Source organism: Camarhynchus parvulus, chromosome 7, assembly GCF_901933205.1.
Source record: "Camarhynchus parvulus chromosome 7, STF_HiC, whole genome shotgun sequence".
NCBI lineage: Eukaryota > Metazoa > Chordata > Aves > Passeriformes > Thraupidae > Camarhynchus > Camarhynchus parvulus.
Genome location: NC_044577.1, coordinates 12,439,942 through 12,564,538, shown reverse-complemented (window position 1 = coordinate 12,564,538; position 124,597 = coordinate 12,439,942). Strand labels below are relative to the sequence as shown.

At 41.7% G+C, this 124,597-nt stretch overlaps 4 protein-coding genes and 2 non-coding genes across 14 annotated transcripts; 3 read left to right on the top strand and 3 right to left on the bottom strand.

The window, feature by feature from the left end:
- Positions 1-27,291: 27,291 nt before the first annotated feature.
- INO80D (INO80 complex subunit D) lies at positions 27,292-72,833 on the bottom strand. Of its 4 annotated transcripts, none has more exons than XM_030952037.1 (12): positions 72,501-72,833; positions 71,155-71,224; positions 63,362-63,457; positions 63,008-63,254; positions 56,730-57,481; positions 53,544-53,652; positions 47,497-47,721; positions 45,468-45,577; positions 43,420-43,553; positions 41,754-41,971; positions 41,221-41,378; positions 27,292-40,261 (listed from the first exon to the last, which is right to left on the bottom strand). In XM_030952037.1, exons 4-12 carry the CDS (start codon positions 63,223-63,225, stop codon positions 39,093-39,095), a joined length of 3,093 nt encoding a protein of 1,030 aa, XP_030807897.1. In that variant the 5' UTR covers positions 63,226-63,254; positions 63,362-63,457; positions 71,155-71,224; positions 72,501-72,833; the 3' UTR covers positions 27,292-39,092. The 4 variants fall into 4 exon arrangements, with proteins under 4 accessions (XP_030807897.1, XP_030807898.1, XP_030807899.1 ...); XM_030952038.1 differs by lacking the exon at positions 72,501-72,833 and adding an exon at positions 71,648-71,675; XM_030952039.1 differs by lacking the exon at positions 71,155-71,224.
- A 9,565-nt stretch (positions 72,834-82,398) lies between these two features.
- On the bottom strand, positions 82,399-97,211 carry NDUFS1 (NADH:ubiquinone oxidoreductase core subunit S1). The gene is made up of 19 exons (XM_030952688.1): positions 96,921-97,211; positions 96,364-96,431; positions 96,036-96,127; positions 94,715-94,822; positions 93,630-93,706; positions 93,456-93,537; positions 93,217-93,347; positions 92,350-92,535; positions 90,599-90,733; positions 90,088-90,202; positions 88,962-89,107; positions 88,364-88,492; positions 87,236-87,365; positions 86,592-86,752; positions 84,895-85,049; positions 84,153-84,328; positions 83,297-83,431; positions 83,037-83,109; positions 82,399-82,761 (listed from the first exon to the last, which is right to left on the bottom strand). The coding sequence occupies exons 2-19, from the start codon at positions 96,425-96,427 to the stop codon at positions 82,670-82,672; spliced, it is 2,187 nt and encodes a 728-aa protein (XP_030808548.1). The 5' UTR covers positions 96,428-96,431; positions 96,921-97,211; the 3' UTR covers positions 82,399-82,669.
- A 90-nt stretch (positions 97,212-97,301) lies between these two features.
- EEF1B2 (eukaryotic translation elongation factor 1 beta 2) lies at positions 97,302-101,019 on the top strand. The gene is made up of 6 exons (XM_030952689.1): positions 97,302-97,655; positions 97,840-97,962; positions 99,026-99,149; positions 99,514-99,580; positions 100,234-100,359; positions 100,828-101,019. The coding sequence occupies exons 1-6, from the start codon at positions 97,576-97,578 to the stop codon at positions 100,980-100,982; spliced, it is 675 nt and encodes a 224-aa protein (XP_030808549.1). The 5' UTR covers positions 97,302-97,575; the 3' UTR covers positions 100,983-101,019.
- On the top strand, positions 99,362-99,441 carry LOC115906047. Its single transcript, XR_004060899.1, has one exon. It is a non-coding gene; the product is annotated as a small nucleolar RNA SNORD51 (small nucleolar RNA).
- LOC115906050 lies at positions 99,872-100,005 on the top strand. Its single transcript, XR_004060902.1, has one exon. It is a non-coding gene; the product is annotated as a small nucleolar RNA SNORA41 (small nucleolar RNA).
- Positions 101,020-103,752: 2,733 nt separating the features above from the next.
- On the bottom strand, positions 103,753-120,552 carry GPR1 (G protein-coupled receptor 1). Of its 6 annotated transcripts, none has more exons than XM_030952684.1 (3): positions 120,471-120,547; positions 116,879-117,023; positions 103,753-106,470 (listed from the first exon to the last, which is right to left on the bottom strand). In XM_030952684.1, the coding sequence occupies exon 3, from the start codon at positions 106,452-106,454 to the stop codon at positions 105,408-105,410; it is 1,047 nt and encodes a 348-aa protein (XP_030808544.1). In that variant the 5' UTR covers positions 106,455-106,470; positions 116,879-117,023; positions 120,471-120,547; the 3' UTR covers positions 103,753-105,407. The 6 variants fall into 6 exon arrangements, 5 of the variants coding, with proteins under 5 accessions (XP_030808544.1, XP_030808543.1, XP_030808542.1 ...); XM_030952683.1 differs by lacking the exon at positions 116,879-117,023 and adding an exon at positions 117,078-117,222 and having other exon boundaries at positions 120,471-120,546; XM_030952682.1 differs by lacking the exon at positions 116,879-117,023 and having other exon boundaries at positions 120,471-120,552.
- Between the last annotated feature and the right edge of the window lie 4,045 nt (positions 120,553-124,597).

Below are 124,597 nucleotides of genomic sequence, written 5' to 3'. Positions count from 1 at the left end.
AAAAAATTAACACCTCTGCCTGAGGTTATCAGCCTCAGGATGATGACAAGGTTGTGAACACAGCAATGTTGCTGGAATTGAAGAGATTCAGCATTCTGACTCGGGAATAAGGTTTGATGCTTTCCTCAGATACTGGAGATTAAGGAAAGATGATGCTGATGAAGTGCAGGGAGCCACACACAGCCACAGTGACTCATCACAGCTGCCCAGGTGACTTTGCAGGCTGGGGAAATATTAGCACAAGTTCTAACAAGTGTTCCTCCTGATGCCAAAGGATGCCCTGATGAATTTGGATGGCAGTAATAGGGTTCTGGGCTCCTCTGACCAGGCAAGGGCACAGAGTTCTCCTCTGGGCATACAGGGATAGTCACATCCTAAAAACCTCTGGCTAGGAGACCCAATGTGCATTGTAACACTGTCCTGACAAAAACAAACACTTCTTCTTCAAACAAGCTGCTAATTATAAACTAGTTATAAACCACCTCCAGCTGGCATCCCCATTTAGCTCAGGCAGGACACACTTTGGCTTGGCCTGCAAACATGGACAGTGCTGCCAGTCCTTCGTCCATACCCAGCCTGGCATCCTGCACCTCTTCCCTAAGCACAGGGAACTACAGGATTTGGCCCACTGCAGGACAAGGGCAGGGAGACCTGTTCTTCCTGGCTGTCCCCTGCCCCACAGTCCCCATGTGGAGGGGCTTCACAGACACAGCCCAGGACACCCACCTGCATCCACAAAGAAGTCACAACCTGCAGGTGAGTATGCTCACATGGAGAAGGAGGCTTCCAGCAGCTGCTGCATCATTCATGGTGAATGGGTGGTGGGCTGGAGCTCACATCTGCTGGACACACTGCCTAATATCTGAGTCAGAAATGTTAGCTAGGGTCTTAAGAGTAAACTTTTGTTTGCACTTTCAGAGGAAGAAGATACAACCAGAAGCTATATTTTAAAAAAAAAAAAAAGGAAAAAAAAAGAAAGATAAATACAATCCATCAATCCATTAGCAAATTAAATAAAATCAAGGCTGGGATTGTGTTTTGGTGGCACTGGTTTTTGCAACAGCCCCACGCTCCAGCCTCAGAGGTCACTGGCAAGGCAGGATGCTGCCTTTGTACTGCTCCTTTGGTGCTCTGCTTTACAGTGGAGATTAATTTAGAAAAAAGAAAAAAAGGATAATTTAAAAAAAAGCTCACCCCTCTCTCTCCTCCACCGCCCTCCCCAAGCAGTGATGGGGGATAATGAACTGCTGGGACTGTCATCCAAAGAGTGCTTAATGACAGTATTCACTCCGTGTGTGTAGCATTGGCTGTTCTCAGAGCTCTCATTATGAATAGTTTTCAAGCTGTTTTGACTATTTTCTGTTACAAAGAGGAACTCACTGCTGGCTGCCTATTTTCATCACTGAAGCTGGCCAATGTAATCCACACAGAGCTGTGACACCATGGCCAACGACCAACACTGCCATTCTCTCTCCTCCAATTTATGGCAGTGGAGAAGGGTCAGGCTCTCCTTCCCTGTCCCTTGCCTTCTCTCCACTGCTTCTTTTTTGGGCTCACACTCTGGTTTTGCAGGTGATGCTTCTCTAAACTCTCCGGCTACAGCGTCCCGAGTCACATCCCCTTATGGTGCTGGACCCATGGGTGTTCATGGCACTGCGGAGCCTGCACCTCCCAATGTCCACTTTTGGGGGCTGTGAGTCCCCACTGCAGGCTTGGCAAGGGAAAGGGGACCCAGCCTGAGCTTCATCTGTGCCGCAGAGACACCATGAAGATGCACTAAAGCAATCTGTTCTCCCATCTTTTCGCAGACCCTTTGCCGTGAGACACAATGTTTCGGAGGGGCAGCTGAAATCTTGCTGGTGTTAATTTAGTTTCGGTCTGCTCGCTGTTAACTTTGGGCTCGCTGCGCTTTTTGTGGCTCCTTTTCTTTAAAGAAAGCTTATTTCTCTTAAAACAGGGCGAGAAGCAGCTTGGCACCACAGACACTTTAAAGATGTTTGAACATTTGCAAGAGGAAGCAAACACATTTTTTAAATATTATGAAAAGCACCTTGAACAACAACTTCTCAGCAAGATCCTCTCTTGGGCTCCATCCTTTGCTGCAGGAGCCCATCACTCAGCCTGGAAGCAGCTGAGACTCAGTGCATCCCTCCACTTCTGTGCTGCAGATCAGAATCCTGTTCTGGCCAGGCCATCCCCAGGGCCAGGACAGGGACTCAGGGCACAGAGTAGGAGATAAGCTCTTCTGAATCCCAGTATTATTAAAAATTATGAGGGATATCCTACAGCAGCTCCTCTCTGCATCCATATTCAACTGCCAGCCCTGAGGAGTGGCTCATAAAAATAAAGAGAAAAATTAATTCACAACATATTCCAGCATTGCCAAGTGAGCAGCGGTTCCTGAGCCACTCCTGGGCCTCTCTGAGGTTTTCAGCTATCGTTTCACTGTACATAGTTTCATGTACTTACATAAAATTGGGATATGACTTGTCTTTGTCTTTCCCCAAATGAGGCTTTCATATCAAATCCTTGATTTCCTGGTCAACATAAAACTTGAGGGGGATTTTTATTTTGAATGAATTGTGAGGAAAATTAGGGGTAGCTAAGCACAAAAAATTTACATGTCTGCTACTGTCCAGAAATAATATGGGTTTTTTTCATGAAAAGCCTTTTTCTGGCTAAAAGCCTTCCTTTCTAGTATTCTAACTCTGCACATACACATCAGTCTTCACTTGTCTTCTTGTCCCTTCTGACACAGTGCCACGTTCCTCGTGTTTCTCCACTGATTTTTCTTGGTAGAGCCGTGTCCCTGCCAGCTGCCTGGACACAAGCACACAAATCACAGCCTGCAGGCATGGGAGCACTGATGGCCAGCAGAGACCATTAGATCATCTCACCTGACCTTCCCTGATGCAGGGCCGGGGCTGGCATTCAATTACTCTGTACCAAGCCCGCTAACTCCTGCTTGGGCTCAAGTGTACGGGGCAGAAACGTGTCCTGTCTGCATGAAAATATATCAAAGGCAAAGGAATGCACAGCTTTCCTGGGTAGTTTAATCTTTATTAACATTCCCTTTTTAAAAGGTCTGTTTGATTCACAATTTGAATTTGTCTGGCTTCAGCTTCCAGGCGTGGGCTTGTGCAATGCCTTTCTCCTCTAGATTAAACAGCCTTTTAATACCTGCCTTTCTCTCCCCATGAAGGTACCTCACACAGCACAATTAAGTCACCTCTTAATCGTCTTTTTAATAAGCTAAACAAGCTGAGCTCCTCCAGTTTCACACTATAAGACATTCCCCCAGCCCTTCTCAAGGATCTAATCTCTAATTCCACCTGATCCCATACTGGGGGGGATGTGTGGTGAGGCAGCCCTGTGCAGCTGATGAAATTAAGCAGCTTGCAGGAGATGGCAGCATTGTCTCTGCTGCCTGCTCCCCCAGCCAGCCTATATTTTTGGGGAGACTGCTTAGGGGTGTCCAGTGACATTTCACACCCCTCCAGGGACACCTCCCTCCAAGCTCCCCAGCTGAGCAATGGGAAGGCAGTACCACAGCTGGCCCCACATGTACATAGTAGATGCCAAACGATCAACAAGATTTAAGGCTGTTTCCTAGTGTGATGAATTTGGGATGTTCCTACAGCCCACCACCACACTACCACACCAAGCCATCCCCATCAACTTTAGCCATGGCTAAAATTCACAACTCCCCATGGTTTTAAGTGGCTTCCTCAAGTTTTAAGCCTTTCTTCATTTAACATTTACCTGGAGGAACAATAAAACAGCATGGGCAAAAAATGGAAGGCAACACACACGCAATGCTGCACACACATTATTGGCAAGAGTCATAACTTTTGATCCATTTTTTAATATGTTTCCTTCTGAACTGGAGCCCAAGTGCCCCAGCCAGTGCGTGCAGGGACGGGGATATTTTGGATGATGCAGCTTTACAGCCAGCCAGCCCACAAGATGGATTTTAGCCACAGGCTTCAGCAATACGATTTCACACAGCGTTTTAACATTTTAGCTGGGAGAGCAGGCAGGGCCCCTCGCACTCTCCACCGGGTATTTGTCCTGCCTGCGAATCAATTACAGCAGCCACGGCGTGCATTAGAATTGCTGCTTGGCACCTATTTCAGCCCTGATATATGTTGCTCTGCTCCGCAACAAACGACTCAGATAAACCTCCAGGAGGTCGTGTCTGTCAGCAAGGTTTTTATTAGGTGAGTCGTGCCCGTTCTCACAACGGTAGGGCTACCTGGCAGAAAATTGTAAGCTGTTTCCCTTGGAGGGGGCGAGCCCTCAATGAGCTTCCTGGTCTCACTTTGGGAACACACTCATATATTAAAGGGACCAGAGAGTATCATTACTGCCAGGTGATAAAAACAACCACTATTTGGGAAGACTGATGGCCTTTGTAAAAGCTCCCAACAGAAGCTTCATTCTGCACAGTGGATAATAACAGCCGTCTTGGGCTGAAATCCCAAAGCAGCTGCATTTTCCAAGGCTACAAAAGTGACTTCAGGATTCCTGGCGCCACATTGCTCAAGCATCACTTTTTGGCAGTCAGAAAGCACAAGAGCAGTTAATATTCTTCAATGATCACAGCTTAAAGATGTCATCTGCTCTCTCCCCACTTGCAGCTCTGCTTTTGGGATTGCTTTCCTGTCTCAGCAAGGGTGCAGGAGCAGAGGCTACCTGGGGCAGGAAAACCAGTAAACACATCTTGCTCCTTGCAATGGGAGGAGGAAGGTTTAAGTCTAACTCTCTGCCACTAAAATAGCTGCCAGTTTGCATTATGACATCATGAGGACATCATTGCATCACACTACAGACATGACCTTGCACGACAGCTTGTGCTCTGGGAGCAGGCCGCACCATCTGGTACCATCTCCAGCCCATTCTCACTATTTGCAGTCCCCTGCCTGGCAATCACAGCTCCCTGACCACTGGTCCTGGGGCAAGACACAGGCTGGGACGTCTCATTTTCATTCCACTCTCTTGGCCATGGCCACACTGAGCAAGCTGTCCCAGCTGAGAAATAGCCACCTTGCATAGGAGCTACTGTAATCTTTCCAGGGTTTGCCAGTCCTTGGACCAGGGCTCCTCAAAAACACAGAGCTGCCCCCAGTTCACCTGGGTGCTGATCAGATCCCCATTGATCTACCGACCAGCTTAACATGCAGTTAATGTCTGTGGCCATTTCCTGCACCCCTTTCCCTTCCCACATCCCTGGCCCCACGGGTGACCCTGTGAGAGCCCAGAGGGAAGGTGGAGCAGCATTGGGATGTGGTGAGGCCATGGTGTGCCATCACCCCACCCATGGGCTGTCCACTGTGGCAGGTGCAGCAGCCTGGAGAAGGGTCTAAGTGACAGGGACGCCTCTCATCAGTGCCTCAGAGCAGAGGCTGAAATGGAGGCAACATTCACCAGAGCACAAATAAAAAAGCCACAACACATTTCCACTCTGCCCCACTCATGCCCCCCTTGTCAGCACAGGGGTGTCAGGTGTGAGGGTAGGGGTGCTGGCCAGCCCCTTGCTGGGCTGGGGGCTGTGCACAGCAGCCACAGGCTGGCTCCTGCACCAGAGCTGCCCCACACAGGGGACTAGCTTCAGTTTGCTTTCACAACAAGGTGCCCCATTGCCGGTGTCACTTCCATTCATCCCTGACACCTATTCATCCAGCTCAAGTGCTTTCTTCTACATGGATTTTCTTGGCTGTTTTCTCTAGATGAAGATTTTCTGAAGACTGCTGGTTCCCTTTGTAACCTTTCAAGAGTCCTCTCTGTATGAAGTTCTCTTCACATCATCTCCAACAGATGCAGGCAATAAAATCGCAGCAGATTTACGAGTTTGAGAATCTCATTATATCTATCTACCCATCAGGAAAAGGAGCTGTCTTTAAAAGAGGCAGGGGATGGATTTTGCTGTTACCTATTGTTTAAAAAGATGAAGAAACCCTCTTCAATCCTTCCTAACCACCACTGTGTAAAAACATCCTCTGAATTCACCAAGCATAATGCCATTAGGACACAGTGCCACAGCTCCTTGGAAAGGTGAGAGCACCCAGCTCCACATCTGTGCATCTCAGCCAAGTGCCTCAGCTGGCTGCAGCTTCAGGCCCAGCCACAATGCTGCTGTGGATGACAATCACTCCAGGCAAACTGTGCTCTTGGAGCCCTGCTAGAGACAAGTTAGAGCAGCTTGTGAAGGACAATGGCAGCTCACTGTCTGCCTATGTAGGTGAACACGCTTAGAAAATTCAGGGTGCAGCAGGGAGCTCTTCACATGGAGGAGCCCATGCCCTTAAGGGTCCCCAAAAGCATGACACCATGCCCATAAGCTATGCTTTATGGTTTTGCTATGGAGCCCAAATAGGACCACCATCCTACCTCCATCCATCCCATCACAGACCCCACACCACAGCCATCCACCTTGGCAACACCTTGCCATGAAGGACAAAGACTGCAAGCAAACCAGGCAGAAGAAAGAGAACCAGGGGGACTGACAGTTTTCAGAAGAAGTCAGGCATCAGGAAAGAGGTGACAATCCCCTGTCCCACCCTACATAGCATTGAAACCACTGCCCTGATGAGCCCTCACAGCAAGCACTCACTCCCAGGCTCCATGGGAGCAGTGCAGCAGCTCCCTGCCTGTTCCCATGCTCTCCACTCTGCTTTCCCAGCAGCCAGGCCAGGCCTCCTCCAAGGAGCTCCATCTGTGCCTGTGGGGATGGGGGTTTGCACCAGGAAGGGCACTGGAGACACTCAGAGGCAGAAGCTCCTGGGTAGTGCTGGAGAGGGTTAAACAAGCACATTAGCAGGATGCAGCCTGGAGGATCATGGTAATGGGTCATGTGTTTGCCATGTTCCTCGACCACATCAGTCAGGGATTTGTAATGGCTGAAGTCCCCACTTGGGAAATACATTTTCCAGGCATGGTTCCAGTCAAAAGGCAGCTCTGCAGCCCTATTGTGAGCATGATTTTGCAGCTTATTTACAAACGGTCAGAGACCTGTTTAGCATTTCTCCCAGCCCAGATCATTCCTAAATTGCTCAGCAGCCCCTGCTGTGCTCAGTCTTGGAGATGGAGAAGCCCTTGGGCGCATCCCCAAGTCTGTGCTGAGTTACTTTGTTCAGAGCAGGTTGGGAGAGGGCAGCAGGATGTGACAGACATTTGACATGAAATCGTGGCAAGGTCAGCAGGGCTTCGGTCACCAGCTTACAGCCACATTTTCAGCTTGAAAATGCTGGTGTCTAAGGCCTTCAGACACTCCCTGCTCTGTTTCAGAGATCTGGAGCCTCCTTCTCTGCAAACAAAACAAATCAGTTTTGATCTTTCCCATCAGCCTCTTTTGCAAACACACATCCCGTGCGACATCTCTGCTCATACATCAAAACACTTGGAGAAACAAAGCAGAAACCTGTCAACTAAAAAATTAATTAGGATAGAAGCCTGATTCTGAACAAATAAGTAAAAACCCCACCTCCCTCCAGCTCTTTAAACAAAAATCTCCATGCAAGGATTAACTGCCAGTGAGCAGTAACAGCCATTTCGCTTGAAAGGTGACTAGTCTGTAGCTGAAATGTCAGAGTTTACTTTGCAAACACTTTTCTGGTTTTTTGGTGGTTTTTGGGGTTTTTTTTTTTAGAAAAGAAGAGGGGGAAAGCCCACCTGTCACAGCATATGTCACAGTTGAGACTGCCACAATACATAGAGTATCACCATACAATTTCAGAAGGCTTTAAGCATTTGCCCATACAGAGTAACACCATACCCCATCAGAAGGCTTCAGGCATCTGCCCATAGAGAGCAACACCATATCACTTCAGAAGGCTGTATCGAACCTTCTTGTTCTTTAGCCCAACCTTTTATACCCTCATGTTGATGCATTGCACCTGTGTGCCCTCTGTTCCCTTTGGTGATTGGTCAGTGCACCTGGGCACTCCATATCTCATTACCTTCAATGCTGTTCACCTGCTTTTCACAGCTGTAGCCCATTAGGCCTAAGGCCACAGCCCCACTCCCAATTACCACAAACTGTGTGCCTACACGGTAGGTACACCCTTGGCCATTGCAAATCCTCACTGCTGTATGAAGCAAAACACCATGTCCCATCTGAAAATATTAGTTTGTGATGATTTGTCTCATGCTGATCTAATTTCTGAGCTGTGGTGAGGCACATCCTGTGTTCAAAAAGTCACCGTATGAGTATGTCTAAATCCAGGCCCTGATGGAATGGGACTCCCCATCTGCAGATCCCTGGCCTTGGTTGGACTCTTTGCTGGGGATGCAGCCGTGCTTTAGCACCACCCAGACCCTGCAGCCCAGAGCAGCCACCTCGCTCTTGGGCTGAGTGAGCCTGCAGCAGATGAGGGGCTGGCCGTTCACAGCAACTTTCACCCCTGCAAACCTCTTGACAACAACAGCAGCTGAGGCCAGCAGCACTTCCATGAGCCATGCCAGAGGAGGAAGGCCTTGGAGAGGAGTGGCTGTGGGGCACTGGCAGAATGGCAGCTGGCAGCAGAGGTGCTGGAGTGCTGCAAGAGCAAGTGCTCTGCACAAACCCAACTGCAGCCCAGCCCAGCTGCTCCCAGGCCATCATGCCAGCAAATGGCCCAATGTCCCTGTGGACCCAGTGATGGGACAGCAGCAGTGACATTGATGGAGCATCTCACTGGTTCTGAGCTGGAATGAGACAGGGAGCTGTGGCCCCACTGCCTATGGCAGTGACCATTACCAGCACACCAGCTTCTGCCTCTTCCCTTAGGGCAGCATAAAATACAGCTGATAGAGGAGTTTTGGTGCAATCTACAGACAGATTTCAGTGCAAGAGTCAGCAAAAATGTCTTCTGCTTGGAAAAAAAAAAGCCAATCAGGAGCAGAGACAAAGTCTGATTTAGAAGAGAGGGGGGAAAACCAATCTACAAAGAAAAGAGACAACAATTTTGGCCAACACACCATGGCATCCATTAAATAAAACAACCTGTCATTTGCATTCACTTGGCAAGTGACTAGACCTGAACTTGGCTGCACACTTGATGATCCACCATTACTTTCCAGGGAGAAGGTTGAAATATTCTTATTCCTATTCATTAGGCCAAAGTAATTCTCTTAATGCCACTGAACCAGCCATGGACAAGATGCTGCACATAATGTCATTGGCAGTGTTGCTAAATGAAATCCCTCTGCAAGCAGTCAGGGGAATCAATACTCACAGTAATTTGTCCTTCCAAGTTTTCCTCCCACGCCATCTTATTTGTGGTGTCAGCCTGTGCCAGCTCCATCTACCTCAGCCATGTGTGGGGCATGGAGGGTCCTGGGGCTGGGTGGGTGCCCCAGTTAGGTGCTCTGCCTCTGCTACTCTCCTCCATTTAGGAGCTGCCTCCCAGACTCACGGGCAGCACCTCTCTATGGCCCAATATATTGTTATGGGGCAGGCAGGCTTTGTGATAGGACTGATCAGAGCCAAAAGAAAGATATGAGGTGCTCTCCCCTGGCTCCTTTCAGTACGAAGGGCTGATTTTATAACACATATCAGAATAGAATCATAGCTTTTTCCAGTAATTGGAAATACAGCAAAGCCTTCATTAAATTATTAGCCAGAAATTCAGCTTCTGTTAGACGATGCTGCCACACCACGGCAAACATATCAGGCCATCAGTGAGTGCAGGGCCCAGGGACAACCCAGCCCTCACACATTAGCTACAGTAAATCTTTATTGCTTCCTGAGCCCTTGCTTTGGAACACATTAAACATCAATATCACAGCACTCAATGTCGCCCAATATTATATCAAATCATTAGCAAAAGGTTAATCATTACAAGAAGAAGAGGTCTCAGATGACAAAACACTCATTTCCTATGTGAAAGCATTACCATTACCACAGCAGCACAAAGGTTTGGGCTTGGTGGCTGCCCGCTACCTGAATTGTGCCACCATGACTGGTAGGTGTAGGTAGGAGGTCTGTCCACAGTCAGAAGAAGGGACATGCCCAAGGGACAGACAAGTGCCATCCAAATCCCCATCTTCCCCAGCCAGTGTGGGAGCCAGCTCAGTGGCAGAAACCTCCTCCAGGATTAGGCCTGAAATGGGATTCCAGTTGCAGCCGCTGTCACCCCGCAGTGCAGCCAGCCAGAAGCCCTGCAAACCCAGGGAGGTCTGCACAGCAGGAGGGCCCCTTTAGAGTTCTGTCCTGTCATAAAAAGATATATATTACCGAGTTCAAACCCTTGTGTTTCTTTTCTGCTGGCATAATAACTTTGAAATGTATTATTGCTGAGACACTCGACTCTCTCGCTCTGCCAACAACTCCCTGGAGAAAAGCACTAGCAGAAGAAAAAAACTTTTTACAGCTTCTTCATAAAAGAAGTCAGCAATCCACTGGACCTAATCAACTTTTCCTAGAGATGATGGGAACAGAGCTTCAGCTGCAGTACACAAGTAGAACCTCATTGATATGCCACAGAGAAGGCTCCAAATGTGCTCTCCGTCTTAGCTGATCTCTGCCATGGAAGCAAAAGTTTGTGTTGCTGCCTCCTCTGCCAGCTGTGCTAGGGAAGGGTGAAGGACCAATACTGCAGTCTAGGAAGAACTAACAGGAATAGAGAAGCATTTAAGTAAAACCACTCACTAACACTATAGATCTCCTTACCAGGTCAGCCTGCCAATGCATCAGCACAGCTGGATGGTGCGTGTAAAGAGAACCCACAGCTGATTTAGGATAACAGCCTAAATCAGGTGGTTTTAGGCTGCTCTTTTCACTCAGCCACAAAACATGGGTGCCAGAAGTCTCAGCAAGAGCCACATTAGTGGCTGGTCTTTCCACCACCAGGAGCTGTGTCGTCTGCAGGAGAAGACTTCCATTTCAGAAAGCACCTGATGGCCTCTGAGCTAATCTTCCCTGCTCCCAGAGATATAGGCAGCCACAGATGTGGTTAGAACTTTGATTATTTTTTTTAAATCATTTGAGAAATCATCTTGCCAGAGAACAGTTGGAAATGATAGTCCTAAGCAGCTCAGAGTCAGCTCAGCTGGCAGACTTCAAAACAGGGCCATTGTATTAAGCATTTAAACTGGAAAAATTAATGGTTTGGCAGTGAGAGACTAGATCAAAAACTGAGGCTGTCCTGGGGTTTTGCAAGCAGGCAAGGACCAAGGGCACGAGGTGGGGCTGAGCTGGCCCAGCATGCTGCTCAGCTCTGCAGAATGGGGGCTGAGCCAGGTAGGGTGTCCCTGCCACGGGCAGCTCGGACCCCAGCCAGCAGCACCCCATGTCACTTGGCCTTGCTGAGTCCTGGTTCCCCTCACCTGTCACCAGGGACATCAGCACTCTCTCACCTGGCAGCATGCTGGGGAGTGAGAGAGCATCCCAACATGGAGTGGGAGAGCATCCTGCCCAGCAGGTCAGGGATCTCAACCCATGCTGCAAAATCTGGATCCCAATGCCGTTGTTTCTGGGGTGTGTGCTGGCTGCAGCAGCAGCAGTGGGCAGCTACAGGCGCCTGAGAAACCAAGTGTGTGAGGCAGTGGTTTGGAGCAGACCACGGGGGACTACTTCTTCCTTTCCTTCAATTCCTAGTGGAGAAATAGAAAGGCAAGTGTAATCAATTTGGCATGTATCTATTTACTATGAGCACATACAAAAGACTCATAACAGATCTCCTCCCCCACCTTTGGCAGCCAGCCTACATGCTGGCAAGCAAAAGATGTTATCTTAAAGATTCACTGCAATACCCTGAGTCATGCTGGAAGTTTGAATCCACCAGGAAGCCTGCTGAAGTCAAGGTCCTAGTGCAGGGACGCTGCCTTCCTTTGTATTGCTCACAGCACCGGGGGGACTCATGGAGAGCAACACTGCACCCACCTGTTCCAAAGAGTGGGAGAGGGGAGCGTCCAGCCCTGGCCCTGGGACCAAGATTACAACAGCACCATTCCACCGAAATTCTGCCTCAGTCAACTGGGCTTTAACTGGAGCTCCAGCTAAACCTCACCTTCCTTTGCACAGCCCTTGGGGGCAAGGGAGGTTGCTCAGGTGGCTGCCTTGGGGTGCCAGGCTGTGGGAGATGCTGTAAGCTGGGGGATGTGACAGAGGAGCAAAAGCAGTGGAGCTAAACTGATTTACATCAGCCGAGGAACTACCGCACGGTTGGGCAGCAGAGCATAGCCACTCAGGGAGCAATAGCAAATTCAAAGCCCAGCATTAACACAACGCTCAGCTGAGCAACTCAAGGACTCCGAGGAGAAGAAATTCAAGCCATGCAGCCAGCTGTCTTAAATCAGGTGGATTTGGAAGCCAAGAGCTTTTTCATGTCCTCATCAGGCAAATTCAGGCTTAAGCAGCAGAAACCTGAACTTTTCTGGGGGAAGAGGATTCCTTCTCCCACATTGTAACATTTTCTCTAAAAGCAGGTATTTGTTCCCATTATTTCAGTGACAGTCACTTTTCAGAGTAGCCAGAGCTCAGCAGAAATAAAGTCATACGGTCTCTGCAGATGATGGGATACTGCATACCTCAGTAGTCCTCAGTAGACAGCAGAGCCTCGACCACAAAACGTGTTTTAACCAGACTGTGCAGCAACAAGTTTTCACCCATCCCTGGATAGAAAACCAGCACAGCAAAATGCTACATCACTGAAATCCATTTGAGGGAAAGGGGGCTCACAGGGGGCTTTGCAGTCTGCAATGGCACAGAAGCCCTGTATGTACATGAGAACCACATTTTGGGGAGAGGCAGACACAAAATGTGTCACATTATGGTCATCTGCAAACAACCAGATGGAATTAGCACATTTGTGGCAGTGTTAGTTATTGCAGGGAGATGTATAGATCTGAAGGCTCAAGGATCAGATAAAATCATTTCATGTGAACTCCTGCAAGACATAGGCCACAGAAACATAAGCCCATAATTTCTGTCTGACCCCAGGCTTGTCTCTTAGAGAGATCTTCAGTCTGGATTTGAAGATACTGAAAGATGGAAATTCTTCCATTCTTCCAAATACATTTGTATGGAATCTTAAGCATTAACAAGGGAGACACCCCATTTTCATCTATCTTCATCTTTCAGGCATTGTATATTGTTATGCTTTTGTCCTCCAAATTAAAGGCACTCTGCTCCCAGAAGGCTTATTTCTAAATAAGTACTTGGAGATGATGATCCAGTCACCTCTTAACCTTTCCTTTGTTATGCTAAATTAGTTTAAACTTCCTTCATGGCTCCCTTCAGAGAGAGTTTTCCAACCTCTGAACCTTCTTCTCTCCCAAGGCAACCCCTGGCAACCGCTCCATTCCCATTGCCCCACCAAAGGAGCTGCTTAATTGAGCAGGAAGCCAAAGCTGATTAAGCAATTCACTCTGGAAGGTAAGGAAATATGCTGATGGACACACCCTTGGTGTCCTGAGGCTTCCACAAAACCTCCTTGTCCCAGACTGGATACGCTGATACCCGACCACCATCCCTGCATGAGTGCCCTGCCAGTGGCACCCTGCCTGGTGCCCCTGCTGCTGCCATCACCCCAGCCACATGGCCCTGGCTTCCCGAGGGCACTGGGAGATGCTGCGCACAGCCAAATCTGTTAAGCAATTAATTAACGGTGATAATTAACCTCTTCGATTACTTTTATGCCTTCCCAGCAAAACTCTGGGGTGCTTTTGTTTACTTGCTGTGTGGCAACTGCTTGATGGATTTATATGAAGTAAATTAATAAATAGGAAGTACCCATGGAAAGAAATAATTGGAAGGACTTAGTGTCACTGATTAAATTATCCATTCAAAAAGCAAGCGTTTCAGCAAAGCTTTTTTCTTCTCTCCTACATCTGCACATCAGGAGCTCAGTGCCTGCCAGGCCACCTTTCCCTGCGCCGACGCATCTCTCCTTAAAGCCCATCACTGCCACAGCGCTTCAAAGGCACGTGGCGGTGGCTGACAGCGAGCATGACATTTGTCACGCTGACCTTCAGCACCGCATCCTTCCCCCTGCTGTCCCAACACCCGTCTTCTGCCCACGCCTCCGTGGCTGCCTCCCCCGAGCCTCACACTGACATTTCCAGCTCGCCAGCGCAGGGACTGTCCGGCTTCAGCCGGAGAGCGCAGGGCGCAGCACCGGGTCCGGCCGGGCCGCGGGGCGTGGAGGCCCTCAGGCTCTGGGGCTGCCACCGGCGGGGCCCCGTGGGCTCTGGGGCTGCCACCGGCGGGGCCCCTCGGGCTCTGGGGCTGCCACCGGCGGGGCCCCTCGGGCTCTGGGGCTGGCACGGCCGGGCACGGCGGGCACAGAGCGGGGCCCGCTCGGTGCGTGAGCCCCGAGCTCCATCTAGCGGGGCCGGCAGGGCCGGCCCGGCTGCAGTGCCCCGCGCTGCCGGGGACACCGCTGCGTCCGGGGGCTGCCAGCCCTCGCCCAGAGCCCCCGCCCCCGATCGGCTGCCCACAGGGCCCGTGTCCGTGCAGAAGAGACCAGAGCCGCAGATGGCACGGGGGGTTACTCTCTAAGATGAGCCCGTAATGACAGGAGAAGAGAGCCCGTGCTGCTGAAAGGAGCGGGGAACTGGGCTCTTTCTCTCAAAGATTTCTCGCTAAAACACTCATGGAAAAGTTCACATGTTGCTTTTATGAGTAAATTATTTAAAATCTACTGGCTGTTCATGTAAAGTCCCCTAGACTTTTTAGATTTTATTTTCTCTGTAAACTTAGAGAAGGAATGCAGACAGATTCAAGGCCTAGGTGACATTTTCAGACACTGGTCTGCTCCAGAAGTCACAAGGTCTGAGCTTTTGCATCCCATTCTCCATGAGGAATTAACACGTCCCTCCCACCAAAGAAAGAAGGCTAGATAGTCACTTCTAGCTTTACTTTTGCCCAAAGGTTGCAGTATTTGGTGTTCCTGTGGAGTCCTGAGAGCACACTTGGCATGGGGTGAGAGGAGCTGCTGCCCAAACCTAGTGTCCAGATGGTGTTTGAAGCTCCAGCTCCAGATGAGAGGGAGGTGGATCAGCCCTCCTTCTGCCTGGGGCTCCTTCCCCCACCATTTACCAGGGCTTAAAGAAAACAAGTTTGCAGCACAGAACATCATGACATTTGCCCTAAAACAATTAAAGAAAGCAGCAGAAGTTAACTTACCCTCTTTATTTAAGTTCAATCAAGAGTTCCGTTTTTTTCTCTGCAGCATTGCGAGCAGCCACCTTTCCCTTTTGTAAGGAAGAGCAGAGTTGGTCACTGAGGCTTTAGGGGAAAGTTCAGCTCCTAGAAGGACTGCTAACAGAGGGGCCCTGCTTCCTACAGGATGGAGAAGAGCTGCAACCACCCTCTGTGTTTCTCCAGTTTTGTGTTGACATTTTTATTTTGTGTTGCTCCTTATCAGCTCAGGGCCAGCCTGGCCCACAGGCAGCTGATGACATTTCCAGTCATCGGCATCTTTCCAGTTGAGCTGAGATTAAGCCAGTGTCTTCTCGTAAGGACTTGGACGTTAAAGGACTGAAAGAGTGCTAACAGCCTCATCAACGACCCAGGCTTTCCGTGGTCTCGCAGTGCCCCTGCCATCGTGCCTGCTGTGTTTCAGAGCCGGTGCCACCTGCACCTGGAAAGGTTCAGGGAGGGCCGATGGCCAAGCCAGCAGGGTGCTGTGCTGTGCTGTGCTGTGCTGTGCTGTGCTGCCACACGGACCTCAGGCACTGCCGACACCGTGGCTGGCTCCTTCCACCTGGCCAACCAAATGAGTCCAGACATCACCCACCTCTTCTGCCAGAAAAAACAGAGTAAATTGTAAATCAGAGGCTGAGAAAGCTTTGCCAGCAATGCTCCTGCCTGTGCCCTGGCTGCCCACCTGTTGCAGCAGGGTTGGCTTCTGACTCTCTCTAGCAATAGTGTTGGGCACCTGATTCCGAAATTGCATTCGGCACTCCAGGGCAGAAGTCCATACAGAGGATGCCAAATGGTCTTAGTCAGCTTTTCTGCACCTGAAAACATCACCAGTTTAAAGTCTTTTTGTTCTGGCTTTCCCAGGACGTATCAAGAATTTGACTCAAAAGAACACAGCCTGCAGCCTGGTGAGACACCAAGCCTTGGGCATATAAAAGTGTATGGAGAAACTCATTTCTTCATGTTTTGAAGCTTAATTTAATGTGATCTGGACATTGTCTTATGGAGAAAAGGGCAAGACAGGTAAAAAATGACAGTCTGTTTTATGGATGTGCACACACACCCCCCCCCCACAACATACCTGGTTCAGTTTATTCTGAGAAATCCCCTCTGAAGGCCCCACTTTGGCACTCTGGCAGGGGAAGCTGTGGCTTGCTCAAATATGTGCCCACAGATTCACAGCTAACAAACTAGGTACTGGTTTAGGAAGGCAGAAAAAATGGCATGTGTGTCTTGGCAGGTGTCTGTAATAACAAATAACAGTAATCATAATAACAAAAATTACAATAATCATAAGAAACAGTAATAAAGAACCCTGCATGCTGCCAGCTGGACTGAATTGCCTGTGCAGTGTCCATGAGCACTCCTCAGTCAGAAAGCAGAGATGCCACATTATCAAACAATTCCTTATCTGGAGAGAGCCAATGAGTGTGGGCTGCTTCCTCTGGTCTCTTTACCCCCAACAAAATCTTCCACCAGCAGTATTAAAATCACTTACATTGTAGGCATTCACCAGAAATCAAAGCCCTGGCAAGTTATTATTGCCCTGACACTCTGCCCAAGAGGAGGTTAATGCCGAGTTCTTTATCCCTTCTGTATTCCTGCTTTCCCTGACAACCTTGATTTTTTTTTGCATTTGCAGGCAGTTCTGCTCTGTCTGACACAGCTCACCTGCCTGTCTAATGGCTTCACATCGTCCGTCTGTCCTGCGGAGCAACCGCCCCCTCGGCAGCTCTGCCTGTGCCACCTGCATGCTCAGCCTGGTGTTTCCTCAGCAACTTAGCTTTGGAAACACATTTCCTTCTCATGCAGTGCAAGGGATGAGCTGAAGCTGTGCATGGCAGCCTTGCACAGCACTGCCCACAGCTGGACTGTGAGGAGGTGGCAGCCTCAGCCCTTTCTGGGAGGTGAGGAGGTGAGGGCAGCTGGCATCCCCTGGCCAGGCACAGGGCTGATCTGCTCAGGGGCCAGCCAGCCTCTGATGCAGGAGGAACTGCAGGCACTTCTTCAGCTGCACCCCTGTGGGATGGAGGGCAGAGGAGCTTGGGGGTCAGGCAGCTGCTCCTGCAATTGGATGTTAGAATTAAAATTAGGATTTGCCATGTGTTGTACTCCATGTGTCCCTGAGCCTTCTGGCTCCTGGCTGGGCAGCAGAGAGCCCAAGAGACAGGCCAGTACCATGAGCCTTGCCACCCACCCACAAAGCGGGTGGAGGTGCCTGCAACATAATTTTGTTTCCTAAGAACAATGTTTGTATTTCCCCAGGACGGCTCCCTGGGCCTCAGCCCAGCAGCCCCACGGGCAATATCTCGGGGATGCCGTGGGCAAGGCTTCAGCAATCTGCTGCCTTGGCCAGCCATGCACCCCTGCCCCAGCCCCCTGCTGAAGCTCCTGCTGTCACTGCCTGTCTCTTAGGGGCACAAAGGCCCAGGGAGCAAACTCCACCCATATTCCCCCAGCATGACATCCCACTGGGTGGGCTGTGAGGGTGTTGGAGTTGCCTGAGCTCCTGCCAGCCTGGAAGCATTGTAGGAGAGCTCTGCCTGCTAACCCGAACCCCAGGACATGACAGAAAGCCGTGGGTGCTGACAGAGAGCGCAGCAATGGCCTTCCTGTGTGCTGTCGGGATGAGGGCTTGGAGCGGATATATTTTCTATATACACTGAGATCAAAATATGAGCTTTCAAAATGACTTGAGATTAGCTGGAGGGAAACAACAGAGAGGAAGTGCAAAGCACATCTCTGCTTCATCTGCTTGCACATCACTCACACACTGCCCTTCTGCAAAGCCCAGCCCAAAGCCCAGCCCTGTGGGCTCTGGAAAATTGCACCCTTGGCTGAGGGCACATGGGTCCTCTTCGTAAGTGACCAAGGCTGTTCTAGGCTCAGCGAGGGCCAGGCAGGTCCCCTGGGCCTAAATCTCCCCTTCTGGCTCTGGTACAAGGTCTCAAGTGGGCTAGGGTACCCTGGAGCAAGGTTCAAGGTGATTCTGAGTCCTCAGCTATAATCAGGTGTGCTGAAGAGAACCATAGAGAGCTGTTCCCAAAGCCACTGGAGGACAGGAGGAGAGCAGGGGCTGCTGTTTTGGCAGGGATTACCAGTATCACATGCACACCACTGGACATGCTGAGGAGCTGTCCCCACCGCGCTGTGCACAGCCACACCAGCCTGCCTGCCTGCCAGCCCAGCAGGTCTGCAGAGCACATTCCAGTTGTTTACATGCTTAAGATATGCAGATACATGAGGCATAGGCCTCAGACACCAAAATACCTCATTGTACTTGCAAATGAAGCATCTCAGTATTTTAGTGCACAGAATTTGCAGGTGCCATTAATTTTCCCCACAGTTTGGTGTCTGGTGTTAACTGGAGGCAAGAGAGTTGTCAACAGGAGAGCGCACCTGCAGTTTTGAGGCTGCCTTAAAATCAGTGACAAAACAGCTACAAAATCCAGAATCAAACTCAGACAAGCTGATGAAGCCTGCAGAAGAGCCATCCCAGCAGGACAGGGCAGCTGTTGTCACCTGTGGAGCCAGGCAGGCACAGTCGCTGTGTCCCTAAAAGGACCATGAGACTCACTCACCTGACAGCCTGTTAGTGCTGAAGCTGCTGCTAGCCAGTCTGTTCTCTTTCCTGAAGAAGAGACGAGGCGATAAAATCTCAACAGGTGCTTTTTCATCACAAAAGAGGAAGAAAATAATCATCAAGTGATACACTCTTCTTTCCCATCAAACTGTCATGGGTAACTGCCAAAAAATGTTCAGACTGGAAGATGAGACAAGGAAAAGCTTAGAGAGGTTCATTACACCTGAAAATGAGATACATGTTCAGAGCAGTGGTTAGGAAAGGAGTAGCATCAACATTGTCTGCAAGTTTCCAGGAAATTAATGCATCTTACCCAGTGCCACCAGCAAAGGCTAATGCTTCCTTTAAGATGCCATTCCAGACAATGCAAGTGATGACTCCTTTTATAAAACTTGGCCATAGAAGTTACATTAGTACAGGACAGGTGAGTACAAGCTCACCTGTGGAGATTGTCTTGAGCCTGCAAAGCCACACATTATCTTTCAGAAAGGGGCCTGTAAACCAGGTGTATTTTAAAACCTCACAATCAGTGTTGTAAATTGTGTGCTGACACCCAGCCTCCAGTGGCAGATATAAGAAAAGTCCCAAATAAAAGGTCCTCCCTAGGAAGGACATTACAGATGATAGAGAAATATCAAGGAAAAAAAGTTGTTTGCAGAGATGCAGGAGCTTCACTCAGTGAGTCTGGAGCTGTCAAAATCCAGGTTGTCAGGATAATTGAAGAAAAACCATTTCTTAAAGAGTAATGAGCTAAAATAAAGGAAGTGTATTTCCTCAGGTCTGACAAGGGGATATACTGTCCCACATAGTGGAAGAGCCTAGTGAGACATTTTGACATACATACTCAGGCATTGAAGAGCTGCAGCCTCTTTAGGAAATTAAGTAATGAGAGTGAATAGGGATAAAGGAAAGTGCCTCTTTGGAGCAGATGAAAAGACTCCAGATGTGTACACGGCTGTGACTGCTTCATATTGTTTGGGACTTTCAGTCCTGAAAACAAGAGAGACAATCCTGACAAAATATGTGAGTCTTCACCTGAATGCTATAAAGACAGAATCAAACCTAATGTTAAAGCTCAAACACAGAAAGGAAATGCAAGAGGAAATGAAAAAGTGAAAAAGAATCTCCTCTTGAAAAAAGTAATAAAGATATTCCACTTTTCCATGCTCGCCCTTATTTCACATCACTTGGGGAGCATTGATTCTGCTCACGTGAGCTTCTGCACACACTATGCCACACGCTGCAGGATGTAATTTCTTGGTTTGAAAAGAACAATTGGAACTGAGAGCCCTATCATGCTTGTCAGCATCCCCAGCTCTACAGGTTACACACACACTGTCACTGTCATTGCCACCAGGTGCTTCCTGACAGCTCTGTCATAGCCACTCTGGAATAAACCCAGCACAGGACAGAATCTACCTTGGGTTGATTATTAAAAACTCAGGCTATACTTATATTTATAAAAACCTCTTACAATGCTCCTTACAGAGTTTGGGCAATTAAATGAAACTAGGAATTCAAAACTAAAGATGATGGACCAAGCAGGTCTAGTCCTACTCTGTGGCAAACTGCAGCATCTTTGCCCAGCCCATGGCCATCCACCTGGGTTCTCATTATTTGCTTCTTCCAGGGCCCAGCACCATGTGCAGCACTACCCACACACTTGCAGGGCCATGCTTCTGAGGCCCCTTCAAACAGCCCTGTCAGGCTGGCACAGGTCTGGTCTGGAGGACACAGCTCCATTTGGGTGTAGTTCAGGGCATGGAAGGACTAAACAGGAGAGCCCCTGCCAGCAAGGCTCATTCAGCCTGAATCTCAAACAAGAATATCCTACAGCCCTGCTTTAGCTGTAGTGAGTTTGTGCTGACAGCACTCTGCACTCTTCCACCACTGCACCTTCTCTGTGGGCACAAGCAGGCTGCTCCCACCTGGAGAGCAACTCAGCAGACACTGATGCCCAGGCCCTGCCCTGCAGCTGGGGCAAACACCTCTGCAGATAACGCTGCTAACATCAGATTACATCCTTTGGGACACTAGGGCCCTGCTCTGTCACACACTGCTGGGGTAACTGCAGAGGAGAGCGCCACTGCCTTCATTCTGCACTCCACCCTGAAGAGCAGCATTTCTCTCCTGCACAGATCATGACAGTGGGATTATTAGAAGGATGCCATGCACGCAGATAGGCCATTAGCAAGGAACAATCCCTAGGTAAATAATTAGCAAATTACTTGTTTGAAAACAAATGGAGAAAACTTAATTCTTGATTGTTAACAGTCTGGCATCTATCACATTAAAATTACAGCCAAAAAGCAATTTCATATTGTGGGTCTTGCATAGTAATATTTTCCTTTGCCAAGCCATTTTCCCAGAGTAAACAAAAACCTCTGAGAATGCTTATCTTAGCATAAAACCTTGCAAGAAAAATAAACAGAATTATGTCCAAAATGAAAAATAAAATGGCCTGTGTTTGTTTTACAGCATTGGAAAAGCCATAAAACTTAATACTCCAAGTACAAGAGGTTGAAGCTGTTTGCTGTCATTAGTGTATCCCTTCTATTGAACACCATCTTCCACTGCAAATCAAGTCCCAAACAGCTGATGGAAAAACAAGAGGCAGAAGGAAAACAAGGCTGAATTGTGAAGTATGTGGATGATTTTTCTTATGGCATTAGAGATGACCAAAGTAAAAAGAGGAGTTTCTTTTACAGTTCTGATGTATTTTAAGAATTTTGCACCACAGGCTACATTTCAATTACAGGACCAGAGTGTAACAACAGATGGGACATGATGCTTGAAAGCCACCAGTTTCCAGACAGGAAGTCTCACAACAGGATGGCCACCCATATAGGACAGGGTAAGTGATGTGGCCTGGGGGCCTAATAAGGCAGCAAGAGAATTAAAAATAAATGTCTGTCACAGCTGCATAGACTGCAAACTGGAGCTTTGGACAAGAGAGATCTGCAAGCAAGGGCTGGATCCGCTGGGATAAGTTGGGATCTAAGGCAGCAAAATCTGCAGTGTGTCCACCAGAGACAGACACTGAGCAGCACAAAGGCAGAACAAAGACAAGGAGGCAGATGTGGAGCAGAGAGTACACAAGGTGATGGTGAAGCCAGCTGTGCTGCCAGGTGTCACAGGGATGCTGATGTGCATGGGACAACAGGCAGCCTCTGAAATGGACTTCCAAAGTGCATGCAGATACCAGAATGAAAAGATAGCTGAAAGAGAGGCTTTTTGTGTCACTCACTGATTCTGAACAGATTGAGTTACATTGAGTCACTGGCTCTTTTCTGTTTATATCCTCCATCATTTTCTGTACAGTTTAGATTATATTTAGAACCATGAGAACATCTATGCATTGTTTGTCTCATTCATACTCAAGGCTTAGACCAGCCTGATGGGGATTTTGGCATTGGTTAAGAGCATAAAATCCAGCAAGAAGCAGGAAGAGACAGATAGGAAGCATGTGGATAAATATCCTGTGTTACTGGGGTGAAATAAAGGAAAAGAGTGCCTGCAAGCATTCAATTAATTGAGATTTAAGATGCCACCCAGCAGCCCTGTTCTCTGTCACCTGGCAAAGGCAGATGGCATCAATGCTGCCTGTGGGCAAAGTGTGCCCAAAGCCAGGGACATACTCAAAGATACACAGCATGACCTCAGTGAAACACTTTGCTCCCCATAGCACAGGGCTGTGTGAAAGCAGCCAACATCACAGCAGACATCACAGGATGAGCAGGACTGGTAGCCTTTAAAGCATTGCTAATGGGAAATGGTGTCTGATAAAGACATCATCTTTTTGGCATGTCATCACAGAAAATTTGCTACAGGCAGCCAGCTTACCAGGACAAGCAAAATATCACAGAACCTTTACTGAATTTTTCTAAGATTGTTTGTCAACATCCTCATCCCCATCACTTTTGAAAGGGCCAGCTGAGACCTTGCCTGATTCTAATTTCATAATTAGGGATATTAGGAATAGCTCTGCCAAGTAAGGTCTCATACCTGGGCAGAGCTGGTAGAGATAAAAGAGATGAGTGATGAGGATAAGGTTTGACAGGGAACAATTCTGAGTTCTAGGAATCTAATTTTCCTTACCAGAATCTCTTCAGCAACAATTTTAGTTGCAGTCTGAGGGGAAAGGAGATGGAGAGGACAAGACAGAAACGTTGTATAGAATGAGCAAAACACTGGGAGAAAAAAGGAAGAGAAAAAAACAACCTAAAAGCTATATTAAACAGTAGGACCCAAGGGAGAACAGAAAAAAAAATGAGATTATTAACAGAGGAAACTGGCTGGCTCCACTGAGCAAACATTGGGAAACGGAAAAATTAAATTCTACAGGATTAAACAAGGCATTAAACTGGTTGGGGAAAAAAAAAAAGAAAAAAACCCCAACCAAACCCAACAAAAACCCAACAATCACATGCTGTCACAAAATAAGTCAAGTGGTTTTACTGATTTAAACACTCAACTGGACTAAAAAAACTCTTTTACTAAAGCAACCATAGCAAATATATGCATATTGCTGAGAGCACACATTATAGAAAAATGCACATTTAAGGAGGTATCCTCTGCTGATGCTAATACTTGTGTCTTGATTCAGGCAGCAAGTTTAAATGTCTGCAGCCACAGGCAACAAGAACATGCAGAGAAGAACCCCGTGTGTCTTGGATTTCACTCATCCATATCTTCTGAGCACTTAAAGAATCACCCCCTAAACTTCTCTAGCCATTCAGCTGGGTTCTTCCTAAAGAGGTGATGGCAAAGAACATTTCCCCCTATCAAATGGCAAATAAAATCCAACAAAGGCTATCTTTAAGACCTGCCCAAAACTGGTTGAAAGAACTTTTGATGTCCCTGGAACTCAGGCAGCTCTCCTAACCCTGAAAGGGATTGGCACCACCATGGAGAGATACAGGGAAGCTGTAATCATGAACCACATGTCCCATGTGGAAATGGCAACAACAGTCACTTTGGGAAATTCTGTGAACAGTTCCAGGGTCTGGTTCTGCACAAATTCCACTGGCACAAATGTGGGCCAGCTCTGCCAAAGTGGCAGTATTATAACTGAGACTCACAGCTTGAAATCAAACCTTGGCAGAGTACTGGCCCAAATCTGACATAAATCAGCCTCTCTGTTCTTGCTGATGCTTTGGCACAAGGTGGCTGAGGAAGAGTTGTTGGGACCCAATGCACTCCTTCCTGAGTGCTGCCACTCTCAGCACATGCAGTGTCTTGGTGCAAGAAAGCTGCAGCTTGAGAAGAAAGGTTTAACACACTTAAAACCCTAGAAAAAACAGGATTTTTTCATCTGTGAAGTCCTTTTTAGCATGAGCTGTATGCTGTAATGTTGTAGGTGCTCTGACACAGGACTAGACAGACAGGAGGGTGCCCTATCAGATGCCAGCTGTGCTCCTGTCACAAGCCTTTGCCCTCCCTGGGTCACAGCACAGGCTCATGGCACTGGTCTGCAGCTGGGAAGACCCTTCCCTTCCCTGTCACCAGAGCACTTTCTTTCTCTTCTGCTGCAAAGGGCCATCACTACATGCAGCACAGCTGCAATGGGGAAGCTGGAGGTGCTTCAAGTCCATGACACTCGTCCAGGAAACATGGGCTGGCTGAACACACGGGAGCTGTGAGAGGCACTGCTGAATGTCCCAGCTGCCCAGCCAGCATCAGTTGCCTGGCAGGCACCACAGTAGGGCCCCACAAATCAGATTTGCAGGAGTGTCCTGGAGCTGGCTGATTACAAGGGGGTTTTTCCACCAGTTACACAGTATGAAAGTAAACACTTTGAACAGGCAGGAACCTGAAACTGGTGCACAAGCTGAGCAGAAACAGAGCCAGACTGAGTTTACATTGCAGGACTCTCCTCTACACCATGGAGAAGATGTTTGCCATCACAAATGAGATGTGGGCAGTGAAGAAGACCCGAGTCCCTTGGTCCTAACAACATCTGTCAAGGGAGGTATTGGATGTAGATACAGAACTTCTGTGCCACTGTTCCCCCACAGAAATACAAGAATTCACCTGAATATCAGATATACTTTGCCTTCAGGGACATTTCTAGCACAGTACTTCAATTTTTTTCCCTAGATTCAGTGGTACCAAGACTCTTCACTGGCACCTTCCACTATTTATAAATTAGCAGTAACAACAAAACAAGGCAGCCATTCCTGGGCTGAACCTCATGCCAGCAAATATGATATTCACCTCTTAGCCCCTTAAAACAAGCATCCTATATCTCTAGTTCAGACCTGAAAGCTGCAGAGTACCAACCCTGTGCTTGAGGTATAGGGTCCAGGGGATACTGTGGAAGATGGCCCCCATTCTTTCCTGCAGATGGGACAATTGCCTGTAACTATGGTGGGAGACAGGTTGTCTTCACCTCTGCAGGAAGCCAGATCCCAAATTTAATAAAGGTTTCTCCTTCCAATTGCTTCACCGAATACCAGAGCAACACTTGCTCTTGTAACAAAATGTCACTTGCTTTTCAAGTACAAACTAAATGAGCTTTCCTGAGAAAATAATTGCCAGCTATTAAAAAGCTACTGTTGGAGCGTGAGAGGACTATTAAAATACAAAGAGAAATATACCACATTCTTCCTGAATTGATACTTCAAACAAAACCTATTTTTGTTTTGAAATGTGGCACTAGAACAATGACCAGTTGCTTTTGTATTTCAGACTGAGAGTCATGCAATCATTTTCTAATAGCAGCATTTCTGTCTTGTTCATGAAAATAGAGGGGGGGAAAAAGCCACGGGTCAGTCAGTCTCTGCCTTAGTCAGCAGAGTCTCAATCCATCTCTCATCAAGTCTCTCATCACGCTAGGGAATGTCCTGCTCAGGATCAGAGTGGACACATTTGCTTCTGCCAGGGAGTCATCCCCAGGGAAGGGCCCCCATTTTCCTAACTTCCACCTTCTTAGTCCTCATTACAGCCTCAAATCTTACACCAAACAGCAACTTACTGTTGCTGTTTCCTTAAAAGCAGGTTTTAAACAAGTATTTTCTCCATAAGAGTCAATTCCTCCTCTTGCTACTTGAGATGGAGCACTTTGAACGATCAGCTTTGTAATATCCACATGCACAGCCAGAATTGCATCAGTAACAGACCAGAACTGCCTCATCTCTCCTACCCCTCGAATGTCCAACTGCCTCAGGCCCATAACCTTGAGAATTCCCTAGAAAGGACAAGGTTGGGGTAGATTTTCTCGAGCCACATTGCACTGAACTTACACTGCTGTACTCTCTGCACTGAACTTACACTGCTGTACTCTCCTTTAGGTGGCTTTAAGCATCTGTTCTTTTCTGTCATTGCTCTGTCTTGATAAAGGTCTGGATGCAACACTTCCAGTGCACTCCATCTCCCAGGAACACGAGGTATTAGAGCAGTTTCATCTTTACCACAAAACCTTTGCAGCACCTGTTGGCATGAAAGACTACACCATTCACTGACACTACTTGCCCCTCAGCCTGAATTACAACCAGGTACTGTGAAATACTGCCCTAATTACGCTGTCTAGAATAGCTGGGCCACTGTTCATTAAAAGAGAAGTCAAATTACTGAATCTCCCTCTCATCAATCTCTGTTGGTTGTTATTCTGATGACCAGGTCAGCATTGAGACTGCTAATGAAAAACAGAACCTGGGAGATGACCTCACCAAGGGCACAGCTGCTCCCCCACAAGTCATAACCTTAAACACACTGGAGATGGAGACAGACAAGCAAAGCAAACACCATTGGAAGCACAAAACCTCAGGTCAGAAAGCAGAGAAGAAAGACTTCACAAAACAAATGGTGACAGGGAGATGCAGCAGCCATCTACTTACTGTGAAGTGTCCAAGGGGTACACTGTCTAAAGAGAGGACATCCTTCAATCTGCTGTGGAAAAGCCACTCTGGGAGCTCAGCCTTGGCACTGGAAGGGCAGTGCCAGCCAAGGCAGCCGTGCTGGCAGCAGGGTGGCACAAACAGCAGCTGTGTCCGAACAAGGTGGTGGCAATTCCCAATGTCTGACCAGTGTAGGTCATAGCCATGCCTTGGCCTGGCAAACCTGCCTGAGAGCTGAGCAGAGCACCAAGCAACATCATTTCTCATTCACATGCTAATCACCAAATAATGCCAAACTCCAACTTAACCAGTTTTGTTGATGAAGAAAGTATATATTTTTTAAATCTCAGAAAACATAACAACATACATGAGAAAATTCTATTCTATACCCCTTAAATTATACTTCCTCAAACTGGAAAACAGGATGAAGAGGATCTGGTCTCCAGACCAGTGATCCAGAGCTAGAAAGCACTATAATTAGAACCAGGACTGAGACTGAAGACCCCAGGTTGTTAGCAAAACTAATTAGCTAATGTCATTAGAAAGCAACAGAGAATAAGCAAGAGCCGACTCAGACTCTACAGCAATCTAAGCAAAGGACAGTTTAATAACTGTACTTACGGTATCATTTAAAAGGAAAAAAATCACTTCATGGATTAGATTTCATCCTGGGCAATATCCATACATCTTGGACTTGGCAAAATGGCTTGGAGAAGAGGGTTTCATCATAGTAAACACAGCTACTTCACAGCAAGATTTATTAATACATCCAAAAGAAAGAAAGAAAATCATTTTGTCACACTATATACAGATAATACATACAGTGTTTTATACACATATTACATCAGTTTTTACACAAGAAAAATATACATAAAAATGTAAACTTTTGTATACAAAAACCCTTAAACAAATTAAACAAGGACCAGATAACAAAAGGAGACCAATCTATTATCATTTAATTGATTTTTTTTTAAATGGTAATACAGTACATTCATTGAGAAGTATGAGGAACATGTGAGCCAACCTTTCCTATTTAAAGGGAAAGTACAAACACAAGCTTTCCTCCCCGCCCCTGGAATGCTGTCTGTGAGCCTCCAGCACTAGAGGTGGTGTGAGTTGCCATTGCTGCCAGGGCCCCTGAAGGAAGGAGCCCTTGTTCACCACACTGTCCCCAAGGGACACACGCACAGAAGCGAGCTGGGCTGAGCTGTTTGTGTGTATTAGCCAGGCTTCCAGCTAATACCATGAGACGGGACACGGCAGTGCCCGTTTGTATGTTCCCTTTAAGCAGTCATTCAGTGGATTAGCCTTGCTGGAGGAAGTTGCTTATTTTTCCCAATGTATGGTATGCTGAACACATGTGTCAGATATGAGAGGGAAGAAGGAAGGGGTGTAAGAGACTGCTAATCCTTGCTACCATGCAGTTACTTCAAAATCAGGTACATTTGCAAGCTACAATTCACTGGTTCAAAATACACTGCCTCACCTTTGCTTTCCCACTGCAACTTGTTTACATTTTAAACTCTAGTGACCGAACAACTGTATGAGGCTCTTTGTTACAAGGCTGTTTCTGATATCAAAGCATGATCAAGCTACCTTTAAAATGACACCAAACGCAAACTTCTCGGAGACAGCCTTAAAAAGGGAGAGCATTCCCTCTAAGCACTTCAGATTGTCCATTTGCCACCTTATTTTATAAAGTCTAGGATAAATATATTTACCCTGAACTGCAAAAAGGATATTGGTTGAGCTTCTGACATCTGTTTTGCTCCATTTGCAGATAAATATTTTTGGGAATTGGAGGGAAAAAATCCCCCAAAACAAACCCAAATTTTAAAACCTCGGGCATAAAAGTAAGAAGGGAATTATTTAACATGTTGGTGAAAAAACAGTTGCAGAAACTTGAACTTGTTGGAAACAAACAGACGATAGATTCCAATGAAGGCTTCTCACATTAAATAAGTTAGACGGGTTACAGACATCTTCAATAAAAACATCCATCCTCCACAAAGTATGTTAAAATGAAACACAATAGTGATGCACTGGTATTTCTCCTAAAAAGGACAGAAGGACATGAAATCTCCTTAGTGATATCAGTACTATTGAATGTAGGAGGTGAACAATGATTTACAAAAGTAATGAGGGGAAAAGAAAATCATGAATCATTTATTATAATTGGACAAAAGGGGGATGGGGCAGAATGTAATTACTGTATGCTTCAGAATTCTTTGAAGGAAATAAATACTTAGAAACTTGTGTTTCCATTTCTTTCACCTAAATGAGGGTGGAAATAAGGGCTTGTCTGCTTGCTTTTGGTTTTTTTGTTTCCTTTTTTTTCTTTTCCTTTTTAAAATAACAACCCTTCTAGTAAAAATTCAAAAGACAATTATAAATGGCTTTAGATAATTAAAAGTCTCCTTTTTAAAATAAAACTTTGATAACACATTTCTCCATTTCTTCTATATAATGCAGCTTCAGTGAAAATAAGTAATAAGGGACAGCAATTTGCAAAAAAAAAAATTGAGAAAAAAAAATGCCAACCAAGTTTCATAACATAGACACATGTATATGCAGGACATCTACACTCTATATACATATTTAATATAGGTATGCATGAGTATATATCAGGAGATAACCAACAGGTACATTCTCCATGTACACAAACTGAAATAGCATAATAGGCGTGTGCGTATCAATCCACACTGTCCCCACGCAGTACACAGACATCCCATACACACGCCCCAACATATGTATCATAGAAGCCATGTGTGACTGCATGAAAGCTCAGATGGAACAGTACACCAGTTACCTTTTTCTAATAGAAATGCAAGGAAGACAAAATTCCATGGCTGAATTGTGGCCAAGAAAAACTGTGTCATAGCCATATTGAAAACATGGAATCCAGTATGGCTCGATGACAGAATTGGAGCAGCATTCTCCTCTGAAACTGAAGCCTAAGATACACAGCACTTCAATGTGACTGAGCAGGTTGCTGACAGCTGCTTTCTGCTAAAAGGATATAGAAGCTCCATTTAGCCAGAAAACAGAAAATAAAACACCTAAGCCCATAATTTACTTGCATAAGCAATATTACCCAATACACAACCAGATGCAAAGTGCTAGCATGTTAATGGTCAACTCTGCACTCCATTTTAAAATCTGTTTTATGGTAAAGAGTAACAAACTGTGTTTCTTTTGATATGTTTGATGACAACCCCATTGCTCAAAACAGAGCACAGGGCTGCCTTCTGTTTACTTCCTGTGTTATGGGAGATACAAATCAAACTTCATTTTCTCCCTAGGGTTGAAAATTGGAAGGTAGTATTTGGTGGGTGCAGTTTTCTCATTTTGACCATTTAAATATAATGCTGGGTTAACCTTTTAATATGCTAGGAAGCTCTGCATCAGGTTCCATGAAAAGTTTGTATTCATCTGCAAATCAATCACAGTCCTACTGAATCACAATTGAAGCTGGGGAAGTTGCATAAGTTCAAGCAGATGCTCAGGGCCCAATTCAGCTACCACTCCAGTCACCAAGAGAATTTCCCTCATGCATAAGCAGAGCTGGATTGGGCCATTAAAGCTGATTGCTGCTAGCAAGAGAAACTGCAGAGATGCAGGGACAAGGAGGAGCTGGAATGGAGGCAATGGAGCAGAGAAGCAGAAGAAGTTGGCATTTTGCAAGAGGCCTCAACAAGACTAAATATAAAACAAAAGCAGAGACACAGAAAGGAAACTCCACTGCGAGGGCTGAGGTAACACAAGCCAATGGTGGCCAAGCTCAGATCAGTCTCTGAGTCTTCCAGACCCCTCAGAAGAATTTAAAACAACTTGTCTGGCACAAGTGCTTACCTGTTACACATCTGTTATGTGGATAGTCCCTCTCTTTAGCTCACACACTCACTCATGGTACAGCTAATGTACAGGTGTGTGACACAAGGTATATTCCACCTGTCAATCTGTATACATGTATATACAGATTTAGATTGATTGCATTCATACATATTTATTGTACATCAGGAGGGCAAGTCCACATTCAGCAAAATGCTTCTGTTATCTCAAATACAGATACACCTCTCTGTACACAAAAATGGGTCTATTCTCCTCCATAAAGGCATAAAGATTTATGCTCCTAATTCCCATTACCACCAAATAAGCAGAAGAAAAGGCCTCTGACAACTTCCACCTCCCTACCCTTTTGCCTATATGCATATGTGCCAGAAACAAATTGTGGAGAGAAGGAAAGGGAGAGGGATGCCTGGGGGAGCATCAACATCATGATATGGAGGGGAATTAAAAAAAAAATCGTAAAAAATTTCAAATTTCCGTTCAATACTAGAAGCTCTGTTTTTCTAGAAAGGTTTTTAAAGTCACCGGGATCATCATAAAAGTGACACTGTATGAATAAATAACAATTAGGCTACTTTCTCCAGCCTAAATAGAACAATATGAAGAGTAAGCCAATCTGAAGAACGTTTCTGACTTCTCACAATTTCAAGTGAGAGCTCCCATAAAGAAATCTTTCTTCTCGAATTATGAAAAAAAGGTAAGTGGTCACAATCAAATTCAGAATTTCACAGCCTAAATGAAACTCCCTTGACTGAATGCATATTTTGTTCTGCAATCCCACAACAGAAATTTTGGGGCAAAATTGATACACACATATCCTCAGAAGAGAAAAAAAATCTACTTTGGTGACAGGGTCCTTTTATGGAATGGAGACCACTGCACAAACAGCACCCCTTACAATCTAATTGGAAAACACAAGAATGCTGATTGACAACATTTTCCAAGTCAGACCATAGGAGATTCAGGTATTAATTGGCAAAGATACAGCAATTCTCATGCCTCTCCATCCCATTGAATGCAAACCTTCCCATTCAGTTTGTTCTGCAAAACTCCTTTCTTCCATCACTCCTCTTCCCCCATTTGTTTTATTTAAAGGCTGTCTTTGGGAGCTTGGTATTTTCATGGCATTTTAAACAGGGCTCAAAGTAATTCATTTGAAAAACAGTAAAATTGACATGATATCAGAGTTAGCCTTATAACAGAAGATTATATAGTAGAGAGTTTCAGTTATTTATATAACAGTGAGGACATAACAACCCCCTACTAAATAATCACATTTCTACAATACATTCCATCACCTCTTGACTACTTTTCTCTTTACAAAACTATGACCTACATACAATATACACATTCGTATCACACATACATCCCCCCCAATGCATATTTTTTGTGTGTATATATAATACATACATGCACACAAGCAGTCTAATTCTATTTATAAGTCACAGTGGGAATTCCTTTGTGAGGAAAGGAGGGGAAAATTCCTGAATAAGACACTGTAGATTCCTAATGTTCCAACTTTTCAAATTCCAACTCACAGAGCTAACTGGAAATAAATACATTAAAAAAAAAAGAAAAGGTCTTACAAACTTGGTTCACAACTCCCAGCTACAGTAGTTGGATTTTTAAATTTGATCTATTTACCCTGTAACTAAATTTCTAATCATAGGTACAAACCACGGATAAATTATTGCAGAATGTAACACTCAAAATTTAAAAAGAGTTATAGGAACAGTAAGATAAGGGTTAAAAAGAGTTCTATACTTGTTGATACAGGATACCATTTTATTTTATTTATATATGTATCTATATATAGATATAGATATCTGCAAGGTAGCAAAGAATAGCTGTACACCTTGACACGGCAAAGATCCAGTGTAAAAAGGTGCTTCACTAGTTTGTTTTTCCAAAAAAGCTTGTATATAATTTTATAGCTATTAAAAACACATATGCAACATAATTCATTACACTCAATACAGCTTTAGTATAAAACTTATAATTTATGAGGTGATGTTAATAGCATAAATTAATATACCATTTCTCTTAAAATCTACAATAAGTATTCTGAAAGCTCATTGGGGAAGGGTATCTTTAAATAAAAAGTTTAAAGCTGAGCGTGATGAAAAAGATTCTGTATGTTGAAGTTGAGATGAGAGCCCCGAGAAGAGAAAGAGTCCGTAAGCCAGACACTGTTGACTATAAAACTGAACAAAGATTTCTCCTTCTTGCGCTCTCACTTAGGTGACGCTCTACTTAAATTATTATTTACTTTTAAAACTATTAACTTTTTTTTTTTTTTTTTTTTTTTTTTTTTTTCTTTTTTTCTTTTTTTGTTAACTGCCCTTATTTCCACAAGGAATCCCTGAGACATACCCAAAACTGTACAGTGAAGGTCATCACTGTTCAGAGAAACTGGTTCAACCCCTTCTGGTAGGATGTAGCTATTTTGCATGAGAATCAAAATGTCCATCACTTCAGAATGAATCTACTTGCACCAAAACCAACTACACTGTTTAAGATGCAGGTTAGAGAGTCATTTCAGGGTAAATCAGTCCACTCCAAGGTAGAAGCCAAAGCCATCGCAGTTAGCTACATCAGAGCAATCTGCACCAAAGTTAAAGTTTTCCAGAGGATATCTGGGAACGTTACCTATCCGGAGTTCATCTCCGTGGGCACCAGCTGACAAGGAGAAAGCAGGTTAAACATTAGCATCACTGGACCAAGTTCAACATGCCTATGTGGTTGACACATGGGTAACTCTGGACATCTCACTGTGTGTGTGTTTGGGGGACTAGCGAGAGGAAGAGGAGGAAGAATGCATTTTTCTACAACAAGTACACTTTATGGTCAAAAGCCTAAGGTTCATCCTATTCACTTTCAGACCAAATTCTACAACCTATAGTAGACTGAAAAGGTGCTAACACTTACTTCAAGGAGACAGATAAAGAAAGCCTTTTCCAACTATTGCCCTCAACTTACAGCCATGCTCACTTTGTCCTTTCATGCTTCCACTACATTACTTCATTCCACAGTAGCTACAAAAGGGGCAGAGTAAAACAGGGCAAAGCAAAGAACTCAACAACCACAAGAAGTACCAGACAGCAAAGGGAAAATAGTCAATACCATTTGGGATCTTTTTTTAAAAAGAGACTGAAGACACAAATGAGAGAATTGTTTTAAGATGCATCTTTTCTAACTCCTTCTCCTTCCTCAAACTTTTTTTCCCAACAACAGTGCCTTTGTCTAGTTTTAAAGACAAGACTAAAACTTTAACTGATCAGAACTAAGGTCTCCTATGACCAGACCTCTCCCAAAGTCCAAGCTGAAGTTTAGTGAACACAAATATAGATTTTTGTCACCAACTCTCCTTACTTTTATTTGGGCTTGAATGTATTAAGAAAGAGTAATTTAAATTTTAATTAGTGACTTTCTACTGATACACATCTCAAATGAAGAGGAACTTCTCAGAAGGTAAAATCTTGCTAAAAATGCCACAATGTTCACTGCTAGCATGTGCACTCCCATCATCAATGTTGTACCCTCAGCATCTAGTTCATGACATATTAGCATGCTGTGAAACATCTCCCTACTGACTGATCTGAAAAATACTTTGATCTATTGCACTGTCATTCTAGCATCCAAATATATGTTATGAATTGCAGAAATCTCTCCTTCTGTTCATCTTACAGTCAGAGATTTGCTCAGAACCATAGAAGACTCACCAGCTGGCATAACTTACATTGGAGAAGTGTCTGAGAATGGGAAAACAGATGCAAGAATGATGAAGAATGTGGAGTGGAAGGAAATAAAGGAGGTACAAGAAGTAGCCCACAAATCCCCATCATTAAACGTTACCCAGAAGATCAGAAAGACCTTGTGGTCAGAAGGTGAGAAAGACCTAAAGATCCAGCCAGCACACTAGCCCCAGACTATTCCTTCCATTACTATTTCTGCCACTACTTGCAAGAGGTCTGCACAGGAGACTCCTTCACATGTAGAAATACAAAAGGAAAAATACCCCAGCAGTTCCACCAGGGAAGCTGCCTGGACAGCCACACAAATGTCTCACTGCCGAAGGTCCCTGCAGGTAACTTTTCTATGGTTTGTTGGCTGAAAGCACCTCCTACCACTCTCCTGCAAGTCTTCAAAGGTTAACTGCAGGTAGCTGATCTTCTAAAAATGTTTTCCTCTTCTCTGCCCAAAGGCTCATATTGCTGGAGAATTCATGAGCAGATTTAGCTCACTGCAGCACAAAGACAGGGAGAAATACCCATGGAGGCCTGACAATGCCTGCAGGGATATCCAGCAGCAAGGAGGCTGCAGGAGCTCAGGGAGCAGCTGGAGCTCAGAAGCAGCATAGGTAGCCACCAGAACCAGCTTCTCTGGGAAGAAAACTGCCCACTGTCTATTGTACATCTTTGCAGGACTCCCTTGGCAAGCAGATTCAAACCCAGAGTGCATTTAGATGTGGTTACAGCAGGATGAAGCTTCAAACTGAATTTGGCTACTGGTTTGCAGGTTCGGTCCTAGGTGTTTTGTCTTGGCCATTCCCCTAAAGCCAGTAACAGCTCACAACAGAATATTCTAATTTTTCAATACTCATCTTCCTTTTATTAAAAAAAAAAAAAAAAAAAAGGCCACTTCCCTTGGCTTCTCTCTGCTATTAGGTACAATTCCTCTTTGACAATTTATTTTCTCTGATTTTTGCCTAGCAGGCAATAAGCTTCTCAGGGCTTTCAGTGCTTTCCAAACCAGAACTGCAAATCCCCATTTTCAGTTGGAAATCTAGCTGTTGCCATTTTCCCCACAGTGCCTGAGGCAGACCTGCAACTGTGCTACCTCTCAGCATTATCAATTTAGTGCCTTTATGCTCAGCCATACATAGAAGCATGCTAGTAATGAGAAGGGATCTAAGCAAGAACCCAGAGGAGCTGGAAGGCAGGAGGAGACAGAGTTCTTGTATCATAATTATGAAGCCAAAGAACAAATCAACTTTGAGGAATCTAAGTGCAAATGGTTCCCCTCAAAGCTGGTGTAAGGTCTTCCTGGGTGAAAGGAAACGTCAAAGCACGTCTTAGAGAATGCCTTATGCACCAGGAGAGCATGAAGCTATTCCTGATAAGCCTCTGTACATTGTCAAAATTCATCTTGTGTTAAAATACTTTTGTACAGAGACTAATTGAGGTGCTATTATTGCCAAAATTTTGTAAATTATGTCTTAATTTTTTTCATTCTTTAAAACTCCAATCTTATGTGAAGGAATTAACTTTTAGGTTCAACTAGCCTTATTCCATTTGTCAACACATAAAGGGCACAACAGGTATTGAGCATCTGAAATTGCTACACTGGCTCTTTGGTGAAGGGGTGACAAGAATGCTAATTGCTATAAGAGCTGATACTCAAAAACATTTGTGAGGGAGCATGGAATCTAGTTGGGAACCACATAAATAACAGCCTCGAGGACCACCTTAACCAGGCCAGCAGGATTTCCCAGAGGAAGAGGTGTGAAATATCTCTGACTACACATACCACTCAATTAGATCTCTTGCATCCAACAGTAAGACACTGATGCACTGAAGTCAACATGTTGTGTGGGTGCAGAAACGCACCTGGAATGATCCACCTTGTAAAGCTAAGATCAAGACCCGTAACTGCTCGGCAGCCATGTAACCATGAAATCGGTGGTAGTGAAAAAATGAGAGGTGAACCAGGAAAAGGCAAGAGTGGTGGCCTGCTTCAGAACACTGTGGCAGACAGGACAGGGAGATTCCTATTTCAATTGTATACAAACTGAAGTTTATTTTTGAAAGTGCAGCTTTATTGCAAACTTAGTTTGCTCGTGGAAGAATGTAACGCAGTCAGTTTTCAGGGAAGAGTTGTCAAGTGATACACAACGATTGAAATCTAAGTGGGGAAAAGACTTGATGTCCCAAGCTACTTTAAAGAAATGCTGGTACATAAAGGCCATTGATTTCAAATGGTAATCATGGACCTCCATCACTCTGACAGCTTCTGAAATTCCCTATCTAATCAATGCACAGATGAGGAGCTGGGTTCTGTTCTGAGTTAGACCAGTACAAACTCACCATGACCTTAGACTGAAAAGGTCCTCTGTAATTTAAACCAACACAACCAAGCAGAACTCAGCTCTCAGCTCCTATTATCCTCTTTCTCCCCCCCCAGCATTTGCTAAGAAAGAGAAATATGGTGTGGGGCAAATATACTCTGCACTAGCTGCAGCTTCATTAGAAGTTTGATGGGCACAAGAACCATTTCAAGACCAAAGTCCTGAAACCAATACATAGAAATTAACACCCTCTAAAATTACATGAATTAAGCAGATTAAGGAATTAACCATTTGGTATACTAGTTCTCCACTTTTTTTCAGTCAGACATCACAGCACATTGAAGAAGGTATATGAACACAACAAAAATCATCTGCAAATCAAGCAGTTGTCTCCTCAACAAAGTATGGGTAACATAATATAAAAATAAATAAAAGCCTTGTCAGATTTGCCTCATTCACAATATCACTGGGCATTCCTCAATCAGCAGGACAATCACAAGCAGGATTTCATAGGCTTCAATTAAACTTTTTATGTGGTTTAAAAACATTTAAGTGTTACAAACATATTTAAATCACCACTTAAAATATTCGGTTTATATTATTAAGATCTATTTTACTAAGTATGAAATAATGACTTCATAACAACAGAAGCATGAAAATAATTTTTGTTTCTTCCACCCACATACACCTGCAATTTCAGAAAAAGACATATGCATCATCCATACTCTTTTATATTTAAAGAGGACAGATCGTTCAAGAAAAGAGGGATAATATGATTGCTACAATAATAAGAAGACACAAGACCTATCCCATTTAAACTCTGTTCCTTAGGAAGATTGAAGGAGAGGTTTGGGTCAGATATTTTGGTGTGTGCCTGACTGCTAACGAAATGAATTTCTATAGCAACTAAACTTCATTCAGTGATCCTTTGCTCAGAAAATTTATTAAGCCTTCCTATTACATGTGCTTGGTTCTCTTAATTTCCTGAAATAGACTAGAATTCACACAGGTAGAATAAAATCCATCGTCTACAGTACAAGACTGAAATGTAGAATTTTCTATTTTCTCTCATCTGCATCTCTGAAACAAACCAAGAAGAGTAGAGACTTGTATTAAACAGGATCTACTTTTACAGTCAAAGCCAGGGTACAGTAGCAAGTACAGCCCTAGAGAGTCACGAGCAAATTCCTTCTTGATAAGGAGATGCAAGTGAACACCTCAGAATTTCTGCGGCAATTACCTCTTGGTTTAAAGAACAAAATTAAAAAATAATTATTATTTTAAGAAATGAAAAACCTAGCTGACTCTTTTCTTTAGGAATTGCAATTACTACCAAAGAGTGAATGCTGCCATTAGCAGGTGATCAGCACAAACTAAACCATCCTGCAGACAGAAGGAATTGTTACCTATTTTGCATTAGTGATTTCTCTTTTGGTTTGCCATGACTGCTGATGGGTACCTGCTAGTTCTTTACATACATTCAGCTTCCCAAACAGAGCATCAAACCCCTACAAGTGTTGGAAAAACGATATGGCTGTCAGGGGATTAAAAACTGTCCAAGAAAGTCTCCCTAGTTAGACATATTGTGAGAAATGCATCCATTTGAAACTTGCAATGGGTCTGACCTAGACTTGTGTGGATGGGCAGAAAACCAACCTAATTCTTCCTGTTTCAGCTGGGAAATTCCTGTCAGCCTGTCAGGTGAAGAGTTCTGGACAAAGACACACTTGAAAAGGCAAATCATCAATGCTACAAGGCCACAGTAATTCAGCAAGGAAGGAAATTTCTCACAGAAATCTTCTCTAATCCATGATCTATATTTCAATCCTTCTGTTTCTTTTTGTTTTCCTGGGCTAACTTCATAACAGCCTTCAAATTTATGGGCAACCAGTCAACTGATCTCTTTGTTACTCAATGAATTACAAATCGTGATAATAAAAAAAACCAAAAATCAGCATGCAGTAAGAACAGTGACCAGTTCTGGAAGGGGACAACTACTTCTTTACCAAAAGAACAAAAGGAATCGCTGCTCCCTGCACCCCAAACACACACACACACAGAGGAGGTCAAGAGACTATTTCAAGAAACTGCCAAACTCATCCTTGAATTGTGATCTTGATTTAGGACTTCAGTGCACTCTCAAATTAATGTGTGCAGCCAAGTTTTCTATGCCAAATGCTACCTTTGGAAAAAGAGTAAATTAAAAAAAAAAAAATAAGAGACTTCTGCCCACTGGAAAATCTTCTACCAGATGCTAATGGGATGGCAAGCACTGATCCGAACCCTAGGGAACAGTAACATGCATCAGTGATCTGAGGTATCTTCCCATTTCTAGGTCTTACTGCTAAAATCATTTACATCCAGTAACTGTGCTGTATCCTTAAGGAATTATTGGGGAACAGTGAACCTGCCTGCAATAAATGAGCACCGGTGCCTAATGAGCACATGTGAATGCTACAGCAAGGTTCACAGAGGGCTAACCCTGGTCAGTACTGAAGCAGGGGTCTTCTTCTCAAACCCCTCTTAAAAAAAAGGGAAGAGAAGACAGACAAAATAAAGAGAAAGGAAAAAAGGAAAGATAGAAAACACAGGTCCCCCATCTACCTGCAGGGAGCCAGGCAGACAAGCTCAGTTGGAGGTGGTGAAGGGCGCGGATGCGTTACTGGTACTGGTAGCGGTGGCACCGGTCACTGCGAAGCCCGTGGGAGGAGCTATGGAGCTGTGGCTGGGCTGCAGGTCCTTGGGAATGCCACTGTGGGAGCTCAGCTGGTGCCCAAAGGCTGCGCTGAACTGAGGGAGTTGTTGTTTGGGGGAGGTGGAGCCCATGAGTTCAGCGGAGGCAGGACCCATGCCACTGAAACTGGTCTGCGGTAACCCCGGAAGCACACTGGAGCTGTTGGGGGTCACAGTGGCGAAGGCAGGCTGTGTGGTCTCTGAGTGCGAGGTGGTAGGTGGTGTGGACAGGGAGGTGGACAGGAGGTGTCCATCTGCACCAAGAAGGTTGCTAAACGGAGAGGGGTCCCCAAGATTGACAGGAAGATTTCCCCAGTGAGTTCTGGGGTTGACCACCCCGCTAAGTGGCACATCCAGCTGCGTTGGGAGCAAGTGCTGTGCCATCATGGGCATCTCTGCTGAGAAGGTAGCTGCCAAGTTATCACCAGAAAAGGATGTGGTGTGAGGGGATGTGATATGGTCACTGTAGGGAGACGGCACATGCTCACTATCATAATGGCTTCCATGGGGTGAAGAGTGTGAATGGTCACTGCTGTATTGCTGTCGTGAGGTGATCAGGTCATCTGCCTTGCTCAGCAGCTGGGCAGGGTGGGGCCTCTGGGAGGCATGGCTGCCATCATGAAGTCCATGAAACTGTCCCGGGAAGGCTCTCTCCCCAAGGCCACTCTGGCTTATCAGAGTGGCAGAAGTAAGGCCAACGTTGGCTGGGGCTGAGAACTGCCCCTGGATCTGCCCTGCCAGGGGCGTAGGTGGGTTGGACAAGGTAGCAGAACGGAGCAAGTTCTCATCCAGCTCCAGAGCGGAGAAATTATCGTGTACTATACGCCCATTCAACAGCTCCCCCAGATCCGTGTTAACCTCTCGACTCAAGGACTGCATTCCTGGAGCTCCAGCCCCTGTAGAGAACACCCCTATCGCTCTATCTGACAGCTCCTGAACTGGCACACCATCTGTCTGTGTAAGTACTCCAATGGTACTCAGGCACTCAAGAGAAGTCACAGCCTGCAGGGCCCGTTCCAGTTCTTCAGCCTCTTCTGTGGTTGGAAGAAGATCTCCATTTTTACCTGCAGAAACAGGGACACCACCAGTTAGTGCACTGCTCTCAGGTAAGCCTGGCCCTGGCACTCAAAGGATGAAGATGTACAGACAGTTCAGTACAGAGTTGGATTGTATGATAACCTTCCAGCATGGCTTGCAGTACATAGAAAGTGTCATTCATCAGTGTTCACTAGACAAGCAAGGTAAGAAAACCATGAAATTACACCTTCCTCTTCAATGGAAATCCCCCTCTTCCCCTTCTCTTCCACATACTATAGTAGGAGATGCCTCTTAAACTTCCTAGACTTAAAAATGCTTAAGTAAGATCTTCAATGCTGCAATAACTATTGGTCCTCTTTCTACTTACCACATTACAGCCTGGGCCTAAAATTTACACAGACAGTATAATTCAGGTTAATTTCAATTTAAACACAGTCTGATGTCACATTGTATCAGAAAATGACCGAAGAAATCACATATCCAACTCCAGGCTGTTCTAATTTCTTTGTTATAAGTTATAGGTACTGAGCTTTAGAATGCAGAAATTCAAGCACATTTCTGATCAAAAGCTAGTTTCAAAAATGTAGTTAAAGATTTTATTCTCACTCTCTTCTCTTTTTATCAAAGGCCAACATTGACTGTGATTCCAGCCCCACTCGATGGCAGAAAGCTGCCATTACTGAGAACACTCCTGATTAAACTGTAACACTGACAGGCAGTAAAAATGTAAAATGAATTATTAAAATACTAAACCGATTATGATTCTCAGAGCAGTAATTACATGAGCAAGCAGAGAACTATGCACACAGCCTTCTTAAAGTCTGCTTGACTTCAGAGCTCCCAAACAATAGAGCAAACGCACACTTCCTTCTCTAGAATTTATTACCTCTGTAGAAAAGCAAGCAACTCCTCAAAATGCAGTTTAGAAAGACGCACTTCTTCAGTTCACTGACTGTGTTCATGCTAGCATAAAATAAAATGGTACCTTCAAAGAAATCAAAATCTTGCAAGTCATCAGGCAGCCGTGGCAGGACATCAGAGAAGTCCTCCTGATTCAATTCCAAGTCATGTGGAATGTCTGTGATTTCATTGGCGATATCATCAGGCAGCTCATCGGCACTGAGCTCTGGAGTGGAGGGGCTCCTGAACAGAAAGGAGCATTAGTCCCTGGTGTTCAACTCTGCTTGCTCCAAAGGACAACTATCAGTGCACATCCATCTACAATGGATGCTTCCCCACACATTTTTTCCTCCATTATCTAGGAAAAAAATGCTTTTAGGTAGTTTCTTTAGGAAGCTGACACTTAGGCTACTCATTAACTACGTAAGAGGCAACATCAGGAGCAAGATATTTTACCCATCAAACCCAATCATTGGTCAAATCCAAAATGACCCACTCTAAAGGTTTTTTTCAACAGTCACATGGAGATGCAATTTTTAGGCCTGCTCCAGATGCTGCTTGGCAGCTTTGTACAGAGCTCAGGCCAGCAGTGGGAAACTGGGCAGGAGCAGCACTGACCGTATGTGGGGTATCTCTACTGGCAGTGAGACAGTGGCAGGCATGGTGAGGTTCCCTTGGGGCACTGCAGGAGGAATGGGTTTCTGCGGCCGGCGTGGGCCTCGCCTTCTCTTCTTCTTGTGTTTTTTGGTAAGTGCAGGTGGCTTCGTTTTTTTCCTGGGTTTCCTCTGCTGCTGGTGCTGAACTTTACGGGAGCTGTCCCCTCTCAAGAAATTATCCTTTGGGAGCAAAACAATACCAATGGGAGCATATTAAGAACAAGTATTACTTTCCTAGCTTTTTTCACCCTGGTCGTTCCACAGACATGTGGAATGTAATGCAAGAGGGACTGTTAGCTTACACACAGACACAGTTTCAAAAATTGAGCTGTTTCCTTCCTCACTGACCCCAATGGCAAAAATAACATAGACCAAATTATGATATATTGTAAACTGGAGATTGTGCAGTTTCACTTTAAAAATTATCATAGCAAACCCTAACTAAAAAGTGCAAAACTGTAACCTTTAGCAGCACTCCTGTAAGTATTAAAGACAAAACACTGTTGTTAATGTGGATTATGTGCAGCAGCTGAAGCCACAATCCTCAAGTGCCTGCTGACATAACAGAGGGACAGCACTGAGGAGACAAAATTAATACTGCTGGACTAGGATAAGGATGTGGGTAAACAATTATGGCCTCATTGCTTCTGAACAGCAATCACTGACACATGAAAAAATAAATCAAACAGTCATCAGTCTTCAGTTGCCGTCATATTGGGTATGGCAGAGGATTATATTTGTTACAGAGGTAAACCTTGAGAGACAAACTGAAGATTGCCTAGAAGAGGGGAAACACCATACAGATCTGTGTAGCACAAACCCTCACATTTTAATCCAAAAAACTCCATAATTCACAATTATTAGAGAGGTTGGACAAAAACAGTAACAAAAAGCTTTTACTAACCCAACAAAACAAAAAAAAAGCAGTTTTACACCTAATTGAAGGTAGGATAAGAAGCCTTGAAGGAGGGGCAGGACAGAAGTGGGTTTGTGAATTATCCTAAATTCACAGTCCTGGAAGATTGGTGTCATAAAAAGGAGAGCAGAGCACATCAACTTCATTTCCCCATTCTCTCAGCTTGAGGTAGGCCACTGCTTTTTTTCTCTGGGATCCATGGATCCCTGAAGGAAGTTAGAGATAAATTCTAACAGTTACTAAAAGGTAAATAAAGTAGCAAACCCATTATTTGCATCCTTGTAATTCCTCTCTACATTACCTTTAGAAAATACTTTGGGCCCCATGTACTGAGACTGTTTAAGTGTGTTCTTAATATCACACTCACATTTAAATCCAAGGACCAGGAGTGACCCCAGATAAAATGACCACAGGATCTCTCACAATGATCTTCTATTTCTCAATTTAAGACAGCAATCATATTTCCTCCAGTGAAGAATATTTGCATGTATACTACATTATATCCTCAAAACTACATAAAAGATTTTCACAACATACTTTATACTAATTGGGAATGTTTGTCAAGTTTTACCCTTTTAAGAAAAATAATAGCAAACAAGCTCTTAAGTTGATAAACTTGCTAGTGGTCAAGGAAGACTTCATAGGAATACTGGGGTTAAAACTCCTGATCATCCCAATACACAAATAAATACAATGATGGCTTTGTACTCACCATTTTTTTGGCATGTTCTTCGCACAGAGGTGTCTGATGTGTAATGTCAAAAACTGGCACAGAGCACTGCTGACCATCTGCAAACTTGGCTGTACAACTCGAGAAGAGCTGCTGAGAACGGTTCAATAAGATATCTGTGCATTTCTGCATCAGGAATAACACAAGACAGTGGTGGAGGAACGCCCTTTGATTTATCAATCTGATAAAGATCAGAGCCTTCAACTCTATCTGCCCATAGATACTATTTTTAATGAGTACCTTAAATTTGCTATTCAAGTTCAAAGCTAGGTAAGGCTCAAACCCAACTTTTAAAGTGAAAAAACTGCATTCATGCAGAATCTCTAATGATTTTATTATATACTGAGATAGTTTTATAAAAGCAGCTATTTCACTAATGAGTTCTTAGCAAAAAGAAGCCTTTTCCTGGAGCCTTAATCAATAGATCAATAGTAGCAGTTGGAACAGTGTAGTCAACAGGACTATTTCCTTACAGACTAATGACAATCCATACTGAAACATTAAAGAAAGAGTATTTCTTAATTCAATCTTTTAAGGTACATTCTTGGCATTTATCTTTAGAGCACAGACAAAGAAGTTTCAAGATCCTTCCTGCTCCTCTGAAAAAAAAGATGTGCAAGCAGACAGAAAGGTCAAGTAAATCCAAACGTAAGCTTGCTGAGATTTCCTTCAGAAAATCCTTAGCAGGAGTAAAAAATGTTTCCAGACTTACAGCAAATCAAACAGATATTTCATTGTGTCTTTTTTCAAACAGCACTAGAAGCACTCCTTCCATCTTGAACAGTTCTCAGACCTAAACATCACTATGTATTTTTATAAAATGTTAAAAACAAAAAAGAAAAGGACAAAGAAAATGAAAAACCTGCAGAACAATCCAGATAGCAGACTTGGATGGATGGGTCAGAACCAAGAACCTGTTCATTTTAGAGAAGAAAATGCAGAGAGAAAAAATGGGCATACATGCAAAATCACTAGTCTTGACTATCCTGCTCTACACACAGCAACAGGCGAGACTACTTAAAATTAAAAACTACCCAAACAAAAAAATCCCATCAGAGCTATGAGGCAAATCCCAAATACAGCTGTATGCCACGGTGCTCTCTCATAGAGGTTTGGAGCTGCTCTGCAGAGTGCTTTTAAGTGGCCTGCAAAAAATCAAACAATAAAAACAAGACATCTGCAAAACAAAAAGACTGGAAAGGTGCTGCAGTCTGACAGTAGCTGAGTACATCAGCACTAGTCACTTTTAATACCAAAACCAAAAATTCCAACAATAGGAGTCATCCCAACAAAAGCACCAACAATTCTTCAGCTAAAAACCAAAAAAACCCAACAAAGTCTGCAGTATTTTTAAGTATTACAGGTCATAAGTCTGCCTTTTTATCGTCTTCAGAACCAAAACTCACATCTATTGTGCTCTGCTCTCTTCTTTCTGAGATCTTCAGCCACTGACTTTCAACATTGCTTCCAGGCTATGTTTGAAATTCCAAGCACAGGGAACCCTTCCTCATCTAGACTAAGAAGTTCTGTGACTCCTTCTATTTTGCTTCTTTAAACAACACAAAGTATGATTTCCATCTTTCTAGCCAGTTTAAGCCCTCTTTTTATACTATGCAAAAAAACCTTTTTACATGAAACTGGCACAGGAAGGTGGTCTATTGGAACCTACCAAGAGCTGTATGAAAGCCAGGAGGCTGAAAGTCACATGGTTTGTACCAAGTCATTGTGAAGGATGATCATTTTGTAAAGGTTTCTTGCCCACACTAAATACAGTTCACAAAGTAAAATGATGTTCCTATTACAAATACCAGTAGCAGACTACTTATCCTCAGTGTCTACAGACCTAAATCACACAGCCAAATTAAAAGCAAAGGAGTTGCTTTTGTTAGTCTGATGACATACTAACAAATAGGTATTTCTTTGTGTAAACTTAGTTATCATGCATAAATCTAACAAACAAACAAAAAACCTCCTAAAACAGAACAGCTTCCATGCCTGAATGCAACTCCCAAACAGAGTTAAGAGGATACGCTGAAAACAGTGCCTGGTGAATGGAAGGGCCTTGTTAGTGCACTGCTCTCCCTTCGAAGTCCCACTGCAGATTGTTGGTTCTGCATCTCTCTGCCTTGCTTGGCTTGTGCTGAAAAGAAAGCATAAAAGAGTTTACAGACAAACCCCCAGTCTTGTGGTTACTTAACACAATTATTATACTGAATGTAGCACAGTAGGATGAAAAATTGTAACACACGTGTGTGTGTCATGATCCAGATGGGTGCACACTACTACCAAGCTCTACACAGGGACACAGAATAGATGTCAATGACAGGTGAAGGTGTGACTGTAGTAACAGGATTATTTCTTATTTCACAGGGCCTTAATTGCAATGAGAGGTGCTATGTGCTGCTACCATGTAAATATTACAACACCTTGCAACAGAAAGGGCAGCAATAGGTGAGTGTCAACACAGGTAACCCTCAAAATGAGGTCAGTCTTTAAAATTCAATGTACTGGGTATGCCTAGATGGGAATCAAGTGCACTTTCAAGCCTGTTCATAAATCCAAACATGCCGAGCATCCCCAGAGCTTACATGCAAGCATGTGCTCAGACAAACTTAGACTGAGCTCTGGAGTGGCAGAGCCTGAGCGTGCTCAACATGGATAAAAGCTCTCCTTCATCAACGTGCTACAGCCCAATCCACCAGCAGGTGCCCGGGGCTCCCCCAGCACAGCCTCTGTGCTCTGAGCCTGAGCTGCAAGCAGGCGCCAGGCAGCGGTGTGGACGGGCACTGAAGCGTTACACAGCTCGCTCGGGTAAGCCTGCTCTCCAGGCATGTGTCACCTTCATGGAGATAAAGCTGGCGATTCCAGGGCTCACTTGCACCTCTGTACACGTTGTTTTCTAGGTTGACAAAAAGTTTTCTGTAGCCTGACTGTTTTCCTTCAGCCATTTCTGTCATCAACTGCACTTTGACTGAGCAAAGTTTTAGTTAGCAGTATTACTCCTGTGAAAAATTTTCTATCTGAAAAGCCTCTGTGGTTACTTAAATTGACCAGAGCAGTGATGACAGGCATATCCAGCTTTGCTGGTCTACCCAAAACAATATAAACTTTTTTGCTTAACAAAAGGCAAAAATAATAGGGAAAAAAACCAGCAAGGGCTTGTCAGTTCAGGTGAACTTTTGCTGTAGTGTTTAAGTTTGGAGAAATTTATACACAACTTTGTAAACCAGTAATGGACTTCTATATTACACCTCAGAGCAGTTCTTCAGAACCAGTCCACCTCCCCAACAACGAACCCTTCAACTGTCATGAACACATCCCACTGAACCAGGAACAAAAGCATCCCCATTAAATACAATATACTCTCAGTACCTAGCTGCAATCTGCATCTCGTACTATATACTGCACCCCACAGTCACACATCCTGTAAAGCAAAGCCCCAACAGCAAAAGGATGCTTCTGATACCCCAAAAGTAACACCAGGGTTCAGACTTAGTCTGTTCCTGCATGAATATGAATCAACCAACTCTCCATATGCTGAGAGCTAGAGGGATGTTGACATTATCTAGAAAGAATTCCCACAGAAGATAACCTTCAAAGTTGTTAGAAGTTATGTATTTTGTTGCCAAGTTTTATTTAATGTTAGATTGAGTTAAATCTAACAAAAAGCACAAGCTTAAATTTGGTTTGCTGGGAGGATAATTAAGAGGAAGTACAGATTTTCAAAAAAAGCTGTCTGAAAAACAGAATTTGAATTAGAGCAGTGAACTGTAGACCAGACTGCACACCTTCTACTGGCCCAGTAAAGGACCAGATATTTGGGCCCAGAAACTGCTGAACAAACCATCCACATTTTACAACATAAATCTGGAGAAGGCCTGTCTTCATGGAAAACTGTATGCCACGTTTCTTTCACTCCACTGACAGGCATTTATGTGTCATGTTTCCCTGCCTTGTGCGTGACTCCCAGTTTCAGAGCTCATCATTTCAGCTGCAGGATGCTCAGCCCGTGTCCCCGTGCCCAGCCCCAGGCCCGTGCAGTGGCAGGGCAGGTCTAACCTGGTGCAAGCACACGCCGCCCTCCGGAGCTCGTGCAGGAGCTGCCCCGCGCGCTCGGGCTCCCGGCTGGCCGCCTGCAGCAGCGCTTTCCGCAGCGTGTGCCGGCATTTCTTCTGCCGCGATTCTGCCCGCTCCAGGCGGCACAGGTGCTTGTATTTCTGCTGAAAGTAAGTGCAAAGTCTGGTCACCCTGGAACTCCTGTCATCTGCATTATCATCATCGGACCTGAAGAAGGGAAAATAAAAACAAATATGCTTTAAGATATTAATTTTTTTCCCCGCTAAGCTAATTTGACATTCTAATAGAAATGTTAAATTGGCATCCATCTTCTAGCCACACAAACATCCAAATGCTGAAATCAGGCAGTGTTACCTGAGAAATAGCAAGAGCAGGATCCCTCTTAAATTCTAAAGGTATCTGCCCTTCTTAGTATGTCATTATTAGAGATTACATCAATTTATCATCAAGTCTGACACATTTAAATGTCTAGAGCCTGCTGTTCAAAAAGAAATCTATACTGTTAACCTTTATTTACTGTAGATGTCTCAGCAAATTAGACCAATCTTAAATCAAAGTGCAATTAATGGAGAAGACAAGGGTGGGGAATTGTGTAGTGGAAATTTATTGAGGAACGATCATGCTGGAGAAGATGGTCAAATTCTAACAAGTACCTAAGCTTCTGACTTCTTCCAATTCCTTTTACTCTGCCAGGTAGTATATTCCTTTTTAAACCAAAATACACACTATTAACAGCTAACAGCTGATACTGATTTCCCCTTGCTGCAGAGTTGCAGTTGAGACACAGTACAATAATAGAGAAGAAATTCCCATTTAACTCAAAGACACTGAGGGAAAGATCAAACCAGGGCTAAGCAATGACCGGAAGAAGGACTAATCCAACTCTCTCTTGCCTGAAGAAAGCCCTTCTCCATTTATCTTGGCTCTCTGAATGTCCAGGCACATATCAACAAGACCATCAAACCATGTCAACACATTCAGTTAAATGAAGTAGAAGTCATGAAACAGAAAATCATCACTGGAACTTGTTAAAACAAGGTCCATGAAGCTACCCAGAAGTTCTCCACAACAAGCACTAGTTTGCAGAATGAGTTTTTCATGGAGCAACAAAATGCATGTACTGAATCTAAGCAGACTCTGTTTTTCCTCTAATTTTTAAAATCTCTGAGGTTTTCCCTCTAATTTTTTTCCCATAGAGCAGAGAAACTTTTTGCCAACTTTCCTATCTGTAACACAAAAAAAAAGGGCAGGGGAGAGAAGAGAAATCCAAACAAATGAAGCAAATCAAACGCTGGCAATGTTCAGAGCCCATGGGACTTCATGAGCTGACACCCAAACCTGCACACAGCAAAGGAGGCCACCACTGAGACACAAGAGATGTGAAATACCAGCCATGCTATTTACTAAATACAGTAAGATCCAGAAATGCAGACAGCAGATCTGTCCCTGAAAGGCAGTATGGTGAAGACCTACTTTCTTTTCTGCAAACTCTGACTCTATTTACACACAGGCCAAATGGAAGACACTGCAGCCATCTCCACACTAAGGCTTTCCACAATCTATGTTAAAAATATTTAACATATGCAATGTTTAGAATATTTTTACATTGAAAATTAAAAGAAAATACACTTTTAAGATCTCTTAGGAAAGAATGCCTACTGGGGAAAACTAACTGCTTAGAAAAAATTGACTGTGGGCTATTTAATAGAGATTTTCCTTTTCCAATGTATTACTAAAAGAGGAAAACATAGATAGCATATATATTTATTGGTAGGTTTAATATCTTAGATATTTCATTACTGCTCTGGGCCAAGATTTTTAAACAAAGTTACTGATTTAATTTTAAATATGGTTAAAAATTAACTTTAAGAATACCAGAAATATTCCTTAGGGGAAATAAAGCTTCTTTCATGAGGAAAGAGTGGTTTTAATGTACGTTTCTCTATATTTGAGACTTTTTACTTCTCTCACATTGAAAGAGCCAGAAAAAATGACATTGTAGGCTAAAATATTTTTATCGTCAGTTTATGAGATCTTTTTTAAAAATAGAAGACCTATATCAAAGGTATAGAAAGAAATCATGACTGCAGTGGGCAAGGGCTTATTTTGAGCCAAAATTTCTAAAAGCCAGTTTCTAAAAGCCTGTTCAGAACTTTGTTCCCAGGCCAGTAAGATTAGCCAAAACATTTATATGTTCAAAGAAACCTAAAAATATCAAAATAAAACCTTTTTTCTTCAGTAGGCATGAAAATGAAAGATACTTTTATTGTTGTTCTTTCATAAACAAGTTTGCCAAATTCTATTTAGTTTATTCTCCTAAGCTGCATATAGAACTTCTGAAGTTCAACTTAACGTGTGGCATTTCATTTTTACAAAGAATTCTGAAAGTGCACACAAGCCATTTGATAATCCAAAATGCTTTCTCCCAACCCTTCCCTTTCAGACTGTCATGTGGAAACATCAGGGGGATTATTGCTGAGTGTTCCTGAAGAAAACAAAGACAGCACAAAGCTGCAGAAAGGAAGAGCAAAAGGGTGAGCAGCCAGGCACCACCAGGGAATGAGGAGAACATGCTCTCTCTATTCTGAGACAACCCAGCAACTACACTTCAAATCCCTCCTTACAGAGTGTTTTGAAGAATCTCCCCTTCTTTCTTTTAGTTATTTTACTTATTGGGAGTTATTAAATCCAACTTTTGACAACACAGTGTTGATAGTTAATCCTTTGAGGGAGGTGGTATGAGGAGAGACTCATACTCCTTTTTCAAACTTGCTACTTGAAACGTTTGCTTTATCTATATTTCAGAGTATGAAGCGAAAAAATACTTTGTTATAAAGTTATTTGTTTTCCAGCACTTTCTAAGATACCAGACTCAGTAATCAAATAATCTAGGGGAAAGCTTCAGTAATCTGCAGCAGGGAACAGCCCCTGCTTGCTCTCCAAATTGCTGCTCCCACAAGGGATTCCTCCCACCCCAGCAACCTTTTCTGCCAGCACCCAGCCTGCACCGTGCCCACTGCCAACTCCTGTGCTATTGGAACTCAAACATTTGTGCCTGCCTCGAAGCACTGTGTCCTGAACTCCTGGGACCACAGGAACACAATTTTTCAAAATTAAAGCACAGAATAATAAAAGCAAACATTTGGCCTGCGTTTCCACAGATGATTGCAACAGTATGAATTTTACAGATTAAAAGGCCAGAAGGCAAGTGAACCAAAAAATGTACTATTGTTGTCATGATTTAACCTCATCCAGGAACTGAGTACCACAGTGCTGCATGCTCCCTCTCCCTGCCTCCACCAGTGGGATGGGGAGGGGAATCAGGAAAAAACCACCTTGTGGGTTGAGCTAAGAATAGCTTACTAAGGAAAACAAAGTAAAATATACTACTACTATTTATTGTAATAAAAAAAGAAAAGAAAAATAAACCCCAAGAAAAACAAGTGCCTTATACAGTTGCTCAGCACCCACTGACTGATATTCAAGCAGCAATTGGCTCCCCCCACTTTATGTCCTGGCCATGATGTTCCAGGCTGTGGAGTATCCCCTTGGCCAGCTGGGGTCAGCTGTCCCAGCTGTGCTCCCTCATGGCTTCTGGTGCACCCCCTCTCTGGCAGAGCCCAGGGAACTGAAGTGTCCTTGATTTAGGGCTAGCACTACTTGGCAACAGCCAAACCATCAGAGCGTTATCAACGCTGTTCTCCTACCAAACCCAAAACACAGCACTGTGCCAGCTGCTAAGGAGAAGATGAACACTATCCCAGCCAAAACCAGGACACTGTTAAAACATTAATTTTAAACAAATCTGGTGAATTTTTGGGAGTTTTAAGAGCAGCTAGAGTATCACACAAGAAGTTCAACAGAGGTTTCTCCCACAATCACAAAAGCAGAAATGCTGAGAACCAGCTGTCCAGTAAAGCAGAAATTAACTGTTCACTTTCTTTCAATAGTGTATTCTGAAAAGCATTCCTCTCACTGTCTTCCATGCAGTCAAAAGGAAAAAGACAGAATGCAGTCAGCTGGTGGAGACCACAAGCTCAGACACAAATAAACAGAAAAAATAGCTTTAATTTTACTATGAAAACCAGCAAGCAAATCCTCTAAGTTTAGGTATGTGATTTCAAAAACAAAGAGTTTTGGGAAATAATCTCCATTGGTTTTCTGGTAAAATAAGTCCCCAGAATTCAGAGCTGTAACAAGTCACTGGCTGACTTTAGGAGACACCAGTCTGTACCACCAGTTTAGCAAGACAGAGTCATTTTGACAAATCAAATCTCCCCCGAAACAGCCTCAATTAATTCATCTTCAGCAGCAGGCAGACCACACTGCAGAAGTGTTAAAGTGAAACATTTCAGGTAATAAAAACCACTACAGAAGTTTGCAGAATAGGAACTCAAGTTTTAGAAGGTTGACATCAAATGACTGCTTATCCAGGATCAAAATTAGTAAGGTTGTTGAAGAGCTAACACTGAGCAGGCTGATGGAAGTACAAAAGCAGCCAGTTGCATTCAAAAATTTATCCATCATGGATAGTTAAGACAGCATTTAACTGAGGTGCACAGAATGCTAGAATGGAAAAGAAAATGTCAAGACAAAGTATTATTTTCTCACAGTATGTGAAAAGAGTAGGAAGAATCCAAAGGAAGTTAAGACAAATAGAAGACAAAACACACAGAGATGACCTTTATAAGTTCACAAAAAAATAGGGATCTATGGAAGAATCAAATCAAATGTCAAAGAGAGAAGAGTGTAAGGGAAGTTATTTAATAGATATATCTGCTGTGAAAAATTATGTATGATTTAGAAGTCTGAAAGTCTGTCCACGATTTCCCAGAACATTTTATTTAAAAGTTGCCTTTTAAGTTAGAAGTAATGTTTGTGAAAGCTCACTCTAAAATTGCCGATGCCCTAAAAAATGGCAGTCGTTCATAATAAAAAAAGACTCCTTTATTTTAAAAAAGTGAAGTCTACACTCTTCTTAATAGCTTTGATTCACTGAAGGCTCTTAATATTTAGCATCCTGGTGTGTGTCCTGATGAGAGAGATACAGCTTTGTGGTTCACCTTGAGGATAATCTTCGGAGATGGCAGGAAATTCTAGTAAGTTTGAGGATCTTCAGAATGTAACAACAAAATAAGGTTTCATAAACACCATTATTCTAAGTGTGATAGCTAAAAACTAAAAAAATAGGGAAAAGCTGTAGAATCAAAAAGTCCAGTTGCACATTGAATGAGAGTCATATTACAGAACTATAATCAAATTCTAGTGAGACCCCAATTTCTTTGTTAATGACATACAACAGTATTACAATATTACACCTGGGATGCTTTGTTTTAACTGTGCACCTTCAAATTTACATTAGTAGGCCTATATTATCATATCCTGCTCGAAGTTTAGATTTGTGACTTAGCAGTATATAGAGAACATCATAAGCCCTTCTGCACCAGCAGTTAATTCCTGCTCTGTTTATCCTTTTGATCCCAAGCTCACAAGCTTCCTTCCAATGCTCACAAGTACTGACAGAGGTTTGTTCAAAACTTAATTATGAAAAGAAATACCATGGCCTTTTAAAATCCCCATTAAAACAATAGCCTGCATAATTATTACAAGAATTAATGAGTAAAATGTAGCAAGTTTACTGACAAAGTTATTAACAACCAGTAGGAAAGACAAGAAACCAAAAGCAACCCCATTTGATTCTAATTCAGCACCTCCAATCATCAAAGCACACAAGTTCATGAATAAATCCTACTAAACTCAATTAAATTCAGGCAAACAAGCTTAAATCCTTTCCTGATGCATCCTTCTGATAGCAGACTGCACAAAGGTCTCTAAGTTAGCTGGAAACTGGGACAGAAGGCGACAAGCTGTTCCATAGCTCTTACAAACAAATGAGTTCAAACAATCCTTTGTTTCAGCAAAACACTTGAACAAGTGCTTAGGTTCCTCTGACTCCACTTGAAGTGAAGCTCACATTTACATGATTTATTCCATCAAGGCCAGCATGAATACTAAAGAATCATACTCACTCAGGTCTCTCATAGCCGAGGCTTTCTCGGATAGACCACGCAACCTGGTAAGGGGAGGTCTGCTCTGAATCCTCCAGCTCTTCTCCACTGTCTTCAGACCAATCCAGCCCTAAGGGAATTGAAAACATGGAAACTGGATGAAAAGAGCATCCACCTCATATAAGCCTCTGAGCAACCTTTGGCACAAAAGATGAATGTATAGTATAGTTGCAAGCATAATTATGTTTGATTAAATTACGCAGTATTCTCAATTATGCAGGAAAAGCTACAGTAACAGCTCCATTACAGTGTGCAAATAGCATGCACTGATTTTTATCATAACTGAGTTTTCCTTTTAAAATCCTTATTGGCTTATTTACCCATAAACAGTGCAAGAAAAATCACCAACTATCTTACCCACAGAGAAATACTAGTTCTCATAACAAAGTACAAGGTAAGAGAGAAGTCCCTGTCATGAAGAACTGACTACTTGGTAAATTTTAATACTATATGATCTAAATAGGCCAATTTCATTTCTGTTTATATTCTGACCCCTTTTCTGTGCCAAAACATGGAAGAATATGAAAACTGTAAGACAGAGCAGCAGGGACAGAGATAGATACACAGCTACCCAGGATGTTCCTCTGCTCAGTCTCTGTAATTGCCTGCCAAATGCACATATTAGTGGGAAGAAAGAGCTAAAGGGAGAGATGCAAACACTCCAGCACTTTCACCAAGCAGCATGTTTTCACTTAATGATGATGCAGTATGATCAACTTACAGTGTGCTCCAGCAGCCTCAGTTTGGCCAGAAAGCAGCCAGTAAGTGCCCACGTGGAACATTTTATCTGGAGCGTCATCTTTTGGGTTTTTTCCTATTATCTCTCCCACATCCAGTGAAATTCTTGCTACTTTCTTGCAGCAGGTGGGATAAAATCTCATTCCTGCATTTACAAGCTAGCATTCTTTGCTTTTTCATTTTCTTGTGTGCTCCTTGAAAATTGACAGAGTTAAGGAGCATTTAATTTTTGCTAAAACTAAACTAAACAACTATATCTGAGATGATTCTGAAGGCAGATGCCTTGAATCTGGGCATCATTAGTACTTGGTCAAGTCCTTCAGAGTTAGAGACACACACACACATAAGCTCGGAATACAATCATCAGGTAACTCTCCATCATATAGAACCAGCACTTTAACATAAACCACAGATATCAGAAACCCAAATTTTCAGGAACTTCAGCATCCTAAAAAAAAATATTTTTTATTTTTATTTTTTAAGACATATAATTGAACTAAATTAAGATACCTTAAGACATTTGATAAAATACCAGAATTATACTCTCAACTTAAATGTTTCTTTTTCCTGTTGTCTCTTCCATAAAGGAATGAAAAAACAATTTAATCATTTCATAAAGATGTCCACAATTGACAAACACATAACAAATTGTTTAAACCCTAAGTTTAAAAACAAAATCAGAAACTGAGTTGTTTTGCTTCTCCTGGGCACTGCAAAAAGGAAAGAATAAAATCTAATCCAGATTCAACTGTACTGACACTGAAGACTGCAGTTACATTAATATCCAATTACATGGCTCTGATGTTGGTACACATAAAACTGGCTTAATCTTTTGAAAGATTCTCTAGTGCTGCTCAAATATAGAAAAGAAATCCTGAAATTCTCTGATCTGGCAAACCTAGTCTTTAATATTAAGGCTTATAATGAATAAATAACAAATAAATTTTCCACTCTCACGTAATTAATATATAAATTCTTTTACTTTGCCAAATATAAACTGTTCTAAATGCATCCACATAGTTATGCACCTGCCTAGCTGTACACATACAGGCCTAGCTGTACGTGTATAGGTCTGTTTTTTAGTTTTACTATGCCTCTTTTTAAGAAGCACATATTCTCTTCGCCAGTTGAGAATGTAGAAGGTTAAGCATAGAAAAGGATCTTTCTACAGTCTTTCACAACACAGGTCACTTTCTAAGCTATTGAGGTCTGTGACACTCAGAAATGCCTCTAGAGTTGCCATTCCTCTAAAGACCTGCACTACATACAGGACCATCAAAGCTGTTTTCTGAAGAACAATTTCCTCTGGAGACATGCTACTGGATGCTAATTATCTCCTGAACAAATAGTCAAACTATCCCATGAGTGCCAAAGGGCAGATCTTCACAGCAAATGAAGAAAAAGTTAATTGAAATCGCAAAAATTACAGATGTTTGCAATTAAATAAGACATTATACAGGGAATGTCCAGGTTTATCTGAAGTCTTTTTTTGTTTTAAACATTATAAATGGTGTTCCTACTTATATCACACAGACTCACATTTCCTTTTCCTTGCCAGTATTTTACTTGCTAGAAAGGTACAATCTAAAACTAAGCTGAAAAGTAACTTGGGAGGGTGAGGAAAATAAAAAGGACCGATAGGTGTGCCTAAGTCTGTATTTGCAACGAGACAAATCAGCCATAAGGTCACTTGACTTTTCAAAGCTTACAGAGCACTACTATCATAGCACCAATTTGGCTATATTTGCTTATATTTTCACAAGCAGCTATTGATCATTACATGTAAGAAGACTATTTCTGCACAGTATGCAGACAAGACTTCACCCATCCAACTATCTTCTGTAACAATGCTGCTCTCCTGAAGTGGTCTTTTCGTTCTGTTCATCCATATTCTAGACATAAATAGGGCCCAGTCAAGAAAAATTCTCATGTGTTCCAATTTTCCAATTAAGTCAACTGGATTTTCAAATATGCAGAGATTGATGGGCCAAATTGCCAAACTTTCACTTATATTCATTACGTCACGTCCACTTATCACACACCTAATGTTTCAATCTAACTTTGTCCACTCATGTAGGTACTGTTAGTGTCACATTTACTACTCAAGTTGCAAACCTTCTATATGAGGTCTCTAAAATCCAAACAATGTTTTCTACATCTCCGTTTCGTTTCTCAAATGGTTAACATTAAGAAGAATAAACAACCAAAATGCCATAAACCATTTTTGATAGGTCCAGGCATTCCCTTCAAAGACAACAGGGCTAAAGAAAATGCCAAGAGATTACCTAGCTCAGAGTTATTTTGTAAGGACCACACAGGAATTCAGGACAGGGCTAGGAAGACATTCCCATTCAGTCTTTTGGTTCCAAGTTAAAACATATGGCTGCAGTGCATCTGTGACCTACTCACCTAAGTGAGGAAACAGATCAGTGTCCAGCTGCTGTTTTCGAGTGCACAGTTTCACCAGTCTCTGGAGCCGGCTCATGCAGGACGAGTGCGGAGGGAAGGCTGTGGCTTTCATGAGGACCCGGTCAGTCCTTGGCGGGTCCGTGCCAGGAGCCCTGGCGGGTGGCAGGAGAGGCAGAGGTCTCTTGTTGGACAACTGCCACGCTTGTGCTATAGTGTGTGTGGTGGGTGCCACTCCCTGCATTGGTAGGCTGGTGTTCAGAGGTTGAGGTGACTTGCAGACTATGCCCTGCGGTAGCCCTGTCGGCTTTAACGAAGCTGATGAAGGTGGCAGATGGGAGTGCTGCTGCTGCTGCAGAGGCTGCTGCTGCAAAGGTGCAGGAATGGGGCTAAAGTGCTCTTGGCGAACTTTTAAAATCTCTGTCTCTCTCTGGCGCTGCCGGTTGTGAGCCAACTTGCTCTGCAACTTCTTTTTCACTGTTGCCCCTTTCTTTAGGTCATCATCCTCCTCATTGAAAGCAAAGGGGTCTTCTAATTCTGCCTCCAAGTAGTGGAGAGGAAGCCTTGCCCCTGGAGGGGAGAGGGACATCCCATCCAGTCCATTGGGCATCTTCAAGGCCAGGGTGGGTACTGTCAGACCAAAGGCCATAGCATCCATCTGATGCCTGACCTTTACCTCCTCTATGGGATCATTCTTTTTCTTCCTCTCCTTTTTCGGTATAAAGCCAAGTACCTGCAGGTGGCTGTTGCAGTACCTTTGAAAAGTAAGAGCAGTCAGTTATGAGCCACACTTCCCTAAGTAAAATCTGAAGACAAGACATCACTTAGGAGAGACTCACAGACACATTTCAAGCAAATATAAACTGAAGCAGAAGAGGTTTTATAAGAATTGTACACAACTGCTTCTAATACAACAGATAACTGTGGTGCTCCCAAACCAGCAGGAAAACAACTTACACAAGCAACTATTTCTAATCTTAAGATATAATATTCTTCATTCGTTATTCATAGGAAAATCACATACAGTCATTCAAAATCTTAACTCTCTAATAGGGTAAACAGTCAAAATCCAAAGTGAACAAAACAAATGGACAGTCTGATACATAAAGTAGCAAGAACACAAGCCATTAACTGATCAGCTCAAAAGCTCCTAAGAAAAAGTACATTGAAGACTACTTTCTTTCATTTGCTCATTCTTTCAGTGGAAGTAGTTAACATTTTCATCAATGCACACATTATTATTATTATTATTAATTCCACTGTAGTAGGGAGCAGTTTCTTATAAGGACAATCTCAGTACATCTATCTGCTATGAAAGATCACTATTTCCACTTACTGAACAAGTAGCATAAATTCTTAAATTCTGGTTTAGTAGTATAACATGATGAATTTTAAAGCCAGAGGATTAGCTGAATATTCTTCAATAAAAATCTATCTTAAAACAAACTCTCTGCTGCTAGAAAGCATTTACACAATGCCAGAAATATATATATATATATATATATACAATCCAAAAGCAGAGATTTTAAGTTCTTCTAACATGAAAAACTTTCAAAGTCATGCTATTAAAAAAAGAAAGTGAGAAAGTCTTTGATACTCTGTCATGAAAGTAAAAATAATTACAATTGCTGCCTCAGATGACATACTAAAGAGTAAGCAATTAACTTTTGTTTGATTGGAATCAGTATGTGACAGAAATTTAGGAACCATGATGTGATCCTTTCCCTGTACACAACAAGCAGGCACTCCTGCCTCTGTAGAACCCACCAACAACCAAATTTGCCCTTGCAGAATCCCATCTATAATTTACAGCTTATAGATGACCAAAGATACAAGGAAAGAGTGATGTCTGCATCAAGGCAATTATGGACAAGATAATGAATAGAATACCCTGAAGGTATTCTTTAAAATCGGATCAGTATGAATCTGAGAACAGTAAGTTTTGTTGGAAAAATAGGTTAAAATTATATTATTCTGGTCTTCATGGAGGAAAACATGGCAGAAAAGCCCAAAACAACCCCCCAAAAAGGTTTAGCACTTCAGTTTAGTCACTTTCAACTTGTTCACCCATTTCTAAAGAAACAATGTGTGAACAGCTCTAAAGGGTCCTTAAAAGGGAAAAAAGAGAAAGCAAATTCATATATGCTGCTTGATGGTCTCCATATATGTAGTTTCCTGCAAGACCCACACTCCTAAGGTTTCAAAAATCAGAAAAGGCTGAAAATCACTGCTACTTATTATTGCCTAAATAATTTCTTCATTACATTATGTTGTAAGTAAAAAATAAACCTGGATGAGGCAAGCTAAAAGCCAACAACTTGTGCAGTCGTTATTAGAACACACTGGAATACTGTAAATCCATACTGAGAGACGCACTTCTAAAAATAAAATTATATAATGAGGGCTCAATAAAGCTTCCCTTAAAGTCAACAAGCACTGTTTCCATATTTAAAATTAAGCCCTTTTAAAATATGTTGTTTGAACAGTTACCACGGCACTTTTAGTATGGCAGAAGAAAAAAACCAATAAACAGACTAAACAAACACAAGGGAATTTTTTTCCCTCTTATGCCAATAACACGAGTGCTCTGCTCAACACAAATGCTTCCCTTATAATGTCCAGAACTTAAATTACTGTCATCTTGTGCTTGTGCTGATGCGAGGAGTTATAACTGCCTAGTCTGTTTTCATTGCAAAAACAGGAAGAAAAGAAATAGAAAAGGTGAATAAGTCTGTGGAAAGATAATAAGCTTGCTAAAATTCTCTTAGTTTTAGGCTAGTAAGGGTTTGTCTTGTTCATTTAACTCTAACAGAATCATTTTTATATGGCAGAGAATGAAGCTTTGGCTCTTACAGCTGACCATACTGCATCACTGAGAGCCAACTGGCTCTGCTGGACACAAACCCACTGATGCCAGGCTACAACATCCAGATTCCAGTACACACTGACTTGGCTCTGTGCTTTAGGCTCTGTCTACTCCCTGTCTTCCAGTATAACCAAGGCTGTTACACCTTGGACTAACAGGAGCAAGAAGAAACCAGGAAGAGCAGCTCAGTCTTCTCTGGGTAAAGCAGACTGCACACAAGCAGTTTTGGCCAGGCACAGCTCTCATTAGCACCACTTCAGCCTTGACCATGTCATGCTCTTGCTAGCCCTGCACACAGCCAGGGGGACATGCACCCACATTTCCCCATCCTGTACATTCCAGGATGGCTTTTTAGTCAGCCCTGACCTAAAGTGGCTCTGACTTTACACAGTGCTGCAGAGTCTGCATTAGTAGTTCAAGCCCATGGAAGTCAGATTACTGGGAAGACAGGAATTGAACCTGCAAGTAGCACAGTGCTTTTCACACAGCTCTGAGCACAAAACCCATTAGGGTCAAGCTGGCCCTACAAGAGCCAATTCCAACAAGCCTGTTGTAGAGGCTCAGTTTGTCACTTCTGTAGCTTGCCTGTGAGTTATGCTCAGCTGACAGTATCACAATAAGTATCTAATACAGGTGGTTTCCCCACTCCTCAATCAGCACCAAAGGCACTTATTCTCTGCAGGTAATGTCAAATTAAGTCCACAAATGTGGTGGGTTGATATCCATTAAAATTATCATAACATGAAGCACACAAAATGTGATGGGCTCTGAAGACTTCAGCTAGACTGTTTCCTGCATCCACTGGGAAGGCAAGAATTCAGACAGTGAGGTTTTCTACCTACAAATGCATTCTGCTTCTTAGTACATCCCAGTTTGATATCAATTTCCATCTCTTACTTAAAAGAAGACCCAAACAAACTGGGAAGCAGCCTGTATATTAATAAAGGATTTAAAGATTCTCTTAAGTGAGGAGAATTAGAGACAAAATAGTGTTGAACTCAACTATATTGTAGTAAACCTATATTTAGAAATCAAGTTGCATTTCATTATCTTTGTGTGTATCTGGTTAAGAATGAAGTAGGAGATGTATTCAGAGAAAACAGAGATATAAAACCCATGTGTGTATCATCCCACATATATATTTATTCTCTAAAAAAATATAGTGAATAGAAAAATCAGACTTCAAATAAGGCAATGAAATCACACACTATTAACAGATTTAATTTGTAGAACATTAATGGTTAATAAGAAATTTAATAATATGGCATTATATTAACCATCTTTGTGGCCAGTACCATCTCATTTGTCTGGGGTCAAGTGATAATTCTTCTTAATTATCTGTAGACGGACTATGAAGCTTTTGGCATATAATGCATGCATCTTCTTGAAATACTTTTTTTTAACAATCTCTAAAAGTATAAAAGAAGATAGCTGTCAGAGAATCATACAGCCTGCTTCTGATCCTGTACAGTTCTGTGTCTAAAACTGTGACAAAATGACCATCTGACAATAATTCTGTACACAGAAAATGAAAAGCTATGAGTGAAGAACTCAAGCACTACAAACATCTTTATACTGAACGGAGTGTGAAAAAAGTCTTCTAAGAAACAGATACAGGTTTGCCTGCCAAAAAGAAGTTTAGGACAGCCACAGTCTTATCACTAGCATTCATTAAATGTTATTGTTAAAATTAAACTCTGCCCCGAGAAACAGTCTTTTAAAATATTCTTTCAACTATCACATCCTCTCATTTGAAATTAAAAGTTTATTTTCTCTTTCAGACACCTGCTGTCCTCTTCAAGTACTGTAATGTGACACTCGACATGCAACTGAATTATTCTAATATAACATACACCAGATGTCATGACCACACTTCACTTTAACTTGAGAAAAATCAAAAAGAACAAAGTGTGAACTCAATTCAAGGTGTAAAGAAAAATCACAAATTCCATGGGAACATATGAGACATAAAAAAGTGTCATTAAGTACTATTACTTCTATTGTTTTTCAGTATGACCCCTGGTAAACAGGAACTGTTTCAGTCAGCTCTTGCATCTGAAATTACAGCATACCATTTGTGCTAACAATTTCTATGATCATTTCTGTGAGCTTATTTCCAAAGAGCCTCAATTGTACAGTAGCAGAGAAACACTCACTGACTGTCAAATTACAGCTTCAAGTTACTCATCTTGTGCCATTTGAGCATTTGCCCTACAGCTTTTGACAAACATTCATGTTTTTTTCTCACTTCATCAGTCTCCTCAGCTGAAATGGCAGGTGAAGTGCAAGTTAATCTAGAGCACAGTCCAACTGTTGTTTCAGACAAGAGAGGGAGCTGTGAGCTGAGAAGGAAGTTATATGTAGGGCACAGTGGGAACACCACTAATAATGCAAAAGGTTAGTGAATGGTAGCTAATAATGTGAAAGGTCAGTGAATAGTGGCTTGATTTTTTTGGCATATTTCATTCATATTTTAGGTTTAAAAAAGCATTTCTATGAGAACAAGCCTCAGATAGTTAACACACACATTAATTTAACACTGCATTGATGGCAAAACCTGCAATGACAGCTCTGAAAAATAAAGTCATATATTGATGGCAGACCAGATTAGACAAATTCTGCTATTTCAGCCCGAGCAGCACCAATGAGACTGGTGTTCAGGAAGTCTTAAGGAGCAAGGAAGAATGCCCTTGTGGTTACAGTATGGGCTGCAATTCAGGAAATCTGCTTTTAATTCCCAGCTCTCAACAAGTTCAAGGACTATATTTTGCAAGGAATTTAATACCCAGGCACTCTGGGCATCTTCATTTGGGCAGGGAGGGGGAGAGAAATAAGGGAAGCAAAGAAGAAAAGGAGTATGTGGCACTTTCCCAGCTGGCTCATCTGTTATCAACTAATATTTACTTTATTCCAGTAAAACAATACTACAGATCAGTACCAAATCACCAACACTGAATTGTAATTCTGGATTTGTCCCTACATGTCACTGCCCCTTGTGTCCAGAATATAAGCATTTTCAACTACTTGTCCTGAAAAAGCAGATGGAAGTGTGCTTTTGGCACTGCTGGCTTAACAGACAGGCCTTTCTAAGAGCATGTACTGTGAGTGACAAAGCAAATGAGTTAGAACAGCTGATATTGTGCAGCAGGTTTGATCCACAGTTTATAGTGAATTTGTGAAAAGCAGTGAACTCTCCCATAAACTTCCTTGGGATTAAGTCACTGCCCTCTTGCTGAGTACTTGACTCCCACAGAAAATAAAATGAAGTTTACTGGTCTTAAAACAAAATTCTCAAAGGAACATCCTGGAATAAAATTCACTCAGACCAGTCCCTCCCTCATCCTGAAACCAGGCAGCAACTTAAATAAAACATCCCAGCCGCTTCCCACTTTGCAGAGAGGAAAGCACAACTCACCTACGGTCCTCAGACTTGGGGATGGGGTTGGTGCAGCGTTGGCTGTTGTACTTGGCCACATATTCACATTGCTTGAAGGGGGCAGTCTTGTCCTCCAGAACGTGTCTGATACAGAAGGCGTAGCCGTTAAGTCGCCTCTGCTTGCACAGTTTGGGGCTATACGAGCACAAGGGCTTATTGTCAACCTCAGAGAAGTGTATGTGTTTGCCTTCATACATCACGTGACTCTATTCCTTGTGAACATCAGCTGAAAGAACCAAAATATTGAGACAAATCACACAAGGGAAGAAAAACTGCATTCAGTTCTAGGTTGCGTGTTTCGTTCTGGCCGGAAAGAAGGATCCAAAACAATACCTGATTTTAAATCTTCTGTACCATGTCAGTGTTAAGAGAGAGCCCCAAGGACACCACTATCTTGGAATGATGATGAACCAAGATGAAGCAGATTGTCTAAGGAAAATATCAAAGGGGTCACTGTCAGTCAGAATAAAATAGATATTACTACAGTAAGTAAACAGGCACACGCAGTCACCAAACCTGTGGTTCAGCTAGCATCCAATAAAACAATTGCACAATAGTTTTCAATCAGTAGTCACAGATCTTGGAAAATATTAATGAAATTACTGGGGGAAAGAAAATTCTATCGCCACCACACTTAAATCACTTTAACAGAACTTCACGCATTTACCAGAAAGTGATTAGAAACTACAAAAAGGTTAAGTGTCAGATTAGATCACTTGCTTTCACAAATTAAGCTGAAAGATGATTAACCCATTTGATTGCAGAGGGTTTACTTCAAGGTATCTTTGTTTACAAAACCACCACAGACTGTCTTTGCTCTGCAAAATTACTTTGCCAGTCAGTGCAACAAAACTTTTTTTAAGAAAAGCTTTCTTTACCACACCTGATGACCAGTTTTTCGGATTTTGGAGCTGCTTACAATTTCTGCAAACATCCATATGCAGTCCTTCCTGAGGTCACCACGGTTCTTCAAAGTTTATCCTACCTCACTGTACATTTTAGGGAAATGCAGGCATTAATACCAGTCAGTACTCCCATGAATGCCAGAAAGGCTGAAATGTCAATTCAGCAAGAGGCTGGGGTCCTACAGTGGTTCCTACAGTTCCCAAAGCAGGCTCCTACAGTGCAAATCCATGCATCCATAAAGTACTTTTTCAGTTCCCAATATTACAGAGGTCTTTGGCAATCATCTTTTTAAAAAAACAAAACCCCCAAATCATCCCAAAGTAGCTTCAAAAAAAATTAACAGTACATACATTCTGCATCTACTGTGATACACTAAGCTTAACCTGCAAAAGGTAGCTTTGATTCAGAAAGGTCATCCTGAAGCACTGGAATGAACTCTTTTGAGCACTGTGTATTCATTCAGTACTCAGTTCAGTTTCATAAGTGTTATACACCATGGAAAGGAATATTCATAGAGGTGATATTCAGGAAATATGTAATAAATTAGAGGCATGTGACAAATGTACAGATTACCAGCTCAATGAAATCACTTGGTACCGAGGCCCAAAATGGCAAGAACAGAATTGCAAGGAGGAAACCTACACAGACTTTGAGGGAAAGATGTATTTTCCTGTTGTAAAGGTACAAGCCTCCACTTTCTGCTGTAAAAAAAAGTACCATGAGAAAATGACAAAGCACTATGGCACTGGGGGATCTAGAAAAACAATTTTAAGTCACTAGGGCAAAACAAAACACCCTATCCCACAGAGTAAACAACATAAATCTGGCCTTCATTAGCATATATCTAGCTGTAGATGCAGAAAGACAGAAGACTACTAAAAGACTTTAAAACACACTTAAAATTCTTGGAACAGCTGTACATGCACACATACAGCATACCCAGCATGTGAATGGAGACAGGTGCTACAGAATGTAACTACTGCACGCAACCTAAACAATCATTTGACAACAGTGGTAACTTTGTATTTCCTCTTGATACACATTTTCCCTTTCCATGCACACAGAGAAGCAGCCAGCCCCAGAGGCAGGAGCCTCATGCTTTGCTTACACCAGAGAGCCACAACATACCCAGAGTCACCAAGACCAATTTCAATCACCCTTCCCAACTTTTCCCAAAGCACTATGTATATATATATATACACACACACACATACTTGAAATCAACCAATCACTGGAGTATGACTTTCTACAAGACGTCAGTCTTAAGAACAAGAAAGTTCACTGTTGACCGTTCGCTTCAGAAAGACAGAATGGGAAAAGGGAACAATCTCTTTAGCACGTTAAGGACCAAATATTCCTTTCAGTCACCTTGGCTCAGGCAGATACTGACTAACCCTCCAGTATTCAGCAACAACATGAAGGAAACATAAAACCCATGGGAACACGAGGACCCATACAGGAGTTGTGGTCAGTGTTTGTATCCCATGTGCTTGAGAGATGGACTCCTCTATTACTATGGCAGCAACAGTAATAAAATGAGTCTCCACTACTTGCATCTCACACACACACTGACAGAAAGCCTTTTGCTGGAGAGTCTGCTTCTCTCAGTTTATCAAAGCTTGGATTAGGTGGCATACTGGACTGGACATAAAACTTGAATGACCAAGTGTATCTTGCAGCTGGAGTGACCCACATGTTGCTCTCTATTTTCTTCTGGTTTATTTAACACCTTCTTTTAAAACACCACTATCATGCTTTGCAGAGTTTCTGATGGATCACTTTCTCCTCTTTTATACAACCTAGCTGTATTTCTTTTCTGAAGGTTAGCAGGCAATAGACCAAAGAAAGAGTTCCTTAGGATGGTTCCAAAGTAAACAGTGAGAAATGCATACCTTGTGTGCCTCCGTTAAGCTTCTGTAAGGAAACTGCTCCACAGTTCCCAGCCACTAATCCTAGATTTATTCTGGTGGCCACAGCCTTATTTTTGGATTTAACTCATAATTAAGTCTTATTTTTGCATTTTACTTGACTGTGTCAAGGCAGGCATAGTATTTCACTTCTCACTTGTCTGAGAGATACAGGGCACAAGGACAATGCCATTTGAAACACTCACACAAAAATACTGACAATAATCCCCAGGGAAACCAACAAGCATGAATGTGAGGTTTTGGGTCTATACATACACTAGAACAAGTTCATGCAAAAATAGCCATGTTAAAAATCCTGACAGTAATCAATTACTCCAACTACAGTGCAAGGAACAAGAAAGCCAACAAACATGGTAGCCAAGCAATGTTACATTAAAAAAAAAACAACACAGCAATTTTCTCAAACTTGCAATTATATCTTTATTGGTAGATTCTTAAACAGACTCCCCAAAAGACATGTCACTACGTGGATACATTGCCTGGAACAGAGACTGAAGTTGGACTTAATCGAAAAAGAGCTTTTTTTTTTTTACTTCCATGGCATACCATATAAGAGAGTGTGTGAGTGTGTGCGTGAGTGTGTGTGTGTATAAATATATATATAAAAATAGTGAAGACACTTAAATCTCTTCATTTTGATTTCATCTGATGCAGTGTTTTATTTTTAACAATTTACAGGAGTTCTTATCAGAGCTTTTTGCTGCTACGTAAAAAGTAGCACAAGCATGGAATAGGCACATGTCACTTAACTGAGGAGAACTGAAACTACACTTAGCTAAATAGTGGGTGGGGGAGAAATTATTTTTGTCCCACAGGATTCAGTAAGAGATGACGGAAACATGGACTTCCCCTGGAAAAAGCAAATGCTTAAGCAGCTGTACTTCACTACAAAAATATCAGAATACAAAACTTTCTGGAAGCTGTTTTCGGTTTTGCATTTATACTCTACATTGAAGATGTAGGAAGGTTCAACAGAAAAAAAATTATGCCTGCATGTGCTCAAACTAACTTTAGCCACAACCCGTGAATGAGAAACCAGAAGCTGCTTCTTGAGGAACCTAGATTTGCCTTAAACAACTGATTCTAAATAAAAGATTCTGGGCTACTAAGAAACAACAGGGCAAAGAACAGAAGGGAATCCAAAAATGTGTGCCCTTGCGAAATAAAAAATCATGGTAGGGAATAAGGTAAATACAGAGCAGCCATACCAGATCACAAAATATTGCAGCTAGGGGCACCTGATGAAGCTAGTAAGAGATTGACTCAAAACATATCAAAGAAGTATTTCTTCATTTTCACTACTCACAGGCAGTGAACTGCTGGAGCTTGCAGTCATATGAGACTATGGAAGCAGACAGTACCATCAGGTTCAAAAAGGCAATAGAGGAATTCATGGACAATGGGGACTTAAGTGATGCACTCTCTAGCATGACTATTTTAACAAATATGGGTGGTGGAGGAGTAAGAAAAGAAAGCACAAAAAATGTGTCTGGGCTTTAATGCCCTTCCTAAGTAGCATCACTTATTCCTACTGCCCTAGACAGAACATTAGGTTGGATCCAAGCTAATCTGACCCAGGAGGGTATTTTTCACATTCTTATGAGGTTATCACTAATATTTGTAACTTCATAACACATTCACTTCTCCCTTTGTTCCATTTTTTATTATTGAGCAGCTGACTGGAAGAAAATCTCCTCCCTCTGGCTGAAGTCCTATCTGGACGTGTGAAGAAGAGTAACAAACTTAGCACCCCAGCAAGGCTTTATAGCAAGGACATGCAGGATACAGAGCAAAGTCACACTCTGAGACATCAGCACTTAAGAGCAGAGCTATTTGTCCTGCTGAGTGCAGCCACTGGTTGTCCATAACTGAAGGTGGTTTGCACAGTGACTGCAAAAAGAGAAATAAAGATTTCAATACACACAGGGACACACCTGTCCAACTGCCAACATCTACTGTCACCCTCTGGAAGAAGCCAGCTTCCAACTTGCTTTTAGAACTGGCTTTTCAGTACAGGCATAATCAGCTCCCTTGCAGTGCACATCAGCTCCAAAGACAACACAGTTGTAGCTCTGCACTCCACACACCTTCCTCCAAAAGAGTTAAACACTCCTTCAGAGAGGCTGGAAAACAGTGTAGCAGCAACTTTGAAGGGTGAGCTTTACTATAACCATACCCAAGTAGCAGCATTGTGTCATACAGAAATCTGGTACCTGACATTGTGAGTAATCTACAGGGAAGGCAATGGCTTACTCACTAGGAGAAAACCCAAAGCACCAGAGCCTCAAAACTCAGATCGGTAATTCTGCGCAAACGCTGTGCTGAAAATATTAGAGTATTTTAAATCATGTGGGTTGAAACATTCTTAAACATATGCTCAGAACTTGACATTCAATGTACGTAAGACCCTTTTAGGCAATGGAATCCCCAAATGCATTGTAAATTGCAAGGCAATTATATGCTGGTGGTTAAAAGATGTATAATTAAGAGGACTGAGCTCAGAGCTTCACACACTGCATCCAAACAAAATCCACAACAACAGAGGTCTTTACTGTGTTGTTTGCATTTGCTAATACTAGCCTAAATTTCACATTAAATTGCTTGGTGTGTTCATGACATCTCACAGACAAGGTACAATCATCTCCACAGGTTCCCAAAACCATCAGCTTGGGGCCAGAAGCAGAACACGGATCTACAAGAATCTCAGCTTCTCCACAAGCACAAATAACATAAATAGTAGTATTGTCATTTCCTCTTGACCAAGAAAGAACAAGTACCTGTCACTGTCAGACCCATTTCCTGAAACTGAGCAAACACGCGGAGTGCAAGATGTTTGGAAACATGGAATTTCATACACCCCAAGATGAACAGAAGCCATAAAGTTCATGACAAAAAGACAGGCACTTAAAGCTATTTTATAGCAAACCTTTTCAATCAGTGTTAGTAAAAAGTATACTTCTAAGTATGAATCTAAAACACTCATTTTCTGTATTTCATAGCAAGTAATATCCCTCTTTGAAATGTTTTGTTCTATCAAGAAAAGCTGTACCACTTCTAATTGTGATCAACATCAACATCACAAAATTTTAACTTCTGTCCCTATGCTGTGATCTAACCATAAGTTTGGCTTAGTTCTAGTCTTTTAACAGCTCCATTCTCTACTACACTCAGCTAGCAAACCAAGAATGCTGTAATTGTGGAAACAAGAGTCTTTTTGTCAGTAAAAGCACTCAAATTGAGACAGAGGACACTGGGAAGCAACCAATGGCAGCTACAAAAGTTCCTGTACAGAACACTTTCATTAACTAGACTACAGTCCTTACTCAGGAAGATCTCTGAAATGCAGGTACTGCAACACACATGCAGGTACCCTGACAGATCAAGGCATTCAACATGTTAAGATCTTACAAGATATTTTTAGTTACCACCTGGAATCATATTTTGGACTACTTTTTTTCATATGTTAAGATCTACCTAGGAAGAAAGAAGCAATATTGCCCTCATTCTGCCTTTTTAGAAAGCTTATTACTTCAGTTCTGGCAAAAGGCAGTTTACATTGCATAAGGATGTCCAATATATTAACAGAAAAGTAGAATGTTTTAGGCAACACCGGTAAAACAGATTATGTTTTAGAATATAACACAATAAATACAGAATTAAATTTAAGCATTATTCCTAATAATAGCAACAGCTAGAGAACTTACAGACTTGTAACTGGTTACAATCAAGAGCAGAAAACATAACCATGAGGAAGAAAATAAGAAGTCTTTGCTCACAAACTGAACAGGTTCTTTTTGTTTTCCTACACCACATGAACTTAAGCAGGAATTTAAATTTCAGCTGATTCACTCATCTGTACCTCATAGTATCTTAGAGAAAACCTGACAAAGATAGCCCAAACCCTAAAAAACAACAAACATTTAAGACTTTACGAATTTTAGAAACTTCAGAAGATTACTAAAGAAAAAAGAACTTACATAACTACTGCCAAGAGTACATTCCTACAGATTTCAAAAAAGTAATTCCCTAAACATGGCTGTTCCTGACCTAAGGTTCAAGATAGGCTCTGTGTCTTGAAAGTCTTTTGCACAAGGATTTCTCTATTTGAGCAGAAGGTCTCCAGGCCCCAGTGCTGCTATCACATCCTCACAGGGAGGTTGTCACGCATGGTTATTTCAATGTAGTTATAAACAGGCCTGGGTTTTGCCAGGATGAGCAGGGCTGCAAAGAGCAGCCTTCAGATACAGCAACAAATGGACCCTTTATGACATTGCAACATGGCAGAAATGTACTTTAGAAACATCTCAAAATACCAAAAGCAATATCCTGAGATAAAGTAGAGATTAAACATAACATAACACACCTTGCATCTGTACTTGGGGAAAAAAAAGTAAGTCCAAGTCTTTTATTTATTCAAATAACACATAGCCTGCCTTTCCAGACGAGGTTAAACAAAATTCCTTTGTCTTATTTTTAGTCCCAATACTACAAAGACAAATAAACTTATTTTCTCACAATACAATATCATTCTTGCTTCAGTAGGAATACTCAATAAATCAACCTATAGAGCTCCTCACAGAGAAGCCTTTCAGCAGGTATAAGCTATTGGAGTTTCAGTGTGGTCCTAAAATAAATTTGTACCTCCTGATGATTTACCATACTATGAGAACACACAGTTCTGTAGGACCTGGTCCTACACATAAATTCAGTCACTCATCCCAAAAATACTGAACATCAAAATAACCCCCAGTATGTAAATTTAGCGTTGCTTTCAGTAAGTAATTTAGCTTTACAACTAATAAAACTCGTGTGATCTTCATATGTATTACAAACAGTTCATGCAAAAGGCTGAATGTCACCAGTTTTTAAGCGACAGCTTCACACAAAACATGAGCTCTCCAGTTCAGCCATCAGCAGCCATCAGGTGGGAATGGCCTGAGCATGGAACACTGCCACTACAGGTGAGCCCATAGGGGAGGGCACCTATCTACAGGGGAATGGTGCATTGCCCTAATTTTGTCAATTTTATTTTTAAGTCTCCCAACCCTCAAAAACTAAAAGGCCTTAAAGTAACCCTGCACTGCACATTGTTGAGTAACAAAGTTAGAACTAAGTCTATGTATTTTAATCAGATGATATAATATAAGGCTTTAAGGTGAGTGTCACTGTCACTTCCAAAATTCATTTGAGGTTACTTGTTCAAAGCCATTATAATTTTGACCTAAAAGACACATTAAGGAATATTTGACTGAAACGTGCCACCTCCTGCATTAGAAACCGGAGCTATTTCACCTGTGCGGGGTGAAGTGCGATGGTGGGTCTTCCAGTGCACTCACTTCACAACTACCAGACGTTGTTTTCCCTGAAAAAAAGGATCCTTTCATTTTCAGTCCTGGGGGCAGCAGCACCTCACATAGAGCCCCCAGCCCAGCGGGACCCCAGCCCACAGGGACATGAGAGGGGGCCAGACACAGCCCTGGCCGTGTAGCGGCTACCGAGCGCTGCCCTCCCCGGGCTGCGGTGCCAGTGGCTGTGGCTCCTGTCCCACTAACGGGTCCCGGGACAGCGGGGTGGCCGAGGGACCCCGGCCCGGCCCCGGCCGGGCTCAGGCAGCCGCCGGCCCCGGCATGTGCCCGGCACCGACGGTGCTGCCCGGGCAGCCCCTCGCCCCTGCCCCCCGTTCCGTGCTCGGGGGCCGGCCCGGGGCCCCACGTGCCGGCAGCTTGGGGGGCGGGGGGGGGACACTCCGAGGGCTTCCCCGCACCCCAAAACCGCCCCCCGCTACCTCCCAAAAAGTTGTGCGGCGAATCCAGCCGCCGCCGGCCCGGCCGAAGGGGGTCACCGACGGGGGGAAAAGGGGGTACGGGACGGGCGGGGGGGAACCTGCGGCCGCATTCCTAGGTGCCCCCGCCCCGCCGGCACCGTCCCCACGGCCGCGGGCGGGGGGTGGCCGGCGGCGGCGGTGGGGGGGTAAAGCACCCCAAAAACGCTGCGAAACTTTCCAGGCCGCGGCCGGCGCAGCCCCGCGGGACCGGCACCGCCTCCGCCGCGGCGGCCCCGCACCGGGCTGAGGGAGGGGGTGCCCCCCCACCCCGGCACCGCTCATTAAAAGTCATTTCGGCAAATTAATGCCGCCCCCGTCCCCCCGTCCCGCGGCCCTCTCGCGCCGCGCGGGGGGCGGGGGGGCTTGGGGGGGAAGAGCGGCCCCAACCGCGGCGCCCCCTCCGCTTCCCCCAGCCGCCCGGCCCCGGCGGCGGCGGGGCTCGGCCCGCTCTGGGCCCGGGGCCCGGCGCGGGGGGGCCCGGCGGGGCGGGGGAGCGGAGCGGCCGGGCCGCGCCGCGCCGAGGCCTAGCGCCCCCCCCCCCCCCGTTCTCCCCCGCCGCCCTTCACCTCCCGGGCAAAGGCGCCGCGCCCCGACCCTCCCGCTGTGCCCCGGCGGCCGTCTCACCCCCCTCCGGCGCTCCTCCCGGCGCCCGAAAGCTTAAAAAACCCCCCTGGCTCCCCGCACCCCCTACTGCGGCCTACGCCGCTCCGACCGATCCCCGGCCTCGAGTAGCCCGCCTCCCCGCCCGCCCTGCACCCTCCGCACCGCCTGCCGCGCTACGCGAGCCCGGGGATTCAGGCCGGGCCTGGCTTACCTTTCCAGCTGCTGTTTTTTCCCTCCTCTCTCTCCTCTCCCCCCTTTCCCTCTGTTGGGCTGACAGATCAGAGTTTCCTCCCCAGCAGAGGGACTGGGAATGTGCTCGGGCTCTGTGCTGAGGAGCTGCTGCCCCCCTGTCTCTGAGAAGATCCTGCTTTTTCTGGGGAGGAAGCTTTGGGGGCTCTTTTATTATTTTAAAACTACAAAGTGCTCAGAGGGTAGGTGATTATTAAGGGGAATCCCTGAATATATTCTCCAGCAAAGAAGGCAGGGCTGCTGGGGCTGCTCAAGAAGAGAGCCAGCAGCCTCCTATAGCACCACTACAGGCACTGAGAGGACATAACATCAGAGAGCGGTTCCTCTGCCCTCCAAAACAACAACTTTCCTACCATCTTGGAGGTAGTAGCGAGGGAGAGAGGGAGGGGGAAAAAAAGTACAGAAGGTTTTTATAAAGTGTCAATTTGGAGGAGGGAGACAAATGGCCAAAACAAAATTTTTTATCATTTGTGTGACTTTTTTTTTTTAATAAAAATAAAATACAAAGGCTCGTCGCTGAAGATTTTTTTTTAATAATCTGTAAAGATCAACTCTCTGGAAAAAAAAATTAAAGGAGGTACGGTAAAAAATATATTTTTAGTAACTTCGTTGTTCTTAAAGCTGTGTAATTTTTTTGTGTATTTTAAAGTTGATAACTTTTTTGTCATTTTGTGATGCTTCTAAAAATTAGTGTGTAATTGTGAAAGTTTGTGTAACTTTTTTTTGTATTCTTAGTCTTAGTAAACAGCTGAGATTGATGTCGGATAGTTTGGTGTAACTGTACCATAACGTCTTTCTCTCTCTCAAGGCATTGTAAATAAAATTGGATGTACAGGTTGGAAAAAACCCATATTTTTTTAATTTTTACTTTTTTATTTCTTTCTAGAGTAGGCTATGTAGAGAAACAATGAGGGATTTGATGTGAGTGAGAGGAAGCTATGATAGATATCTAAGAAATTGTGCTGTCATAAATTTAGCATTGTCTGCCCTTCAGGATGGGATGTGAAAAAACAGAACTCATAGCAAGAAATTTGGGGGCAACAGTTGAGTTTTGGTCTTAATATTTTCAAAGCATTTTGCAGTCTTCTAAAAATTTGTTTCGGTTCTTTTAAGTTACTGTTTTGATTTAGGGGCTTTGTTCTTTATATCTATGAATATTATTCCTAACTTAGAGTTGAGAAATGCTATAAATTTATACTACAGTGTCTTGTAATATAAATTAATATTACTTTTCTTTGTTGCAGATTCTTTTATTAGATTGTAAAAAATATATTAAATGCTGTCAAAACAATGTCAGATGCTGTGGTGTATCTGTAGGTGAAGACACTGATCACTGTATTCAGCAGATCTGTGATAATGTTTCTTGAAGTAGTATTATGCACAGCCCTATTCAGAGATGAACTGCAAAGATGCCGTTTTATTTGTCCCAAAGGAAGAGGAAATAATTAGGAAACTAATGAGCTATATATTATGTTTTTTCCATTGTAAAAATTATTCAGGTGGTATAGACTAATTGAACTGCAGTCAGACTAAGGTCATAAGGATGAAGTACTGAATCACTTAGTATATTATCACCCTCTTCCTCTCCCCTGCCAAATCTGAAATATTTTGGTTTAGTTCAGTTCTTGTGATCTAAAAAAAAAAATTCAAAAATCCCGTATTTTAGGTATATCCGCATTTCAAAACATACTTTGAGTTTGCCCAGCGTGCATGGTGAGTGTAGTTTGTGTGTTCATAGTGGGTTTTTCATTTAGAGAAATAGGTTTCAATTAAAGTATAATTAAAAGTCAGCTCGTCTTTGTGTCACACTGTTTTTGTTTAGCAGAGTTATTTCGGTTATGCTTAGTCTACCTAGCTCATTTTTAATAATCTGGAGTGTTGCATTCAATGGAATTATTGCATGGGAGGTGTTTCTCTGTTATTTGATTTTTTTTTCTGTTTTTCAGTTATTAATCTGTCAAATGGATAGTTCTGTGGATGTTAGAAAACAACAACAACAAAAAAACCCCAAATATGTTGCTCCTATATTGTATTCCAAAAGAGTTTGTATTTTGTATAGAAGTAATGCGATAATTAGGGTCCTTCATAATTTTACCAGTCATTATTGTCTGCTTTGGAGCATGTAGTATGATTATTCTCTTTGTAAGCTGTTTCAGCAAAAACTACTTTTATATTCTATTCCTAGAATTCATTACAGGAATGACAGGGATTACAAACATTGGTCAGGTATAGGATGATTGAAAAACCGCAAACCCTTTGAAAAATTGCAAATAAATTATCTTAATTCATTTAGGAATTCAACAAATGCAGCATAAACTAGTATTTCCTTTTCTTTTATTCTAAATAGATAAAGGGCCAAATTTTCAGACCCCAGTTTTGCAGATGCTTGCAGGCCTTACTAACACTTACTAATTCAGAGGTGCTTGAAGGATCACTGAAGTTCCTGACATAAAACTCTTCCCAAGTCGGTGGGATTTTGCTCGAATACCAAATTTAAGTTTCTGTACAAAGTGATTTAATGTATTAACGATTGTGTTGAACAAGAGAATTGCTACTTTCAGCTTAATTCAGTAGTTCAGTATAATTCAACTACAGTTCAAGTTCATTGGGCTATTTAGATGGTTTTTGTGTTTTAGGAAGAGAGGGCACACCATGAACAATTAATCTATGCCACATCTCTCTGTGGTACTCTTAAGAATATCTGTACAGCACACTTAGTATCTCAGAACTGTATTTTTTAAATGGGATGCAGGTAATTCAACATTTTAGAGAAATAGCTATGAATGCACTCGAGAAGCTGAGCACAGAAACAATATTAAACCTTTTCTTGGGCTTATGTGTTTGACTTTGCAGATACTGACTTTAATCAGATTACTTGCCTGCCTAAATTTAAACATGCATCATGGTAGCATTACACATTTTGGTGACATCCTAAGATCAATTTGATGTGTTTAATTGTGAAGCCAGAAGCTTAATGCCAAGCAGAATGAGAAACATTCTGAATCTGGAAGTTTGGAATAGGAAAACTTGAAATGGAATACTTCTGGTATCTTGTACAAAAAAAAAAAAATTCAATCTTTTTAAGGAAGAGAAAGCAAAGAGGAAAAATTTGCCAGATCTTGGTTGTGTGGACTATTATATAATCATTCAACAGAGAAATTAAAAATTTGTACTTCATGGATGGATAAATTTATTTAACAAAACTTTATTTACCTGAGAGTAATTTGCTTTTCACTAACTTACTCAGAGATGCAAATACTATCTTAATTTGCTGAAAATAAAATGTTACACGGTAACAAGCTAAAGGAGCAGTCTGCTAGCTTTAGTAATGTAGAATGAAATTATTTTTTAAAAAATATTTGCTTATTTTTATGGACAAGCCTCTTAGGCTGGGACATACATTGTTTTGATGGGTAGAGCAGTGCTCTGAAATTACACTGGAGGACAAACTGGATTCTGAAACTTCTGTACAAGGACAATGTGTAAACCCAAAGCACTAAAGGTCCCCTGTACAACATTCAGAATTGTATTCTGGAACTTCCATTCTTCAGAACGGGTCTGTCTGCCTTGATTTAAATCAGTCTCATCCCTGGACCAACTGCTCCATCCAGTAAACTTATTGTACACTTGAGCATAGAGTGGTCAGAGAACATTAATGTTCTGTAAATCACACGTTCTGGCTAATGAGGCATTCTGTGCTGATGTGTCTCGCTTGTGTTAGTAGTGAGACAGGGCAGTGATGCAGTGAATAAGCTTTGTGAGTCTAATAAAGCAATGAAATAGTTGCTTTAGGTTGTACACCAGTTACTGCAGGAGGCTGCATCAAGAAATGAACCTTGACTCTCTCCCAAGGTTGTCTTGAGGTCTGAGTGCAGACCTCAAGAATTTCTGGAGCATGACTTAAACTCTGTGCATGTGATGAAGACTCTCAGGTTCTCCACAAATAGTGTTACCATGTCGGCATCTTGGTATTATTTCTTGAAAGACACATACTGAAGAAACAGTTCCAATGTCTTCAAATGCTTGCTAAAGGGATTAGCAATTTATTTAAAATGCAAGGTAATGCTGTGAAGGGGAAGAACAACTCTAAGTGTATAGCTGTTAATTCAAGATTTTCTTATCTGAAGAGCCACATTTGTATAGAAGATCTTGTCTTTAGGCATTTAAAGACTGAAAAGGGTGAGAAATTAAATAAAACCCAAAGTTATGATACATTCTTCTAAGCAATGTCTTGAGCAGCTGTGATGTGGTATTAGTTTGTGTAGTAGTGGCAAGTTCTGGGGTCAAGCTAACCATTAAATCCCAGCATATTAACATTTTTGAAAAATGTTTGTTCTTATTTTTCACCAATTCTTTAACAGGAAAATTTTATAGCAATGGCTGTCTCTTGCATATCTGGGTTTCAGTTACTCTGCTGCAGTTGTATGTATTTGATAACCAGCATGCTTTTTGCCACTTTTCCAAACCACAGAGTCCTTATGTGAAAAACATTGTCCATGATCTGAGGATTTTTCTCTAGGAAATATACCCAAATTATGGCATAAATTGAGCTTCTTAAACCAGCTGCTAAACTCCTTCAAACCTGTGCTTTAGTGCACTCCTGTGTGGCAGATAGCACAGCTGAAACTATAGGACAAGCCCTATATACAACAGAGGAACTTTGCTTTACTTTGTTTAAAGCCCCAAATGCTAGCAAGGCAACACGACGTACACGACTAACCTTGTTTTCCTGAGTGTTAGGGGCTTCATTAAAGCTTTTTTCAGCAATGGGAATTTTGCTGTGGGTTTCAGTAGGAGTATAACTGAAGAAGTATTTAACCAATTGGGAACAGATGTATGCTAGCTATTACATGATAATATAATTAATTGATAGTGAACTGTACTGAAAATAGTAATTAACTAAGACTTCACTAATCTGTTCTTCATTATCAATGTGTATTTTAATCTGCATTAAATAAATGGTATTGTCTTCCTAAAGCTCAGCAAAGACAAAACAGTAAGACTGTTAATTGTGGGAAGGTTGTCCAGAGTATGTTGGGCATCTGTGGAGACCTCTTTAAATAGAGGACAAATTAATGGAATAAGCTGTCCCAGCAGAATGCTCTAATACCATCCCATTTTACTGGGAAGCCCTCTGTTAATTCAAAGTATACTATTGTATTTTTACTATCTGCATCTGTCTATTGATATTTCATTAACTGTAATTGTAGTGGTTAAGAAGCTCCACACTTTATCACCAGTCCTCTCTGCTATTAGTCCAGTTATTCATTTACTTTCAGGTTGCAGAGGGTCTTGGTCACCACTGCAGGATGGAAAGATGAGAATTCCTGCTCTGGACCAAATCAATGGTCTCTTAAGTCTTCTGAGAGTAGCTTCCAACAAAGGTGTGAAATATCCTGTGATGGATAATTGAGAAGTAAAGGGTATGCAGGACAAGATTTTTCTAAAATAGTTGGAGCTGAGCTAACATCAAAGCAAAGGCTTAATTAGTGTCTAGGGTCAAGGGATTCCAGTGGATTTTGAAAGGTTTTTGTTACACACAAAGTTTTTTGCTCTTAGTATGTTTCTTTTTGATACATGGTTCTCATCTCTGATCCATTTCAAACATAAACACAGGTGTACAGATGATGACAAGAAGAAATAAAACTATTTCTTTGAAATATTAGTTAATTATATTCAAAATTCAGCATTGGCTGAGTGAGAAGATGTCTCTACTACCTCTTATGCCTCTAAATCTCAGCAGGCTTCTCAGCATTAAGCACTGTGAATAGATGTGCACATGTAGCTGGAGGAAACAATTATTAACAGTGTTTAGCATAGCAGGCTTTGCTGATTGTGGAATCACTAATTTTGTTTGAATTACAAGGCTTTATATATGTTATTTATGTCTCTCTGGGCCATTTTTCTGTGGTCCTGAGCTATGGAGAGTTGGAGTAACCTGGGTACTTTCGGACACTTCACTGACATCATTCCATCAACTAACATGTTACTGTAAAGTGTCTTTTGGATAAAACCTTACACAACAGAAAGGACCATGACTTGTATAAGCCCACACACACAGTGAAGGATTTGGTGTTCATTTCTGAACTAAGTTTTCCTTGTATCTCTCTGTAAGCTTCAGTATTCTGTTCACAGAAGTACTTGTGCCCATTTGGCATTTTATGAAAAGCAATAATAATAATAATCTGTTAACATCTATTAATAAATTGAAAATTGTGTGTTGTTTTTGGCTTTCGTTTTTTGTGGGTTTTTTTTGTTGTTGTTGTTGTTTTTGTTGTTGTTGTTTTTAAATAGGAATTTTAAAACTTCTCAGGTAATTCTAGAACTTACATATTTTGACGTTTTGTGGGGTTCTTGTATTCCTTATAAAAAGCTTACTGCTGTTGTTAGGGAAGTCCTTAGCTTTTAGCCACTCTCCAGAATTCCCCATTTACTTTTTATTTTTTCCCATTCTGGTAGTCACCATGAAGTCCTCTTCTATTTGCTTCTCTTGCTTTCTTTGTTAGTCCTGTCAGTGCCTTGAGAGAGTCATCTTCCAACCCTTCAGCACTGAAGGTGATTTCATCTTACTGCATATTTGAAGGACAACACAACAAATTATTAGGAGACTGTCTTGTTTTGGGAGAGGATGTTTTGGCTTAGCCATTGTTTGGAGTATTTTATGAGGAGCAGGGTTGTGGGGACAGAGATGAAGGTATGTTACCTTTTCCCTTTGGATTAAGGTTTATGCCAGTCTGCCATGCTGCTTTTCCTTTAGAGCTATGACCCTGAGCTATTTTTCTATTGATTTCAACATTAAAATACAGCATATCCTCCAATCAAGCATGTAGCAGACTGTCTTGCAAGAATCTCATCAGCCTCAGAAGAGGCACTGATCCAAAATCTTGTACTTTTTGGGGAAATGCTACAGACACCTTCTTTATTGCCTTGAGCTATGCTTCAAAATACATTAAAAAATAAGTCAGTTCCAGCTATTTTTATGACTGGCCTAATTTTGCTGGACATGTCAGAGTCTTGCTGAGGACATGCCTGTTTGACTTGAATTCTGTTATGTTTCTTTTTATTGAAGCAGCTCACTACACTGCCCAGGGTTTTAAGCACTCTCCCCTTGGAACTACAGGGATGCACCCATGGGATTCTGGTGCTTTCAGTAAGGTGGCTATTGAACAGGGTTTGGGTTTTGTTTTTTGGAGTTTTTGTTTGATTGGTTTTTGTTGTTTTTGTTTGGTTTGAAGTCAAGCTTTAGACTTAGATGCTTAAATCTGCCTGCAGTTATAGTTTCTCTTTAATCTGACTGCACCTGGCCTAAACTTGCTTGAAAGTGTAACTGCATAGTACGGTCTTACCTTGAATTAACACACCCTTTGCCTTCTCTACTCCCCACATGCACCTGCTGAAGACAAGACTACAAAAAGGCAAAGTCATGCTTAGGGTTAATAGATTGCACACAAGAGCCTTGTTTACACCAGGCTGTGCTCATAGAGGAGGATACTTAATGACCACCCCCATCCATCTCTCTCCAGACACATTGCTGTTCTTGGCAGGCTGTACAGGCAGGAGTGCACAGGAGCAGGGAGATGAAGGCTACTGCACCTGAAGGTAGCTGGCGATACACCCGCTGTGTTCTGCCAGTTGGCCACCAGGTGGAAGCAGGGCTGCACTCGGGGAATTGCAGCTCCTCCTGGGCTGCGCTCAGCTCCAAAACAAAGCCCCTGCCCACCCCAGCAGAGTCGGGATAAAGGCACCCACTAGCCTCGCATGTGGAGTGAGCTGCATCAGCACACTGACTCAGGCAGTGTTATCACCTGGCTGCTCAGCCCTTACCGTAACCACACTCTATTGTTCCTGGTGTTATCTCCCACCATCCCAGCTCTTCATCACCACTTTTTCATCATTCTCTAACCTGAGGCTGCAGCTTCAGGACCAGCAAGTAGCAGCACTGTCTGTAAACTTTTTCTCTTAAATAAACAGAGGTAAGTTGTGTGAATAGCCCTGTTCCTGTAACTTTTATTCAAATACTTTGCCCAGCCTATGTCACTTCCCTGCCTATGCAGACCCCTATTATGCTTTTGTCACTGGGTAAAAGTCCTCATGTGCACCAACTGTCCAGCCACCAGAGCAAACAGAAGGGATAAGGCTATGCTCTAAACTCAGTGGTTAACAATGCTAATTTAGATTTCTTTTTCCTATCTAGTTTCCAACAGTCATTTATAGAGAGCCTTATTGCTATTACTAAGTATGGCTGAAAAATTCTGTACTTGACTACTTAGATGGGAAAGACAGTAGAAACAGGACAGAGTGCACCACATGTACTTCTTCCCCTTCTTGTCTTTCTTGATAAAGGCTGGACAGTTTTTGAACAGAAACAAGAATCTACTATACATTCTAATTGAAGGACGTAGAGCTGTCAAACCAAAAACCATGCCAGAGCTCCCAAAGTAATGCTACAACATTTAAGGGGAAAATAATCTAAAGCTTTTGAACCTTTATAAGTTCTGAAGTGATAACTGACTTGTTGCATAGCTGAAGTTACTCCTCTGTGTTTGTACAACATGGGGGCGCGGGGGGGGGTGAAAAAAAGGGTTTTCATCTTAGGAGCCTGAGAACCAAATGTTTTTCTGAATACAGGATTCAGCTACACCCTTTCTTCCTATTTTTGGCATACATCACACACATTTTTCTTTTGCTCTGTGCCAATAAACCCCTGCTCCTGCTAAGAGGGTTAGCAGGGACAGGAGGAAGGTTTCATGCTGTACTTGAGCCTGTGAACTGCCACATTAAAACCAGAGTGCATCTCCCTCACTGCCTCACTAACATGCATAGCAGTACCTCAGTAAAATGAACAGTTACCCTTTGCTGTACCACCATGAGAACTGACCCTGTCCCTGTTGGTAACTGGAGATGGCAGGCTGAGTAAAACCATGTCCAACATTGAACACTTAACTTGTGTGAGGACACTGTGATATACCAGGATAACCAGGAAGAGTCTTCTTCCTGGGCAAAAGGAAAGCAGTGTTTTAAAAAGTTCTGTGTTTGTTACTGAAAAATTTTAAGCATGGAAGAAAAAAGGAATTTTATAAAACTAAGACTTCCACAGCAGCACCCCCACACACTCAGTATTATTCTACACTGAAAAGTGTAGCTTTTCCTCATGCAAAATTAACACTTTTTTTTTTCAAATAATACAGTTGGAAATGATGGCTTTATGATACTGTTCCCATTTTCAGAATTCGTGGAAGAAGTACACTGAACTTTAGTAGCCAGTTGAAGTTATCCTTCTTCCAAATTTACATTAACCAGCATAATACAGAGGAGAGAGTCACTGTTGTGAAGTTATTCTAGAGCATAAAAAACTCCCAACCACCCAACCAAAAAATACCACACACAACCCCTTCCCCCACTTTGCTATATAAAGATCAATGCACAGAGAAACTATTCTGAGAATTTTTTTCTGTATTTGAACTGGTATAAAGGGCTTTAGTCTTTCTGCTAATTTTTAAAGCAGTTCAGTATGAGGAAGCTGTGTGAAGGCTGCTTTTTTTTTTGACATCAAAATTATTTGTATTTCCTCCAAGAGTAGTCTCAACTGAAACTAAATGAAGAAACACACAAGTATCCAGAGCAGAGATAGGTCTGAACATTGGCATAAACCAGGTATGAGGGACAACTTGCTTTAAAAGTACATTACAAAAAAAGGCATGTTCACATTCTGACCAGGGTTTAATATTAACATACCTGGATACTCTGGAAGGAAGTTACAATCTAGTATTTTTGCCATGTTAACCCCTTCCTAGAAAATCAAGATTTACTGAGTTGCTTACTGAATTCTTTTCATGGAAGAAGCATGAGCTATATGAATTACACAGGTAATGGGGTGGCTTGGTATTTATAATTTATTTGTATACAATCATCATGTACCCTGCCTCTGGGTACAGTAAGTTGAGTGCTGCATGTTCCCTCAGACACAACAGTCCTACAGTATGATGGGGTTATTTGAAGCGATGAAAATGTGAATGAAGGAAGAAAAAAAAATACAACAGCCTGTCAAACAGATTTTGGAAAAAATATATCAGTCACAGCAGTTAACTGCAACAAAAACCTAGAAGGTGGTGGTGGAAGTCTGATTAGTCTCTAGCAGATGGATGGCTCTTCTACTGCATGGGCACCTTCAACAACAGCTTTCACACACTTGGCCATTGTTTGCGATGCTCTACTGATGGAATCTGTAAAAAAAAATCCAAATATGTCAGTGCACAGACACAATACAAAATAAATTTAGTACAAGACTGGATACAAAAGGATAAATAAAATCACTTAGTTGAAAATACAGTCTGTCCTTTATGTAAATTCCAAATAATTTTACTGGAAAATTTTGTTTCTTCAAAAGACTCAAATCCTATGTATGTTAATGGAAAGCTTTAAACAAATCATAAGAACCTTACTGTAAAGCTAAGTAAAATGTTCTGATTTCAGAATGGAAAGACCACACTATACATACCTGTCATATAGAAGTCTTTTATTGTGAGCTGAGGTGGAACAAGAGGATCAGCAAGAAGCTGCTGCTTTGCTAACTGTGGTAAGAAAGGAAAAGAAAGTCACCTGTATGATAGGAGCTTGTTACCAAAGCATTTGTTTAGTAAATTCTGCATTCAGTGCATTCAGTGTAGGTCAAAAAAATGCAAGATATGAAGATTTTTCAAAAAGGCATTATGCTTTATAACAGCACTAAATCATCCAAGGTGCTTCAGTTTTGCTTACCTTTGCCAACTCATTTGCTTGGATGAAGTAGTTTGCTTCTTCCACATCATCATATCGAACCAGATTGGGCGATACTTCTTCTAAACGCTTCCGTATTTCATCGAGGTTCTCGTAAGGCAAGGTCAGACCAGCCAACTGAGAGATTCACAGAAAGAAATGCCATCAACTCTAGGGATTTAACTCACAGTGGTTTAGATTTCCAATCTATTAACATCTCTAAAGTAAAATAAGGAAAAGTCTGCACTCCTGAAAACACAGGCAGTTAGGATGCACAAACTGAAGCAAAGCCAGTGTTCTGTTGGACCTCTGATGCCTACATAGCCAACACTTCCCCCTGTTAAAAACCAGGCTATCCTGTTTGCTATACAAAGGATAAAAACAAAAGGAAGTACTTGTCTCCTTCTATACTTCCACTTTCCTTAGCTTACCACCAAATGAGATAAAAGTTGATGCAATTATCAATGTATCTTGTTCCCTCTAAGTAGTGAGCATATATTTGACCTCATCTAATGATACCAGATCCTGGTCTATGCTGTTTTCTTTCTAAAAAGCAAGAAACTGCATGCTCCCACCAGCTTCTTCTAAAGCACTTCACAAAGACCTGTAAAATTTGAAAAGCTTCACCCATTATGCATTCCAACAGCATACAGCAGCTGCAGCATTAGAACTATCTTCAAAAGGGAAACAGTATGATTTAACTCACAGAATTAACCTAGGATTCAATACAGAACATTACTTCTCAAAAGTATGTGTTTTCCTGAAAAGCTACCTTTTTTTAGATGGGAAAATGTTTACAAAAAGGAACTTAACCTCTCAGTATACTTTTATTAGAAACAGCTTATGACAGCAACAGTACCTCAGAGACAGCTCTAATAATTTTCCAGTCTTCCCTTGCCATCCCAGGAGGTGTTACTGCTACTCTTGTCTGCTGGGCCCGACCTTCAGTATTCACATATGTGGCTGCTTTTTCCGTATATGCTGCTCCTGGGAGAATAATATCAGCCATGGGAGCTCCCACATCCCCATGATGCCCTAAATACATAGAAAGAGGAAACAGTACACAACCATGAGACAGACGTAAGTCAAAATAAAAAGAAATGCTTTACTATGACAGAATTTACCAGAAAAAAAAGGATTTTCTAAGTTTTGCTTAGCCAGTAATCTGAAGCCCATGAGGCTGGCTGCTCTGAGGTCTTACTTGGCTAATACTCTGGGGAGAATGAATGGACTACAAGCAGGAGTAAATGGTACTTCAGTCACTACAGTCACTCACATTTGGGAGGTTCTTGGAACAAGGATTCTTAGATTAATATAAGACCATGTTTTGGTATGATAGAACAGCTGGAATCTAATGCTGTTTTGTCTGCCAGGCCTGAGGCTATGTTTCAGAAGCCCTATACTGGTTTATATTCCCTTATTACTCATCAATAGTTTCCCATCTTTACCTAAGAAATAGATAACCAGTATCTCAGTTATGTGTTAGAAGTTCCCTTTCCTGGCAGAAAACAAAAATTCCTAAAAGGGATTTATGCCACTGTTTATGCTTTTTCTCCAACTATGAAGATAGCAGCATTTCTTAATTTACATCTACTAATTACCTTGATAGATGATAAAACAGTACTCTGGCAAGTCTTGACGTGTTATAGCACCTGCATCTGCTCCCAAGAGATACAATACTTTGGGAGCACTTTTCCTAATTGCCTCCACTCCTGGTTTGAAACCCAGGTCCAAAGCAGCGACTTGGCTTGCAACCCTGTAGGAAAAAATACATCATGACTTTAAGTAATTTCAGAATTCTCCCTCTCCCATCAAAACAGACCTAACTTCTTTTTCTGACTAAATATTTTGAAGCGATGTAAGAGGTTCCTAATAGTAACAAGACAAACATGAAGCTCAAAGGCAGCTGAAATTTTTGACAGACTATCGAGTTAATTTTGCATTTTGACAACCTGACACTATTTAAAGTTTTCACAAGGAATCTCACCTATTTCAGATGGGATAGCAAAAATAAAGGCAGATATTGAAAGTTGGGACCATAGTGGCAGACAGCTTGCTGCTGAAGCTTGATGCTCCAGATGACATTTCAGCTATGAATGGAACTCATCAGGCCTTTAATTCAGGGCACTCATGTGCAACATGAAAGACTGGGGCCATCACCTACTCAAAATCACCAAAGACTTTAGGCCACTATTTCATCACTATTCATTTATTCACACATAAAAATACTTTTAAAAGAATGAACTAATAATTCCATTTTCTTGCAGTCTTCCTTTTCCAAAGCAATAGTTTTGCATAATCCTCCATAATCAGGTGCCAGTCTTATTTAAAAGAAAAAAGATTCTCTCTAGAGTACAGACCTTCCAATGTAACTCATTTAGTCTGACACAGTCAGACATAGAGGTTTCAATAAGTTAGGTTGCTTTTTACCCTTAAGGTTGAATGGATGGTGCACCAGAAGTATGGAAATCAATATGAAAGACTGCCAAACCACACTTGTATCATGAGTGTTCTTTAACTCATCATTATTTTGGTACTAAATATTTCAGTTTCAGCAGCAGAATGTTCAAGTTTCTTTCAGAGGCCCAAGCCCTGCTCTAACTATACTATTTTTACGTCAGCGAGGCAGCTGCTTTTGGCTGAAGAAATTTTTTGAGTCTACAGAATTGAGAGCCATTACATTTGGTGAAATAATTTTTCCTTTACAGAGATGGTCAATTTGACAGAATTTTAGAAAGGGAGTGGTGAAGGACTGTTCAAAGAGAAGCGTGTCTATTAAAAGGAGTAATATCCTAACAAACTGAAAAGCTAAGATTAAAAGCTCTCAAATGGAAATCTTTGAAGCATTTCTGTTAACTATTCAGTTGAGAAGCTGCACAGTAAAAGGAATATTAAAAACCCAAACAAAGAAACCATATTATTTAAATATTCTTGCCATTTTGTTTTTCTTCCTCTAGATAAAATGCAGTCATTCAGCAAGCGACACTGGTCTGCTGTGCATCCAACTGTGGTAGATGATATTAAGCCCTCTTGTATTCCATGTCTAAATCAAAACCTTAAATTCTACATTTGAATACCATAAATTAATAAAAACTCATGTAAAGCCAGGTCAAGGAACCCATTTTTACTAAGAAGTTTTTGCTAGCTTGTATTTCTATTTCTGGTTTTTACATTCCCTGCAGGTTTTAACCCGAAAGGCTGCTTATGTGTACACGAAGCAATCTCTACACATACATTGTGATAACCTGTGTAGCCCAATGTGCAAGCAAGCTGCTCCCAAAGAAGTTTTTAAGCAAACCTGTGTAGGATGTTCATGACTTTCCAATCAGCACCAGCGGTGCTTGTGGCCCTGCTGTTCTGTGCAATGGTGGAAACAGCAGCGAGGATCGCAGCTCCATCACTGCGCTGCAGGGCTGTGCTGCCCACCACCACCATTGGCTTTTTGGCATTGTCGAGGACCTGTGCAAGCCAACAACCAGAAATTCATTCCACAGCTACAAAGACAATTCTTGGGACAGATAATGTAATAAATCCCCGATTCCTCCATAAGTGTTCCATGTAAACCTACGGTTCCAAAATCGCCATTACTTCATTTAGAGATAAAGCCAAGAGAAACTGCAGTAAGCAGGAAACTACCTTGTCAGTACACAACTGTACACTCAATAACCACACATTTAAGTGGAAACAGCACCTGGAACAGCCTGTTTTATGTCAAGAAATATCCCAGGAGTTTCCTGCACTGCAAAGTTTTACACACCTGAATATATTACACAGTTTATACATACTTCGTGCACACTAATCATTACTTCATCTCTGCATTTGATTAAAAGCAAATAACCCCATCTACAGGATGGTACTTTTCTTCAAATCTGTCTCTAGGGAATTCAGATTATTACTCAATACCTGTGGAATTTACCAGTCACACTCTTAAGTTCTGGGTACCTTGGAGAAGGCATGCTTGCCAGAAGCAATCTCCTGAAGTATCTGTGGGGACTCTCCCAGATGTTCATATCTGTAGGTCAGATCCACAGGAGAGCCGACAAGGGCCACTTGCAAGTCATTGTGAAGCCAGCTAAAAATACAACAGACATTTTATAAAAAGTAAAGAAATACAGAGTTTTACCCAACCAAAGCCATAATTAGAACTTCAGCAGTAACATAAAATAGGATTGCGAAGGAATTTAAATGGCATTCATTGTTTTGGTAAGATGCAGTTTAGCTTTATTCTGGCTGTTAAGCAAGCCTCTAGGTTTTTTAGAAAGATTATTTCTCTAGATATATTCCAGAAAAAGTACAGCAACACACCTTACGTGACAAGTTCATAACTCAATTCCCTCCTCCCCCCAAGCTTCTGCCAATTCAGTTTTAGAAATCCACTTATTTCTTGGATAAACACAGAAAAATTTAGCTGGTTAGAATTTTTTTTTTTTTACAGCTTCTCATGGCACAGACTTATAAAAGTAAATGAAAATACACATTCAAAAGTCTCACTGCATTTCCTCCTTTCAAAATTTCAATGCCATTACTGTTTAAAATCATGTACTTTCAAAGATCCCAGCATTAAGAAGGACAGAGCTTTTATACACCTCATTTGCCTCGTACTGGCATATCTTATTAAAATTGAATTAGCTATGTTCAAAAGTTTGGTAAAGTCACACTACTTGGAAAAGAAAATGTTAAACTGGAATTATGGCTTCTAAACTCAGCACATCTGATTTGTTACAGTGCAAAAAGCAATAAACTGATGCTGAAAATAAATCTTTAAGGAATATGCTTTAACAGACTTCTATAAAACAGAAAATCTGAGGTGTCTGTGTAATGTAACAAAGGCATAAATGTCTGAGTAGATGAACTTAATGTAAAATGTCAAAGTGAGAATGAACTAGCTCTACACTACAGGGTACTACTCTTTTTCCACACATAAATCACCATTCCCTTTACTAAAAGGTGAACTAAATCCAATGATCCCATCTGAATGAATGCTCTCAAGTTACTGCCTGCAGCTCCAGCTGAGCACCCTATCAAATCCAGATGGATTCAGGTGCTTATTCACCAGCAAGGAACACAAACCTCTTTCGAATTCTAGCATTGAAGAGCGGTGCCTCAAAGCGTGGATTGGTGCCAACCAGAAGGAGGACATCTGCCTCCTCCACCCCAGCAATCTTGGTATTCAGCAGGTAGTTGGAGCGTAAATCTGTGCTGTAACAAAACGATGTAAGAAAGAGAATAAGAATTCAGTAGTGGGAAGGAAAGAAGTAAAGATTGTAAATGCTCAAAATACTTGTTCATCTCAGGAAAAGACAAAGAAGAGATTTCTCAATCCAAATTACTAATCATAAATGTACTAAAGTTTTCACATCACAAATAGAAATAGACTAACTTGTCCAGCTTACAACAGAGTGTAACTGGCTTTCAGTGACTGACTCAAACTGCAGCAGCCGTACATTCAGTACAACAGGGGATAAGCGTGCAACCCCTGCTAGAGACTACAAATCAACTCACAATCCATAAATACTCTCTATATGTGAGGACTGTAAATTCAAATAAATCCTGCTAATGCATTACCAATTGTTATTCCTGCTAATTTCAGAATATTGCCATCGATGATCTGCAGACTGCAAAGTTTATTAACATACTAATTATAGACAGACATTGCCTGTCCTCTTACCCAGCTCCAGCAGTAGGAAAGATCTCTTCAGTGCAGAGCATATCACAATTCAGTCTATTCAGTAGGTCTTTCAGAGCTATTAGTGCTTCTGCATCCACCAGCCCTCCTACAACTGCTGCTATATCCTTACCTTCCACTGACTGGAGCTGCAGAGAAAGGAAGCATAAACATAAACAAGAGAAACCGCTGAAATAAATTCTTATTTAGCCCAGGTAAATATTTGTTAAATTAGGGCATGCCAAAGCTAACAGTGCTACTGCTGGCCTGGAGTAGCACAAACTGATCAGTGATGTCTGATTCCTGCCAGGCAGCAACTCCAGCTCCTTCAGAACTCATGATAAGCAAAGAAGAGCTCTCTGCATTCTATGCAGGTCTCTCCCACTTGAGTTATCACTCAGATGTAGCTAATTCTCATTTGACGTGGTGAGAGAGGGAGGTTGGTGAATATTTTTATTTTAACAGAGCCACAGTACAGACAGAACACAAACTTCCGTAACACACGCTCTGGTAGTAAACTTAAAGGTATTATCTGAGAAGAAATAGCTTTTGTAACAAACCCTGCTACTGTACCATGGTCAAAAACATCCTTGAGGAAAGTTCAATTACAGTTATTCAATTCTACTTCACCCACATAAAATTTTTTAATCAAAATCCAGAGCAGTCATGCAGCACTTCATTTGAGCTGCAGAATCAATCACCACACAGAGAAAGCACTGAGGGAAGCACAATTCAAATATAAGTAATACAGACTTAATGTCTTTGACGGCAAAAGTGGTGATAGCACAGTTTAAATAAATTTAAAGATGTCTTCAGATAGGTCAGAGTATTTGGGAAGATTGCTTCCTCCTAAATTTCTGAAGAAACAGTTTACTTTCCTATTTAAATAAAAGTAATTTCTCTCCCAATGCTCCAAATGAAATCATTATAAGAAAAAGTTCTTTAAAAGGTCCAATACATGAAACAGAAAATATTAGTCAAAATAAGAAATTTAAGTAGAAGGACAATGGTTCCCCTCTAACCTTAAAGAAAAAATCCTTTTAAATTTAATTAATTTGATATTAATATTTGTAATACATCCAGTTTTAGGAATTAATTTTAGACTACTTATATTGAAAACTACTCTTACCACACCAGCAACACGAGGTAACACATCCTCCCACGAGGCATAAACAAATACTCCTTTCTCATTTTTGACCATTGGCTGAGTAAGTCTCTGACGCTTCAGACCATCATAAGCAAACCTAAGTGAACACCAAAATATCATTAAAAAGCAAAGACAATGATAATTGTGTATAATTCTGTGAGTGAGTTTTCTAATTGCAGACTTTTACAAAAGAGAAAACCAAGAAATATTTCCCCTGAAAGTTTAACTTTTCCTTCTCAAAAACTCAGCAAACAATCAGTAACAGAAATAAAAGTTACCGCGAAAAAATGTTACAAAAATCAGAACATTAGAAAAATCAGCAACTTCAATTATAGAATTAAAAAACATATTTTACAATTATTCTTCTTCACTGTAGCTTTACAATACTACCAGCTGAATACCAAAGTCAGTGCTACTGTGCACATTTCTGGTTCTCCACACTGTGCCTTTAATGCATGCATAAACACACGTGGGCACAAGCACATCCACACACCTGGTTTTGTCAGATATCCATTCCTCATTGATATCTTCATGCAGCCTTGGCAAAATCCTCATCACTTCTCCAGTTCTCGTGCTCACTACAATGTTGCTTCCAACTGCATCAAGAACATCAATTGACTCTACCTTCCTGTTCAGAAGAACAAATAAACCACTTTCAGTCTTTCATATAGAAGCAGCCAGTGTCTTATTTTTGGCCTGAACAGAGACAGTTTTCTTCCTAGTAACTGGTATAGAGATGTATTTTGGATTTAGGGTGAGAGTAGTGTGATAACACAGGGATGTTCTAGTTGTTGCTAAGCAACATTTACACCATATCAAGGACTTTTCAGCTTCTCCCACCAGTAAGGAGGCTGCGGGGCACAAGAAACTGTGGGGACACAGGCAGGACAGCTGACCCCAACAGGCCAAAGGAATGTTCTGCATCACACAGCAACAAGCTCAGCATGTGAATGAGGGGGGAAGCTGGCTGGGAGCTGCTGCTGGGCAATTGCAGTGTGCATCAATTGCTTTGAACATTCTAACTCTTTTATCATTATTGTGATTTTCTTCTTCTGTCCTATTAAACTGTCTTATTTCAGCCCACAGATTTTATATTTCCTCCCCCCCATTTTCTCTCTCCTATGCCACATGGGGGGCTGAAATGAACAACTGGCTAGGTGGTATTTAGCTGCCTGCTGAGTTAAATCACAACAGTCTTTTAAAACATCCCGTGTGGGGCACAAAGAGTTGAGGTAACAACAGATCTGACCAGAGCGTGTGAAAACAAATTTGTTGTAAGTGCCCCTTGTATTAGTTTAATAGGTGCTGCTCTTGGAGTTGCTGCACACGTTCTCAGAGCTGTGTTATGTAACACCTTGCTGTCTGCATGTGTTCTTTGTTTGCTGTTTATCATCTCTTGAAGGTGGGTTAAGGATGTAATTCTGTCACAGAATGCCACTGGTTTATGACGGGACGAAATCGCTGCTGGAGAGGCCGAGCCGGTGCTCGCACGCAGCACCGCGGCCGCTCCGTGCTTCGGGCGCCGTCCAGCGGACACGGTTGGTACCTACACCCTCCGCCTTCCCGAGAGCCGATCTCCGGGGGGAGACACCTTCCTGCGCCTTCCCCTGCTCCTCCAGACTACTTACAACAGCTCTGGGGATTTTGAATATCACTGGGATGGTCAAACCAGCATGTTCCTATGTTCGAGGCCAGGCTGGATAAAGTCTTGACCAACCTGATCCAGTGAGAGGCATCCCTGCCCATGGCAGGAGTGGCTGTGACTAAATGATCTTGGAGGTCCACTCCAATCCTTAATGTTCTGTGATTCTGTCTCCTGAATGTGTTTCAGGTCTTGTTTAGGGTTAAACAACTACTTAAGAAAATCACACAGAGATCTGCTCTGAGGCTGAAGAGCTTAGTTGCACGAGATATTTAAAATAATATCCTCAACAATTAGTGAGTAAATGAATTTGTATTTTCCTTTATATGCACCTCTTACTAAGCAATCAGCACAACCTACAAGTCCAAAACATTTTAGGGTAAAATTAAGGGAAGAACAGTCTGCAAACTATAATGTTCTTCCTTTTCTTAAATAAGCTGTAACAAAATTTGTGTTAGATTCAGTCTATAGAAAAGTCTACAACAAAAATGCAGAAAATAAAAACCAAAGAAAACCCTTGGTATCACAGATGGACATATTCTAAGATAAAGCGTACAACAAACAGAGAAAGCTGTGTCTTCAGCAGGAGTTAAGACACCTACCTTGTCTCCCACGGGCGTGCAGTAAAGGCATATGGCTTGGAGGTAAGAGCACCAACTGGGCAGATGTCAATAATATTTCCTGATAACTCAGACATAAACATTTTCTCAACGTAAGTACCAACTTGCATATCATTTCCTCTTCCGGTTGTTCCCAAGTCATCTACCCCTGCAACCTCACTAGCAAACCTGGTGGGTGCACAAAGAAGGAGAAACACGTCCGGCATGTACAACTGCAACACAACATTTTTCAGCCCTCATCTCATTTTCTTAAGATAAAACATTAGTTCATACACCTGAAAGAAGAAAACAATTGTTTAGGTGCATTGTCAGCACCATCACATACAGGACTATCTGCAGAATTTCATTCAGAAAGGGCTACAAAAACTAGGGGGAGGTATATCAAAAAACACAGCAGTTCAATACTCACTGTATTACACTAACTGAGTCCAAGATGAGTCCTAAGTAACAAGTTCGTTCTAGAACTAGTTGGGTACATGGTACTGTTTTCCATCTGGCTCAAGTTGGCCAGTACAGCATCTCAGGGCTACAGATGAACATAAATATAGCTATCAGAGGCTATCAAAAATAAATAAATCTTACAACTGTGGCTGAGGAAGTCACATATCTATTCTGGCACCAACGCCATGGGACCAGTTCTGCCCTGCAGAACTCTGATTTCACTTTCATGCATTGGTAGCTCCAGGAAACCAGCTATCAGTCACTAACAGAAATAAATTTTTTTTGAGTACAATCAGAAAATAATTTTTAAAAAAACTGACTACCCCTCATGGGGTTTCTTTCACTAGTAAGAAACTGGCACAAGTAGGCCTGCTTAGTACTCTCCTGAGTGAAAGTAAAGGACTTTACCTGATGCATCGAGTGCACTGTATACACCGAGTCATGATGGTTTTCACTAAGGGGCCAATGTTCTTGTCCTCTACAGCACGTTTGCTCTCTCTGAATCTGCTCCTATCACTGCCAAACATCATTGACTGGTCCTACAACAGACAATAGAACACACACATATCCAGGCTGCTGGAAAGCACAACTTCACCTAAGACAAGAGCATTATACGTAAGTCTACACAATTTAACTGGATGTTGTACCTGCAGATCACATTCTCCACCCTGATCACAGATAGGACAGTCCAGGGGGTGATTTGCCAGCAGAAACTCCATTACACCCTCTCTGTTAGGTTCAGAGAATGAAGTTAATGTCAGCTTAACAGCATTTAGCAGACAGTATAAGTAATCAGTCAAAGGAGGCTAAAAGAAAGGTACCTTGCTTTCCTGGACTTCTCGGAGTTTGTCAGTATATTCCAGCCCTTCATAACCGGCATGGCACAAGCAGCAACTGGCTGCAATCACCATAAAAAGCAAGCATGAACACAAAGTATTTCTTCTCAGCATGGGCACAAACCCCCATCTCCTCCCCTCACAATTCTAACATAGGTGTCTGTTATAAATAAATAGAAATAAAGAGGTCTGCAAGGAAAAAAAAGAGTCTAACTGATAAAGTCACTAGAAGCCATACTTACTAATAATCTGCTATATAGAAAGGTTAAATTAGTTATGATTTATTCAAAATATAAAATTCTACAATTTCCAGTCCCCATTTGAGCAGTTACAGCATTCAGAATGTCAGCTGTAATAGATACAAGGCAAATGAAAGAGTTTCAGCAGACATCTAGAAAACCTCTAGAAGTGAAGTTCAGAGCATGAATCGTTTACAAGACATTTATTTGCACAAAGCCTGTATAAAGTCTTGGAATAAAATTCTTCTCAAGATTACTGCAAGAGTAACAAAAACTCCTGCTTTGTAAACAAATCCCTCTTACTTTTCAATCACATTATGACTTCCACCTTTAGTGATAACCCAACATATCCAGAGACACAAAGCTCAAACTATGGAATTGAAGTTGAGGTAAGCTAAAAAATTTTATGTGTGAGTATAAATGTGTAATCCAAGACTGAACTCCAAAACAATGTGCACAGATTTCTGAGTACTGCTGAAGACAGTGTTCACACCTGAAATCAACTATTTCACAACAGGTATCAATAAAATATAAACTACTAACTGCAATCTTTACTTAGAATGAACCTCCATGTACTAATCCTATAACTAAATTCATAGGTATCTGAGGTTTATTATTTATGTAGTTTCAGCTGAAAATGTGTGGCTGAAGCTTGAACTACAAAGCATAAAATGCATCTAAGAGCAAACACACAGCTATCAATGCTCACGTCCAAGAGAATGACAACAATTACTTACAAGATTTAAATTAGGCCCAAGCACAGCAAAAAATTCCTACTGAATTCTGTATTGCATATTCCATATTGCAATTCCTATGAAACACAAACAATACCTTTGGAGCTTTCTCTATTTCCACAAGACACATCCTACAGTTTCCAGCAACAGAGAGACGATCATGGTAACAAAAACGAGGTATCTGAACTCCAGCCTTTTCACAGGCCTATCAAAAAATAAGAAACGAAGGAAAATGAAATCTTAGACTTTTCCGTTCCACCTCAGAAGACACTACACAGCTTCTCAAAGAATACCACTGTCAGTGCTCAAGAACAGAGTGCACTTGACCTTTCATCTTAATAAGTGACCATAAATAAAAAATTGTGACAAAGCAAAAAAAAGTCAGGATATCAATTACAAATAAAGTTTTTCTAACCTTTAGAAAAGTTAGAAAAACTAACTGACCTCTATTTCATTCTTTCCTCCAATAATAGAGAGAATTCTCTGCAACAGGGCACTAGCAATACAAATTATTTTTTAAGAACACATACACTTTTTACAGAAAAGTGCATCAAAATAAAAATTGAAAAAGATAAAAAGAGCACCACAAGCATAATGATTTCTGATAATCCAACAACACAGATCCTCTGTATAAAGGTACTTCAGCACAGTCAATCTTCAACAGCTCCCAAACTCAAAGACAACATGACAGAAGAAGAGACGGGGACAGAGCCAACAGATCTCCAGAGACCAGATGAAGACAGCCTTTCCTGCATAAAACCCCCACAGCTAATGGGATCTATCCTACAGCATTATAGCTAACCCTGCCAGAAAAAATACCACTGTATTGAGTATTTTAATGTTCTAACCCATTATACCACATCTTCATTTAATGGCTTCTTTAAAAAAGCTTTACTTGAAATTTTAGCCTGATAAGTAACAATGTGCTGAGGTACAGGCTGTGAGATCCAGGTTCCCTTTCTTCCCACACCAAGAATAACAAAAGCAGCTAAGGATGAGCACTCTGAATCCTAACAACTAATAACTAAAAGTAGACAATCTCTCATTTACCCAAGACACACTGTAATAAGATACAAAATGTACAGGTTCTGAAAGACTACAAGGTCACGTAGTGTTCAGAGATAGAAATTCAATCAGAATTTATTGAAGTCTGTTATTGCATTAAATAAAGTTTTGCAGCTGGGATTGATGCTGCATGCATCTTCTTTCAAGCAACCATGGCATACTTTTCTTTTCCAAACACTGAATTCCTCCAAGGATTTTCATCACTTGAAATTGCATTACAGTCAGTCAAAATACCCCTAAAGAATTCCAAGAAGCAATGTAAAGGCAGGTGGCTTTTTGCTGTATGGAACAGAAAATGCTGCCAAGAAGCGAGATGGGAAGTTGCAGAAAATTGAGAATGCCATTCCCCACACCTGCAGAACAGTGGTTCCGGGGTTCACCAGTACAGGATGGCCATCCACAAACACCTCTATTTGGTTGCTGGCTGCTGTTGCAGTTGTACGCCCTGAAGGACAAGGAAAAAGAAAACAAAAACAACTTTCACTTACTGCTAGATGGAAACCATCAGATCCCCCCACTCCTGATTTTCTTTATATAGAGTGCTGATAGAATCCCAATTCTACCAAGAGAGCAACACAGAAGCCCTTAGCCTGCAAAGTACGTATACATATGTGCCCTTCAATAAACAAACTGCACGTACATTTATCACCAGAAACCCAGATATAAACTACAGACACTTACCACAAACTCTGGAGGACTGGGTGACCCCAGCTAAGGTCCTGGGGACAGCAAGCAGTCGGAACATGATGCTTTGGTAAGAAAGAAAACAGCGCTGTTGTTATCAGTTGTAATGTTTGCTGGCGAGTTTTAAACCGCTGAGTAAAAACTTCTGCCCCAGTTGCACAGGAGCGCGCATGCACACCTATATGTACAGCTATGGGACAGTGAGTTACCTCCTCCAAACGCAAGATACTACTCTCTACCAATCTATACATCACATACAGGGTGTCACTGAGCGGCCTCTCCGCCTGCAGCGGAGCGCCGGCCCCGGCCCCGGCCCCGCTCCCCCACGGGCCGGACAGCGCAGCTCGGCGGCGGCGGCGGGCCCAGGGCCGCCGAGGGCACGGCGGGCGACAGCGCTACCCGGCGCGGGGGTCACCTTGGAGGCGCCGCCGCCCGCTGGGCAGCCCCCAGCCCGCCGCCCGGCCCGTCAAGGACACCGGGAGCGGCGGCGGCGGAGGCGCCCGGAGCAGCGGCACCCGCGCGCACCGAGCCGCCCGCGGCGGCACCGCCGTTACCTGGCGCGGGACAGGCGGCGGCGCCGCTGGACGGCTGCGCTCCGCCTCGGCCTCTGCAGCGGCGGCCTCGGGCCCTTCCGCCGCTGACCTCAGCCTCCTTCGGCTATCTCCGGAGCCTTCTTCGGCAATCTCCGTAAAGGGCAGTCTGCGTTCGGCAACCTCCGGAGCGAACCGCTTCGGGTATTTCCGGCAAACTATTGGTGAACGATGACTCCCGTAATTTCCGCCCCTAGCCCAGAGCCTTTTCGGCCACCGTCACACGCACTGCCCTCCCTCGGCAGTTTCCGTCCCTTTCCGTCTCTTTCTTCGCTGAACTCCGGAAACTTCCGGTGGCCAGCAGGGCGGGGTATGGCGACAGTACAATGTGACAAATCCCGTGTGAAGCCGCACACCTTCCTAGGGTTTATAGTCAGCCTCACTTTTATTACTTCGACGCTTTCCCACACCTCTGGTGTCCCGTCTGCTACCCACCCTGCGCTGCAGCAGTCGATCTGTGAGGAACTACCTCGCAGCTCGCTCTCGCGGAGGAATACAGCTGCGTGCAGTACGCGGAGGGATACCCGCACTATATAAGGCCGGCGCAGGCGCGCCGAAGCCCTTTCCCGCGGCGGTGGCGGTCGGGGCGGGCGTAGCGTGTGCGCCGCGCGCCGCCGCCATGGGCTTCGGGGACCTGAAGTCCGCCGCGGGCCTCCGCGTCCTCAATGACTTCCTGGCCGACAAGAGCTACATCGAGGGGTGAGAGGCGGCGAAGCGGGTGTCGGGGTGCGGGGAACGTGAGTCGGGCCTGGCGGAGCCGAGCGGTGGGGATGCGGGAGGGCCCCCAGTCACCTCGGCAGCTGCACGGGCGGCGCTGCTCGGCGGCCGCCGCTGCTCCACGTGTTCCTTGAGCAAGGGAGGTAATTTGGTTCGTTCCCTGCAGGTACGTCCCTTCCCAGGCTGACATAGCAGTCTTCGAAGCGATCGCTGGCCCGCCGCCTGCAGAATTGTTCCATGCTCTCCGGTGGTACAATCACATTAAGTCCTATGAAAAGCAAAAGGCAAGGTATGGTAAAACTCCGAAGCTGCACTGTCTCCCCGAACTAGCCTAGAAATTATTGCATTTGTTTCTTGTAGTTTAAACAAAACTGGTTTTCAGTGGCACCACGTGGCATTTTGTGTCGTTGGAGCACAAACAGCTTCAGTCAGTACGGAGGACAAAACTAATGATTTGCAGCACCGAAGGACATGGAAACAAAAGGAGATATGAAAGGAAATAGTTTCTCTTTTAGTGGTTTTACGTGTTCATGAAAGGTGCTGTATTGACATCCGTGGAGACTGCAGGCCTCTCTGAAAAGGTACAGCATAGGGAGCAGTCAGTACTGCTACACTGCTTCCTCTGAACTTCAGTCCTCGAGGGAAACACTTCCAAACATGCAGGGCTCAGTCTCCAGTACATTTCTGAAGCTTTTGTAATGCTAAAGGGGACTGAAATTCTGAAGTGGTTTCACAAAGTATCTGGAAATTATTTATGGTTCCTGAAATCCAAAGCTAGTTTAATGGCTTCAGTAACAGCTGTTCACATTAGCAATACAATTATGAGCTTATTGTAAGATAACAGGTCTATATGAGCTGCAAGAGAAGGTAAATTCAGGGGGTTCCCCTCATTTGTCTTGTTGAGAGTAAGGGTTTAGAGTAAAGTGTTCATTAAAACATAGGAACATAGCAGTTACCTTGTAGTAATGTGTTTTCATTAACTTACGAGGTTTTAAACAAGTGAAAGTAGTTCTAGGGACTCATGAACGAGTTGGTAATTCTTCCTAGGCAGAATATTGTGCAGACAAAGGATTCCAATAAGAAAGCTTTTCCTATGCAGGTACTTAGCTGGGCAGGATCATGCCAGCTTTGATGAGCTTCAGCAGATCCCGTATTGACAGATTACTCAGCTGGCATGTCAGGAGCGTTGGGAGCTGTCTTTCACGAAGTTCTGATTTCAAGTAGCAGAATTAGATTTTTGCTCTTATTAGCACAAGTTTTTCATTATAAATGCATTTGTAGGTGCATTGATAAACTGGCAGTGATTGTATTGATGTTTGAGGAGGTTCCTAAGTGCCTGCATTTTCTTTCAGCTTGCCAGGAGTAAAGAAGGCTTTGGGCAAATACGGTCCTGCTGATGTTGAGGATACCACAGGTGCAGCCACAGATAGCAAAGATGATGATGACATTGACCTTTTTGGATCTGATGATGAGGAGGTACTTGTGACCTTTTTGTATTATTATTGTTTATTGCTTTTCAAAAATAACCACATAGGCAGATCTTCACCTTGACCTAGTTGAAATTACTTATATTTCTGACCTTACAATTCTCAAGTGTAGCTATCTTTGCAGAATTGGAAAGCTTGGAAGGTAAAAACTCAAAAGTTAGAAAACAGTGGGCTGGAGTAGGGTGAACTGTCCAACTTTGACTGGTTACATGATGAGTAAAACAAAAAATCACCATCTTTCGGCTGACAGGTGTGATGATTTGTTTATATCTGAGTAGATGCCAGTCAGTTTAGTAGTGCTTTGGAGATGTGGACGTTTGGTGCTTTTCTGTAACTGCAAATTTCTCGTTCAGGAAAGTGAAGAAGCAAAGAAGCTGAGAGAAGAACGTCTGGCCCAGTATGAATCAAAGAAATCCAAAAGTATGTGTGCCAAGAGCTTTCTAATCTTTATGCTTGAGTTGATTTTCATGCATTTGGACAGGATGGCTAGAAAGGCTAATTAACTGTAATAATAGATCAGCTTGACTGGAATGAGACAGGAGTAATTAGCTTCACTTGAATTGCCAATGAGCTCAGCCTTCCCGTAGCAAATAGGAATGTTAACATGCTTTTTGTTCTGGTTCGTACACTCCTCCTTGTTCTTTCCAGAGACTGGACTTTCTACAGAAACGGAGATAAAAGTTTAGAGAAACTGCTGCAGTACATAAGTTACTCCACAGCTACTGGTCTGGAACTGTTCAGTTCTATAGCAGTTGCAGTATTCCCTCTGTGGAAAATAAGCTGTTACACAGCATTAGGCTCCTTCTCAGATGTTCTGAGAAGGACTTCCTCTGTAACAAACACTGTCATCTACTTAAATCTGTGTATACATAATGTATCTATATGTTGAACCTTGGCATGTACACAGCTGCAGTACTTGAGAAATGTATGTGGGTACCAGAGGCCTGTCACAGCAATGTGAGCAGGTTTTTGTTCATGAAATTGGGTAAGTTGCTCTAGTAAAACCAGTTTGCAAGTATATTCATGAGTTTTTGGAAGATGCCTATCTTTTCATGGTGACTTTCTTCCCCCAGAACCAGCTGTTGTTGCCAAGTCGTCAATCCTGCTTGATGTGAAACCTTGGGATGATGAGACAGACATGGCCAAACTAGAGGAGTGTGTCCGAAGCATTCAAGCAGATGGCTTGGTCTGGGGGTCTTGTAAGTATGGGGAGATTTCAGAGCAGGGAGAGGGAGAGTGCAGGCCCTTGGGATCGAGTATGAGTAGTGGGACTTGTGGTCACTGCTGATCCATGAAATGTAGGCAGCTGTGATGGGGGAACTGCCGTACTTCAGTGTCTTTACATGGTCAGAAAAGGTGTATTAGTGCAGTGGCTGGTTAAGATTCAAATACAGGTTTTAAAAGCTATAGGACTTCAGCTCTCCTCTCCTGCATCTCCCTGTATAATTCCTAATGCAGCAAACAAACACCTTTACCCATCCACATCACTGGTTTGGGGAAGGGGTGGAGATCCATAGAAACTTCTTCAATCAGTTGTAATGAATGCTGGGTTGTTAATTAGATGGTCCATAATGTGGACCAAAGGCTCTTTTTATATATTCCTGCAAATTGCTTTAAGAGATTCCACCAATAAAGGAGTACTAAATGCTTTTTTTTTTGTTTTGCAGCCAAGCTAGTACCTGTTGGCTATGGTATCAAAAAGCTTCAGATCCAGTGTGTTGTTGAAGATGATAAAGTTGGAACAGATATGCTGGAAGAGAGAATAACAGCTTTTGAAGATTATGTACAATCAATGGATGTAGCTGCTTTCAATAAGATTTAATTCTTGATATACCTAGAATAAATGTTGTTGCAAAAAATCTGCAGTGTCTGTGCTTGTTTTGGAATCCTGGAGTAATCTAGCTCACAAATGTAAGGTTTTCTTCTTGGGTAAAGTAAAAGCCAAAACTGAATTTCAAGGTTGCTCTGACACCTCTCTGTAGTACCCCAGGAGCACAAGTGGAGCATCACTTCAGAGTTAACATGACCATGGCTTTAAAATACTGAAATGCTCTTCCTCCATCTGCAGCGGAAATTGCTTCTTTGGAAATGTCTGGGATTCCTCTGGAGGGGAGGGATGGTTTTAAGGGAAAGGAGCAGGCCTCAGTCAAAGTGCATGTTTTAGTGGTTAAACAGTATAAATTCCTTTTTAGTAAGGGTGGTGACTAACCAAGTATACCACAGCCTTTGTTGACAGCTAAAACTTCAGTGAGAGAGGGAGACAAAACTAAGTTCAAAGTGACTTGCAGTGCTCTAGAGATAAGTCCTGAGACTACTCTGGTGCCTTCTCACCTGTTCTATGACTTGGAACTTTTAAAATTTTTTTTCCTTTAAGGCTTGGAAACATTTGCAATGAAATTACATCTAGTTTTGTGTCTAAATTAGCATAGCAAATAATGCAGCCGAGGAGCCGCTGCCGTGCGGGGCGCGGGCGGTGCCTCCGGGGGGCGCTGCGAGCCCAGCGGTGCCCTGGGTGCGGAACCGGGAGCTGTGCGCGGGCTGCAGGCTCTGACCTACGCCAGAAACTTGTGCTCGTGACTTAAACAAGAAAAAAGCAGCCGAAAATTCAAACACATTAAAGGATATAAAAAGTAGTGAAATTAACAGGAGTTTGAGCTGTTCACTCAGCTCCAGATTGGTTTCTAGATTGATTTTGACATTTCTTTTAGCGATTGAAGAACCAGCAGGAATAAATCCCAAAAACTGTCTATAGGAATGATACAAATGTAGAAGCTGTCAAAGCTGTGAAGCTTCTAAACAAATTCATAATTCTATGCCTTGCATTGGACTGACAGGATTTATTGTGACCATGAAATGGAATCCTTTTATGTGCCACATTGGTCACTCTGAGATGAAGATGCCCAGTGTCAGAGTCTGACAGCTGCATCTTAAGTAACTCTTCTTGTTGTTTTTTTCACAGAGCATCTGTGTGGTTATCTGGCACAGCAGGTCCTCTTTCTCTTTGTTTAAAGGTCTGCCAACTTCAGATTATGGAAGAGCTTTGTTTATAATTTGTCTTAGAAAAAAATCTGCCTGCTAGAGGCTTAAAGCCTGGTTAAAGATCTGAAAGTGAGTATTGTTACAGGCTCACTTGCCACTTTCCATAAACCTAATTCCTAAACAGTACCCTTTCTGTGGCAGTTCTCTAGCTGTTGCTTCTGCTAAATCATGTAGCTTAGTTTTACCAATTCTGTCATGGTGCTGTTAAAAGCAAGAAATTGGCAAGCACCATATCAGACAATCAAGTTATTAAAAATTCTGCCTCAAAAATATAGATTTTATTTTCTTGGCCATCACTTTTTCTATCTCCCATTCAATGTGCCGCTTACCTTGATACTCTTGGCTTTCAAATTAAAGCCCTAAGTGGATAAAATGGTTTGATTTATAGATGGTAACTGTGTTAAAATGCAGCACTGAGTCATTCATGTGACCTGCCAGACTGGATTTGTGTGTATTACATTTATGCTAAACATGCACCCACAAACTCTTTGGTTCTTGAGATTTCTTGTGTGTGTTGGGTTTTTTAAATCCTGATATTAAAAAGAAAGTTGCACAGAAACAAAAGAAACAAAAAAACCCTAGAGAGCACAGTGTTCCCAGTGAAAATATAGGTAGGTGTGTGGGCAAGAGTATTCTGCTCAATCTACGTATATTTGTGCTAGGTGTTTTTGGGTGGTGTTTGGGTATGAGCTGGTATATTACTGTGTCATTGTGCCTGTGAAAAATCAGCACCCTGGAATAAATAAGGCAAGCATGCCCCATAACAGAGGGGTCAGTAGAAAATTCCATTCCTTCAGTATGATCTATACGGGGATACTGGGAAAACAGTTTGAACAAAACTAATCTACGTAAAAACCTTCAGAAACACAAAGTGTCCAGGAAGAAGATAAAAGGAACTAGAACCTGTCCATTATGAAATGTGTCAATAGCTATTTCTGTAGTATCTCTTTGCATGATGACACAGGTTCCTTTCCTTTTTCTGGCTCTTTTTTTCCATTGGGGTGAGTCGAATTAGCATTCCTCAGTCCAAGCAGCACAGAATTGTTGGTATTGTTTTGGAGACTCTTTGGAAACAGAGCATTATCTGTTTTGTTTAGATATCTTGCATTACTCTTGAAGAAATGATTGAGATAATTCTGTAACTGATCTTGGTGTGAACAGTAGCAGTTGCACTGCACAATTGTTAATCCACCTAATGCCATAGATCAAGGCTGATTTTGCCTTTTTTCAGTTCTATCCTCTGTCTTCCTCCTGTCTGCTTCTGGCCATACTTTCTGATCCTCTATGCAAGATGGGACATATATGCTCCCCCATTTGAAAATCAGTCTCTGTGCTGTGCCTAGGAACATGTGTGTGCACACAGCTGAAGAAACCTGACATGAACCTTAAATCCCACAGTAGAAAGGGCCAGGACTTGATTTCACCTTCCAAAATCTTTCGGAAGGATCTGTTATAAGAAAAGCCAGTCACCACACATTGCTGCTAAGAAAAGCAAATGAACATGCTCTTTGGAAACAAGGAAATTTTATTACTTCACTTGGACTACAGCCAGGAGAGTACATCATTCTTAGAAAGATGTCAGGGAACATGTGAAGAAAAACTGCAAAATGTTTGATTTAGGCACATACAGGAGCACAGTGCCAAAATATTATGATGAGCAACTATGTACCAGGCAGCAAATGACTCAAAGGAAGAATGCTGCTTACCAGCTTTTCAGCCCAAAGGGAAATACACTGAAATTCCACTGATCCTGCCTGACTCTCAGACTCTGAAACCAGAGCCCAAAGAAATAGTTACAGACCACAGCCAGGCTGTTTCTATTTGTGCAGCTACCAATATTGGATGTGCTTATGCATATATATATATATTTTATACAAAAGCAAATCTATTTACATATAAGGCCTCAATTATAGCATAAATGCTACTGTGTTGGCAGGCCATGTAAAGTAGGTAAATTATCTGAAAGGTAGTTTTATTCTAGATGCCTAGCCCAATAACTAGGAAAAAACAGTTCAAATTTACCCAAAGCTCTATGCTTTTACTTGCAGTAGAGTTTTGTCCCACATTCAACTTTTTAATTAAGTGGTATAGCATCAGAAATTGGTTCACTCCACATAGCATATATATTTGCATTGGTGCCTGTGTGATTCTGTAGCAAGCAACAAGTTGTAACAGAATACAGCATAACTGGGACTACATCTTTCTTATGGGAGTGGACTCCATTTCCTGGATGAACTGTCTTTCCTCTAATTTGGAAAAAAAGCCCGAATTTGGCTACAGACTTGTAACAGAATACTAATGACTTCGCTCCACCCATTTTTTAAGCTTGACATTAAGGCAAACAAAATGTTATATTATTTCTTTACCCTTGCTTGAAAGAGGAATAAAGAGCAATCAATAGTTGTAAACTTCTCTGGGGCTAAAATTTTAAACATAGAAAAAGAAGTGTGGCACGGAAGCTGTAAGAAATATTTTCACTAATTCTTTGCACATTTTGAATGAGCCTAATACCTACATGAAACATCTGCTCAGTATTTTGTACTCAGCTAGTGCTAAAATACAGTAAGTGACCCCGAAACACAGGGTCTCCTGTCTTAGTTTTGAGTATAAGATAAAGAGCAGTGGGAGAAGACAGGTTTTATTTCCATATTTTTCTTTTTTGACAATAGAAGGCAGCAATTCAGTGTTCTCCATCTTGGGATTCTTCTCCAGCTGCAGAGTGGAGCCACTGATAGCTTCATTTAGGTGGGATGTAGCCAGGGGATTCCTCCTTGGGGCAGTAGTAGGCAATCAGGAGACTCATGACCCAGTGATGTACAGCCACAGCCTCTTGGGTGAGAATGCCTCAACTAAGAGTTGTATCAGCAATGGCAAGGAGGAATATTTTTATTATGTGTTCTTTTGATATCAATGAGGTATGGAACCACAGCAAATGGACAGGATCACAACATTCCTCAGCAAAATCCCAGTTAGAGTAATTCCACCTATGCTGATAACTTTCAATTCAGGCTGTATGTGCATTGCAAGGGCACACATCTAAATCACGTGTCCCTCAAAAACCTTTCCACTAAAGCAGCAAATGCAATGAAGCCAGCTGTTTACAGAAAACTGTCTATGCAAAGATGCACATCTGACTGGCAGATGTGAAGTCAAGAACACCTCCAAATCTCCTGTCAGCTCCTCTGGGGAGAGCTGCTGGCACGAGCAGTCACTGGGCAGTCTCACAGCAGCGCACGGGCGTGTTGTCCGAGCTCCAGAGCTGCTCGCTGACTGTGCCCGAGCGGCTCACCTCCCACAGGGCCAGCTTCAGCACCTCAGACACCGTGCTCTTCACCTGCGCTTGGAACTTCTTGCTAATCAGAACGTAGAGGATTGGGTTGAGGCAACTGTTGATGAAGCCAAGGCCGGTGGAGAGGGGAATGCCGTCCTGCAGTAAGTCATGCAGGTTTTCATCGTGGTGAGCAGACAGCTCCACAATGCTGAATATATGATATGGTGTCCAGCAGACAAAAAAAGCTACAACTACAGCAGTGATGGTCCAGAAAAGCCTGCTAGAAGTCAGTACAGTTCTCCTCTTCACTTTGACAATCAGCAGCGAGTAGCAAATAACCATGGTCACTAAAGGAAAGAGGTAACCAAATGCAAGCCTCACCCAAATGAGGATGTGATGTGTCAGCAAAATAAGTTCTCTGTCATGCACATGGAAGTTGTTGTAGCAAATGGTGACATTGTTGAGAACTGTAGCTGTGTCTCTAAAGTACAAGGCAGGGCCACCAATAATTGCAGCTGACATCCAAATGACCCCGCTGAGAAGGAGGGTGTTCTTTACAGTCCTGTACTTGTAGGAAAAGACGGGGTGGACAAGGCGGATGTAGCGGTCGAGGCTGATGAATGTCAGGAAGAAAACACTGGCAAACATATTAAGTAGTGCAATGAATGAGTTCATTTTGCAGAGCCACTTCCCAAAGGGCCAGTGGAAGCCCATTGCCACGTATGTAATATAGAGGGGCAGGAAGAGAACAAAAATGAAATCTGCAATGGCCAGATTCAGGAACCAGAGTGTGGAAACAGATTTATCCCATTTAAAGCCCATAAACCAGATTACAATGGCATTACCTGGCACTCCCAGCAGAAATGCCACACTGTAAAAGAAAAGGGAAATAATATGGGCAATGCTGAGGGAGGATTGGGGTGACTCATCTTCCTCAGCCAGATCGTAGAAATAAGAGTAGTTCTCAAAATCTTCAAATGTCATGTTGCAGAGTGGCTTTCTGGGGAAGAAAAGAAATGAAATGGTCAAAGGAGAAATGTTTTATTGCACTGTAAATAGTAAACTGCAAGTCTTTCATGTTTTTGAGCATAAACCAAAAACATTGCCTTAGTTTGACATATCTGTCACCTTTTATCTGTCAGTTGCTAGCACAAAACTCCTGAAGAAATTTGGTCACAGGCATTTCAATAAATGTTCAAATCAAAACAGAACTTGAAATCTTCAATAACTTTTATGTTTTCTTTACATTAATTTCTTAACAGACAGCACTGAGCACAGTATCACTGATACATTTCTGGGAGACCAGATGCAAAGTTTTATTGAAGTATGATTGTGCTGCTCTTTTCTGGTTAGGTTCTGTACTTTACTGCTCTGTTCCTATGTGAAGTAAGCTTTATGCAATATATCTATCTAAAATCAGAGGAGCATTAGACATCTATGTAGGAAAAAAAAAATCACTTAAAAATGCCAGGAAGCCATCTTCTGTAAAATTTCACCCACCACCCTGCCTCAAATTATAGTTAACAAAATGACAGCCATTTCTCCAGCAACTAAAAGTTCATGGGTTTATTCATCTCTTTCATGTATGTTTTTGTATTAAGAAATGATGACTTTCAGGCCCATTTAACATGTTGGATTTCCTTAATACAGCAAAGAACGTAGCAAAGAAGAGAAAGAAATATATAGAACATGTTACAGGTATAATACACATTATGGTGTTCTTCCACTAGTGAGCTGAGAAACGGGTAATAGATGAAAGAAAGCTTCCCATGAACAAAAAACACTGTAAGAGCTATAAATGGAAATATTTGTGTGTCCTTTTTTAAAGACAGAATTATAGGATTGTCTCAGTTTTCTTCTCTTGCAAAAGCTTCTGGAACTTGCAAGTACAACATGATTTTTTCACATAGAAATTCTTCCTGTGGGTGGAAGGGAAGGTGAGGGGGAAGAAAAGTGCAATATAAACCAAAACAGAGGGGGGAAAAAGAAATGAATGGGAAAACAGACAGGAAACAGAGTTTGTACAACAGAAAGAAAAGCAGTCAGAAGTTATTTCACAGTATTATTTCACTGTGTTTAGTTTGCTGTATTAGACAAAGCTGCAGCACATCACGGGTAGCCACAGTCAGACAAAAGTCTCTGCAATGATCAAAACAACTATTCTGCAAAACTCTGTCATTATTTAAAGCTGAATAGTTTGGCTGGGCTCAGCTGCACTTAAGACCTGTGCCTGAGAGCAGTCAATTAGTCCTACTATGATTTATCTTACTGCTGAATTTCTGAGCGCTATCTCCATTCCTGAACCAAAATTCAGCCCATGCTTCTGGAACTCAGCCCTGCATTCCTGCAATGCCATTAATTACAGCATGCTAGGGACAACAGGAGAGGGGTCCCCAGAGCACACTGCCTGCACAACCACATCTGCAAACTCGTATTCCTGTACTTACCTTTGCTCCAAAAAGTAGCTCACCCACTCTGAAAGGCTTACTCACACCGGTGAAGCTACGCATGTGCACACGCATTAGCAGGATTAGACTTCTCATTTGTAGATGGATAGACAGGGAAGGGAAAAAAAGCTTGTGTAATTTTATAACTCTTGATTAAAAAAATATGTAGTAAGAGTCAGCACAGCCTGTTCTGTCAAGAGGCTATGATAGCATTTGTGATTTACATCAGGCTGAAAGAATGTTATTTGGTTTGCTGTCCTGATAAATGATACTTATTGGGCTGCATTTATGTAATTACATGCCCCTTGGGGGCGAATTCTGCATCAAATACCACTACCACCCATCTGAGTAATTTTTTCAAACAGCTTAACAGCTGCTGAGAGAAGGATATAAACATGGAGCAGTACCATTAACATCTGGAACATTATTTTTGGACAGTTTCAGAGGACAGTCAGGTTAACAACTGGATTTTTATGTGGGTTTGCCTATACAAAAAACTATACATTCAAATCAAATTTATGCAACTAAACAAAAAAATTTCCAACTATAATGACAGTGACAAACATTTGCCTACTGCCCAACAATGTTAATTTTATATTTAGCATTTTCAAGATGATGTATCACAGGAGAAAAAACACATACATAAATAAATGCCAAATATTTCCCAAACCTCCTGTAGTTTAAAACTCCAATGAAAGAGCACACCTTTAGAATGCAATTATTTTTCCAGGCTTATATTTTTCCTCCTCTCTAACTCTAGTCTTCAATGCAGGGAGTCTTCTTTAGCAGTGGGAGTAAAAAAGCAGAAGGAACATTGTTTACCACTGCTCCCAGTGCACAGATGCTGAAATTAGACTCTATGGCTAGGGCTCAGCAAAGACTGCCAATTACATTTGCAAAGCCCAGAAACTGTTACTTCTGACATTGACATATATGAAGCACTTCTATAGCAGGACTTGTGGTGTTAAGCTCTGTCCTGAAAAAGATAAGCAGTAGGTGATTGTCAGTGGACTTATAATGGATTATATCAGTGAGGACACAGATTTTTTTCATTAGCCATAATTCAGCAGGGATGTTTCTCTGTGGTCCTGAAACACATTATCTCTTAATACATTACTCTGAAATTAATAAATTTCCAGAGTCAAAACTGTCTTGCAGTTCAAGCCTAGGTCTCGTGAAGAAATCTAATTGTATTCCTTATTCTGTCACTAACTTCCTGTATGATTTTTGACAAATGGCTTACTTTCCAAGCTGGAAAATTCTCATGAATGTGTTTGCAAAGTGAGGCTCAGTAGAGAAAACAATACTGTCAGAGATCAGTTCTGCTGGGCTTTAAGGCAAATGCTAGTAAAGGGTAAGGGAGGTTTGGTGCAGTTCACTGGCTCAGTGTCTGCCGGTCTGGGGAGCCAGTGCATGGAAAACATTTTTCAATAAACAGGAAAGTGTGGTTAGAGGCCTGCCAATAAGCCTTGGGAGCAGCCACAGGTTACAGAACAGTGTTCTATTGCATATGGATTCATATATCCAAGTTTAGATTTCATCCTGTCCTTTTTTTAAACTTTATTTTAAATAGTAAACACCCTGTGTAAAGTGTATGCTTAGCAGTTGTTTGATGAGTCCATTCCTGTTTGCTGAGCCACAAGCAGCTCTGAAAACTGAGCCTCCTTGATTCAGTTGCTTAATTATGAAAATAGTTGACCAGGAAGTTTCATTTCCTGTCCTCTTCTGTAAAACAGAAGTTAATTTCTAAATGTCTTTATAGGAATATAAGAGGATGTCTCTTGGCACTTCTAGATCTTAGGACAGAAAGCAGAATTACCAAGAAATACAGATCATCAGGAAATATTTCTAAAATACCAAGCCACAGAACTGTTGGGAAGAGACTTCACCACATGTTTCATGAACAGTCTTTCTCTGAATTTCAGCAGGGAATTACAGACTTGGATCTCAGTTGGCATATTCACAGCTTTCTACTAAAAGTACCTAGAGTTCATGTCCTCTGCCACTATTATAGCTAAGCCATAATGACAACTTGAACAAATGGTTGGATCTGCCTAAAATAGAACAGCTCTTGTCACACTAAGAATGGCCTTAGAGTTATGACATGGGACAGTACTTTGGAACCTATTCATGGCTACGCCACAAGCATCCTGCTTGGCCAGGGGAAATCGTTTCACCCCTCCACACCTCAGCCCTGAGGTCACTGCAACAGCTTTGGAATTAAATTACATTGGGCTTTCAGTCTAAAATAGAAGAAAACAAACAAAAAAGTTGCAATTTCCATCCACTTCACTTGAAGCAAAGTCCTCCTGGGGGTTCAAAGTTCCCTGGGCACCACACAAGTTAGGACCTAACTGAATTACACGGGCAGTCTTTACCACAAATTCGAGCTCAGCCCACACAACCTCTCTCTCTCTCACATTTGGTCCTCATCACTTTTGAATTTTACAGAAAGGTCAAAGGGAAGATTTATTCATTGTCTATGTTAGTTAAAAGTTAACACAAATATTTGAGTGGTAGTCCCCAAATCTGTTTTTTCAGTGTGACAAACAGTGTTAGAGCCTTTGGCCAGATAATTGGTTTCAGAGGTCACAGTAATGGGTCCTGACTTACTAGGAAAATTATGGTTTGGAGGGTTGGCTGTCTCAACAGTTCAGTTCATAGAGGGAAGATATTACACAAACCCTCCTATCAATGTCTTTTTGAACAATTGTGAGCACATCACTTTCCATGTGTGTTATCTGTGGCTAAAGGAAACCTTATTTGAATGCATCACTTCAACTTCTGTCATTTGCAAGAGTCAAAAGCTGGAGAACAACTAGTTTCACAAAAGGTCACTTAGAGCCTGCCTGTCATATTGTGGCAGCAAGTTTATCCAGGTATTGAATTCAGCTGCAAGCCCTCATAATTTTTTCTTGGAACTTTTGAGGTGACAAATTTTGAATTTATCTAGCTTCAAAACCATAAACATGAAATCCACTTGGTAGTTTATGTGTAAAGTTCAAAACTCAGAAGGCTGAGCAAATTCATTAGAGGTACACATGTATTTATGGCAAGCATTTTACAAAGACATAGGATAGATTTGAAAACACACAAGGAATACTGATGAAATTACAGACTGTCATAGATTCACATTTCTCCCTCAAAAGGACGAAGCCAAGATAACCGCTTATCTTTATGCAGAAACATTCCTATAGCAGGAGGTGCCTGACACACTCATACCACAAAATTAAATCAGAGCTATGCTACAGATTAAGCCTAAAGTTGCCCCTGCAGACAAAGCTACTAGGTAAGGAGCATTTTAAGCTGGTAAACACAAAAGCAGAACCAAGGCTTGTGCCTATGTTTTCTCTTTCACAGACACATACACAAACAACTGTCTTTTGACCATCCTTTTAATGGTGATTAGATATATGGTACCCTAATTACTTCATATGTCATCCTGAATTCAATAATGGGTCACAACAGATATGACACGTGATTGGAAATGTTTTTGAGCCACAATACAGATGTATTTGTTGTAGCAGATAAGAAAGGAATGCAAATAACAATCATTCTCCATTATGTCTCTCAGCAAAACAGTGTTAGAAATGTATTTGCAATGTACTAGCTAGACATGTCCTAGAACTTAGGCCAAAATCAACTTTCTTCAAGCAAGGCCAAACATGACCCTGTTAGTCATAACACACCACATCATCGGTGGGATTGAAGTCCTTTGACCAGACAACAGCCTGAAAACACTTCACACAAAGTGAGGGCTACAGGATTAACAAACTCGTATAGTACAGACTCAGTTAATAATGGCAAATCTACAATTTCAGACCATCAGTTTTGCCAACATAGAAATGTTAAACAGAAAATGGAAAATCCAACGTTATATCTAAATAAGGATGCTGTAGTAGGAAAAGTACCACAGTAGTTCTGGCCTGAATATAAAATATCTTCCTGACAATGGCTGCAATTGAGCAGTGTCCCGTTTCCACAATCAGAGACCTGATAAATTTCTGCAACCAGCAACTGCATCTCATCAAAACTGATTTATTTTCAAGCTGATCCCAAGCACCAAGTCTTCCATTCCCAAAAATGACAAAGAAACCCAGATGTCCCCAGGATATGCACTGGCAAAGGGGAGGACACTTAATAACTCCATAGATAGCCCTTGTCTCTGCTCTTATTCCCTTCTGCTAATAGTAAGACTAATAGCTAAAAGTAAGACTATAATTTTAATATTTCTTTGGAATGTAAGGAGTTGCTGTAGCCACTGCAAAAAAACACAAAATTTGTACATTAGAGTCAGGAAAATGACTGGTCATATCCATGAAACACTTAAAAGTAGCACCATTTTTAGAGAAAAAAAATCTAATATTCTTACCAAAAAAATATAGACATTTAGCGAAACAGTGACCCTTGAGATTTAAAAATTGCCTGATATATTGTATGTGTCAGCACTGCCAAAGTATTTACATAACCAGTCATAATGCTTCAGTATTCATAACCCTTACTGAAACGAGGTTCAAGTGAGAGGTATCATCAGTCTGGTTGACTGTAGAATGCTGAGAATGACCTACAGGAAGTCTCTGATCAAACCAAGTGCTAAATCTAGAGTCCCTGCCTAGTGGCTCAACCACAGCCCTGTCCTCCCTTGTCAAGCTCAGCACTGTCCCTTCTCTCATGGTGAAGTGCAGAAACCACAGCTTCACCTCTGGGAGACCTTTCCCTCCCTGAAGGGAGGCTCCCTTCTGTGCCATCATGCTCAGTGTGGTGGAGGAAGGCAGCACTTACCTGGGCAGCCCTTAACTGCTCCTGGTCTGTTTTCTCTGCAGGAAAGAGAAAAGCAGCCTGGATTTGCACCCTTTGTTTGCCATCCCACAGACTGCTGTGTCTCAGCAGTGCCAGGACACACCTCAGAGCCAGCAGGTACACCCTGAATCCTACTGGCTGTGAGCTAACACACTGATCAAGTGTTGTTCTGTGAAGCTTCACGTGTTTTCTAGTCCTCCTCGAGTGCCAGCAGGATTTTCTTTGGCTTAAAGCCACCATAATAACTACATACCTAGAGCAACAGAGATATCTGATTTTAAAAATTTAAGTGCTTCAGCTTTGCAGTGACTGGACTGGTGGGATAATGAATGCTTGCATTTCTAATTAATTATGGCTTTTTAAGGTTTTCATGCAAAAATTACTTGGAATTTTTACTTTGCAACTGTTTCACATATTTGTGATGAAAGAATATTTTGACTAGCATTCATGTGATCATTACATGATCATGCAGCTCCGAGCATGTTTTTAAATAGTTGTACTGTTTGAACAAATACATGCTTTAACCACAACTCCCTTCAACGAAAAAATAATAAAGTGAGAGTAGAGGATACAGAGTAAATTAAGAGTTTTTTCTGCAGTTGACTCGGCAGACTAATTAAGGCAAATTAAACATATGTTAGACAACAGCCATTCAAAAGGCATTGCAGGGTAACAACAGGTCACTACAGAAAAAATCCAGAGTAACATTTTCTCCAGCAAGACACAAAATATCTATTGAATAACAGATAAAAAATAGCTTACAATCTGCTATATTTACAGTCCTTTTAAAAAGAAGAGTTAAGAAATAACCCCAGAGAACCACAGCTCATTCCTCTAATATGCCTTCTTATATCCTATTCAATTTCACAGATCAATTTCCTAGTCACTTATTACAGTATGTTTGGTTGTGTACTGCCCTCTAAATTGATCTCTGTTTTCCTAGGTTTATTCCACCCCTCATTTATATAACTCAGCAGTTTCTTCTAGCATAAATGTAATATTCCTATGTTTATATTACTCTTGACACATACTCTTGCATGGGTATATCAGAACATCCAATTCCAAAATATTGCTAGTACATATGAGCTGGAATGTTTTGGATAACATACTTTATTATGTCCTCACAGTTAATATACTGGGATCACTGTGTACAGTAGATTAAGAGTGCCTACTCTTGTATCAGTATTATTCTAACTTCCCTACTCATACAAAGCCAAGTATTTTTTTACTTTAAGATCAAGTCTATAGTAAGTACTGGCTTTATGCCTGCAAAACTGAAAAATTCAAATTGTTAAACACAGTTTCAGGAGGACTGGATATTTATCCATTTCCCTAACATGGTATTGGGAACACTCCCCAGCATTGATAGGAATAGATGGCACCTATGATTAAGGTGTTAAATTAGGAGCTTGGAAATACTGGTTTTACAGGCTTCCCATATTACCTTTACAAATCACTTCTCACTTGACTCTGCCAGATATGGTACAACACCCTCAGTTAACACTACTCAGGTTTCTTAAATGGGCAATGGTTCTTAACATACCCAAAATATCTCATTAAAGGGATGTGGGGCTGAAACTCATTAAAAGGGCACCACCAGAAAGAAGAGATGGGAGTGTAGAAGGTGGCAATACACTGACTGTACAGGACTTACTACACATCACTTTCTCTGTCTCCTCTAGAAGGCCTCAGAAGGGAATAAAACTTGTGTGCCAGGCTCACACTTGCTGAAAGAAGCAGGAATTTCATGTTGGGAAAGTACCCAAAGGCCCTAGTCCTTGAGATCAAAGCCCCACAGGATCTAGGCACTATAGCATGTAATGAAAGACAATTCCTGCTTTGTTTATAATTAAACAGAATAAACACATACAGGAGTAGTGAAAGGAAGAGGCATATCTTGCCCAAAGCCAAACAGTAAATTTGAAGGTAAAGTTGGGAGCAGAATAACTTGCTAAAAGAATAAACAGGCAAATATCTTTAGTGGATAGAGGGGAAATATGCTGGTTCTTCATACTTGTGTCTTTTGATTCTTGAAATACATCCTTCAAGAACTATCAAAAAGGGACAGGAGAGCCTGGGTAGGGGAAGAGAAGTAGGAGCAACAAGCCAGCAGAAATTTCTCTTGGGAAAAAGCAGCCATGGGCTAATTTGTGGATTTTGGCTCTTACTTTAAGGCCCTCAGCGCCTGGACATAGTGAAGATACGAAGAGTACAGAAGTAGCTGAGCTCCCCTGGAAGTACTGTATGCTACCTTTGAGGAAGGACACATAACTTTTTCTTTTCGTCTCAGGAGCCCCAAGCACACTGTAAAAGTAAAAGCAATTGTGAGAGAGCTCATGTCCACATTATGGCATCTCCCCTCCAGGAGCAGTGTCTCTTGGACACTGCCTACCCCAGACACGGCAATGCCTTTCTTCTGCTGGGAGACCACAAGGAACTGCTCCTCACAGGGAGCTCTCTTGTGCAAAGCCAGCCACAACAGAGCCCAGCACTGTGGGGAAGCTGCTAGCTTCAGACTGAATGAACACAAATTAAACCATTATCAGAAATAATGAGTGCAAATTAGCCAGACAAGCAGCCACCACAGTAAGAGACAGCTGAACTGCTGGCACATTCCATAAGACAAAATAAATAAATAAGCAAATAATAAGACCATTCAATAGATTACAATCCCCTGGAAACCTAGCTGCTGCTTAGTGCTTGGAATAGCACAGTTATTAATACAAAATTAATATTGAATAACAGATCACAAACTTCAAGTGTCTGTCAAAAAATACAAGAAGAAAATTCTTTAAGGCAACTGGCTTTATTAGGAAACAGATCTAAGTTTCCCTCTTGAATCAATCTATCAGAAATGAACAAAAATGGAAGCATTTCAGAAGTTGCTCATTGGTTGTCAGCAGAAAGAGAAATTCTTAAAATTAAAAGAAAGAATGTATAATGCACAGGACATAGAAATTGCATTACTTTGATCAACACTTTTCCTCTGCTCTCACCCGTGCAGTAAAAATCTGTAATCAGATCCTGCCTAGGAATCCTTAGACAGAGCTTCCCTGACTTTTCCACAAAGGCAATTAGAGAATCCAAACCATAAATTAATTCTCCAGGGGCAAATAACTTTCACTGTGCCACAATCAAAGAGTTTCTCAGTTCAAGAGAAGTGGACTCACTTACAGCACATAAAAAATCCTTAGAACTGAAGTGAAGTTGATAGGACCTCTATCCTGTCTGCCTGGGATAAGTTGCTGATAATGCTTTAAATTTGGCCAGAAGTTGCAGTGCATTAAATAACATTAAATTGGGTTATCAAAATATTTGCATTTCCCCGTTCTGAGGCAGAACAATAAAATTATGATTGTGAAAGTAAGCTAACCTATCATAAGTAAGTTAATCCTGAAATCAGTTTCTACAAATCTGCTCTGACAAGCTATTTTACCTTGACATAGCCTAGTCACTCTCTTCCCCTTAACTATGAATTAATAAGCATTTTACATTATTCAGTGATACTATTTCATTCAGCTAGAAATCAAATGTGTTTTAATTCACACACAATGTTCAATGTATACATGTTTTCTAAGTCCACGAAAACAGGTCTGGGATATTGTCTGTCTTGCAAGATCACATCTAGAAAGGTGACAGGTGACAATGACACTGTTATCACTAAGTGTAAAGAGCAGGTGGAACCTATTCCTGTCTCATTGTGTGGTAGCATACAAGGCTTCAAATCTTATTGTCACTTCCAATACACTTACTGAAAGCTAGATCCATATCCTACCTTATTCCACAATGGTTAGGGAAAACACACACACTTTCCAGCTGAGATCACAGAAATCTTATTCAATTCTGCAGAACTGCAATTATTCAGAAGTATTCTGTTAATCTGCTATTTAAGTTGAAATTATTTCCAGTTTCTGTTCTAGAATCTGCTCAGATCAGAACTGATGTATTTTTGACTAATTATACTGGAAATTGCTATAGCTATAGAAGACACACTATCCCTGAGTAAATAAAGAAATTAAATCCAACATACTAGGGAACACGGAGGGGAGAGAGAGATTTAAGTCAGGTCACTTACTGTTCTCTGACAGGGTAAAACTCCTTGGAGTGTGTATTAACATATTCAAAAGTAATTAAAAAATAAATTCACACACATTTTCATACCTTTTCTTGGTGCTGGGGTGGTTCAAAGCAACCTTTGAAGTAAATGAATATCACATTCTTTCTTCTAAGAAGCTCTTTCAGCCAGTATATGCTACTCCACCTTACAGCATTTGCCTGCAAATGTTGCTGCAGCTGTAGAGACTCACTATTTAGATGGGAAGGGAGAGAAAGATCTTAAATATTAGAGAGTTTGACCTACCTTTCTTAGTTCTTTGAAACAAAAGGCACTGTAAATCAGGGATCTGAGCTCTGTAGCAGAGGGAAGAATGAAATGATCTGCAGAGTTCACAGTCACTTTGTGATTCCAGCTGCTTCACTTGGCCACTGCCTTCCCTCTAATAAAGCTGCAGAATGATATAACGCTGTGTTTGTTTTCAGTGAGGAAGTTATTTCCAACTTCCCTTGGTTTTCTAGACCCATTTTTGAAATATTGCCACGCTGTATAATCCCAGTATTTCACCAAAAATAAATGTTAGACATTTGAATGAATCATTTTGGTCAGGGTCCAAGCAAGCAACAGATGTGGTGGCTGATGAATGGAAAGAGACCTTACAGTTGTGGGCTGCTTTTTGTTCTGCAGAGGAGAGGTTGAACAGTATTTCTTTGTAAGCACTCTGGTTTATAGAAAATAATGTTGAATGAGCTGAAAGATGTTTAAAAAGTCACACTGAAAGCATCATTTTGTAGCTGTACAGTGTGATACATTCATTTGGTATTTAGGATTAGTAGTTTAATCTCCTTTTGTGTGTAAGAGAGAAGTAAGATCTTCTAAACACTAATTAGTGAGTCTCTCTGTCAGATAGTGTAACACTGGCCAGGAATTTGAACTGGTCACTGTTCAAATTCAAAGGTGACTGGGCTTGACTCCCAGTTCTGTAAAGAGCCTGATGAAGTTTTGTGGCCAGGCCTCATGACCTCCATGTTGCTCAATTTCTCAGACAGTAAAATGGGAATATTATTCCCCTAGTATCTACCTACAACAGCTTACCTGACTCTGATGGTACCACACTAATCATACCATTTGAAATCAGCTGAGCATCTGCCAGTCTACCCTGCCAGTGGAAACAATTATTTAATAGTGGTACTCCGCTGTCACTAATCCAAAATATGTAACATGTTCAACACTGATTGAATCTAGTAAAGGACAAATTTCCCAGATATCAAATCTATTGATTCCAGTGAAAAATTAGAAAGAAAAATCTCCAACAAACCAACCAAGTATGAAAAAAACAGCAACATAGAATAGTGAAGTGCTTAGTGAGATCAGCTAAACTGGGATTTCAGCATCTGGTTAACAAGGCTATCAGCTCTTAAGCAACTCTCTTTAGGTTCACAGACCACAGATTGTCTTAACAGGAATCAAAAACTCCTTCTAGCTAAACTAGTCTTCTTTGTCTTTCCTCCATGACAGTTCTTCTTGTTCTGCCAATATAACTTTAAACACTGAAAGTTACACATGAATGCTTAAGTTTTACATGTACATTGTACATGAGTGGGAAAGCCTCTGATTCCATGAAAGGAGGATGGGGATTATGCACAGAGCCCCTGCACCATAAGGAACGCACAGGGGAGCAGGACTCCTGGGAATATATGGGGACAAACAGAGGGGGTTGCCCGAGGAAAGCACCTCACTTGTTTATTTCTTGTATTTTAAAGATTTCCTGTTCTCTCTAGTTACTGATTGGTGAACCTTCACTAGTAAAGGCTCTTTTAATAGTAATTATCTTCTTTTGTAAATGCTGGGATGGGGTAAATACAGGCACCATTTGACAGCAGACCTGCTAAGGGGTTTTTTGCCTGTAATGGCACATGAGTCTGTGTCTCTCTAGGTATTTTGCCAAATCTAATTATTGTAAGGCAGTCAATTCAAAGGTTTGCTCAGTACTATTTCAGCAGGACAAAAGAGGAGATTATGAGGCAGATAACCCCCAGACATGATCCACAAAAAAGATAAAACCCCCAGCAAACAGTCACAATTTGCCAAATGCTCTTCACCTTCTCAGTGAAGGGAGCATTCTGGAGAGTGAAAAAGATTCTTGCAGTTTGGGGTAGTGAAGGATTGTCCCTAAGGCATTGTTCCCTTTACCATAAATTAAAACCAGATTTGTGACTACTGAAACATATACTGGTGTTGATACCTCAGCTCTTCCATCCTTCAGAATCAAGGGAGGATTAAACCCCCTGTAGTAATTTTCCTCACCCTTCCTTACCACTACACCAAATATGAAATACCAAACACTAAGGGCCCAGAGGTCACTTTGCAGAGGAAGTTAGAATGAATGGATGAATGAATTCCTAATTTCGCGGGAAATCAGGGTTTTTTTCCAAGAATAGCAGATTACTGCATTTAAAATAATTTTCTACTTCTCTGTCCTACTGACATTTTTCCCTTTTCCATGGAAAAGGACTTTTGCTTTGATGAGAAATTACCCAGCTAGCACACTATAACCAGCATAGTAACATACCTGGGAGAAAAAAAAAAGAAAGAAAACCGATTTTTACAGACAAAATTGCATTCAATCTGAAAGGGTTTAGTTCTGCTTGTTTTCTGTTTAGATCTAACTGCAGCATTTTAGTCATATATAGTTTTGATTAACCACAGTGGAAATCTTAAACCCCTAAAGAATGTAAGCTTAGGCTCTAAATCTTTCAGTTTGCTTTAGTTCTTTCTATGTTCAGACACAGTGAAACTGGAATGACAAGTCACAAATTACATGGTTTTTTAATATACACTTTTTTTGCAGCCCATTAACCACTGACATCATTTGAGTGTGATCTTTGCAGATAATTTTGTGAAAGTTACATGCTTGGAAGAAAATTAGTGAATAAAACAGAATACCTTGTTTACTTTCATGTATTCTTTTCTATTTGGAAGTTATATTTGTATTTTGCAGTGTTATTTGTGCTTTTTCAAATGGGTAAGTTATCAAAGCCAATATGCCAGAGAGCTCTGAAGAGGGATGTGCATTCATGAGCATACAGTGCACCTGGATCTTGCAAAGCAGGGAAATACTACTTTATACCTGATGGAAAAATAACAAAGAAGAGGATTTTCATACAGATACACATTGGGTCGTCCAGCCGTGAATAAACTGGGTCTAGTGAAAAGCAATTTAATTTTAAAAGCACTTCTGATTCTTTGGAGGCTTTCTTAACCCTATAAAACTAAACAGAAGCACAGGATGTATGGAAAAAAATATACAGAGGACAAACTTCTAGAAGTGCTTTACTGGTATTGACCAAAGTACAAATTACAAAGAAAAAAAACAAAAAACAAAAAACAAACAAAAAACCCCCACACAACAAAACAAACAAACAAACAAACAAAACCAAAAGTAACTTTTAATTTATCTGGCTTGCCAACAACTGCTTGGTAGTTCTGACAATTATCCCCACTCCTGAGACCACCGGATCTTATCAAATTACCTATTAGTGTGTGCCGATAATCACAGCACTAATCAAGATCCCATCAATGTTCCTTAATTCAGTTAAATTATACAAACTACGAATTTGCAAATTAGTTCAAACAAAAGATATTTAGTTTTTCTCAGGGTTAATTTAAGCTGAACAACATAAGAAAGCAACTACTTACTGTTGTTTACAGCTAGGTCTTCTTTCTTTTTTTAGAAAAGTAATTCTTCACTGTTCCTTTGTCCTCACTGTTTGAATACCTCATCGACTAAAATCTGCTCTGGAAAGACCACGTTTAACTACCTGACAATCAGGAAAGGGGTAATTTCCTTCCTTCCTGTGAAACTAATGGCTATTCATGCCTATCCTTTAGGTAAAGCTGTAATGTTTACTTGTGGCTTAACTCCCCACTATATACCAGAGTCAGCAACTGTGACAAAATTCTCCAGCGACACATTTGAACAAACCACACGATGAAGGAAGGTTTGGCTCATTTGGCAGGTCCACAGCTCTTTCTGTGCTGACATTGACAATCTGAAAGATTCTCACGTATAACACGTTGAAGAAATGCAATAATTCTGCAGAAGGAAAAATCTTTCCTCATTACTTCAGTCAGGTCAAAACACAAAAGTATACATTGCTATACATCTATATATGAATGTATGTACATACCAGTTCAAGGTGCAGCACTTCATGTAACTCCTGCAAACACAGTCAGCAGGGGGTTACATTCTATGAAATAATGAATATTAGAGAATAATTTATTATAGTAAATATTTATGTGATGTATGTATTATACGTTATTATATAATGCATGCAAAGTATTATTATATAATGTATTTTTATTTGGTTCCTGGGAAAAAATGCCATTAGAAACAGCATTTTTCCTCCATAGATTTTGCTTTTATATGCGTATTTTTTTCTCATTTTCCACAAGTAAGTAGGAATTATTTTCTACATAACTTTCAGACCACAGGTATTCAAGTTCTAAATTCATATGACAATAATATAAGAGATTATATGTGCCACTCAGATAACACTTGAAATCCATGGAATTTTCAAAGTGTGTCTTGACAACCAAACTTCTGATATATGTCATTGAATGCTAAAGATTATATTAATTGGATAGCTAACCAGCCAACTCAATAACAGTATTTTTCCATTTTAGCCAAAGTGCTGTCTCCTCCCATGGAAAGGAATGTCAGTATTTGGAAAAATTATTTCAGAGAGATCTACAGAGATTAGAGACACAAAAATAAGGCTATGCAAACTGCAGTTGTTTCACTATTTATTTCACAAAATATGTTCGTATCTTCAGGACTGGTTGTATGGATTAACCAACTTGCTCTTTTTCACTTCACATAAATTACCTGGAACTACAGAGTTACCTCTGTAGACAGGTCTGAGGAGTGAAGCCAGAATTTACTGCACCTTGGATTGAGTCAGATGTCTCAAAATCTGCCCAAAGCCTAGCCAGTCTGGGTTCAAAGAAACCCAAAGCACAGGGATGAACTTTAACCACATCTCTTAGGGATTGGGGTTGCTCTACACACCCGGCATGTAAGTCCCAGCATAATTGTTTACAACTATGCTTACAACAGAGATCTTATTTTCCATTTAAAGTGCAAAGACTCAGTATCCACCTTCTATATAATGTGTCTTTGCATTAAAATGCACAAATCCCCAAATCCACGGTTCAAATAGGATTACATTATGATGCTACAATGGTCAAAACTCCTGACCCAAGAGGTGCTTCTGTTTCACATTCTGCAGTCAGCTATTAACAATTCACAGCCAAGTTGCTGAAGACTATTATGATGAATAACAATGCATAAAGCAAGCAGATTTGTATGAAGGAAACAATCACCAGTTCCTGCCCCTCACTATTCTACAACTAGACTATTGCTCTTGGCTACTGTGATCACTGAGACACATCTGGTCTTAAACAAAATGGGGACAGGGAAACTGAAAAGGATTCAATTTCCCTGAAAAAGACACAGAGCAGAACTGAGTGTTGATGCAAAATTTGGGCAGTTCCCTGAAAATATATGCTAACAGTCAGGGTGCCTATACAGGACTCACATGTGATCAAGCAAGGTTGTTGCTTTGCACCATTAATGCTCAAAATCTAAACCAAGAGAAACACCTGGGCACATGAGGAATTATAGAGGCTGCTGGTTACTCTTTACAATACTTGATCAGCCATTGACATTCCTTAGGAATTATGAACATGCTATGGTTTTTAATTGGGCAGTGGCTCCTTGCAATGAGGAATGGTTCCTGAACACCAAGTACAAAGCTGATGCAAATCAAATCTAAACCAAACTCAATCATGTACAGATGTTCTGAGATGCTCCTGGTTTGGTGATTTCAATGCACATTAATTTTTATTTTTAAAGTTGGTTTTTATAGTCAGCTACATTTGTCAGACTATTTTTCTGTTTAGTGGATGCAAACACATATTGTGAAACACATGGCCTTGACTCCACAAGGACTTAAGTTATTTATCCATAGAAATGAATGTGAGATAGGGAGAGCCAATGCAAGTTTCTGTCTACTGCTCTGCATTTGTCCTCTCTGAGAACAGTTTTGCTCCTAAATCCTACCCAGTTCTCAGCCTCTAATGAGTTGGGAGCTGATAAATCCCTATAAACCTGCTACTTGTGATAGATGCAAAGCAAATTATTAGATGCTCTGAAAAACACTTTGCTAGTTAAGGGCTCAGTGTATAAGTCAACCTTCACTCTTTCTTGGCCTTCAATAAAAGCAAATATAACACCATCTCTAATAAATCTTTAGTGGGCTCTGGGGATGAGGCGTAGGATACCAATCTAAGCAAAGACACAGCTAACCCCCCAATATTTATCTGTCCATTCTAGTTCTGATTCTCAAGCTCTATCAAGACACATAAAGGTTACTTTGAAATCCTCCTCACTTTGCAATCTATTTTTAAAGAAGACTATATGACCCAAATTCAGCACTTAGCATGAATCTCAATATTGAATTGAATTGGAAGTCCATATCCTTCACATAAAATGCTAAATCCATGAGATTGGATTTAGCATTTTATGTAAAGGGTATTTAAGTTGCCACTTGTATTTTAAAGACAAATAGCCCCCCTTCTTTTAAGAGAAGAGAAGAGAAGCTTGTGGAGAAGGGAACAGCCATTTCTACATTTCAGGCTGAGAGACTAGGCAAAGGGAAATTACACTAATTGTATGAACCTTGGGTGCAAACCAGAAACTGAACTCCAATTACTTCAGTATTATAAAAACATACAATCTTACAACATAGAACAGATCAGAAAAAGAGAGAGGATAAACTCTGATCCAAAGTAATAGTATGTGAAATGCTGAAGAAACACAAATCAAATGAAAGGGTTTTTGTTTAAAAGTTCTTTTTCTCCCTTTTAAAATTTTTCTATGAAAACCTCTGTGTTTTCAAACTATAACAGAAAGAGACTTTTTTCAAAGGCTAATGTCTTTGCATACCAGCATTCTTAGCCTAAAATTAAGTTTTGTCCTTGGGAAGAAAAACCAGGACTTCTCTTGTTTAAGTTTCTGCTTGCTTCCTGAATAGGATAAAAAAAACTTCCTTTAAATTATTCCCATGGTAAAGCAAAGTAGAGAGTCCACTTTTTCTCAGATGTAAGAGAATATCTTATGTGGTTTATTGCAGGAACATTAAAAAAGTTTAACATTATTTAGAACAGCCGGGGCAGAGAAAAATAGCACTTACTTAACTTCCTTGGGAATACATTTTGACCCCACCTTAAACTGCAGAACATCCAGTGACTCAACATAATAGCATATATTTGGAGCTCCTCAACTCCTAAAGATTGCACTACAGACAAGGAACCTGCAGAAGCATTTTACATTCCAGATTACCTTGAATTCATATCCACCTATTTAAAATCGGAAAAAATCCATTAAAATGGATGTATATAAACATTTAATTCAGAATATTACAAGGGGTAAAAGCTGGTTTGAAACTTCTGGGAGCTTGAAAATTCTTGATAAACAGAATTAATAACCTTCCAAGCAGCTTTGAGAAAATTATCTCTTTGTATCAGAAAGAAATTATTGCCTTCTGGAGTAATGGGAATCAATATTTACTTATGCAAAAATGCCTCGAGTTCCTACTATGACAAAATGTGAGGAGGGTATAAGGGAGTATTAGTCATCTACTATACTTATTTAAAGTATTTCAATACTCACATTAGCATTTGATTTTAAAAGCCACATTCATTTGTTACCTTATCTGTTAATCAAATGGATGGTTTAAAACAGGCTAAAGCAAACATTGTGG

Excerpts from the sequence above, each read along its gene's own strand:
- INO80D (XM_030952037.1), bottom strand. The coding sequence starts at position 63,225 with ATGTATGAAGGCAAACACATACACTTCTCTGAGGTTGACAATAAGCCC. Across the intron at positions 45,578-47,496 it reads GCGGCGTGTGCTTGCACCAG|CACAAGCCAAGCAAGGCAGA; the intron begins GTTAGACCTGCC and ends CTTTCTTTTCAG. Across the intron at positions 41,972-43,419 it reads AAGAACATGCCAAAAAAATG|GATAATTTCTTGAGAGGGGA; the intron begins GTGAGTACAAAG and ends TTGCTCCCAAAG.
- NDUFS1 (XM_030952688.1), bottom strand. The coding sequence starts at position 96,427 with ATGTTCCGACTGCTTGCTGTCCCCAGGACCTTAGCTGGGGTCACCCAG. Across the intron at positions 93,538-93,629 it reads GAGAAGTCCAGGAAAGCAAG|AGAGGGTGTAATGGAGTTTC; the intron begins GTACCTTTCTTT and ends TGAACCTAACAG. Across the intron at positions 83,432-84,152 it reads TTATTAGAGCTGTCTCTGAG|TTGGCTGGTCTGACCTTGCC; the intron begins GTACTGTTGCTG and ends TGAATCTCTCAG.
- EEF1B2 (XM_030952689.1), top strand. The coding sequence starts at position 97,576 with ATGGGCTTCGGGGACCTGAAGTCCGCCGCGGGCCTCCGCGTCCTCAAT. Across the intron at positions 97,963-99,025 it reads TATGAAAAGCAAAAGGCAAG|CTTGCCAGGAGTAAAGAAGG; the intron begins GTATGGTAAAAC and ends ATTTTCTTTCAG. Across the intron at positions 100,360-100,827 it reads TGGCTTGGTCTGGGGGTCTT|CCAAGCTAGTACCTGTTGGC; the intron begins GTAAGTATGGGG and ends TTTGTTTTGCAG.
- GPR1 (XM_030952682.1), bottom strand. The coding sequence starts at position 106,454 with ATGACATTTGAAGATTTTGAGAACTACTCTTATTTCTACGATCTGGCT.